General features: G+C 54.6%; 10 protein-coding genes and 1 pseudogene across 19 annotated transcripts in view; 5 read left to right on the top strand and 6 right to left on the bottom strand.

The window, feature by feature from the left end:
• LOC128801754 (zinc finger protein 239-like) overlaps positions 1-21,726 on the top strand; it is a 25,050-nt gene extending 3,324 nt beyond the window's left edge. Inside the window, exon 2 of the mRNA XM_053967861.1 lies at positions 20,117-21,726. Coding sequence (XP_053823836.1) covers positions 20,144-21,304 — 1,161 coding nt within the window. The 5' untranslated portion in view covers positions 20,117-20,143 and the 3' untranslated portion in view covers positions 21,305-21,726. The remainder of the gene's footprint in view (positions 1-20,116) is intronic.
• A 76-nt stretch (positions 21,727-21,802) lies between these two features.
• LOC128801787 (class II histocompatibility antigen, B-L beta chain-like) lies at positions 21,803-25,107 on the bottom strand (annotated as a pseudogene).
• Positions 25,108-50,288: 25,181 nt separating this feature from the next.
• On the bottom strand, positions 50,289-59,772 carry LOC128801690 (zinc finger protein 629-like). Its single transcript, XM_053967731.1, has 3 exons — positions 59,166-59,772; positions 58,901-59,088; positions 50,289-51,723 (listed from the first exon to the last, which is right to left on the bottom strand). The coding sequence occupies exons 1-3, from the start codon at positions 59,770-59,772 to the stop codon at positions 51,124-51,126; spliced, it is 1,395 nt and encodes a 464-aa protein (XP_053823706.1). The 3' UTR covers positions 50,289-51,123.
• A 1,110-nt stretch (positions 59,773-60,882) lies between these two features.
• On the top strand, positions 60,883-68,624 carry LOC128801758 (class I histocompatibility antigen, F10 alpha chain-like). Of its 2 annotated transcripts, none has more exons than XM_053967866.1 (8): positions 60,883-60,974; positions 65,428-65,691; positions 66,781-67,053; positions 67,277-67,549; positions 67,635-67,742; positions 67,842-67,877; positions 67,997-68,029; positions 68,357-68,624. In XM_053967866.1, exons 1-8 carry the CDS (start codon positions 60,899-60,901, stop codon positions 68,368-68,370), a joined length of 1,077 nt encoding a protein of 358 aa, XP_053823841.1. In that variant the 5' UTR covers positions 60,883-60,898; the 3' UTR covers positions 68,371-68,624. The 2 variants fall into 2 exon arrangements, with proteins under 2 accessions (XP_053823841.1, XP_053823840.1); XM_053967865.1 differs by lacking the exon at positions 60,883-60,974 and adding an exon at positions 63,318-63,422.
• A 1,328-nt stretch (positions 68,625-69,952) lies between these two features.
• FLOT1 (flotillin 1) lies at positions 69,953-85,824 on the top strand. 3 transcript variants are annotated; one of them, XM_053967827.1, is made up of 13 exons: positions 69,953-70,094; positions 70,663-70,738; positions 70,820-70,910; positions 72,399-72,542; positions 74,157-74,276; positions 74,784-74,879; positions 75,418-75,570; positions 75,893-76,074; positions 77,358-77,403; positions 78,229-78,366; positions 79,340-79,495; positions 80,355-80,440; positions 85,594-85,824. In XM_053967827.1, the coding sequence occupies exons 1-13, from the start codon at positions 70,052-70,054 to the stop codon at positions 85,817-85,819; spliced, it is 1,557 nt and encodes a 518-aa protein (XP_053823802.1). In that variant the 5' UTR covers positions 69,953-70,051; the 3' UTR covers positions 85,820-85,824. The 3 variants fall into 3 exon arrangements, with proteins under 3 accessions (XP_053823802.1, XP_053823800.1, XP_053823801.1); XM_053967825.1 differs by lacking the exon at positions 85,594-85,824 and having other exon boundaries at positions 80,355-80,967; XM_053967826.1 differs by lacking the exons at positions 72,399-72,542; positions 85,594-85,824 and having other exon boundaries at positions 80,355-80,967.
• LOC128801730 (tubulin beta chain) lies at positions 81,798-104,340 on the bottom strand. Of its 2 annotated transcripts, none has more exons than XM_053967811.1 (5): positions 104,124-104,340; positions 92,703-92,823; positions 88,299-88,407; positions 86,090-86,200; positions 81,798-84,253 (listed from the first exon to the last, which is right to left on the bottom strand). In XM_053967811.1, the coding sequence occupies exons 1-5, from the start codon at positions 104,297-104,299 to the stop codon at positions 83,196-83,198; spliced, it is 1,575 nt and encodes a 524-aa protein (XP_053823786.1). In that variant the 5' UTR covers positions 104,300-104,340; the 3' UTR covers positions 81,798-83,195. The 2 variants fall into 2 exon arrangements, with proteins under 2 accessions (XP_053823786.1, XP_053823787.1); XM_053967812.1 differs by lacking the exon at positions 104,124-104,340 and adding an exon at positions 98,967-99,098.
• Positions 92,781-103,333, top strand: MDC1 (mediator of DNA damage checkpoint 1). 2 transcript variants are annotated; one of them, XM_053967751.1, is made up of 7 exons: positions 92,781-93,221; positions 94,539-97,746; positions 98,140-98,433; positions 99,057-99,242; positions 100,273-100,398; positions 100,952-101,062; positions 102,145-103,333. In XM_053967751.1, exons 1-7 carry the CDS (start codon positions 93,208-93,210, stop codon positions 103,312-103,314), a joined length of 5,109 nt encoding a protein of 1,702 aa, XP_053823726.1. In that variant the 5' UTR covers positions 92,781-93,207; the 3' UTR covers positions 103,315-103,333. The 2 variants fall into 2 exon arrangements, with proteins under 2 accessions (XP_053823726.1, XP_053823727.1); XM_053967752.1 differs by lacking the exons at positions 100,273-100,398; positions 100,952-101,062.
• Positions 104,262-108,911, top strand: LOC128801743 (tropomyosin-like). 2 transcript variants are annotated; one of them, XM_053967830.1, is made up of 10 exons: positions 104,262-104,343; positions 105,031-105,153; positions 105,310-105,679; positions 106,181-106,270; positions 106,502-106,591; positions 106,771-106,844; positions 106,974-107,077; positions 107,642-107,705; positions 108,052-108,197; positions 108,664-108,911. In XM_053967830.1, the coding sequence occupies exons 1-10, from the start codon at positions 104,273-104,275 to the stop codon at positions 108,774-108,776; spliced, it is 1,245 nt and encodes a 414-aa protein (XP_053823805.1). In that variant the 5' UTR covers positions 104,262-104,272; the 3' UTR covers positions 108,777-108,911. The 2 variants fall into 2 exon arrangements, with proteins under 2 accessions (XP_053823805.1, XP_053823806.1); XM_053967831.1 differs by lacking the exon at positions 105,031-105,153.
• A 4,030-nt stretch (positions 108,912-112,941) lies between these two features.
• Positions 112,942-114,426, bottom strand: LOC128801769 (uncharacterized). The gene is made up of 2 exons (XM_053967895.1): positions 114,264-114,426; positions 112,942-114,037 (listed from the first exon to the last, which is right to left on the bottom strand). The coding sequence occupies exons 1-2, from the start codon at positions 114,276-114,278 to the stop codon at positions 113,087-113,089; spliced, it is 966 nt and encodes a 321-aa protein (XP_053823870.1). The 5' UTR covers positions 114,279-114,426; the 3' UTR covers positions 112,942-113,086.
• A 142-nt stretch (positions 114,427-114,568) lies between these two features.
• LOC128801781 (uncharacterized) lies at positions 114,569-118,120 on the bottom strand. Its single transcript, XM_053967909.1, has 3 exons — positions 118,044-118,120; positions 116,893-117,277; positions 114,569-115,263 (listed from the first exon to the last, which is right to left on the bottom strand). The coding sequence occupies exons 1-3, from the start codon at positions 118,065-118,067 to the stop codon at positions 114,791-114,793; spliced, it is 882 nt and encodes a 293-aa protein (XP_053823884.1). The 5' UTR covers positions 118,068-118,120; the 3' UTR covers positions 114,569-114,790.
• A 1,661-nt stretch (positions 118,121-119,781) lies between these two features.
• LOC128801751 (uncharacterized) lies at positions 119,782-128,081 on the bottom strand. 4 transcript variants are annotated; one of them, XR_008435240.1, is made up of 3 exons: positions 124,252-126,741; positions 120,866-121,154; positions 119,782-120,161 (listed from the first exon to the last, which is right to left on the bottom strand). XR_008435240.1 is itself a non-coding variant. In XM_053967858.1 (3 exons), the coding sequence occupies exons 2-3, from the start codon at positions 124,264-124,266 to the stop codon at positions 122,978-122,980; spliced, it is 948 nt and encodes a 315-aa protein (XP_053823833.1). In that variant the 5' UTR covers positions 124,267-124,443; positions 127,840-128,081; the 3' UTR covers positions 122,332-122,977. The 4 variants fall into 4 exon arrangements, 2 of the variants coding, with proteins under 2 accessions (XP_053823833.1, XP_053823832.1); XM_053967858.1 differs by lacking the exons at positions 119,782-120,161; positions 120,866-121,154 and adding exons at positions 122,332-123,910; positions 127,840-128,081 and having other exon boundaries at positions 124,252-124,443; XR_008435239.1 differs by having other exon boundaries at positions 119,782-121,154.
• Between the last annotated feature and the right edge of the window lie 8,132 nt (positions 128,082-136,213).

Genomic DNA, 136,213 nt, shown 5'->3' with positions numbered 1-136,213 from the left:
TACAAATCAAGGAGGAGTAATACTTTTAAAAAGCCCTCATTCCCTCGAAAGGGTTAAAAGTTCAGACTCCCTGGACAGCTGATATCTCAGTCCAGCGTTCCGCCTCCCACGCTGGGCATTTCCCCCCCCCTTCTTTTTCTCCTCTGCCGGCAGATTTCCAGGTGCCGCCAGGCTCTCCGTCTCTTTCTCACATGGGGGGGGGGGGCAAAGGCATCTCCACTTCTCTCCACCCTTCTGTCCACAAGAGCTGGCTAAGTTCCAGACTCTCAGTCTCCTCGGCATACCTGGACAAGGCCGCGTGGCTTCCCCTCCCCCACCCAGCCTAAGGCTGGGCAGGGGGGGAGTCTGCACTCTCTGACGACCGGAACCAAAAGAGACAGTTCTCCTGGGAGTTCTTGCTTTTAACCCCCTGTGTTCTCAGAGGCGTGTCCATACTTTCAGTGGTCACTCCAGGTGTTAATATCTAAACTTGACCACTGATTAGTTTGACCCAACTTCCTGGAAAAAATTCACTTCCATGTCAAACCACGACACTCTACCCTTCGCCTCTGAGAACACACATTTCTAAAATTATTATCAAAATTACATTCAACACACTTATACATAAAACAATAACCTACACTAACCCTCTACCTTTATATTGGCACCATAACTTAATATATGCTTTGCTTTTATTCTTTTTGATCTCATCTCACAGCTCTCATCTTATCTTCATCTCATCTTGCCTAGAATTTGATTTCCCGGTCAGGGAACCAAAAATGTTATGGTTTGACACTGGCGCAATGTTAGCACTCTCATGAAAATGCACTTTCTTTAAATAAATGCTGTGAGATGTTATCAGGGACAGAGCAGAGCAGGCCCAAGCTTAATAACAAAGGAAAAAACTTTATTAAACTACTACTAATACAGAAAACACATAAACTAAATCTAGGATGAAGGCCTTTTAAAACCACCCCTCCTCCTCTTAATTCTAAACACACCCAGCTATGAAACATCACCCGGGATTCTTGATCAAATTACCACCCTTCAGGTAATCTATGTTTAAACTATCAAGGGAGAGAGAGAAGTCTCTCTTGCACCACAGGCCCCCCAGGAAACACAGCTGCCCCCCTGTGTTTCCCTGTCACACATGGCAACCGCCCGGAAGAAAAATCTGCTAGTGTGACACTCTCCTTTCTATGTCACAGTGCTCTCACCACCGTGCATGGACAGACTGCTCATAGGGCTCTTTTAAGGATGCTTTGCCACGGACCCAAAGATATAACAGTTCAGTTTCTTATCCTGGGACTACAGTCCCCCCCATTTTCCCCTGGGGCCGAAGGGTCCAAAAACAGGACTCATCTTCTTCCTGAAGACAGAAGGTATCACTATTCTCTCTTCAGCTCTCTTCGTTTCTCGCCATTCTTGTGCTGTTTGAAGCTGAAACAGGTCTCCCTGGGTCACTACTGCATCCCCCTAAAATGCAGTCTCTATTACAGGAGATTTTAGTTCAGTCCATGGCTAACAAGAAAAGTCCAGCTAAAAGCTACTTCGTCATCTCCTCCTACTTAAATATTTCTTCTTCTAACATCTCAGGTCCCGGACTATCTCTCTTCCACTACAAATCAAGGAAGAGTAATACTTTTAAAAAGCCCTCATTCCCTCAAAAGGGTTAAAAGTTCAGACTCCCTGGACAGCTGATATCTCAGTCCGGCGTTCCGCCTCCCACGCTGGGCATTTCCCCCCCCCTTCTTTTTCTCCTCTACCGGCAGATTTCCAGGTGCCGCCAGGCTCTCCGTCTCTTTCTCACATGGGGGGGGGGGCAAAAGCATCTCCGCTTCTCTCCACCCTTCTGTCCACAAGAGCTGGCTAAGTTCCAGACTCTCAGTCTCCTCGGCATACCTGGACAAGGCCGCGTGGCTTCCCCTCCCCCACCCAGCCTAAGGCTGGGCAGGGGGGGAGTCTGCACTCTCTGACGACCGGAACTAAAAGAGAAAGTTCTCCTGGGAGTTCTTGCTTTTAACCCCCTGTGTTCTCAGAGGCGTGTCCATACTTTCAGTAGTCACTCCAGGTGTTAATATCTAAACTTGACCACTGATTAGTTTGACCCAACTTCCTGGAAAAAATTCACTTCCATGTCAAACCACGACACCCTAATAAGCATTAGATGAGCTGCTTCTAGTCTTCCTTTTACAATGTCTATGATTTTATTAAAAATGCAAGGTCCGAAAGTTAAACCTAGTAACAACAATATCACAGGACCTGCAAGGGTTGATAGTAGCATGGTAAGCCAAGGGGAGCTGTTGAACCAAGTCTCATACCAGCTTTGCTGTGACTCTCTCTCCCTCTTTCTCGGTTGGAGGCCTTCCCTTAGTTTAGTCATTGTATCTCTCACAATTCCCGTGTGGTCTGCATACACACAGCATTCCTCCCTAAGGGCAGCACATAATCCTCCCTGTTGCAAGAATATTAAGTCCAATCCTCTACGATTTTGTAATACTACCTCTGACAGGGATCTTACAGACTTTTCAAGGGCTGAGATCGACTGTTCAATGCGGGCTAAGTCTTCATCTACAGCAATCCTCAAGGAATTAAATTCTTGATTCTGTTTTACTAATGATGCCACCCCGGTGCCAACACCTGTTCCACCTGCAATCATTAGGGTAGCCACTGTCAAGGCGGTGAAGGGTTCCCTTTTTGATAAGTGATGTTCAGAAGTGACTTGAGCATTAAACACATATTCCTCAGGATGATAAATGATTTTAGGGACTATTACCACTTGTATGCAAAACTCAGAGACTTCGTTGAATAGGTCAAGAGCAATACAGGGTGTAAGCCCCCCTCTGGAGCATATCCATTTAGTATTTTTGGCTGGAATCAACCATTTTGCCGGGTTACCCTTATGCTGTGCTTTACTGACTGTTTTACACAAATGTTTCTTTTGCCACGGGACTCTCCCTATGCATCGTCCCTTTCCAGTTACTGCTGCTAACATTATCCCTTGGGTTTGGGGGTCTTTCCAGTTACATTGTGGCGGATTGCTCCCATTAACTCGCTTGGGTTTCTCATTGAGCCCTACTGCCTCATAGAAAGGAGGTTTAATATCAAAGCACAGCCAGCATTGTTCAGTAATGTTAGGTCGTGTTACATTGAGGACTTGGTACGCTGCCTGCATAAGTTTCCAAAGGGTACTTTGCTGGGGATCCGGGGTCGGGAGTATGAGGGTCTCGTTTCCGGGCATTGTGGTGTCACTGGTCCCTATAGCTGTCTCGGTTAACTTCTCCTCAGCAATTACAGAGTTAGGGCCTATGGGTAGAGGATCATGTGGTAGGATTTCCTTTTTTATTTGAATGTACCCTCCACGATCCTTACCCGGTTCCCAACACTTTACTCCCCAAGTTTTTCCTCCCAGCCATCCTGGGTCCAGGGGGTTGAGCACCTGTATTTTCAAGGACCTACAATTCCCCATATACAGAATTTCTCCTTGAGTGCCATACCATGGAACTTTGCATCCTTTAGGATACCATGAGACCTGTAAAAATTTATCTGGATGGGTGACAGCCCAGGCAGTTGCTATGGTTTCACAGCCCCAATATCCACACAGATATTCACCAGGGTAATTACAATATCCCCTCCCAGGATTGGAGCTAGGACACCAATAGATAGCATGGAAGTCAGGTTTACTCCATCCCCACACAGAGTTCACCAAGTCCTCATTAGTAACTAAAAAAGTAGGAGCTACAGTGGTGGCATTTTGCTTAACAACTTTCCCTTGGTCTATTTTGGTCAGAGTCCAATTAAATGGCTGGTGTGCATAGTCCCCTTGTACAGGCCAGGTACAACATATAACTAATATGTACAGAATTTGCCAGCAAGGGTGGAGTCCAAACCGCCCCAGAACTTGATTATCATTATTTCCCCCTTCCCACTGTTTGGTTTGACATGTTATTGCTGGGCTCACCTTTACCCTTGGGAGATCAGTACCCTTGAGGCAGTTCTTGAAATACCTTTGAATTGTCCCAGTTTGAGGGCTTTTTCCTCCACTGCTTCTTATCCCTCTGCCTCGCTCGCCGACCCGGTTGCTTCGAGACGCGAGGTGTACCATCTTCTCGGCAGCAAGGATATTCTTCAGGAGGACCCTTACTCTGTTTTTGCTGCCTCTTTTTGAATGATTCCCAATTCTTATCCTTCACTTGCGGTGAATTACACTGAATTCCAGGTAAAGTCTTCCGGCAATTCCCTTTTATAATTTGAACAATTAGGGGAATTGGTTCATTAGAGTGGTAACAACAATTTTCAGGCCTAGCCCCCTTAGTAAACACCTCCCACCACTCTTGGGATTCCCTTGGTAGGGTCCCGTTCTCTTCTCCAATCTTTAGGACTGACTTTGTCAGTTCTCTTTCTAATTGGTAACACCCTTTACAAATACCCCTAGGAGGGGTACCTCTATAACTATGGACCCACCACCGTTCCTGGCAGATTTTACAAATATAGCATACAAAAGGGTAACAATCACAATCCTTATTTGTACAATAGACTCTAAAATCATCAGTTATAGGATATCCATAATCCAATATCTCACTATACCAGCTGGTTTGTACAATTTTTACTGAGTCCATTAAGTCCGTTTAAATGTGACCTTAGGATCTCCGGGTTGGCTGGTTATTCTCCAGGGGTCTTCGGCAGCAGCAGCAGTAATCGGTCCCTTTATTCGGCTTGCATGTATCCATCCCTTCTCGGCGGTTCTGACTGCAGTTTCTGTAGTAAGTAAAACAACATAGGGGCCTTCCCAGTTTGGGATTAGTGAGGTTTCTTTCCAGGTTTTTATTAACACCTTATCACCTGGTTTTATATTATAAAAGGGCCTTTTTAAATCAGGAAGACTGAGAACCGGTGCATTTACTAATTCTGCCTTGAGGTCCTGTAGTTTTTCCTCACCTTCCCGAGTCCACTTAAGCAAGCCTTCTTTTGTTAGTTTCTCATATAGGAATTTTACTTTCCCGCTAAATCCCTCTATCCATTGTCTACAGTACCCAAACAATCCTAACAGCTGTCTAACCTCCCGCTTTGTCCTTGGCCCTGGCATAGCTAAGATTCCCTTAACCCTTTCTGGGTCTAGTTTCTTCGTTCCTTGACTCAGTCTATGTCCGAGATATTTCACCTCTTTTTCCACAAATTGTAATTTGGATTTTGACACTTTGAGTCCTTTCAAGCTTAGAAAATTGAGTAATCTTATACTCTCTTCCCTGACAATTTCCTCTTCTTTCCCAGCTACTAACAAGTCATCTACATACTGAATCAGGACAGTCCCTTCTCTCAACTGAAAATCTGTAAGCAGCTGCTCCAGTGCCTGGCCAAATAAATTAGGGGACTCTGTAAACCCTTGTGGGAGTACCGTCCAACGGAGTTGTTGTTTCCTGTGGGTGTCTGGGTCTTCCCATTCAAAGGCAAAATAGTCCCTACAACTTTCTTTAAGGGGACATGCCCAAAATGCATCCTTTAAATCTATAACACTATACCACTGATTTTCGGGGCCTAATTGACTTAATAAAGTATGAGGGTTAGTTACTACAGGGAATCTTTCTACAGTCCTTTTGTTAATTTCTCGTAAGTCATGTACCAAACGGTATTTCCCATCAGGTTTTTTAACAGGAAGGATAGGAGTATTAAAAGGAGACATGCAGGGTTCTAATAACCCTTGTGCTTTTAATCTTTCAATTTCAGGTTTGACCCCTTTCCTTCCTTCATTTGGAATTGGGTACTGCTTAATTCTAACTGGGACTTCAGGATTTCTTAATATTATCTCAAAAGGTTTTATGTCCAATCGGCCTGCTTTTTCTGGGGTATACCACACTTCAGGGTTAATTTTCTGTTCGTCCTCTACCCGAAGAGGACATAATTTAATATTTAGCTTCTTGTCATTTATGTCGATTCTAATTCCTAATTCAATCATCAAATCTCGTCCCAGTAAGTTATAGTCAGCCTCTGGAACTAACAACAGTGATCCTATACCTATTTTGGAGCTGGTTTCAAAAATCACGTCTTTGATTACAGGCACTTTAAAGGCTTCCCCTTTTGCCCCAACTACCTGTATTGTTTCTCTTGATAATTTACACCCTGAGGGAAGGGTTTGAACCGTTGATCTCTCAGCTCCTGAGTCCACAAGAAACTCATATTCTTGCTGCTGGGGACCAATTTTTAGTTTTACCAGGGGCTCTGTTTTTTTCCTGGGTCCCCAGCAAATAGAGCCCCTGACCCCCTCAATCTTCCTTGAATTGCTTTTCATCTGCCAACCTTTCTCTGCATTCCCGCCGAAAATGCCCTCTCTTACCACAATAAAAGCAGCTTCCTTGTCCACTCTCCTTTTCTCTTCTCCCTTCTTTTACCTTCTGACCCTTCGGCTTACTTCCCTGGAACTGACTAAGCGTTCCCCTCTGCCCTTCACGTACCACAGCCATCATCACTCTTGCTTGTTTCCTATGTCCTTCCTCCTCTTTCCGTACATACACTTTCTGAGCTTCCCGCAACAATTCATCCAGGCCTCTACCATGCCAATCCTCAATCTTTTCCAATTTTCTCCTAATATCAGGCCACGAACTGGGTCTTTAACAACATCTGTCCTTCCGGAGTGTCAGGATTTACTCTGGAGTACAGCTGAAAAGATCTCCGGAGCCGTCCTAACCATTCCGTGGGGTCCTCATCTTTCTTTTGACTCTCACAAAAAGCTTTATTCACATTCTGCCCCTTAGGGACTGATCCTCTGATCCCCTGGATAAGAATTGTTCTTAAGTCTGCCATATGTGTCCTATGCAGGGGATCTTGCTTATCCCAATTAGGACGCTGTAAAGGCCATTTAGTATCTGCTTGGGGTCCTGCCTGATGGTCTCTATCCCAAATTCTCATACCAGCTGTCCTGATCATCCCTCGCTCCTCAGATGTGAATAAAATCCCCAGTATTGACTGCATTTCATCCCACGTATACACGTTGGGCCCCAGAAACTGATCCACCCGCTCTGCAACTCCGAGGGGGTCTTCCAATAGATGTCCCATTTCTTTCTTGAACTCCCTCACATCTCCTGAATTAAGAGGTACCTCCACATAACCTATTCCCGGAATTTGGGCTGGTTGTCCCTGCTGACCAGCATTAGGATTAGGGATCATTCCCAAAGCTACTTCCCTTAATGGATATAGAGCTTGCCTTTCCCTCTCGCTTTTCCCCCTTGTTAGTCTACGAGTAACACAACGATTTTCCTCAGGGACCGGTTCCAGGATTTCTACTTCCTGGTTTTCAAAATCCCCCCCTTGATCTAAATTGGGGTAGACTACTGGTGGTGCTGGTGGAGGTGGAGGAGGGGGAGGTATGTATGGTAGAGGGGGTGCAGTTGGAACCTCCTCAGGCTTTTTATTTTTCTTTTTTTTCTTTTTCTCCCTGGGTGCTTAAGGCAAAAAGTTTTGCTCTTGTTTCCCCCACTATCCAGAGAGCAGCGTACTTGCTCTCTTCCATATCAAAAGGTTCTTTAGAATTTACATAAATGTTTAATGCCTGGCAAATCCAGTCCTCGAAACTTCCAAACACTGGCCAAAATAAATTATCACCACGGATTTGTTTCCCTCCCCATACTTCCATACAATAATGTATCATTTTTGCCCTATCCTTCCCTTTTCTTGAAGGGTATTCATCCCAAGATTTTATTATTAAACCTAACAGACTGTCAGGTGGTATCTGGGGAAACTTTACCGGGGTCCCCGTCCCCATGGAATCAGAGGGCTTGCTTTTCCTCTGTCCCATCTTCCAGGACACCTTCACACACACACACACTCGCGGCCCCCTGTTCGTGGCCCAGCCCCTCTCGGGGTCTGGAAACTGCACTACTTAGAGATCCACACTTGCCTCGTCCTAAAAGGACGTCTCGTACGTTATGTCCTGGGATCCCAACCCCAACCGAGCGGATCCCACTTTTATACTCACACTGTCCTGCGTCTTCGCCCGGGCTTCGTGCACAAAGATTACGGGGTTACCGGTATCCCTTTTGCTTAATACCGAATTTAGGTTCGTCGGTAAGGGCCCGAGAAGGAAAAGCCTGCACCAGGGCCGCTGAAAAAGCAGCGGGGCGCCTCCCTGATTAGGAATTCCTGCCCGTTTGCCCTTATCCGAGTCACGGCACCAAATTTGTTATGGGCAAATTCAATTGGGGAGGCTAATTATAGATAAATCAATTAACAAGAATTTATTAAGCAAGCGGTATTAAGCAAAAAAACAGCGCTGGGCGGCCGGGGAGTCTCCACTCTGCCACGGCGCACCTTCCCCCTTTGACCTTTTTGTTTTTATAGTCCCCCCTTTTTTCAGTTGACGTATTTTCTCTCAATGTACTCTGCGCCGGTGCAATTGGTTGCTAGGGGGTCCTTTTTCTCTCTGCCCTTGGTGGTCATAGGGATGAAGGCTCCTTATCTTCTTTGCCGGTTGTCCTTGGCCTAAAAGTTAGCTTGTATATAGTTAGTTACACAGTCTTCTGTGCTAGCTGCATTTGCACAATTCTTAAGCAGAATACTTGTTGTTTATCAAACCACCCCCCTTTTTTTTTTCTCCTCTTTCTCTTCTCACAGTCTGAAATTCTCTATTCAGTTTAAATTCTTATTTTCTTTCAATGTTCGTTTTAATGAACAAAGACCTTTTTATTACAGTTTTTAGTATTTGGGTTCCTATTGGACCCGGATTTCTTTGCCTCTGATGTTAATTAGGTGGGAACTGCTGGATTTCCTTCTCAGCCTTTTGCAGAGCAGGTGTCTCCAGCTCTGCGGGGGCAGTGTCTGGGGTAGGTGTTGGTTGCTGTTTGCTGCTGGGCGTTGCTGTTTTGCTGCTGGTCGTTATCTTTGTGGATATCTTTTGGGCCATACCCAGAGTGTTGAGCTGTTAAACTCATCTCCATTGAGTGGTGGAACATCCCTTAAAAAAACCTTTAACATTTCTTTCCCCGAGGCCAAGGCAAAGCAATCCTGAGTAGAGAAATCAAATGTTGAAAAGGTTAAAGTCGATGCCCTGGTGTATTTTCCATCCATGCAATGGCAGGCAGCGCAGTGTGTGTGTAACTGAGACCCAGGGTGGAATTGTGCCGTTGTGTTCCCCAGCAGCTGCGGCAGTGCAGAAAGCACTGAAGCTGCAGCAGTGGCAGCAAGGATTGGCCCCGGTGGCTGGAGGTGCCAAAGGAGGGTGGGCAGGCGAAGGATTTGAGCAGAGGATGTGTGGGCAGGCCCAGGGCCTTGCCCCGCTGTGGAGGCCTGGCTGCTGCTTCGCTGCCTTCAGTGCAGGCTCAGTTGAAGTGATACGCGGAATAAATAAATAGACACCACAACTTGGGGTAGTTATGAAGTGGGTATGTATGTCAGCGCCCGGCACAAGTGAGATAGCTCTCCAAAGCTTGTGCCCCGAGCCTCAGTCTGACCCACACCTTTATTCCCTGTGAAAAACGCCAATCACTTGGTTTTTAAAATTTTTTTAAAGTTTAATAATAATAAAATGGTTGTAAAAATAGTAATACAATTAGAGTAATAAAAATTTAGAGTTAAGACAATTACATGACAATAAAAAGCAAAGAATTATGGACGTCCGGATGCTCTCGGGCACTTAAGCCATGTCAAGCATGCCTTGTGAACAAAGGTATAACCTTAAAAGCAATAGCATGTTGCATATACAAAACACTTCATGATTATGCATATATTTTATTTAAAACAAGAAATTCGTCTGGTACTTGTCAAAAAGTTTCTGTTAATCCCCAGGCACCTTCGAGTCTAACTCAGGCTTGAAGAAGCCTTGAAGTTTCTGTTGATAAGGAAAGCCATAAATTTCTCTCCTCTGGAAAATTTAGAGGTTTCTGTAATTGTTATCTTTGTGCGAAGAATTCCTTGATTATCCCATCTCTTTCTTGAGCTAGTTATAAAATATCTTACATAGTATAGTTTCTATTTTAACATTGTGTTATAACCTAAAAATACATTCAACACATTACTGGAGAGAATTAATACAGCATAACTTTCCAACATTACACATATAATATTCATTGTAACTATTGCGAAAAGCCAATCATAAAATATGCATTTTTCACATTCCCAAAGGTGTTCCATATGCAATACATTGCACAACTTTTTCATGCATATTCAACCCCTGGCCCCGCCTGTCCTCGCCTCTCATGCTAAATAAGTCCACGCCCTTCTGGGCACGCGTGGTTTGCTGTGGTGGTCGTACGGGGGTCTCTTGGTGGTCCTGAGGCTGAAGATTGTGGTCTTCCTCATGATTGAACTTTTGAACTTTTCCTCTCTGTGCGTGTGCTTTTGGTCCTTTGGTGCTTATCTGAGTACGTCTGTCAGTCTTGATAGGCTTGGAGACAGAGGAGTTTCTTTATCTGGGTTCTTTGCCTCTTCTGGTATTGTTCTTTTTGCAAGAAGCTTCAGGATTTTGCATTTTCCTATGCCCTTTGTACCAGGCAGAGGTTTCTTAAGTAAAAGGTTAAAATTCAATACATAACTCTACAAGCTAAAATATAAATGCTTAATTCATTTTCTTAATTTAACTCTGAAAATCTCTGTTTTATTCCCCCCTTTTCTTAAAATATAGTAAATTCCTTTACTACCGCAGTCTCGATTTAAATTTTGACCTACTATCATGACAGATGAGGCTATGACAGATTGGTGTTGTTTGATGAAATGATTACTTGACCACTTGATGGTGGGTTATATGGGGTGTGAAGTTCTCAGTCTATGCCCAAGGATTGGCTAACATGTTGCACCAATTTTGCAATAAAATATGGTCCTCTATCTGAGGAGATTGTGGCCAGGACTCTAAAGCGTGGTATGATTTCTTGTACCAATACCTTAGTTACTTCTTGAGCTTTAGAAGTCCTGGTGGGGAATGCTTCTGGCCATCCTGAAAAGGTATCTGTTAGCACCAGTAAAAACTTATACCCCCCTTTTCTTGGCAATTCTGTGAAATCGATCTGCCATTGCTGCCCCGGCCCATGACCCTTTCTAATCTGGCCAGGTTTTGGTTTGGGAATAATTTAGGGGTTGATCTGGAGGCAAAGGTCACATTGTTGAGTCACTTGGGTGATAGTTGCTCATAAATGTCATCAATACCTTAATGGGTTTTTTGGTGTTCTTCCCTCATTAGGGACTATAATAAATAGGAGGGTATAACTAATTTTCCTTCTATGGTGGCCCATCCCTCTTGGTTATAGTCTCCTTTTTGCTCATGGATCAATTTTTTTTCTAATTTGTTGTATTTTGACTTACCTTTGAGGGAAATTTGCCCATCTGGAATCAGGGCCGCCTCAGTTATTACCTCAATTTTTGTTGCTTCTTTTGCTTCCCTATCCGCCAGCTCGTTTCCTTCTTCCAATTCTGAGTTTATCTTCTGATGTGCCTTAATGTGCATGATCGCTACTTTCTCTGGCAACTGGACTGCTTCCAGAAGTCACAGTATTTCTGATACATGTTTAATATTTTTCCCTTGAGAGTTCAGCAGTCCTCTCTCTTTCCAAATGGCTCCGTGAGCATGCACTATTCCAAATGCATACTTTGAGTCCGTGTACATGTTTATTTCTTTCCCTCTTACCAATTCTAAGGCCCGCGTTAGGGCATTAGAATTGGCAGAAGGCAATTATCTCGGCCTTCTGCGCAGAGGTTTTCGTTGGCCAGATTCTATTACCTCCTTGCACGTAGTAATGGCGTACCCGGCGTGCTGTTTTCCACTGATGATATAACCGCTTCCATCAGTAAACCAGACTTCTGCCTTCTCGAGAGGGGTGTCCTTCAAGTCAGGGCGGCTGGAGTAGGTGGCTTCGATGGTCTCCAGGTAGTCATGTTCCACTGGTTTCCCTTGGTTTCTACTGAGGAAGGAGGCTGGATTGACAATGTTAGTCACTACTATATCTCAGGAACCGTTGTGGGGAAAGCCAATGCCCGCCTTTTACCTCCAGCACTGCAGACACCGTGTGAGACACTAGCACAGTCATTTTTTGGCCTAGGGTGAATTTGTGTGCCTCTTGGATGTTCAGTACGACTCCTGCAACAGCTCTGAGGCATCCAGGCCACCCTTTAGCTGCTGTATCCAATTGCTTAGAGAAGTAAGCCACTGCCCTCCGGTATGGGCTGAGGTCCTGTGCTAGTATTCCTAAGGCGATTCCTTGCTTCTCATGGGAGAATAAAAGGAAAGGCTTACTCACGTCCGGCAATCTCAGGGCTGGAGCTGACATGAGGGCTTTCTCAGCTGGTTGAATGCCTGCATAGCTTCTTTTGTCCATTGGATGTCCCTGCTTTCAGTTGCAATCAGTTCATATAAGGGCTTAACAAACAGTCCGTAGTTATAGATCCATAACCTGCACCACCCTGTCATCCTCAGGAAAGTTCGTAGTTCCTTTACAGTCTGAGGTTTAGGGGTCTGGCATATTGCCTCCTTCCGGCTTTGGCCCAAGGTATGTTGTCCAGCACTGACTTCGTAACCCAGGTAAGTTACTTTCTGTTTTACTGCTTGGGCTTTTTTCTTTGATACTCGGTACCCTTGGAGCCCCAAAAAGTTCAAGAGGCTTACCGTCCAGGCCATGCATGCTTCCCTTGTCCGTGTGGCTATCAGGATGTCATCTATGTACTGTAGCAGCTTCCCTTCCTCTGGAGGGGCTTCCCAGGTCTCTTAATTCCTTTGCAAGTTGTTCTCCAAACAAAGTGGGTGAGTTTTTGAATCCTTGTGGGAGTCTGGTCCATGTCAGTTGAGTTCTTCGCCCGCTTTTAGGATTTTCCCATTCAAATGCAAAAATTTTCTGGCTGGCTTCGTGGATAGGAAGGCAAAAGAAGGCATCTTTTAAATCTAAAACGGTAAACCAAGTTAGCTCGGGTGTTAAGCAAGTTAATAACGTGTAGGGATTGGCCACCACAGGATACAGATCTTCAGTTACCTTGTTTGTGGCTCGCAGATCCTGTACTAACCGGTATGACCTGTCAGGTTTGCGAACTGGTACAATGGGGGTATTAAAATCAGATTGACATTCTTTTAATAATCCAAGACGCAAAAAGTTCCCAATTACTGGGCTAGTCCCTTCCCTATCCTCCCTCCTCAAGGGATACTGTTTAACCCTGACAGGTTGCTTTCCCTCTTTTAGCCTGATCTGTATAGAGGGAGTGTTTTTCACTCTCCCTGGTACATCAGAGGCCCATACCCCAGGGAATACCTGATTTATTATCTCTTCATCAATTTCAGTTTCGCTCATGACTTCACTGGTGGCTAATATCAAACTCAATACTTCTACATACTTTTGATCATTTACCTCCAGAGTCATCTCCCCGTTTTTAAATGTAATAGTTGCTTGTAATTGTCCCAGCAAATCTCTGCCCAAAAGTGGCTCAGGGGAATTGGGCATATATAGAAATTTGTGAATCCCCCACTGCTTTCCCAGTTTGTATTTCAGTGGCCTAAAGAAAAATGCCTTTTCAGTTTGGCCAGTCGCATAATCATCCCCTATGGGCATCAAAGCTGTATTTAGAACCGAGTACGTTGCCCCAGTATCGACTAGGAATTTTACTTCTTTCTCCATTTCCCCCAGCTTCAGATTTGCAACTAGAAGGTCTGCTGGGGTAGTTTCTTCTGGTCTCACTTAAATAACATAAGTTGTAACAAGGTATTATATTCTAATGTACCTGTAGGAGGCTATCTTGCCTCCTCGTTCAGACAATGTCATGGTCATCAATGGAAGCAATATTTGATTGAGCTTTTTCAGTTCTGAGTGTTCCAATATAAGCCACAGATAAAAGGAAAACTTTTTTTAAATGTAATAATTATTTAAATTAAAACATTAATAAAATTTATAGATATTCAAATAACCGAATTAAAATACTAATATTCAAATTAATAATAAATAGCAGTTCTAATATTGAAATATTATGGTATTAATTAATTAACCATCAAATGTTGTTAATTTGTTGTTTGCCCAGTCCTAAGGGTTCAATCCAAACTACTGGGGAGGAAAGAAAAGAAGAAAAAAAATTTCCTTAGTTCTTCCTTTTAATGCTAAGGCTGTGCCACTCCTTTATCCTTTCCCAATCTTCTTCAAACACGACTCAGAATTCAGGGACTAGGTGGCTTTTCCCACAGATTAAATTCACTATTTCACACCTTGCTTGTTCAACCCCTGGGTTATAGTATCTCGGTAATTCAGGGGCACATGCACTACATGTGGATCTCCGGCTATATGAAATACAATACCACCTCCTCTGACACTTCAAGCATCGGAGAAGAACCCAAGCTGTGTGCCAGTCTGGCTTCTAGCAAAAGGTTGTCAATCCACACACGAAGCAGGGGATTACCCCTTCCAGACCCCACCTCAAGGGGTTCCTAAGCGCCAGTTCAACTGGCGGTTGTTCCCAGTCAAAGGCTAGATAGCAACTTGTTGAACTTTGGTATATCCTAGTTAAGAATATTCGGTCTCTCCCTCTGTCCTCCCGCTCTATGACTACCCAGTCCCCCGATGGATGAAGAGACTGACTTGGTTCAAGCTGAAACCACCTGTGGAGAGCCTGTCTGGGAGGCCAGGCTCCCTCGGCCCGGGCTTGGAGTTCTGCAGCCACTGTGGGCAGATCGCCTCTCACTTGTAACAGGAACTGAACAGCAAACCCCGTAATGCAAAGGATCTCCCAGTGACAGCTTTTAACACTAAAGGGCAGTGCTATCGCACAACAAACACTTCACTCTTAGCCCAGCCGGGTTCGCTGGCTACTTTTGCAAGCCCTTTACTAACCAGCGATGCTTGTAAGCGGTGCTTGTAACTCCCAACTTGTACCACGCTCCCACTAGCTGCGCTATCAGCTAGCGGCGTTCAAAGCAGCTCCTCAAACCGCGGCTTGTGCCCGCGCGCCCGCTGCGCTATCAGCTGGGCTGCGCCTAAAGCACCTTTGCAAGCCCCGACTTAAGCCCCGCGCCGCGCTCCCCTCGCTCGCCAGGGACAGCCCGTGCCACGCATGCGCACCACCCGCTCTATCGGGTAGTGTAGCTGAGAGTAGCCCGGCGCATGCGCTCTCCAGCACCGCCGCGCCGCGTCTCTGTATCTTAGCAACACCGCACCGCGCTTCACCGTTTCACTCCCGCATACACGCACACAAGCACGCACGTCCGGACGTAACAGACACACCACACCGAAACTGGGACACACCACACTGCAATCGGGACACAACACACTGAAATCGCGATTTCTCCCTCCCCGAGCCGCGCTATCAGCTGGGGAGGTCCTCCCGCCGCCGGTCTCTGCCCCGGTGGTGTTATGCTTGCAAACCCCTGGGCAAAACTGCGCGGAAAAAAGGCCTTTTTGCGACTTATCAGTGCCAACCTTAAGAAAAGAAATTAATACATACCGCTTTCATCCGCTTGTCACTGTGGTCTGCTCCCCACAGTGTACAGCCGAGGCGCAGAGTCCCTCCGGGGAAAAGCCCCGTGGCACCTGAGGGTGTCTGCTCCCAACCGGACCTGCAGAGGGGTGAGCAGAGCAGTCCCTTTGTGGTCGCCAACTGAAGCGATACGCGGAATAAATAAATAGACTCCACAACTTGGGGTAGTTATGAAGTGGGTATGTACGTCAGCGCCCGGCACAAGTGAGATAGCTCTCCAAAACTTTTGCCCCTTGCCTCAGTCTGACCCACAGCTTTATTCCCAAAGGTGTTCCATATGCAATACATTGCACAACTTTTCTATGCATATTCAACCCCTGGCCCCGCCTGTCCTCGCCTCTCATGCTAAATAAGCCCACGCCCTTCTGGGCATGCGTGGTTTGCTGTGGTGGTCGTGCGGGGATCTCTCGGTGGTCCTGAGGCTGAAGATTGTGGTCTTCCTCATGATTGAACTTTTGAACTTTTCCTCTCTGTGCGTGCGCTTTTGGTCCTTTGGTGCTTATCTGAGTACGTCTGTCAGTCTTGATGGGCTTGGAGTCAGAGGAGTTTCTTTATCTGGGTTCTTTGCCTCTTCTGGTATTGTTCTTTTTGCAAGAAGCTTCAGGATTTTGCATTTTCTTATGCCCTTTGTACCAGGCAGAGGTTTCTTAAGTAAAAGGTTAAAATTCAATACATAACTCTACAAGCTAAAATATGAATGCTTAATTCATTTTCTTAACTTAAGTGAACTCCAAAAATCTCTGTTTCAGGCTCGGTGGGGGCCTCCCATCCTCCTGCTGCAGGCGGGAAGTGCAAATCTCCGGGGCTTCAGAGCCCTGGAGCCGAGGCTGACGGGTCCCCCGGGTTCAGCTGTGCTGGCGGCTGTTTCTGGCCTCAGGGCCACTTGGCCACCAGTGGTGCTGCTTTGCAGTCCTTAGGCAGGGCCCGATGTCCTGCTTGGATGTTGGGAACATCAAAAGTGCCAAGGCAGGCTCTGTGCCAGCCCAGCTTCCTATGGCAGAGATTTCACAAGAGACAGGATTCTGGCCACAGACTGCTTTAAATGTCCATCCCTTATCTCCAGCCTGCACTAGGTGGAGAATTACCAGGATAAGGGATTCCCAAGATCAATTGCAAGGGAGACAATTGAATATCAGCCCTGGGTCTGGCTCTTCTTCTTGCCAAATTTGGCCAATGGCAAAAGCTGTACCCATGGCATCTTGGTTTCCAGCCCTGACTCCTTCCCAGGGGCTGTTTGGGTGGGCTCTCTCCTGCCCAGGAGGGCAATGCCTGTGCCAGGTGCTTGTGGCCGACCCTGTCCCCTGGGTGCTGGGGCCCCCTTGGGCCCTGGGGTTGACCCCGAGGGGCTGTAGGAACTGTGCCATGGCCTTTGCCTTCAGCTTGGCCTTTTGCTCACCCCTTCTTGCATTCAGCTGCTGTGCCTTTGTGCCCAAGTGCTCCAGGCCTTCTTCTGCCACTCCTGCAGCCCCTCTCGCTGCCTGTGTGTCCTGGTTCAGGGCAAATTTGGGAGAGAACCCACAAAGGGGTTCCTCTAGAAAGCAGAATCTATCGGCCCTCCCCGCAACTGGTTTGGGAAAAAATACTTCCTTGGAGAAAAGTGGAAAAAACTTGTTTTTTAAACAAGCAAACCTAAACAATATTAAACAATGAAACTTCTTGCCACTCCAAGAGAGAGAGACAAACTCAGAAAAATCCCCCCCGGGCTGCAGCTTGGGTCACTCAGTCTCTTATCAGTCCCTCCAGTGCTGGAAATGCCACGGCCCAGGCCCGGCCTGCTGGGTCACAGGTGCGAGCTGCTGCTGATCTCTTCTGGGTGTTCAGTCCAGAGCAGGTGTGAGCAGGTCCAAAAAAAAAGGAAAAACCCACAGTCCAGGGAAGTTCTTTGCCCCAGCTAGCTATAACTAACTAAAAAGCAAAGGAGAGCTCTGTCTCGCTGTCCGTCTGTCTGCAGACAACGCAGTCCAGCAGCAGGAATGTGGAGAAGTGAGTGTAGTTCTTGAAAACAAACTCTGCGCTTCTTCTCCCCCCCCGTCAATCTTGAAAAAGTCTTAAAGGTGCAAAACTTATTATTCAGCATAAACAGAACTGACGACTGGCGATAAAAGCATCATACAGTCAACCCAGGACACTGTTGGTGCACAGCTGCTGAGCTTTCTGCAAAACCTTTGCTTTCTCCAGTGACCCAAACCAATCCTTAATAGAAAATCCTGATCCTTCCATGTACACTCTGCATTTCCCAGATGTTCCTTTGTTTTCCTCCTTGTGCTCAGGGTCCCCTCCAGAGCCCGTATGGCAGAGCCGGTCCCTGTCCTGCCGCAGTGTCCAAAGGCGGCCCCCCCGGCGGGCAGGGCCGGCAGCTCCCCGGGGCCGGGCAGCGGCCGGGGCGTCCCGCAGCCTCCTGGGGGCCGGGGGCCAGTGCCGGCCCTGCCCGGGGCTGGTGGGGTCAGGCAGCGCCCGGCGCTGAGCCCCAGCCGTCCCACAGCCCCGGCCCGGTCCCACAGCTCCCCACAGGCCCCCAGCCCGAGATCCCGGTCCCGCAGCTCTGCGCCCGGTGCTGCCGCTGCCCACCGCAGAGAAACCCCCTGACATCCTGACCTCCTTCTTTTCCTGTCCTGGAAACTGGGGATGGAGAGGATCTGGGTCAGCTGGCAAATTTTGAGGATAAGACCCTGCTGAAATACATCCCAATCCTCTGTATTTTTCTCTTCCTTTTCTGTCATCCTTTTTCATACCACATAAATACCTCCTGCTGCTTGTTGCCTTCACCATATTGCTGCACACTCCCCTTCACCCGATCCCTTCCCAGCACACCAACACCATCCATCTCCCTTCTCCAAATCCCTTCTCCACTTCCCTTATTGCCCCCTGGGTGTCAGTGACCTTAATGTCACCTCTGGGAGAATGTGCAAACGACCTCAACATTCTCCCAGGGGAGCCTTCAGAGATATTTTGGGCTCATCATCCCTTTGGCCAGGACCCCTCCCTGGCTTTCCCTTTTCTGCCCTCCCTGAGTGCCCTGCCATGTTCACTCCCCGAAGATCCCAGTGCACTCACGGATGAGATTTTCAGTGCTCTCTCCCTGCTGCCTCTTCACAGACCCCCCTGATGTGTCACTCGTCTGTCTCCTGGTCACTGCCGGGTCCCCAATCAATCCCCAATGCCGCCGCCAGCCAAGGGAGCCGATCACCCAAAGTGGGTGAGGCACCTTCAGCTGCACTCCCTGCCCGCCACCCCAGATGGTGGAAGGAATTCTGGATGAGCCCCAGAGTGTGTGGAAAAACTGACATCAGCAGAGGTTTCTGTCCAGAAAGCAGACAGAGGAGTCCTGTAAAAGTAATTTCATTCCTAAAAATGGGAGAGGTCATGGGACATTCCCCATGGGATCTTCTCCCATTTTTGGAGGACACAGCCTCCTTTTCATCCTAATTCTGCTGGCCACATCTCCCTCTCCCTTTCCCCACTGGCTGAAGTACTTGAGAGCTACAGACATCCCAATCCACCTGCTACATACCCCCTTCATATGCACCCCACTATTGTATAGCAAACGATATTCATGGCTGTGTTAAGTCTTTGTTGTTCTTCTGGAAGTTCATGAATTGAGCAGGACCTTGGCTGAGCAGCAGTCTGTGTCATCAATTGATACCATTTTCTGAAAGCGATGGCTTCTCCTGTCATTTCCTTATATACAGGTCCCTGGCCCTATCTCCGAGCAGATTGACAGCATCTGTTTGTAAAGACACTTTCCTCTTGTTCCTTTCATGGAGGTCCCCCGTTTGCGGGAGATCCCCCCTGGAGCAGGGTGTCCCCTCTTTGCTGCAGCCCCAGCCCTCAGGCAGAGCTCAGCCAATGAGAGCGCGCGGCGCTGATGACTCACCAGTTGCCAGGCAGACTCGCAGCTCCCAGCCTTCCCCACCTGGACCCCACCTGCGGCCCCCCCTCGGCCCCAGCGCCCCCCGCGAGGGGAATTTTGGGAGGTGGGAGTGGGGCAGCGCCAAGGCCGGGCCCCCCCGCGCTGTCCTGGCGGGAGCGGCTGCAGTGGGGACCGAGTGCGGGCGGAGGCGGCCGAGAGCCCAGCGCTGCCCCAGCCCGACCTGCCCCAGCTCCATCCCTGCCCCTGCGCTGGGATGCTGTGGGTTTGGGGGGAAGAGGGAGCTGGCAGTGGGTGCTGGGCCTGGGGGCAGGAGGAGAAGGGAAGGAGAAGCAGGGTTGAGGAACAAAATGGTCAAGAGGATGCACATGGCAGGAGAAGGTGGGATTGTGCAGGAGAAGGAGGAATAGCAGGAGGAAGAGGAGTGTGAGGAAGAGTAGAGACATAGGAGGAGGCGCAGATACAGGAAGCAGCACAAGGTTCCACCCCTCCCTGTATCTGCAGCCTCCCCCCAGCCCCAGGAGCACTGCTCCCCCCACATGCAGCAGGTGACTGTGGAGGGTGATCCACGATTTTCACAGGGGTGAATCTTGGTGTTTCTGAGCTTTCTCGGGCTAAATGTTGGTGCTTTGGTTTTATGGGGCAGCTGAATCTTTATCTTTTGGAGGAGGTTTTTGCTGACTTGTGATGTTTGGGGAGTTTTTGATCTGTGTCTTGAAGTTTGCAGGATTTCTGGGCTGAATCTTGGTGTTTTGGAGGTTCTTACAGACACAAGATTCCCGAGATGAACTTGAGCAAGGAGGAACCTCTAGTCCAAGGTGCTCTCCTCTTGTTTTTTCCCCAAACCAGGATTTGTCATTCCCAGGGCGTGGCTGGATGGAGGAGGAGGAAAAGCCCCAGAGATCCTGCAGGAGGAGGGGCTGCAAACCCAGCCCAGGGAGCTGCGGGGAGGAAAGAGCCCCCCTGAACCAGGAAGGCGGCCGGAGATCCAGCCAGAGCTCGGAGGTGGTGGAGAAGGCTCATGGCAGGGAGAAGCCGCACAAGTGCTTGGAATGTGGACAGGGTTTCACCTGCAGCTCCAAGCTGATTGAGCACCAGAGGATCCACACTGGGGAACGGCCCTACGAGTGTGGGGAGTGTGGGAAGAGCTTCAGACAGCGCTCCACCCTGATCGGGCACCAGGTGATCCACACTGGGGAGCGACCTTATGAGTGTGGGGAGTGTGGGAAGAGCTTTAGACAGCGCTCCACCCTGATCCAGCACCAGAGGATCCACACTGGGGAACGGCCCTACGAGTGCTTGGAATGTGGGAAGGGTTACAGGCAGAGATCCAAGCTGATCCAGCACCAGGTGATCCACACTGGGGAACGGCCCTACGAGTGCTTGGAATGTGGGAAGGGTTTCAGGCACAGCTCCAACCTGATACGGCACCAGAGGATCCACACTGGGGAACGGCCCTACACCTGCTTGGAATGTGGGAAGGGTTTCAGCCAGAGCTCCCACCTGGTCCAGCACCAGGTGGTCCACACTGGGGTACAGCCCTACGAGTGTGGGAAGTGTAGGAAGAGCTTCAGAGACAGCTCTGGCCTGATCCGGCACCAGGTGATCCACACCGGGGAACGGCCCTACGAGTGTGGGGATTGTGGGAAGAGCTTCATAGACAGGTTTGGCCTGATCCGGCACCAGGTGATCCACACAGGGGAAGGGCCCTACAACTGCTTGGAATGTGGGAAGAGCTTTAGGTGTATCTCAGACCTGAGAACGCACCAGCGCATCCACACTGGGGAGAGGCCCTACGAGTGTCCTCAGTGTGGGAAGAGGTTTCAGACCAGCTCCACTCTCCTCAGACATGAGAGGATTCACACAGATGAGAGGCCCTTCCTCTGCCCCGACTGCGGGAAGGGCTTCAAGCACAACTCCAACCTCACCAAGCACCGGCGCATCCACACCGGGGAGAGGCCCTACGAGTGTGGGGAGTGTGGGAAGAGCTTCTCCACGAGCTCAAACTTGACCAAACACCAGCGGAGGTGCCACTAAGGGAAGCCCTGTGAGAGCCCGAAGTGAGGGAAGAGGTGCGCTGCTCCAGCTCCATCCCCCATGGGCGGATCCAGGCTGGATGATACCCAGTGACCCCCGTTGGGCAGAGCCCTGGTGCCCCCTTATGGGGAATAAAACAGAGAGTAAAACAATGCAGCTGGTAAAGGGGTCCAATATCTGAGGCCTGACTGAGCAGAAACTGTGGGAGACACAGACATAGTTAATTCTTCCTGGGCAAGAAGTGACCAAGTGACCTGTTGTGAGACTTTGTGATAAGATCATGTTCCCAGGAGACGTGATGTCATGAAGAATGTGTAACCAATGGGAAATTGTTAGCAAACATCGAGCCCTATTTAAGCACTATACTAGTAAAACCCAGTATAAACACTTGGTAACCTCAATAAAATTGGTTTCTGATCTGACCTCGGCTGTCCCCGTCTCTCCATCGTGGACAACCCCTGTTGTGGGTGATCCCCGTTGGGTGGGGGGAAGGTGTTGGAGGGAGTTCTTTCCCTTCTCCTTGTGCTGCTGTGGTTTGGTTGGTGATAAATCCCCTCCGTGTGCCCGGGCTGGGTCTGTTGTCCCCGTGCCGGTGCTCGGGGCGGGATCTCTCCCGTTGCTTGTCTCCAGTCCCGGGCCTCTCCTCAGCCAATGAGAGAATGCGATGGACAAGAGTCAGCCAATCCGAGAGAGCGAGGCTGATGACTCACCAGTTGCCGGGCAGACCCGCAGCAGGCAGTGTTCCCCACCTGGACCCCACCCTCCGTGCCCAGTCCCGGCCCCGCCGTGGGGTCCCCCCAAGTCCCTCCCCACTGCCCCCCATAACCGGGACTGGGCTTAACTGGGAAGCTTTACTGGGAAGACTGGGAGCAGGCGGGCAGGGGCAGAGTGACAGCAGGGCTGGGGGGAGACACGACCCCCCCCCAAATCATCGTGGGGACGGAGCGGGGAGTCCCGGCCGGGCCCGAGGCCACAGGGAGGGGCTGTGGCTGCCTGCTGCTCAGGAGCTGTGTGGGCAGAGAAAAGGGGGTGACAGCGGGCTGGGGCCCCGGGGGGAGCACACACGCTCTGGGGGAGGGGGGACACGACCCCCGGGACCCCCCTGACCTTCTTGCACAGGCAGAAGCTGAGCCCCAGTGCCAGGAAGACAAAGCCCAACTCTGAGTCCCCGATCCCTGTGGGCATCTTGCTGTGGGCAGCATCCCGTGGCATCTCTGGGGCGTCTGCAGGGGTCAGGACCCCCAAAACCTTTCACGGACACCCCAAGCCCCTCCAAGCATTCTCCTGGTCACCCCCATCCCTCCTAGGACCCCCTGAAACCTCCCCCCGATCCCTTCCCAACCTCCCCAGGACCCACCAAAGCCTTTCCCATCCCTCTCAGTATCCCACAACCCCCTTCCAGTTGTCCCCTACAGCCCCAGGACCCCCAAACCCTCTCCCAGTCCCCTCCCAGCCCCACCAGGACTCACCCAGACCCCTCCCAGTCTCTTCCCAGCACAACCAACCTCATCCCAGGCCTCCCTTAGCCATCCCCAATCTCCTTCCAGCCCCTTTAGGCTCACTCAAATCACTCCCAATTACGCCCAGCACCCCCAAACTCCCTCCCAGTGTCCACCAGGACCCCCCAGAAACCCCATCCCACCCTCCTCAGTATCCTTCAAACCCCTTCTTAGCCTTTCCAAACCCCCAAGCCACTCTCCCAGTTGAAACCAGGCTCTCTCCAACTCCCTCCCAGTTGCTCCCAGCATATCCCAGTGGCTCTGGCAGCGCCCCCAATTCCTCCCCTGTACCCCAGTGCTGACTCAGGGGGTGCTCCAGGCTGACGTGCTCCACCTGGCAGCTGCAGGTGAGCCCGCACGAGGAGGGGTTTCCAGCAGCACCAGGAGCTGGTAGGTCTAGTCCTTGTTGGGGACCATGTCGGTGGCCACCACAGAGAGCTCCTGCTGGCCCTGGAGCCACCTCAGCTGGGTGTGGGCAGGGTAGAAATCCCTCAGGGAGCAGCCCCGGCTGGGAACTCGAGGGCACCAGCGAGATGGATACGCTGGGGGGCACTGGGAGAGTTTGGGGACAGACTGGGATCAGCTGGGGGGAACTGGGAGAGAGAGGGGAGGGGTGGGGTGGCCTTGGGAGGGACTGGGAATGGACTGGGAGGGAGTGGGGTGGCACTCAGAGCAATGGGAGGGGATGGGGGGGCACTGGGAGAGAGGGTGGAGGTCTAGGAGTGAACTGGGAATGAACTGGGAATGGACTGGTAGGGACTGGGGCGGCACTGGGAGGAACTGGGAATGAAGTGCGCGGTACTGGGAGGCCGAGTCCAGAGCGAGGCACTCGGCGCCTGGCAACTGATGAGTCATCAGAGACACGCGCTCTGATTGGCTGAGAGGCGGCAGCACCACGCTGGGATGAGATGGACAGCCGGGAGGCACTGGGATGTGGATATTCTCAGCTCAGTCAGAGAGAAAGAGAAAGGTTTTCCAACCAGGCGAGAGCCTGGGAAGCAGTTGGGAAAGAATGTAAATAATTCTCTAATCTATCTTGTTCTTCACATTGTTTATAGATATGTTCTGCTACTGTGCGTCATTCACTGCACACCAATGGTGTGAGATGTTTTTACGACCAATGAAATTAGTCCGCACGATATTCTCTATATATAGAGTGGTGCATTTGAAATAAATCGGAGTTCATTCGCTTTGCCTTCTAACTTGGAGTCTTTCATTCCCGTCCTGCTCAACGGTGACACTGGCAGAGACTGGGATGGACTGGGAGAGCCACGGGGGGCAGTGGCAGGGACAGAAGGTCTCGGGGATGGGCACAAGGAGGGCTGAGGGCTCTGGGGCAATTCCCAGGGAGGTTTTGAGGACCTCCATGGTCATTGCCAGGGCAGGGCCCGAGGGGACGCGCTCTGCCCCCTGCTCTCCTCGGTGCTCCAGGATGAACGGGCTGAGATACTCGTAGTTGTACCAGCGGAGCCAGTCCACCGCAGTCCTTTTTTGCTCCATAACATGTGGGTCGCTGTTCCAATACCTGGCTGCTGTCTCCCCATAGGGAGTGAACCCCAAAAAGTGCCCCACGTCGCAGTTGAACATCGCGTACTGCTCCCGACTGTACATGAACCTCCTCGGGTACCTCACCTTCTCCGTGCCGTTAATGAAGTGACACTCAGACTTTCCCATGTACTGGAACACCACTGTGTGTGCAGGACACGGGTCAGGCGGTGCTCCCCAGCACCCCCAGAGCTTCGGGATCTACTCCAGATCCCCACTCCACACCCCCTGTGCCCCAGGGCTGCCATGGATCCCTCCTGCCCACGCTGCCACTTTCTCTTTCCCATCCTTCCCCCATTTCCCCTTCCACATCCTCTCCCCTCCCACCTCCAGCGTCTGCCCAGATAGGTTTTGGGGTCCCATTTACTCCTTTTCCTCTTTCCCAACCTTCTAAACACAATTTCCCAAAAGCCCAGCCGCCCCTCCCGCTCAGTTTTGTGATCCTACCCTCCCCTTTTCCTCACTTTCCCACCCTCTCCCACCCCTTTCTCACCTGCCTCCGATCCTCAGCCCCTCCCGCTCTTCCTTTCGGGGTCCCCTCCTCCTCCCCCCGCAATTTCGGGCTCCCACCGCCCCCTTTTCCCCCTTCTCCCCCCTGTCCCACCGCCTCCCGCCCCCCCCCCCCCCCGCTCACCCGAGAGCTCCGCGCCCGCAGCCGGGGGGCTCCCAGCACCACCAGTACGGCCCCAGCTGCCGCCACTCGCCCCATGGCCAGCGCCGGGCAGGGGCCGCCAGCCCCAAAGCGGCCGCGCTGCGCTGGGAGCACCAGTCCGGAGCAGCGCGGGCTCAGCAGCGCCGCGCGCTCTCATTGGCTCCGAGCACTTTTGGGTACCGATTTCCGAGGCTCTGCCACACAACAGATGACTCATCAAACCTTCGCGCTCTCATTGGATGCGGTGCGTTTTGGCTGTGTTTTGATTGGCTGAGGGGTTTCTGGGACGCTGCAGCCCCGGGTGGGGCTTTTCCAGGGAGGGGGAGCCTTGGGGCGCTGGGCAGGTGGGAGCTCAGGTGTGCCCAGAAATGTGTGCCCAGGTGCGCGGGGTCTCAGGGGTGCCCGTGGCGAGGGGTGGCGCTGGCCCGATGCCAGGCACCCCCCGGAGCCACTTTGTCCCTGCCCCCCGCAGCCGCACAGGGACAGAAAATGGAACCGAGGGTTCCTGGCTGGGGACAAGGAGCGGGAGAAATCCCTCAGCAAATCCGGCACGGGCACAACAACCCGACCTGGGCACAGGGAGGGAATTTATTACCAACCAAACCACAGCAGCACAAGGAGAGGGGAAAGAAATCTCTCCAACACCTTCCCCTCACCCAACGGGGATCACCCAGAATGGGGTCACCAGGGCTCTGCCCAACGGGGATCACTGGGGATCCAACGCGGATCCTCCCACGAGGGATGGAGCTGGAGCAGTGCACGGAGCTCTTCCTGCACTCGGGACACTCACAAGGCCTCTCCCTGGTGTGGAAGTGCTGCTGAGTGATGATCTCTGAATTCCACCTGAAGCTCTTCTGACATTCCAAGCACTCGTAGGGCTGTTCCCCAGTGAGGATCTGTTCTGGTTTGAAAGCAAAACCAGTGAGAGACTCCAATTCAGAAATACAATTTATTGGGAAAAGAAAAAAGAAGACAAAAATACATGCAATGATACAAAAGGAAGACCACTGACAAAGTCAGAATACAACCTGACACCCCTTTGGCCAGCATGCTGGTAGCAGTCCAAATTGGAGTGGCAGATGTGGTTGCTGTGTCTTTCTCGGAAACCTGTGGAAAGGCTGCTTTTCTGTCTAGAAATCCCTGGATTTATCCAGGTGGGAATGCCTAGCTTCTCTCCCTGGGCGGAGCATCTCACAATGGGCTGATGTTATTTTGAGTCACAAGGTGTGTCCTTAATCACCTGTTAAACAGAACTGGCTCCTGGAGAGTGTTATCTCTGAGTCATGTGGCAAGACATTGATGGGCCCATTAACAGGAGATAAGGAAAACTGTCCAGATGCAACTGCTACTGGGATGGTAATAGGAAACATCTTGGTGCTCAGTCTTGGACACACCCCCACAGATTTGCCCGTTTGTTTTAAAAGACGAAGGAGGAAACCATCCTCTGCTACCATCTGTCACAGTGTGCTGTATTGTGCTGGGCAGCGACAGCAGGGGCGCGACCTTCCCCAGAGAGCTCTGCTCTTCCCAGTTACCACTTTGTCCGGCACAGGAACAGGTAACGACAACACGGGACTTGGGGTAAAACTGGATGGATTTATTAGGTCCACGACCTGGAACCCCAAGACAAAAGTTAGGGGGTCTGCAGAGGTTTTTATAGGGGGAGTGGTATAGTGAAGCAGGGACTTCATATAAACTTGGAAAGCTGGACAGGACCAACACAGATCCAAACCAATGTGGTTAATCATACATTCTCCCTTTATTGTTTATAACATGGCAGTTTATATACACTTCAATATAGTTTACAATTGTGAGCACACTCTCATTGGCAAGCAAACATTCTTTGTCTTTCTCTTAAGGTGGTTAAAGTTTCACACTGCAGACCTATACTAATTCACACCCAGAAAGGCCATTACACTGTGGTTACACCTTAACATAATTTCTAACTGCGCCACAGGCTAATTCTAACTGCGTCAGAGGCTTCAAGGCCTCACCAAGGCCCGTATCTGAGGCCTAGGCTGGGGTAGCTCAACCTTCACTCTAAATATGAATCGTGTCCTCTCTCTCTCAGAAATTCTGCTACAATTCCCTCTTTTTCTTTTTGAGCTACCCAGATTGCCTTAAAGGCACGGTTAGTCATTTTCTGCATGCACTGTAGTAAACAAGGTATAAAAACTAACATAATTATAATAAGAAGAAAAAGTACAATACTAAAATGAACTAAATCTTTGACCCAACAAACAGAACCTAAAGAGTTGAGGCAGTTAGCAAACAGAGAGTCTACAATGACAAGTTTCTTCATGTTGTTCTTCAGTTGCGTTAACTGTTTGTAAATTGATTGAGAGTGGTCAGATAAATTCATGCAACACATGCCTTCAAATTCTTCACACCCATGCCCTTGTGCTAAAAGAAGGAAGTCAGTGGCGGCTCTGTTTTGCAGAACCACATGACAAATGCTATCTACATATGTGGCAAGCTCACTTAACATTTTAGATGTAATATTAATTTGCTTTCCTGTCCAGCAGGCCAGGGTTTTCAATTGTGTGAGAGCTTGTGCTGCAGCAACTCCTGGGGAGAAAATTGAGGCTAGTATTACAGATGTGCGCCTCCATAATGATACTTGACCTTTACAATTGGGGTCTAGTTGGAGAGCACTCCGTCTGGCTCGTCAAGGCTTCTGAGGCAATCCTAGAACCTGATGAATGGTGGGAGCAAACAGGGTTAATTTACCAACATAACATGGGCCTCCCATAGCTTTTTGAGGCACTGCAGACCAGGCTCGATCCCCACAAATGAGGAAAATTCCTGGTGGCAGTTTTCTTGCGGCACTTTTTGATGGTATCACGGATTGTGTCCAATTGTTACAATATTCTGAGTAGTTCTAATACAATGAAGATCTGGGAGACAACGAAGTGTTGTCATCTGTTGGCTGTCTTTCTTTTTGTGCTGGTTTTGTAACATGAGGTCCAAATATCAAACAGTAATTTCCTGGGACAGAACCTAAAAGATCGAATTCTTGAGGGTTGACATTAATAACTTTAAGATTTTGCACAACTGCAACAGCTTGCACTCCCAGACCACTTTTTGGACTTATTTTGGCCTGAGTCCAAGCTTTGAACTCTGCCATGGAACTCAGTGGGACTCTAATTAAACAAGTACGAAAAGGATTGGACGGTGTGGTTAACGACACGCAGAATGAATCTTGCCCAGTTTGTTTGGCCCAAGTCATCCACATGTTTTGTCTCTTGTCAATGTCAAGCGTTCCAAATACTTGAGTTACTAAACACTACTTAATAGAAACACTCTGACCCACCACATATTTCTCATGTTCTTGGTTGCCCTGTTTAACATGAAAGGAACAAACTTAATTCTAAATAGAAACTATAACTTATGATAAACTTAATGTTACGCTTATGATCATTTAACTTATTTTCCTGTACTCTACAAAGTTGATTTTCATCAGAACTAGATTTGTCACAGGATGTTCCAGGTAAATTTTTGTCATCAATGTTGTTATCACTGTTGGCTGGTATCTCTGCCTGTGGGCACGCACGTGTAAATCTGTTTGGCACCCAGGCTGGACCAGTACCTATGAAAAAACCTAAAGTCCACAATTTTCTGTGGGTGAAACACAAATCTTTGTACAGTCTACATCTGTGCATCTTCTTTTCCGCTTGTGGAGAGGTCAGTTGGTAAAGTTCCACATTCTTCACTGAAATCTACCTAGACTCAGCACCTGTTAAAACACAAACAAAAACCCAATGCCCCCACAGGGACTGGAGGATTCTTTCTCAATTCTGTTCTGTAAAATTGCATAGAGAAATGGAAGATAACAACATAAGTTGTTATTGTTGACATTCTTTGGTTATTAACATGAGAAAACATCAAGAGCAAAACAATGCTTGTAGTAAAGAAACTAACAGCAAATAAAAATCAATCAGACAATACACAATCAATATCACATATATAATCACACAATTACCAAGCACTACAACAACGACAACTGAACTGAATTGTCGCCCCAGATTCTGCAGCAGCTGATAAACCTTAAAACAACAGAGATTTGGAGAAATCACATCTGCATTCATGAGTGGCAGTGCATTACTTTTCTCGGCCCCGGTCGGCTCCCGAGCACCCGGCTCTTGTTGGGGCCAGGGCTTGCCGCTACTTCCGGGCACTTCTGCTGCGCGCCCCCAGGGTGGGCTGGCCACGCGTTGCTGTCGGCGCGAGGGAAGAAACTAAAAGGCAGGGAAAACGTCCAAATCCGTCCGCGCGACGGCTGAATGCTTTATTGGCCGCAAGAACCGCAATGGAGAAGCCGCAGCCTGCTCCCAGCCTGGCTTGGACAAATCTGGCGGCGAGGCTGGGGAGCTGCGGAAGGATAGAGGGGAAGGGAGAGGGGAGGACGGGAGCTCTCCACCCAATGAACAGAGACACCATGGCTGTGATGTGTGCCACAGCGACCAATGGGAACATGACTGAGGCGGACATGGGGTTTTGGGGCCAGTGGAATCGTGGGAATGGGGTGACAAGCATGGAATTCTCAAGAGTTGGCAGGGAGTGGTTACAAGAGTGACCGGGGCAAACTCCAATGGCAGGCAGCCTGGAGCTAGTTACTGCAGTGGGGCGGAAAACCCGGGGGATGCACAAGGGTATATAGAACTGGCAAACTTAACAAAGATCAGAATCCCTTATCTGAACCCAAACTCAGGATGCAACATCTCCCTGCTTTAAAATATATAAAAAAGACAGTTGCTTTGACTTGGATTCTCGCGTGGTGGCCTCTTCTTCCAGCTTCTTCTGCTGCTGCGACTGCTGGTGACTGCTTTGCAGATGGAGAGAGTCTGGAGATGATGCTGGAGCTGGTTTTTCCCTGGGTGCTTGGGGATAGGGGAACTGGGGCAACAACTTTATTACAACCAAATGGACTGGGGACATAACTGGACTGAGGTAGTTGTATGGAGAGTGCCATTTAGGGGGATGTTGAGTCCCTTTCCTCTCTGTGGCGCCTGCGATTGGATGCAACCCCTTGGTTGGTGGGATCATTGGTTGCATCCACTGGCACTGCATCGCTTTGACTCACAGACTGTCCTGGAATGTAAGGTTTGACATCCCTCCTGGGGATCCACCTGACTCCTGAAGGCGTGGATATGCAGGCATATCCCTGTCCCCAGGTCAAAAGTGGGAATGGACCCTGGATTTCTTTAGAGTCCGGATCCCTCACTAACACTGGAGGCCTCTCTTCCAGTTGGAGCTCCTGACGTTGTTTGAAATGTCTCAGGGCTGGCGGATCTGGTCTGTCAAAAGAGCAGTTTAGGAAATTGATGGGAAACAATGCCTTGCAGAGCCTCTCGTGCGGTGACAGCACTCACACATCCCTCCGCTGCTTCCGGAGGACCTGCTTCAGCATCTAGTGTGTTCTTTCTATTATGGCCTGGCCGGTGGGGGAGTGAGGAATCTGGGTCTTATGTTGGACCCCTCCATTCCTGCAGGAAGTTACTGAGCACCCTGGAAGTATAAGCTGTTGTTTACTGACCATTGTCAGTTTTAATTGCCACCCTAAGGTGGCAAAGGCATGTATGAGGTGTTTTCTCATGTCTGAGGCCCTTTCCCCTATGTGGGCTGAGGCAAAAACTGCCCCCGAGAAGGTGTCCACAGTTACATGGACATTCTTGAGCTTACCGAACTCAGGGACCTTGGTGACATCCATTTGCCACACCTCACAACTGCGGAGACCTCTGGGATTCACACCTGCTCCCAGTGTTGGTAAAGCTGCCTCCTGACAGTTGGGGCACGAGGCCACAATTTCCCTGGCTTGGTCACGCCACAGATTAAACTGGCATACCAACCCCGGATGGAACTGCTGATGGAACTGCTGATGGCTCAGCCTGGCCTGCTCGACTATACTTGGCTGGCCTCCGAGCTGTACTGGGGCTGCCAGGGCGTCTGCTCTGCGGTTCCCCTCAGCAATAAAGCCTGGGAGATCCATGCGTGATCTCACATGCACCACATACAAGGGATGCTCACAGCTAGAAACCAGGTGTACCAATTTTGTGAGCAACCTGAAGATGACCTGATTCGGGACCTCTTTGATGACTGCATGTTATGCTCTAGACACTGCTCCTGCTACATACACAGAATCTGTTACCAGATTGAAAGGTTGATCGGATTTCTCAAAAGCCCTCAGGACAGCATCCAACTCAGCTGCTTGTGGGGAACCTTCCACTACTTTAACATCAGATTCCCACAGCTGAGTCTCTGGGTCCCTCCAAGTCACCACTGACTTGTGGGACTTCCCTGACCCATCAGTGAACACTGTTAGTGCTCTAAGTGGCTTTTTACTTTGTAATTCTTTTGGTAACAATTTGAACTCTGTATTGAACAGATGATGGCCAGGATGTCCAATTTGAATTTGGCCTGAGAAGCTGTCTAGGGCAAACTGCAAATTCTCATTTTGCCTTAAAAGATGTTCGAATGTCTCCTTGGCCATTTTCCCCGTGGATGTTTTGATGGGGAGGTGGATACATGTGAAGTCACAGCCAGCTAGTACTTGCAGACGAGCCCTGGCCCGTATTATCAGCTGCGCCATCAGCTCTTGTGGCCTGGTGATACTTTTGGACTGTCTGTGGCCAAGGAACACCCACTCTATTATCAAGAGGGGGTCCTGTTGGCCCTTGTCCCACTGGAATATCATACTGTATAAATGGGGTAACTCACCGAGGATGATGAAGCAGAAAGGCAGCCCTGGTTGACAGCGATCGGCTTGCCTGCTCGCTATGGTGGTCTGGACATTGTCAATGCGGCTCTGGCCTCCCGGGTCAGGACTCTCGGGGAACTTAAACCCTCATCCCCCTCCCTTTCTGCTAATAAGTCAAAAAGGGGATAGTTCCCTCGTGGTGAGTCTCAGCCATGGCCTGATCCAATTTAATGATCTGCACAAGCGCTGGATGTCATTCAGCATCTTGGGGTTGTTGCTTATCTGAATTTGTTGAGGCCTGATTGTTCGATTATTAATTTCCAGGCCCAGGTACTTCCACGGTGGCAGCAACTGTACCTTCACTTTTTGCAACTCAAATCCAGCTGCCGACAAGGCCCTAACAGTGTCCTCCAGAGCTGCTTGCAGGACCTCGCTGTCAGGGGTACAAATCAGCACGTCACCCATGTAGTGATAGAAAATACAGGATGTCCACTTGGCACGCATGGGGGACAGAACCCTGGCGACATACCAGTGGCATATAGTGGGGGAACATTTAAGACCCTGAGGTAGTACAGTCCAGTGGACGCGCTTCATGGGGGTTTCTCTGTTGATGGAGGGTACAGAGAAAGCAAAACGGGGAGCATCATCTGGATGGAGTGGGATTTGAAAGAAGCAATCCTAAATATCAATCACAGCCAAATTATAATTTTGGGGTAGCATCGATGAAGATGGCATACCTGGTTGGAGAGAGCCCATATCATCTACTGCTTCATTAATTTTTCTTAAATCGTGGAGGAGTCGCCACCTGTCCTTCCCCAGTTTTTTAATTACAAACACCGGCGAGTTCCAGGGGCTGTTTGTTTCTACTATGTGACCCTTTGCCAATTCTTCCGCCTGAGTTTCTGTTTACTCAGCAGCCACTGCTCCACCCAGACAGGCTTATCTGTGAGCCATGTTAATTTCTGAGTGGGGCGCTCCTCAGTGGCCACACCTAAAAATGCTGGGGGGCTGGAAATTCCAATTTGGTCCCCCACTGAACCATGGTGTCTCTTCCCCATAATGTGAATTTGTAATCGACCACGAACGGACGTATTGAGGCCAGCAGCCTGTTTTTGGACGATATTATTGGATTGCCTCGCAGGCTGTGGCCTGCCTAGTGCTAAGAATGGAGGGCCACGCTCTGCAGCTCCCAGTGTGATGGTCACTTGTGTGGTGGGATGACCGTCATGTCTGCCCCATGTCCAACATCCCCTGAAGATATGCATAACGCCCCTCGCACTTGAGTTTACACCCCACGAGTTTTTCCTCTCCCAACTTCCCAGTGTAAAAGACTGAGAGTTCCAAGTCATTGCACAGAGCACGAGGAATAGGAATTGCCTGTGCAATAACTTGGCCCTTTGGTAGGAAGAGGGGGGGTTGGACACAGTGTGCTGCGAGATAGAAGAGCCTCAGATTAAGGATGGAAATCACCGGAGGAACCTCTATCTCTAGTGGGCTGCTTTTTGTGTCTCCAACTATGAGGTACCTGCAGTTCAGAAGGTCTTCTTTCCTCCTGGTTTCACAGTGGCAGATGTGCAATAGAAGCTCTGCCTCCGCTATGAAGAATTGCCAGCCTCGGAATGGAAGTGGACAGAATTGGTGAGTCGGAGCCGATAAGGCTCCCTGATGTCAGTGGTTGAGAGGCAGCCGCTCGCAGATGGAACTAGATGGTGAATCACGGCTCCTCACGCGGCACCACGACTTGCCTCATTTTTATCAACACGCGAGGCAAGTGCGTGTTCATTCCCTAGTTAGTTTTTTGAAATGGTGGGGTTTCCATCCCCGCTCCCTCCTCTCGCAGCCCTGGGCGGTGCAGTCTTTAGAAGTGGGCAGCGATCCTGAAAGTGTCCTTCCTGATGGCAGTGGAAGCACCGGCATGTGGATGGAAATCACCTTGGCACTGAGTTCCTTGGAGGAGCAGCAGCTGATGCAACCATCTTGTCTCTTGGTCTCTTTGGGGCTTCCTCCTCCATCAGGTGTGCTTTCAGGGTGCACTCCTCAATGATCTGGTCAAGGGTCGGCGGTGGTGAGGCTGGCAGTGACAGGATGATTCTTTTGCACATTGCATTAGCGTTCATGTGCACCACTTCTAGGACCAGTCCGTCTCGGTGCTCAGGTCTCTCCACCCGTCTTTTGACTGCTGGCCGGACTCTGTCTATGAAATCTACAAAAGGCTCTGCAACACCTTGTTTAATTGCAGTATAGGACATCACTGGATCCTTGGTGGGCATGCCCAGGAATGCACGCTCTGCTGCACCCCTGTGCCGAGCCGTGGGGGCTTTTAGCCACTCGGCACAAAGCTCGGATAGCTGGTACATCTGAGGGTCCACCAGAAGAACGGGAGGGACACTCGGGCTGCTGAAATCCTGCTCGTTTATTGAAGGGTCGCAGAAGGGGCAAACAGGGAGACGACGAAGCAGAAGGGAGGCAGATTCTGAGAGCCCCGAAGGACGGGGTGAGGATTCTTTTACTGCGTAGGGGTAGGAGGGTTTAGCATTCGAGGGTACAATCGGGAGAAGGCTAAAGGGAGGGGAAATATAACATTAACCAGTGGGGAAAAGGGAAAGGAGTGTTCTTGGTGGAAGAACCAAAGGGAAAACGTGGAACAGAGAAGATTCTAGGCTAAGGGGCAGACTTGAACAATAACTGACAGGACAGGGGGAGGGTACAATTCTCTTACAAAAGGGGGTGGAGAACTCATACAACTGCTGTTTTCCATGGCAACCCTAGACTGACTTCCCCAACCCGTCCTCCTACATCTCCCCCGTTTTTATTTATTAAATAAGCACTTCCCAACGTTTTAAGCAACATACGTCTAAACAAAAATAAAGCAACCGAGATAATGAACATTATCAGAAAGCTCCAAAAGAGTCCCTTGAGGATGATAGCAACCCACCCTGGGACACCCCATTGAGATAGCAGTTTATTCACAGGATCTACAGTCGAGGTCTCAGTCTTGAGGTCGTCAACTTGCTCTTGGATCCGCTGGATATTAGCTTGGATGGATGTGCTCTTTGATGCCAGATTGAAGCAGCACATTCCTTCAAAGTCCTCACAGCCGTGGCCATGGGCGAGCAGTAAGAAGTCAATAGCAGCCCTATTTTGCAGTGTGGCGTGCTGGGTGACTTCTTCGTCCGCTAGCAAGTCGGACAGAGCAGCGGATGTGGCGTTGGCCTGCTTACTGAGCCAACACTCGAGGTGAGAAAGCTCACCGAGGGCCTTTGCTACGGCATACCACGGTAAAAATATGGATACCGCGACCCTCTTCGTCTTTCCCCAATTGTAAATTTTTGAATCACAATTTTTGTCGAATTGGTTATAGGATCTCTTTTTGCGAGCCAATTTATTTTCATTTTTCCAATTTAAAATTTGGGTTTTGTTCGGTGTCAGTGTGGTAAGCTGCCCAAGGCTGCAGGGGCCTCCCTGGATTTGGGAGGGAATCCCTGCCCACACCCTGTCGCCACAGATGAGAAAAACCCCCCTGGGGATCACCCTGGGAACTGAGGAGGACCTAGATACGATGTTCGAGGTGTAATTACACCAATTTGCTGCATGGTATCTCCGATCGTGGGGAGATACATCGTGTCTTTTTACTTCTTGGGTACCAGCGGGGTGGAGTTTAGCCATTTGATCCCAGTCTTTCTGGGAGAGCTGGTACCTAAACCTGACACAATATGTTGCCTGAGAGGAGCCCAATAGGTCCAATTCTTGGGGCTCCTGTGGTGCATGTGGCAGAATCCTCGTCCACTCATCCCAGGTGTCCACAGGATTAGGTTTTTTTCCTGCATATGGATAGTCGTTTGGCGACAGGGGGACTCCTACCAGGCACGTGGATAACGGATTGTCCACACTTCCCATGGCCATGCAGAAGTTGTCCTGCTTCAAGGACTTTGCCAGTGTGACCCATATGTTTTCTCTCAGCTGTGGGACTATCCAGCTCCTGACTGGTGACAGCCAGATGATGGCGATCAGGAGCATCAGATGTTTCAGAGGTGTCCTCAAGGCGGTAGTCATCCTCAGCGTCTTGTGATAAAAGAAAGCATAACTTGAATGATAAATTTTCCTCAGTGGTCCCTCCCCAACCTCCCCCGTTTTTATTTATTAAATAAGCACTAAATAAAATTAGAGAAAAGGGATAAGGATTGAGGGAAAGGGGAGGTTAGGGGAAAGGAAAGGGCACAGGGGGCGATGGGGTAATTGGGTACGTAGAGTTCAGTGGGGGAAAATATCTTCGGGTAATCATGACACGTGCGACGATATTGGGAGGAACGGTCTTTCTTCTCCTCCTCTTCCAGGCAGTGGAAACTCCGTCCAGCGATGAGGTGTTCTTGGTGGTTTGCACCAAGGACACGTTGTCTTGCTGAGCTGGCACCTCTACGAAGGGCTTGACATATTTCCCCGGAATCCATATTGGTCCTTTATCTGTAGAAACACAGGCATACCCTCTCCCCCAGATTATTAGAGGGAAAGGGCCCTGGATAGCTTTGGATTCTGGGTCCTTTATCAAGACTGGCAGCCTCTCGGCGAGTTGCGCTCTGGTGTTATTGTGAAAATGGCGGATAATAGGAGGGTCAGGCTCCCTTTCTGAGCAGTTTAAAAAATTCAGGACATACAGGGCCTTACATAACCTTTCGGCTGGGCTCACTGTAATGTCCGGCTTATGTTGTTGTTCAAGGAGCCTTTTTAGATTTCTATGGGCCCTCTCTATTATTGCCTGTCCTGTAGGATTGTGGGGAATTCCGGTGGTATGGGAAATTCCCCACTGTTGCGCAAACTCAGCGAAGCGCTTTGACGCATAGCATGGGCCATTATCAGTTTTTATGTGAGATGGGACTCCCAACGTAGAGAATGCCATGAAAAGATGTTTCATGGCATCCCTGTTTTTTTCGCCTGCATGGACGGAGGCAAACACTGCGCCGGAAAACGTGTCAATAGAGACATGTATGTATTTCATCCGACCAAACGGCTCGAAGTGTGTTACATCTGTCTGCCATATCTCTAGCGCTCCCAACCCTCGGGGATTTGTCCCCGTAATGAGGGAAGGGAGAGCAAAAGATTGGCAGCTCGGGCAGGTAGAAACAATGGCTCTTGCCTGTGCTATCGAGATCTTAAATTGTCGCACAAGAGCCGGGGCATTCTGATGGTAAAATGCATGGCTGAGCCGTGCTTGCCGGAGTATGTCTGGTAAGGTGGTTGAAGTGGTTGTGGATATTTGTGTTGACATGGCTAGGAGGTCTGCTTTCCGATTACCCTCAGTGATCTCTCCGGGTAAATCGGTGTGTGCCCTTACGTGCATGATATGATAAGGTTGCTCTCTATGGGAAAGTAGCCAAATGAGATCAGAGAGTAAACTGTATAAATTTTTGTTTGAAACTTCTTTGAGGAGGGCACCTTCGGCCCTTTCTGCTACCCCAGCGACATAGGCTGAATCAGTGACAACATTCAGAGGCTGTTGAAATTTTTTGAATGCTCTCACGACTGCAGCAAGTTCCGCCACCTGGGGGGAACCCTCAACCAGTTGGACGTCAGACTCCCACTTCTGACTGTCCGGGTCCTTCCAAGTGATCACCGATTTGTGGGATCTGCCCGACCCATCGGTGAACACCGTGAGAGCACCTGGAATTGGTGTTTTACTTCTAAACATTCTTAGGGCCAAATGCAATGTATCCTTAAACAATTTATGCTTAGGATAGTGAACCGAAATTTGTCCGGGGAAGCTGTCCAAAGCAATGAGCAAAGTTTCATTAGTTTGCAACAACGAGTCCAATTGATCTAATGTAACAGGTAAGTAAATGCACGCAGGATCACACCCTGCGAGGGTTCAGAGGCGGTGTCGTGCCTTCATTATTAAAGTGGCTAGCAATTCTGCAGGGGTCGTGATCGTCCTAGAGGGCTGGTGTGGTAGGAAGAGCCACTCTAAGATGACCAGGGGATCAGATGCTCTGTTATCCCACTGGAAGAGAAGTCCATGGAGGTGGGGGCACTTACCCAACACCGCGAAGTTCACGGGAAGGGTCCGGACCACGTGGTGTGCCTGGCGAGACTTCAGAGCAACAGCAACCCGTTGCAGGGCTTCCCGTGCGGCAGGTGTCAGCTCGCGCGGTGAGGCGAGGTCTCCGTTGCCTCGAAGCAGACAGAAGAGGGGTGACAGCTCCTCCATTGTCAGTCCCAGGAGAGGGCGGATCCAGGTGATCGTTCCGCACAGCTGCTGAAGGTCTCGCAGAGTCTTCGGATCCTCGTTGATGGTCAGTGTCTGTGGCGTCACTGTCCTTCCTGTGATGAGGAATCCGAGGTACCTCCATGGTGCTGAGAATTGGATCTTCTCTTTCGCTATCTGGAGCCCTGCAGCTTTGATAGCCTTAATAGTCTTGTCCAGTGTTGCCTTTAGGTATGTTGAGTCGGAAGCACAAACTAGCACATCATCCATGTAATGCAGGATGATGGCCTCAGGGAAAAGCCGACGCACAGGTGATAAAATCTGTGCTACAAAAGTCTGACAGAGCACAGGGGAATTTTTCATCCCCTGAGGCAGGGATGTCCAATGATATCTTTTAAAAGGTTCAGCCCTATTCAATGATGGTACAGAAAAGGTGAACCTGGGAGCATCCCCGGGGTAGAGCGGAATGTTAAAAAAGCAGTCTTTGATGTCTATCACTGCTAGCTGCCAGTCTCTGGGGAGCATAGAAGGTGACGGAAGGCCTGGTTGAATGGGACCCATATCTTCTATCACATCATTAACCCTTCGCAGGTCTTGGAGCAGGCGCCACCTGTCCGTGCCAGGTTTTCTAATTACAAAGACAGGGGTATTCCAAGGGCTGGTAGAAGGTGTTAAATGCCCAAGTTTCACCTGCTCCTCTACTAATTTATGAAGCGCACTCAATTTTTCTGATGGAAGGGGCCACTGATCCACCCAGACCGCTGTGTTGGTTTTCCAGGTCAGGGGTGGGGAAGTGCGCTCTGCAGTGGCCCACACTAAAAATCCCACGAAGGGCTAGGGATGTTGAGGCGGGCTCCCCATTGGGATAAAACATCCCTTCCTAATAATAGTATGTTTGAAGAGACAACAAAAGGTCTCACCGTTGCCAATTGTCCTTCCGGACCTTCCACGCACACAAGATGCCTACTCCTCAGAGAGTGGACCGCTCCACCCACACCGGAGATCCTGCCGCAAGGGGGCACAAGCTCCCAGTCGCTGGGCCACCTCGCCTGGGGGATGATGGTCACATCAGCTCCTGTGTCTGCCATGAGCCGCATCTGCACCGACTTTCCCTGGAAAGAAAGTTTGGCATCAATTAATGGTCTTTCTTTACATACATTTTGGGTGAAGAAAACATGTCTCTCTGTGTCCGGGTCATTGTGGGTGTCCAGTATGTAAAGCAAAGCAAAAGGATCGCCTTTCCTTAAAGTAAATGGTGGGTGGTTACAAATGACGGAGACGGTGATCTCCTCTCCTGGTGGAAAACACACTACCTCAGGTAAGATGGTGATTTCATTTGGCGTGTTGAAGGAGTCTTCTAAGATGAGCACGGTGGTGTCCCGACAGTCGTGGAGGGGGCCCAGGAACCCAGCAGGAACTCTCGTCAGGTCCTCATCCTGGAGAGAGATGGTGACGCTGCTGCGGAGGACCCGATGATTGCCCTGATTTAGGGTACCTGTCCGGCAGAAGAGGCGGAGTCCGTCCTCGTGGCTGCGCTGAACTGCTGGACTTGGCCACGCGGCCACTCGTCCTCCCTGATGGTCGGGAGGCTGGGATGCTGAGAAGGGCCACTTGGTGTCGTCGCGCGGCCCCTCCTTGCGCTCCGCCGCCAGTTTCCCGCTGGCTGGTACCCTTGTCGCTGTAGATGAAACTGGTGATCTTGATAAAATAGGTTCCTAGGATATGGTCTTGGGAGGGGCAAGATAGGTTGTTGAATCTGTGGCCAGTGGGGACAGTTCACCTGGATGTGACCCAGCTGACCACAGTTAAAACAGCGCGTATTTTGTAAGTTTATCATGGCCTCTCCCACCCCTTTGCTGACAGCCAGGGCCACCATGTGCTCCATTGACATTGCCTTTGTGCAAGCCTCCACCATCTGAGAGATGGTGGGCTCGGGGTCCTGAGGTAGTGCACGGAGAATCTTTTTTGTTTCCAAATTAGAATTAGAAATGGCCATCTTTCGTAGAAGCTCTGCACGAGCTTCTGCGTTGTCTATTTGTCTCTCAATGGCCTCTTTCAGTCTATCAACAAAAGTAATAAAAGTCTCCTCAGGCCCTTGCATGATAGAAGAAAGGTTTTGGAGGGGGGTCTTACCATCCGGTATCTTCAGGAGTGCCTCCTTTCCTGCTGCTGCTATGTCCTGAAGCAGCTCCTGTGCTAGTAGAATTTGGTCCTCCAGACTGCTGAACTCCCCTTCTCCAGCAAGGGCTTCCATTGCCTCGTCCCCCTCTCCCACCACCCCTGCGAGATCATACTTGCGGAGGAGTGGTTTCAACAGTTTTTTCCAATGAATCTCCCAGAGGTCGCATTCGGTGGGAGAAAACAGTGCCTTAGCAATATACTTTAAATCATGGGGGACTAGCAAACGTCCAGCAAATGTTAAGTCCAGCACATTTTTAAAGAAAGGTGAGTTTCTGCCGTAATCTTTGGCAGCCTTCCTTAACTCCTTCACCTCAGCGTATGGAATTTGCTCCCACTTTGGCTCCCTCCCCCGCCGGAGGATGACTGGTGCCGCAAAGCTGCCCAAGTCCCGTGCCAATTCCAAATCCCCATCCTTAATTGCCTCCTCTCTGATCTTTGCCCAACCCCCCCCCGACTTGTTGGAATGCCGGGGGCTGCCACTCTCCTCATCCTCTTCCGAGGATGAAGCAGGCTGGGTTAGGGCACGGTGCCTCCCCCTGGCCGGTGGGTGCCAGAGACCGTGCGTCCGACAGGCCAGGATGACCTGCTTCCGGCCAGGCTTCTTCCTGGTTCCGGTAGTGTGGGAATCGGCAGTGGCAGGAGAGGAGGAGGCGTGTCCCGACCCACCCACCAAGGCGTGACTTTCTGGTGGCGGGTTCCCACCCACGGGGGCTGGGCCCACTTGGGGGCTGGTCCCAGCCACAGGGGGCCCACTGAGGGGTGTGGTCAGAGGGAAGGAGGGGACGGGTCCCAACGCAGGGGCGGCACTCGACGGAAGTGGGGGAGGAGGCGGGGGCGAGACGGCAGGAATTTTCTGGAGTGAAGGAGAAGGAGGGGCACCATCTTGGGGCTGGTCTTTTCTCACCATGAGGCAGGCGCCATTTTGTCCTATTTGTTCAGTTAAGTCCTCTAAAGAGCAACAGGGTTTCAAACTAGGATTAGGGTCTCTGGTATGGAGGGAACAGGAATGACATGTGTTGGGGTGGCCAGTCCCAACACACGAATGGGACAGGGAGGATCGGGAAGCAGCAGAGAGGCGGCAGCAGCTCTGTGCCGATGTATGGCAGGATCTGTCTCCCGATCCGCCCTTAGGGGAAGAGGGAATAGGATTGCGGGGGGAGGAACACGAGGTAGGTGAACTGGGGACCCAACTCTCTCCCTTCTTTTTTAACAAATTAAGAATGGAATGAAAAAGCGGAAAAAAATGACCGACTGAAATCCTCCCCTGAACTTGTAAATCGTAAATCTTTCTCCCAACTCTTCCCCAGAAATCTGGCATCAAAAGATCTTCCCGTGTAGTAGCAGGAAAATGTTCAAAAATAAATTTAACAAAAGGCTTTAAATCTCTCTTATTAAAAGAAATGTTCCCTAAAACAAGGTGGGACTTAATTTGGATATAAAACTCCCGTTGAGCTGGAGACAGGCGGTTGCCCATTATATCAGGTCTCACAGCTAAATCACCCTCTTCAAAAAGGAAAAAAAAAAAAAACAAAAAAATAAAAAAGGGAGGTGAAGCCTAGTCAGGCGTAAGAAAAAGCGAGATAAGCATACCTCTGAAGGACACAGGCATAAAACGGGGACATCGAAGAGGGGTCTGGTGGAACTTCTGCTGGTCCGAGGGCGTTGCCGCTGCCGCGCAGCTTGAAAGTCCATTGGTTATCAGCAGAACCCAGGAGACAGAAGCCTTCCGAACTGAAAGGGCGACTGTCCCTGGAACTGGTCCCGAACGCCGCTTGCAATCCTGGAGAAGGCTGGTCACAGAGCAGGCAATCTCCAGGAGACGGTCAAGGACTGGACCCGCTGGTGTCGGTCCCTGTTTGGGCGCCAGTTGCCGAGCCGTGGGGGCTTTTAGCCACTCGGCACAAAGCTCGGATAGCTGGTACATCTGAGGGTCCACCAGAAGAACGGGAGGGACACTCGGGCTGCTGAAATCCTGCTCGTTTATTGAAGGGTCGCAGAAGGGGCAAACAGGGAGACGACGAAGCAGAAGGGAGGCAGATTCCGAGAGCCCCGAAGGACGGGGTGAGGATTCTTTTACTGCGTAGGGGTAGGAGGGTTTAGCATTTGAGGGTACAATCGGGAGAAGGCTAAAGGGAGGGGAAATATAACATTAACCAGTGGGGAAAAGGGAAAGGAGTGTTCTTGGTGGAAGAACCAAAGGGAAAACGTGGAACAGAGAAGATTCTAGGCTAAGGGGCAGACTTGAACAATAACTGACAGGACAGGGGGAGGGTACAATTCTCTTACAAAAGGGGGTGGAGAACTCATACAACTGCTGTTTTCCATGGCAACCCTAGACTGACTTCCCCAACCCATCCTCCTACACCCCTGGACATGTCCAGCATGGCCATTGGAATTCCTGAGCCTGTAGTTGCCCCTCACTCCATTCTCCCTCACCCACCAGATGGTCTGAAGTGATTGGTTCTTCTGCGAAATCCAGGCTGTAAGGCCCCTCTCGGATTGCCCTGCCAAGTTTGCGCAATATTTTGCAGACTTCTTTCACTGATTCATAGGGAAGGGGTGCCCATGTAGGGTTCTCCCCTCCCCTGGTGTAGGAGGCTCCCCTCCTCTGGGTATCCGAGGAGCAGGAGGACGTGGGGGCAGGGTACGAGGGACAGGGCAGGCAGAATCTTCTCCCTGGGACAGTGGGGCAGAGGTGAGAGAACCCTCCCTGTCAGGGGGGGGCTGATGTTGCAGCAGGCAGGACATGGAAGGAGGGAACACCCACCCGAGGGGGAACAGGGGGTGGGGTTGCAACCCGATGCCTTGAGTGGGCGGTGCCCACGCCCACAGGGAAACAGGAGGGGGTGGGGTCAAAGGCGGGTACAAAGGGGACAAAGGGAACAAAGAAGAGGAAGGGATTGTGGGAAGGAGGTGCTCCTCCACGTGGCTGTCCTCCATCTTGGAAAGACGAAGACCCCGACCATATGGCCGCAGCCTCCTCAGGGGAACAAAGAAAGGGGTTCAAGGAAACTGAACTGCACAGGGTAGCGCCAGAACTGGGATTCTTAGCTGGGAAAAAGGGATTGGGAAAGGGGTTTGGGGTTTGGTTCCTCAGTGAAGTGGCTAGTTTCGCTAAGGCCGGGATGCTGGGGGGGCTTGGGGGAGCCTTGAGTACAGTCCATGTTTGTGAGGCTGCCCCGTGTAATAAAAAGGTCTTTGTTCATCAAAACGAACATTGAAAGAAGATAAGAATTTAAACTGAATAGAGAATTTCAGACTGTAAGAAGAGAAAGAGGAGAAAAAAGGGGGGGGGCTTGATAAACAACAAGTATTCTGCTTAAGAATTGTGCAAATGCAGCTAGCACAGAAGACTGTAACTAACTATATACAAGCTAACTTTTAGGCCAAGGACAACCGGCAAAGAAGATAAGGAGCTTTCATCCCTATGACCACCAAGGGCAGAGAGAAAAAGGACCCCCTAGCAACCAATTGCACCGGCGCAGAGTACATCAAGAGAAAATATGTCAACCGAAAAAAAGGGGGACTATAAAAACAAAAAGGTCAAAGGGGGAAGGTGCGCCGTGGCAGAGTGGAGACTCCCCGGCCGCCCAGCGCTGTTTTTTTGCTTAATACCGCTTGCTTAATAAATTCTTGTTAATTGATTTATCTATAATTAGCCTCCCCAATTGAATTTGTCCATAACACCCTGCGTCTCAGATTGACGGGGTACCCACCCCCCGCCCACCCGGGTTAGGGGAAGAAGGGGTAGGAGAGGAAGGTGGGGAAGCGGGTTTAGGGGAAGCAACAGTTCTTCTCGACGGCTTTTTACCTTCCCGGCTCGCATTCCGTGCAGACTCTGTTTTTACAACTTCCAATATTAACAAATGGAGCTTGGGGAAGCAGTCTTTTACGGTGGGATCTCTGTCAATTCCCTCTGCTAGCCTGGCTCCTACACGCTCCCAGAACTCTGCCTTGTGGGCATCCTCCGCAGTTAAACGTGGGAAAGAGAAACACAGCCATCGCACAAACTGGTTGACCGAACTTTTGGGGAAGGGGCCCTTTATCGGTAAAATCCCCTTAATTTGGGTATAGAATTCCCTTTGTTGGGTAGATAGCACGGTCCCCATGCTATTTCTACCCACAACCTCACCCCTGGTGCAGAAAAAGTGGAAAAAAACCCAAAAACCATGAAATACCCTGGCGGCCACCGCTTCACGCTGTGCGCTGCGTGTCCGTACACTCGGAAGTGTGGCAAAGCCCAACCAAGTGAAGGAGAGTATAGCCTGGGTACCGTCCCACCGCTAAGTATTCACCAAAACGAAATCTTTGCAAATAAAAGCTGCTACCAGGGTTTTCTTTTCCCGGGAAGCATCCGTTCTTTGGCTTTCCGTGGCCGCGAATGGTTATGCTTCCAGTCCCACGCAGAAAACACGGCATGTTTCCATGTGGGTGGCAGAGACGTCACTGACTTACTTCGAGGGGCTCTTTTCCCGTTTTCAGTCCAGCACGGAGCACTTTTTCTGCGGACTGCGACTCTGCAGCGGTGGCAGGTTTCCGCGCGGACCGCGCTCGCTCATCTCGGCAGCGATGCTCGCTGGTGGGCGGCGCGGCTTCACAGCTGCAGCACTTTCTCCACGTGGCTCCCAGGTGCTCTGTGGTGAGTCTTTGCCTGCTCTGCGACTCTGCGCTGGCCGTGGCCCCGACGTTGGTCGCCACTAGTGGCTGCGCGTTACTTTTCCCAGCCCCGATTGGCTCTCGAGTGCCCAGCTTGGCACCTCGGCTTCTCGTCAGGGTTGGTGTTGCCGCTACTTCCGGAACTGCCCTCCAATATGAATTCAAGTTCTGACCCACGTGGGAGAATAGAAAGAATCTGGAAGTCCTAAAGCTGGAGCTGACATGAGGGCACTCTTTAGCTGGTGAAAGGCCCGAGTGCCTTCCTTTGTCCACTGGAGATCTCTATCTGACAAACAGTCTGTAATTATAAACCCACAGCTGGCACCACCCTGCCATGCCCATGCCTTTTTCTTTAATACCCTGTATCCTTGGAGTTCTAGGAAGTTTGAAAGGCTTCTTCCTTCTTCCTGTGGAGTGTTGCATCCCGGAGTTTGGGTTTAGATTAGGGTTTTTAATTTATGTTAAAATAAGTCAAGTTCTGTAATCCCACGTTTCCCCCGCATTGTTCCCCCCATGGTTTCTGGCCCCATGTTGCCTGTTGCCGGATTCTTACCCCTGTGCCGCTCCTGTAAGCACCCTGCCGTCCGGCCCCGGGAAACCCCGTGCTGGCCACCCTGAGCCACACAATCCCGCTCAGCCCGCGGCACGGTGCCCGCCCCTGCGGGATTCTCTGGTTGGTCGCTGTTGCTGGCGTCACCGCCACGGCAGCCGCCCCTATTGGCCGGCAGGCCGTGGATCCTCTCGCCCCGCCCCTCCATAAAGCCCTATCCCGCCGGCACCCAGGCGCCATTTTCTCCCATGCGACTGCCGGGAGCGGTCGCGTCTTTCCATCGAACCGCGCCATGTGTGACCAATAAACCGTTCCTGCCAAGCACGGAGTAAATGGACAAATTCCTTTCCTCTTTGCCGGATCCCTAGCGCACAGTAACAGAGGCTGGCCAGCCCACGTGCCCGAGACATGGAGCCGTGTCCGGGAACCCGTGGCAGCAAACCCCGGCAGCACGTGGAAGCTACACCACAGCTGGGCTCCCAAGAGCCACGTGCAGCCGGGGAGAGCAAAAACCCACGCCGCAGTGGAGTTTCCCAAGATTCTGGATCTTTGCAAGTTGTTCTCCAGACAGAGTGGGGGATTTTGAAGCCTTGAGGCACATGGACCACGTGAGCTAGGTTTTGTGCCCACTTTTAGGGTTTTTGTATTCAAATGCAAAATTTTTCTGGCTGGCTTTGTGGATAGGGAGGCAAAAGAAAGCATCTTTCAGATCTAAAACAGTAAACCAAGTCAGTTCAGGTGTTAAACGAGTCAGTAAAGTATATGGATTTGCTGCCACAGGATATAAATCCTTTGTTATCTTATTGACAGCCCTCAGTCCTGTACTATCAATGATTGGGCTGGTTTCTTCCCTATCTTCTTTTTCAGGGGGTGCTGCTTAATTCTCACTGGTTGTGTCCCTTCAAGCTTAAGCTTGATTACTGTGGGGGGCGTTCTTCACCCTCCCTGGTACATCAGAGGCCCATAGCCCTGAAAATACTTGTCCTAATATCTCTTCACTAATTTCCTCCTTATTTTCAATGGCTGTTAATGTTAAAACACCTCTATGTACCTTTGATCATTTACCTCCAGAATAACCTCCTCATTCTAGAATGTTTGGCAAGTTGGGTATCTACAAAAACTTGTAAATACCCCATTGTTACATTAAAGGTTTGCAAAAGTATGCCTTCTCAGACTGGCCAGTTGTTCCCCACACTACAACATAATCATTCTCCACAGGTACTAAAGCTTTATTTAAAACTGAATATATGGCCCCTATATCAACCAAAATTCCACCCTTTTCCTTTTTTTTGGTCCCACTGCCTCTCACAGAGGGGTCTGTTACCTCCTAGTTCTGGATGAGATTGGACTGCCAGGAGAGGGATGGGTTTGAGTGGGTATACCTTCGGAGCCTGAGTCCTCTTCCCTTTTGGGGAGGTCCTGGTCCTCCTCCATTACCTTAGGAGGAGCCTTTAACAAATCATGTATTTCGTTTTTGTGTTTCAGCATGATAAGCTTTGTCTGATTTCATACATCGCTGCCTTATACGGCACGCTGAACAGCAACGCCTGATTTGCCTTCTCTTTGCTCTGTTTTCTTTTTCAAGAGCTAACACCAGTGGGAACTCTGACCCACAGTTACTCTGCCATTCTGGGTGATTCTTTAAAGTGGAAAAAATATCAGCATACAAAACCTCACCTTATTTGCTTTCCCGTCTTAAAACGGCATTAATTGCAATATAAATATTTTTATTTTCCGAGCCACCCCTACTGGTGGCTTTCTCCCAGTGAGCCCCCCATCAAAGGGGCTAGTTCAGGAACCTCTTTGCTCTGGTTAGTTATCATTCCTTATACTATTTTGTTTCCACCCAAGCCTCACAGTCTTTTCTCAGTTTTTCTCACACACACACCTCCAGATGGCAGGTATCAGATGTGATCCTCCACACATAAGCTTTAAGATCTTAGGTTCTGAATCGGCTTCATCAGGAAACTTCGATTTACACTTGGGGCATAGAACACCAATACCAGCCCCTTTTCACAAACTCTGTATTGCAATCGTACTCAGGCAAAGTGCCAGCCTCTCAATGCACCAAACACTCCCTTTCACAAAATCTCAGTCTTTTCCAGTTCTCTTCCTGCACAATCTAATTAAAGCATTGTTTCTACTGACACTCACTTTGCTGCCCTGCAAAAGGCTGTGCCTGTTACAGAAAAAACTCTGATATGCCCACAAACACAGACCCCCCCTCCTTATCTCAAATTCACGAGAATCAAGGCTTAAGCTGCTGTGGGGGAGGAATTCCTGGAATTCCTCTAATTTGTTTTACCACAGTTAAACATAAATCACCATACTTTAGCTCTTCTGCATAAAATGCTACACTTGTTGCAAACAAAATCCTAAAATCTCCAGAAACACAACTCTACAATCCCGAGAATCAAATTACCACAATGTGGGGGAAGAACCACACCAACTCACTGGGAAAGGTGGTATCTCTTAAAGTGCCCACTTTTCTCAACACAACACAGCATACAACACTTCAGCACCTCTCCACATCAGCTTCCTCTGGTCCCCACACACTCTGGGCACAATCAGAATAACAGCACACAGTAAAATTCCAGGAATCAAGTCCGAACCACTGGGGCAGAGAAACCCCCCAGGTTCCTCTAGCCATGGTTAAAATGTGCACAGTCTACACAAATCACCACCTTTAAACACAGTAAACGTCCTCACCCACGTTTCCCCACTTGTTCCACTTCTCCGCGGGGCGCTCCCTGCCCCCACAGCTTATCCCAGCCGGCGCCTCAGGCCTCACTCGGCCACTTCAGACATGGGTAGAACTTCCCCCCGCACCACGGGTACACTCACTGGGTCGCTCGTTCACTCTCTTTATACACCAGGCACTCACACGATTAAGAGCACATTAACCACACAATGTCCAGGCACAAGCACACAAACTTCGGCTCATTCGACTCATCCTAGCGGTTACTCTATCGAACAATGAACCCGTCTCCAGCCCAGCCACTCTATCAGCAAATGAACCCATTTCCAGCTGCTCTATCAGCTGGGCTGCCTGCAGGCACAGGAACGAGGCTGGGCACTCAGACATCTCTTGAGTGACTGATCAGCAGACCTGTCTCTCTCCCCCGGGGCCCTTTCGATACATACCGTTTATCCGCACACCAGCAGGTCGTTGTCTGTCCCCGCAGGTAGCAAGCCGAGGCAGAGCAGAGCTCCCTCCAGGGAAATTCCCCGGGGCATGCCAAGGAGGTCCGTTCTCCCCTCTCCCCCTGTGAGGACAGAAACCCTCCTGCCTGGCTCGCCAAATGAATTCCGGTGAAAAAATCAATACTCCACAATTCCAATAAAGATTTGTAGGGATGGTATGTTTATTCAGCACTGGACGCATGTAAGGGATTTTCTTTCCCTTTCAAAGGACATAAGTGTCCCTGAAAACTCCCGATCCTTTTTTATTACTCTAGCTAATTTATATATTCATATAATTTCACAATAGGTTCATGCATATTCATTCTGCCGATTTCACGTTACACTTACAGCTACCTAGACTTGTACTCAGTTTTTGTCAGAAAGTACAGAAAGAACTCCTGGGTCACTCTGCCCTGTCTATTTCATGCTTCGAGGAGTCTTTCTTATCTCTTATCTCTTTAGCTTGGAAATTTGCATTCTTTCTCCTCAGCTGGAGCAGTTTTGCTAGTGCTGCAGTTACCAGACTAAACAGCATATTTTACTTATGTTAGCAAGCTTAAAGTGGCACATTTCATCTAAATCCAAATGGATTTCTACCCTGTTAAATTTTCACTCTGTCTCACGGCCGCCTCTCAGCCAATCAGAGCGCGTGTCTCTGATGACTCATCAGTTGCCAGGCAGACCCGCGGCGCCGAGTGCCCCGCTCTGGACTCGGCCTCCCAGTGCCGCGCACTTCATTCCCAGATCCCCCCAGTGCGGCCCCAGTCCCTCCTACTCCTTCCCAGTCCATTCCCAGTTCACTCCTAGACCTACACCCTCTCTCCCAGTGCCCCCCCATCCCCTCCCATCTCTCTGAGTGCCACTCCACTCCTTCCCAGTCTATTCCCAGTCCCTCCCAGTCCATTCCCAGTCCTTCCCAAGGCCACACCACCCCTCTCCTCTCTCTCCCAGTTCCCCCCAGCTGATCCCAGTCTGTCCCCAGACTCTCCCAGTGTTCCCCAGCCTATCCATCTCACTGGTGCCCTTGAGCTCCCAGCCGGGGCTGCTCCCTGATGGATTTCTACCCTGCCCACACCCATCTGAGGTGGCTCCAGGGCCAGCAGGAGCTCTCTGTGGTGGCCACCGACATGGTCCCAACAAGGACTGGACCTACCAGCTCCTGGTGCTGCTGGAAACCCCTCCTCGTGCGAGCTCACCTGCAGCTGCCAGGTGGAGCACGTCAGCCTGGAGCACCCCCTGAGCCAGCACTGGGGTATGGGGGAGGAATTGGGGGTGCTGGGAGAGCCACTGGGATGTGCTGGGGCAACTGGGAAGGAGTTGGAGAGAGCCTGGTTTCAACTGGGAGAGGGGATCGGGGTTTGGAAAGGCTAAGAAGGGGTTTGGAGGATACTGAGGAGGGTGGGATGGGGTTCTGGGGGGTCCTGGTGGGCACTAGGAGGGAATTTGGGGGTGCTGGGTGTAATTGGGAGTTATTTGAGTGAGCCTGGAGGAGCTGGAAGGAGATTGGGGATGGCTAAGGGAGGCCTGGGATGAGGTTGGTTGTGCTGGGAAGAGACTGGGAGGGGTCTGGGTGCATCCTGGTGGGCTGGGAAGGGATTGGGGGAAGAGAGGCCCGGGACTGGAGACAAGCAACGGGAGAGATCCCGCCCCGAGCACCGGCACGGGGACAACAGACCCAGCCCGGGCACACGGAGGGGATTTATCACCAACCAAACCACAGCAGCACAAGGAGAAGGGAAAGAACTCCCTGCAACAACTTCCCCCCACCCAACGGGGATCACCCACAACAGGGGTTGTCCACGATGGAGAGATGGGGACAGCCAAGTTTAGATCAGAAGCCAATTTTATTGAGGTTAGCAGGTGTTTATACTGGGTTTTACTAGTATAGTGCTTAAATAGGGCTCGATGTTTGGTCCAGCCCGGATCTTCCCATGGGGTTTTTTTTTAGTTTGAAAAGACAGGAGTCTGTGTAGGAAAGCAAGGGCTTCCCGTGAAATGGAAAAGGTAAACCCCCTCCCTCTGAATTGCCAAAATTTCAAAATAAAAAGGGTCTCAGGAAAAGATATGGGAATGGGAATAACAGTTCTTTACTAGGAAAAAACTAAATTAAAATAGAAAATGTAATTAGTACAAACAAAACTACTGATAGAGTCAGAAACCTGACACCCCGAGGAGTCAGGGTGTTGGTGATAGTCCAGTTAAATGGTGGCTGCTCCTCCTGGAGTGGCAGATGAAATGCTGCTGAAGCGATGATCCCGTAGAAGGGTGTAGTTTTCTCTGAAGGTCTGGTGATAAGAGTACATGGGCCTGGTCTTCCTCTGGGAATCCAGTGAAGAGGCTGTGCTGATGTCCCAAAAAATGCTGATTTTATGCAGGTAGGGATGCTTGGCTCCTCCCTCTGGGTGGAGCATCTCACAGTGGGATGATGTAACTTTATTAGTCATGCAGTGAGCCATTCAATGGCACATTAACAGAAGATATCTCTCCTGAGCGAGACATTGTTCTTGGAAGAGATAAGAAAACTGCCAAACAGAAGATACCTGCCCCACCTCCGACAGATGGCAAATAGAATATATGCTTATCTTACAAGCCAGGACAGGGATGGAGCTGGAGCAGCACACAAAGCTCTTCCCTCACTCAAGGCACTCAAAGGGCTTCCCTTAGTGGTGCCTCCGTTGGTGTCTGGTCAAGTTTGAGCTCTGTGAGAAGCTCTTCCCACACTCCCCACACTCGTAGGGCCTCTCCCCGGTGTGGATGCGCCAGTGCTTGGTGAGGTTGGAGTTGTGCTTGAAGCCCTTCCCGCAGTCGGGGCAGCGGAAGGGCCTCTCCTCTATGTGATTCTGTTGATGTACGAGGAGAGTGGAGCTGGTGTGCAACCTCTTCCCACACTGGGGACGCTCATAGGGCCTCTCCCCAGTGTGGATGTGCTGGTGTTTTCTCAGGTCTGAGCTCCGCCCAAAGCTCTTCTCACATTCCAAGCAGGTGTAGGGCCGTTCCCCAGTGTGGATCCTCTGCTGCCGGATCAGGCTGGAGCTCTGGCTGAAGCCCTGCCCACATTCCAAGCACTTGTGCAGCTTCTCCCTGCCATGAGCCTTCTCCACCACCTCCGAGCTCCGGCTGGATCTCCGGCTGCCTTCCTGGCTCAGGGGGGCTCTTTCCTCCCCACAGCTCCCTGGGCTGGGTTTGCAGCCCCTCCTCCTGCAGGATCTCTGGGGCTTTTCCTCCTTCTCCGTCCAGCCACGCCCTGGGAATGACAAATCCTGGTTTGGGGAAAAAACAAGAGGAGAGCACCTTGGACTAGAGGTTCCTCCTTGCCCAAGTTCATCTCGGGAATCTTGTGTCTGTAAGAACCTCCAAAACACCAAGATTCAGCCCACAAATCATGCAAACTTCAAGGCACAGATCAAAAACTCCCCAAACATCACAAGTCAGCAAAAACCTCCTCCAAAAGATAAAGATTCAGCTGCCCCATAAAACCAAAGCACCAACATTTAGCCCGAGAAAGCTCAGAAACACCAAGATTCACCCCTGTGAAAATCGTGGATCCCCCTCCACAGTCACCTGCTGCATGTGGGGGGAGCAGCGCTCCTGGGGCTGGGGGGAGGCTGCAGATACAGGGAGGGGTGGAACCTTGTGCTGCTTCCTGTTCCTGCTCCTCCTCCTCCTCCTGTGTCTCTGCTCTTCCTCACACTCCTCTTCCTCCTGCTATTCCTCCTTCTCCTGCACAATCCCACCTTCTCCTGCCACCTTCTCTTGACCATTTTGTTCCTCAACCCTGCTTCTCCTTCCCTTCTCCTCCTGCCCCCAGGCCCAGCACCCACTGCCGGCTCCCTCTTCCCCCCAAACCCACAGCATCCCAGCGCAGGGGCAGGGATGGAGCCAGGGCAGGTCGGGCTGGGGCAGCGCTGGGCTCTCGGCCGCCTCCGCCCGCACTCGGTCCCCACTGCAGCCGCTCCCGCCAGGACAGCGCGGGGGGGCCCGTCCTTGGTGCTGCCCCACTCCCACCTCCCCAAATTCCCCTCGCGGGGGGCGCTGGGGCCGAGGGGGGGCCGCAGGTGGGGTCCAGGTGGGGAAGGCTGGGAGCTGCGAGTCTGCCTGGCAACTGGTGAGTCATCAGCGCCGTGCGCTCTCATTGGCTGAGCTCTGCCTGAGGGCTGGGGCTGGAGCAAGAGGGGACACCCTGCTCCAGGGGGGATCTCCCGCAAACGGGGGACCCCCATGAAAGGAACAAGAGGAAAGTGTCTTTACAAACAGATGCTGTCAATCTGCTCGGAGATAGGGCCAGGGACCTGTACATAAGGAAATGACAGGAGAAGCCATCGCTTTCAGAAAATGTTATTAATTGATGACACAGACTGCTGCTCAGCCAAGGTCCTGCTCAATTCATGAACTTCCAGAAGAACAACAAAGACTTAACACAGCCATGAATATCGTTTGCTATACAATAGTGGGGAGCATATTAATGGGGGTATGTAGCAGGTGGATTGGGAAGTCTGTAGCTCTCAAGTACTTCAGCCAGTGGGGAAAGGGAGAGGGAGATGTGGCCAGCAGAATTAGGATGAAAAGGAGGCTGTGTCCTCCAAAAATGGGAGAAGATCCCATGGGGAATGTCCCACGACCTCTCCCATTTTTAGGAATGAAATTACTTTTACAGGACTCCTCTGTCTGCTTTCTGGACAGAAACCTCTGCTGATGTCAATTTTTCCGCACACCCTGGGGCTCATCCGGAATTCCTTCCACCGTCCGGGGCGGCGGGCAGGGAGTGTAGCTGAAGGTGCCTCACCCACTTTGGGTGATCGGCTCCCTTGGCTGGCAGTGGCACCAGGGATTGATTGGGGACCCGGCAGTGACCAGGAGACAGACGAGTGACACATCAGGGGAGTCTGTGAAGAGTCAGCAGGGAGAGAGCACTGAAAATCTCATCCGTGAGTGCACTGGGATCTTCGGGGAGTGAACATGGCAGGGCACGCAGGGAGGGCAGAAAAGGGAAAGCCAGGGAGGGGTCCTGGCCAAAGGGATGATGATCCCAAAATAGCTCTGAAGGGCCCCCTGGGAGAATGTTGAGGTCGTTTGCACATTCCCCCAGAGGTAATTAAGGACATGGACACCCAGGGAGCAATAAGGGAAGTGGAGAAGGGATTTGGACAACAGGGGATGGACGGTGTTGGTGTGCTGGGAAGGGATCGGGTGAAGGGGAGTGTGCAGCAATATGGGGAAGGCAAGAAGCAGCAGGTGGGATCAATGTGCCAAGAAAAAGGATGATGGAAAAGAGGAGGAAGAGAAAAATACAGAGGATTGGGATGTATTTCAGCAGGGTCTTATCCTCAAAATTTGCCAGCTGATCCAGATCCTCTCCATCCCCGGTTTCCAGGACAGGAAAAGAAGGAGGTCAGGATGTCAGGGGGTTTCTCTGCGGTGGGCAGCGGCAGCACCGGACACAGACCTGCGGGACTGGGAGCACGGTCTGGGGGCCTGTGGGGAGCTGCGGGGCCGGGCCGGGGCTGTGGGGCAGCTGGGGCTCAGCGCCGGGCGCTGCCTGACCCCACCAGCCCCGGGCAGGGCCGGCACTGGCCCCCGGCCCCCAGGAGGCTGCGGGACGCCCCGGCCGCTGCCCGGCCCCGGGGAGCTGCCGGCCCTGCCCGCCGGGGGGGCCTCCTTTGGACACTGCGGCAGGACAGGGACCAGCTCTGCCATACGGGCTCTGGAGGGGACCCTGAGCACAAGCAGGAAAACAAAGGAACATCTGGGAAATGCAGATTGTACATGGAAGGATCAGGATTTTCTATTAAGGATTGGTTTGGATCACTGGAAAATGAATGATTTTGCAGAAAGCTCAGCAGCTCTCAGAGGATGAGCACCCACAGGCACTGAGCGGGGCTGCAGCAGTGGCAGAAGGAGGCCCTGGAGCACTTGGGCACAAAGGCACAGCAGCTGAATGCAAGAAGGGATGAGCAAAAGCCCAGGCTGAAGGCAAAGGCCATGGCACAGTTCCTACAGCCCCTCAGGGATCAACCCCAGGGCCCAAGGGGGCCCCAGCACCCAGGGGACGGGGTCAGCCACGAGCACCTGGCAGAGGCATTGCCCTCCTGGGCAGGGGAGAGCCCACCCAAACAGCCCCTGGCAAGGAGTCAGGGCTCCAGCTGCAGGGCACAAGGACACTGGAAGCAGAGACAGCAGCACCCTCAGGAGGAGCAAGTCCACCCCTGGATGGACATGGATTGTCAGGGGTGTCATAGCTCCCATCACACCCGGGACCCGCAACACTGGAGCCCTGGAGAACATTCAGGCTGGGTCTGCATCGAGAGGAGGCCTCTCCTGATGGACACAGGAGCCTCTCCATCCACTCGGAATCTTAGACATAAGGGGGGAAAATGCTAAAAATGTCTTGGATTATTCAGGGGAGAAGTGGGAAAGAGGAGTGGCTTTATTCAACCACTCTTAGCAGATATGGGGAAGGGTATGAAATGCAAGAATTTTTATTTGTTCCTAATGGTCATTATAATTTACTGGGAAGGGATTTGATCGCTAAATTGGGAATGCAAATTAATATTGTAAAAGGCGATACAGAGGCTAATTCTGTTGTACCTTTGTGTCAAATGTCTGGCAAGGCCCATGCCGAAGTGAACCCAGAAGTGTGGGGAGCCCCAGGGAAAGAGGGAAAATTTGATATGGAGCCTCTCCAAAATACTTTGAAGCAACGAGGACAAGTGGTGTCTAAAAGCAATACCCTGTTCCAGGGGAGGGAAGGAAGGGGAATTAGACAAAGCACAGGTTACCGCCCCATGGTCAGTTCAACCGTCAGAGTTGTGTGTGCTTGTAAGAGCCTGGCACTGAAATGCAGGAAGGCTTCAATATCTTCTGGTGACAGCATGTCAGCTAACAGGAGGGCAAAAGCAATTCTGACTGCTTCAGCAATCACTACATCAGATATCAAGGCATATTCTCCCACAGGAAGCTGGGCTGGCACAGAGCCTGCCTTGGCACTTTGCTGTTCCCAACATCCAAGCAGGACATCGGGCCCTGCCTAAGGACTGCAAAGCAGCACCACTGGTGGCCAAGTGGCGCGGCCCGTGCCAAGTGGCCCTGAGGCCAGAAACAGCCGCCAGCACAGCTGAACACGGGGGGACCCCTCAGCCTCGGCTCCAGGGCTCTGAAGCCCCGGAGATTTGCACTTCCCGCCTGCAGCAGGAGGATGGGAGGCCCCCACTGAGCCTGCACTGAAGGCAGCGCAGCAGCAGCCAGGGCTCCATAGCGGGGCAAGCCCCTGGGCCTGCCCACACATCCTCTGCTCAAATCCTCCGCCTGCCCACCCTCCTTTGGCATCTCCAGACACCGGGGCCAATCCTTGCTGCCACTGCTCCAGCTTCAGTGCTTTCTGTGCCTGCACTGCCCAGTTGCTGGGGAAGACAACGGCACAATTCCACTCTGGGTCTCAGTTACACTCACACACTGGGCTGGCTGGCATGAGAATGTGTTTTCCTAATAATCCTACTTTTATATTGTCAGTAAGGTTTGGGCAAGGGGTGTGATAATTAAGTTTTATTCTTAGCTGAAAAAGTTAAAAAATCTTTATTGCTTTGGATTCTTTTTGTGCATGTGTTTGTGTGGCTGTTAGCAATTGCAGACTTTTTGTATGGGTTTTATAGTGTTCACCTACAGGCTGCAGTTGCAAAACTAGAAGAGCTTTAAAGGTTTTAAAGGTGACCAATTAACTCATAAATACAATTCTGTTCAAAAAAAAACCCCCAAAATTAAAAAAAAACCACAAACCCAGCTTTTGAGGGGTGTCACATGTGAGTCACCAGATGGCTGCTCTGGAAGAGAAGCTTAATTCCAGCAGCCAGGAGAGGAGCTTTAAAAATGCAATTTAACACTCCTGGGGCAAAGTGGGGACAACGCACCAAGCTCTTCTTGCCTGGGGAGGAATTGGGCTGGTTCCTGTGGTGGCCTACAGCTGACCTGTAGGCCTCAAAGTTTAAATAATTATAAATTTACAACAGAAATATGTGATCAGCTACACAATAACTTTACTTACATTATTCCACCGGTAAGAGCAGGTCCAGGCCGCTGGGACTCAGGTTCCTATTGGCTGGCTGACCAGGAAGTACCTGGCTCAGCCAATGAGGACCAACCCTGTGAGCTCCTCAGGTATATAAGGAAGCAAGATCTGAATAAAGTGAACTGTTGCTGCATGAACTCGGTGTGTCTTGGTGTCGGGATCTGTGATATTTAGATGATCCTGAGATTGTAAAGTCTCTGTCTTTCAGCCCCGCTGCCAAAGAAGGAGTTGTAATTCGTCTCTGCTGGTTTTCAAGTTTGTTTATTTCTTCTTATCTAAAATATTTTCTCTCTGACCTGCAGCAGGTCTGTCTGGCAGGACAGCGTGCGGGGCTCTGCCCCTCAGTGGGATGTTACAAACATTCTATACTAGAAACTACGTGTGCTATATTTACAATAACGTGCCAATATCCATCACCCATGTTGAACAGTGTGTCCCCAGCCTAAACCAATAGAAAAATGCCAACACCACAGTGAAACATGGAGGGCATGAAGAAGAAGAAAAAGGACAAGGCACGCCCAGTTTCCTCCATCTTACCTCCTTTGAACCCCTTATCTAGAATCCTAAAATTCTACTTTTGCACCCGTGCCACACTAATTACTACTTATATCAAACACTCAGAGCTTGTAATTCATCCTGTAAGATTGAAAACTCTTTTCCATGGACAGAGATCAGAGACAGTGTCTCTCGGGGCTCTGTACAGGGGGGTTTCTGACCCCCTGCCAGGGTCCCAGACCTTCCAGGGCAGCCACAGGGATGTCCTGGATTCCCACATCTTGGCACTGGTCTGTCTCTGAAACTTTGAGAGATTCCCTCTGCCCCTCACCCCAAGCTCTGCCTGCTTGCACAGATGCAATTGGCACAGCTGAAGGCAGAGCACATGGTGAGGATCTCCGACTCTGCAACAGAAATGGGTGAAGCTGCAAAGGGAAACAGCAAATGGAGAATGCTGGGAAAACTTCACTAAAATAAGGAGGGGATCATCCCTGTGCCCACTCCAACATGTGCTGTCACTGTCTATGTTATATAGAGTGGATCAGAGCACTGGGGATTTTCTGCTGCCACAAGTTCAGTGAAATCAGTTGGGAATCGAAGCATGTGATGATTTAATTAGATAAAAACAGTCAATTGATGCAGCCCCAGCTTGAGGGAGCACCCAAAAATGGGGAAAAGATGAAGAGCCACCCAAACAAACCCTACAACACCATGGACCAGCCCCTGGGAACCTGAACCAATTCATATCAGGAGACAGAGAACCCATTTATCATTTCAATGGCATCATTCGATGACAAGCTGCCCTCGAAATAAGAACCAAGCAGACACCTCCAGCTCCTGACCCACCTGCCGACCAATCCACTGAAATGAGGAAGACAACATTTCACCAGGGGATGGGATCAGATTATCTGTTAGCAGAAAAAGGAGAAGTTTGTGGAAAATTAATTGACTCAAACTGCTGTTGGCAAAGAGATGACAAAGGAAACGTGGTGAAAAAGGTAACAAAGGAAATAAGAAAGTTCTGGCCAAGCATGGAAAGGATGGCAATGGGACACGGTTTCATGGTTCCCTGGCAGACCATGGGTTAAACGAATGCTGTTTCTCCTCTTACGTGCTGAAGCAACTCTCATCTTTTTACCATGCTCCACACCTTGGGAGTGCAGCTCATCCAGCAGGTGAGCGAGGGGATGCAGGACACAGCCTGGCCTCCTGATCCAGAAACGGCTACAAAAGGACAGGGAATGAGATCACCGAGAATAATCCCAAAACCAAAGAGGACCCGGGAAGAACAAAACAGAGTCAATGAGTGAATCCGCCTGGAGATAGGGCCAGGGACTTGTAGAGAAGGAAGTAACGGGAGAAACCATAAGTTTCAGAAAATGCTACTAATTGACACAGACAGCTGCTCAAAGTCCCGCTAAATTCCTGAACTTCGAGAAGAACGAAGGGACCCCAGGCTGGAGCAGGACAAGGATTCCTGTCCCTGATGGGGAGGCTGTGACATGACCTGGCTGTGACCCCGATCCCCTGTGCCTCTGGGTGGGGAGAAGGGAGGGAATCGGGGATGAAGTTAAGCCCGGGAAAGAGGGAGAAGTGGGGGGAGGATATTTTCATAGGAATTATTTTACTTCTCATTCTCTTGCCCTGGTATGTTTGATAATAAAGTCAGTTAACTTCCCCAAGTCAAGTGTGTTGTGCCCCTCACCAGTGATTGAACTGTCCCCACCCTTATCCAGGCCCTCGAGCCTTCCCTTACGTGTTTTGTTCCTGCCCAGGGTGAGGAGGGAAGTGACAGAGAGGTTTTGGCCTCTCTCAGGCATCCCCCGCTCCGGCCTGGCTCCTGCCGGGGCTGTAGGTGGGTCCCTGCTCGGTCCCGGACTCACCCCAGCTCCCTGCGCCCTCAGGCCCCGGTCACCCCGAGCTCCCGGCGGTTCAGGGCAGCAGCGATTCCTTGGCCTCCTGCCGGGGCCGGGCCCAGCGCCGAGGCCGCTCCTCAGCCGCGGGTTCCGGGAAATGCCGGAGTTCGGGGAAAGGGAGCCGAGGCCGTGCCGCGTGCAGAGCCCGCCCCTCGCTGCGATTGGCCGGCTGTGCCGTCAGTCGTGGTTGTGGCGCGCTGATTGGTGAGAGCGGGGCGAAGCACGGCCCCGCTGGCGGCCTGAGGGCGGCCCTGGCTGGGCAGCGGCGCCATTGGCGGAGCGTCTGTGCGGGCCCGGGAGCGGCGGCAGCGGCCGGAGGCCGGGGAGGCGGCATTGGCGGAGCTGGGAGGCGGCCCCGGCGCAGCCTCCGGGGACGGGGCAGCCACCTCTGTCCTACCCACAGCGACCGGGACGAGGCAGCGCTGCTCCGGCAGCGGCTCCTGCCCAGGCAGCGGCGGGAAGGAGAGCGCGGGCAGCCGCTCCCGCAGCGCCCTCGGCCCAGGGCCACCACGGGCCGGACACGGCACAAGCAAGCCGCCGCAGCCCCCTGCCGCCCCCTCCGCCCGCAGCGAGCCCCGAGCCCCCGCAGAACCCAGCGCGGCTCCCACCTGCGCCGGGGCCGCCTCCCAGCTCCGCCAATGCCGCCTCACCGGTGGTTCCCGGTCACCCCCTGTGTGATCCCGATCACTCCCGGTGTGGTCCAAATCACTCCCAGTAGGATCCCAGTTGCCCCCGACATGGTCCCAGTGCTCCCAGTCATCCCCTGTCTGGTTCCCTTCACTCTCAGTCCTTCTCAGTAGGAGTTCAGTGTGGCCCCTGAGTTCAGTCACTTCCAGCATGAAACCAGTCACCCCTTACACGATGCCATTTGGCCCCACTGTGGTCCCAGTTGCTCCCAGTATAAGTCCAGTCACCTCCAGTACAATCCCAGTAACTCCCAGATACTCCTGGTATGAGTCTGGTTTGATCCCAGTCACCTCCACTATGATCCCAGTATGACCCCAGCATGGACCAGATGCTCCCAGTATGATCCCAGTTGCCTCCTGCTTTATTCCAGTTTCTCCTTTTTTACCCCTGCTACAGATCTGATCACTCCCAGTATGATTCCAGTCAATCCCACTATGATCCAAACCACTCCCATTCTCTCCCAGTATACCTCAACTGTCCCCTGCATGTTCCCAGTTACTCCCAGTAGCCCTCAGTGTGGTCCCAGTATATCCCAGTATGATCCCTGGTGCCCCCGTTCTGCTCCCAGTGGGTTCTTTTCCCAGTCTGTCCCAGTCCATCCCAGCCTGGCCCTCTCTGTCCTGGTCCTTTCCTGGCAGCCACATTTCCCAGATTCTGTCCTGCTCACCCCTTTCCTGGGCACTGGGACCCCCCTGAACCCCCTTTCCCGGGTACCCTCCTCTCCCAGCCCCTGGATCCCCCGTTTCCGTGACCCTAGGGACCTCTGGGCCCCCATTCCCGGCCAGCCCAGGAATCCTCTCACCCCCAGATCTCCCTTTGCTGGGAAACCCGGCCTGGGCACGGGGCTCTGGAGACGCTCTGGGATTTATGATCCCCGAAAGGAAAGGGAGGGAACAGCAGAGAGAGAGAAGGAGATTGGGAATCGGGGATCAAGCTCCCAGCGCCCAGTCCCGCTCCGCCGGGGGTCGGACCCGCACCCGCGGGAAAAATGGGATCCGCTGCTCCCGGTGCTGGCCCGGCTTTGGGCCGAACCCAGCGGGGTCCGGACAGAGCTGGAGCGCAGGGCCCGGGAGTTCAGCACAGCCCGGCCCGGGGGTCCCGCAGGGCGCGGCCGCGGAGGGTCCCAGATGGATCCCCGAGGGATCCAGAGGGGTGCCACGAGGGGATCCGGGTGCATTCCCTGGAATTCCCCCTTTTCCCCTCCCCCCGCACTCCCTCGGGCACTTTCGCTTTCGCGTCTCTCCAGCTGCACCACAGCCGCGATCGGGGACGGCTGCGATGGCTCCAGCGCTGGGGCTGGGGGTGCTCTTGGGGCTCCTAGCGCTCCTGGGGGACCCGGGGGCCGCGACGAAAGGTGAGTGGACCCCCGAAACCAGAAGCCCCCTGAACTTTCAATTCCCGGGCACCGGGACCCCCTGAACTTCCATTTCCGGGCACCGGGACCCCCCTAAATCTCCGTTCCCGCGCAGGGGAAGCCCCCTGAACCCCCATTTTATGTCCTGTAAGCCCCCTCAATCCCCTTTCCCAGCATCGAGACCCCCCCTGTACCCCCTTATCTGGCACAGAGATCCCCCCGAACCCCATTCCTGGTCACCGGCACCCCCGGAACCGCTATTTCCGGCCATGGGGACCCCCTTGAACCTCGAATTCCGGGAAGGAAACTCCCCCTGAACCCGCATTCCCCGGCACGGGAACCCCCTGAACCCCCATTTTTGGGCACTGGGACCCCCCTGCCCCCCCAAATCCAGGACTGGGATCCCCCGCCAGTGCTCTGGGACCCCCTGCACCCCCATTCCCGACCACCCCGCCCCAGACCCGCCCTTTTCCTCGGCTTTTGGACCTCCAGATCTCCCAAATTTCTGCATCCCCCCAAGTGTCCGTTCCTGGCACTTCCTGGAAGGGGCTCCAGGGGGTCCCAGAGGGTCTCAGCGAGGATCCAGAGATATCCAGTGAATTCCCTGGAATTCCCCCTTTGCCCCGTCTCGCTTTCGCGTCTCCCAAGCTGCGTCCCCGGGATCCGCCCGCCTGTCCTAGCTCCCAGACCCCCCTTTCTGTGACCCAGAGACCCCCTAGACCCCCATTCCTGCCTTTCCCAGCTCCCAGACCCCCCTTCCCTCAACACCGGGGACTCCCTTTGGTGGGCACAGGGACCTCCTGGATCCCCCATCCCACTTCTCCCAGTCCCTTCCTTGAACCTTGGACCCTTCCTGGCTCTCCCGGTTCCGCTTCCTGATCCTTGATCGCCCCCAGACCCCCCAATCTCTGCGTCCCCCCAGTTCTCGACCGCCTGCAGGTCCTGCGGGGGGGTCCTGGTAGGTCCTGGGGGGAATTCAGGGGAATTCCCAGGGTTTCCTCTGTACCCTCCCCCTCCCCGCGCTGCCCCGGTCACTTTTGCGTCCCCCAAGCTGCGGCACCGGGATCCGCCCGGGAACCGGGGATTGCCCCGGCACTGGGGCCCCCTGAACCGCAATTCCCGGGCTCGGGGACCCCCCTGCACTTCCATTTCCGGGCGAACCCCCCTTCTTGGGCACAGAGACCCCCTCGAACGTTCATTTCGGGGCACCGGGATCCCCCTGTACCCCCTTCCCCAGCCCCGATAACCCCTGCACCCCTTATCTGGAGCCTGGAACCCCCTGAACCCCCATTCCCGGGCACGGAAACCCCCCTGAACCCCATTTCTGGGCACTGGAACCCCCTGAACCCCCATTCCCGGGCACGGAAACCCCTGAACCCCATTTCTGGGCACTGGAATCCCCGTGAACCCCCATTCCCGGGCACGGAAACTCCCCTGAACTCCCATTTCTGGGCACTGGGACTGCTTGAACCCCAAAACCCGGGAAGGGAACTCCCCTGAACCCCCATTCCTGGGCACCAGGACCCCCGTGCACCCCCATATCCATGTCTGGAACCCTCCCAAACCCTCCATTCTCATGCACCGGGACCCCCGCGCACCCCCTTATCCAGCACAGGGACCCCCCTGCACCTCCTTATCCTGCACCAATGCCCCCCCCCGCACCCCTTTTTCCGGCCCTCCCCGTCTCGGACACCCCAGCCCCCGCTTTTCCTTGAGCCCGGCACCCCCTGGACCCCCACTCCCGCCTTCCCCAGCCCCCACCCACCACCTTCCTCAACACCGGGACCCCGTGCACCCCCTTTACCTGGGCACAGGGACCCCCTGGAGCCCCCATTGCCCTCACCCCCCTTTCCTTGACCTGGGACCCCCTGAACCTCCGTTCCTGGGCATGGGGACTCCCTGCACCCCCTTATCCGGGACTGGGACCCCCCTGCACCGCTCCCCGGCCCTCCCGCCCTTCCCAGACCCCAGACCCGCCCTTTTCCTTCACCTTTGCACCCCCAGATCTCCCAAATTTCCGTTTCCCCCCCAGTTCTTTGCTCCCTCCGCTTTTTTAAGGGGGTCCCAAGGGGTCCCAGGTGGTTCTCAGAGGGCTCCAGGACGCTCGCAGCAGAGATCCAGAGGAATTCTCTGGAATTCCCCCGTCCCTTCCCCCCGCCCCCCCCCCGGTCCTCTCCGGTCCCTTTCGCTTCCGCGTCCCAACCTGCGAGACCGGGATCTGCCCGGTGACCGGTGATGTCACTGACAGATCGGGCTGCCATTGGCGAACAGGAAATAGCGGGACCAATGGCGGGGCCGGAGGCTGCTCTGGGGGCGGGACCAGAGCTGGGGCGGGGCCAGGGCTGTGGCCGGGGCTGCAGCGGAGCAGCGCCATGGCTCCAGCGCTGTGGCTGGGGGTGCTCTTGGGGCTCCTGGGGCTTCTGGGGGACCCGGGGGGCGCGACGAAAGGTGAGTGGGAACCCCGAAACCGGGAACCCCTGAACTTTTATTTCCGGGCTCCGGGACCCTCCTGAACTTCTATTACCGGGCAGGGGAACTCCCCTGAACCCCCATTTTTAGTCCACTGACCCCTCTCAATCCCATTCGCCAGCACCGGGACCCCCCTGTACCCCCTTATCTGCCATCGGGACCACCCTGGACTGCCATTCCTGGGCAGGGAAACCCCCCTGAACCACCACTCCCGGGCATTAGAATCCACTGAGCCCCCATTCCTGAGCACCGGGACCCACTTGAGCGCCCATTTCCGGGCAGCGGGACCCCCCTGAACCGCCACTCCCGGGCATCAGAATCCACTGAGCTCCCATTCCTGAGCACTGGGACCTCCTTGAGCGCCCATTTCCGGGCACCGGGACCGCCCTGTACCCCCTTATCTGTCACCGGGACTCCCCTGCCATTTCCGGGCACCGGGACCCTCCTGAACCCTGAATTCCGTGAAGAGGATCCCCTGAACCCCCATTTCTGAGCAGGGAAACCCCCCGAACACCCATTCCTGGGCACGGGGACCCCGTGAACGTTCATTTCCTGGCAGTGGGACCCCCCTGCACCCCCTTATCTGGCACCAGGACCCACCGGATTTCTCATTCCTGAGGATCAGGATCCCTTTGAGCCCCAAATCATGGCACGGGAACACCCCTGAATCCCCATTCTGTGCAGGGAAACCCCCCTGAACCCCCATTCCTGGGCACTGGGACACCCCTGAATCTCAGTTTCCTGACACCAGGATCCCCCTGCACCCCCTTATCCGGGACTGGAATCCCCCCGCACCTCCGGCAGTGCTCGGGGACCCCCCTGCTCCCCCTTTTCGGGCATCCTGCTTTTCCCAGACCCCCGACCCGCCCTTTTCCTTGACCTTTGGACTCCCCAGATCTCCCAACTTTCCGTGTCTCCCCCGTTTTCCACTCCCGTCGCTTCCTGAAACGGAGTCCCAGAGAGTCCTGGGGGTCCCAGGGATCTCAGGGGGGTCGCAGCGGGGATCCAGAGGGATCGAGATGAACTCCCTGGAATTCCCCCTTTCCCCTGTCCCATCTCCCCACATTTCCTCGATCTCCCAAGCTGCATCCCTGGGATCCACCCGCCTCTCCCAGACCCAGACCCCCCTTTCCTGAGACCCAGGGACCCCCTAGACCCCCATTCCTGCCTTTCCCAGCTCCCAGACCCCCCTTCCCTCAACACCGGGGACCTCTGGATCTCCTTTTTTGGCCACAGGGACCCCCTGGATCCCCCATCTTGGCTCTCCCAGTCCCTTCCTTGAACCTTAGACCCTTCCCAGCTCTCCTGGTTCCACTTCCTGACCTTTGGATGCCCCCAGACCCCCCAGTCTCTGCATCCCCCCAGTTCTCGACCCCCTGTGCATTCTGTGGGGGGTTCCAGGGGGTCCAGGAGGGTCCCAGGGGGATTCTGGGCCCTGGGACCCCCCATAATTTCCAGTTCTGGGCACTGGGACCCCCCTGCACCTCCTTATCCAGTACCAATCCCCCCCCCCCGCACCTCCTCTCCCATCCATCCTGCCTTCCCCAGTTCCCAGACCTCCCTTTTCCTTGTCTCTGAGACCCCCTGGACCCCCATTCCTGCTTTTCTCAGCCCCCAGCCCCCCCTTTCCTCTGCATCAAGGACCCCCAAGCCTCCTATTCCCAGGCCTCCCCACCTTGTGACCCCTCTTTCCTTGGCACTGGGGACCCCTAGTCTCCCTTTCCTGGGCACAGGGATCCCCTGGAACCCCTGTCCTGCCTCTTGTAGTCTCTGCACCCTCCCTTCCATAACCCTGGAACCCCCTGAGCCCCCATTCCTGGACACCGGGACCCCCCTGCACACCCTTTCCTGTCCATCCCACCTCCCCCACCCCTGCACACTCTTTCCTTGGCCCCAGGATCCCCAAACCCCTTCCCAGCTCTCCCAGTTCCCCTTTCATTGATCCATGACCCCCTCAACCCCCCAAATCTCCGTGTCCCCGCAGTTCTCCACTCCTTGCATTACCTGGCTGTGGCGGTGTCAGAGCCCAGCCCGGGGGTCCCCGAGTTCATGGATATGGGGTTCGTGGATGGGATCCCCTTCACACGCTACGACAGCGAGCGGGGCCGGGCGGAGCCGCTGACACAGTGGATAAAGGATGGAGCCGAGCCGGGATATTGGGACAGGGAGACCCAGACTTCTGTGGGGAACCAGCACGTCAATGCCAGGAACCTGGAGACATTGCGGGAGCGGTACAACCAGAGCGGGGGTGAGTGGGGATCTGTGGGGCTGGGATGGGATCTGTGGGGCTGGGATTGGATTCATGGGGCTGGGATTGGAACTGTGGGGCTGGGATGGGATCTGTGAGGCTGGGATTGGATTCATGGGGCTGGGTTGGGAACTGTGGGGCTGGGATGGGATCTGTAGGGCTGGGAGGAGGATCTATGGGGCTGGGATGGGATCTGTAGGGCTCGGAGGAGGATCCATGGGGCTGGGATGGGATCTGTAGAGCTGGGAGGAGGATCCATGGGGCTGGGATGGGATCTGTAGGGCTGGGAGGAGGATCCATGGGGCTGGGATGGGATCTGTGGGGCTGGGATGAGATCCATGGGGCTGGGATGGGATATGTAGGTCTCAGGTGTGGATTCACAGGGTTCCAAGTCGCTGAAATGGGGATCCATTAGGCTGGGATAGAATATCTTGTGATCTGTGGGTTGGGCTATGGATCCATGGGGCTGGGATGGGATCTGTGGGGCTGGAATGAGGATCCATGAGGCTGGGATAGGAGCTATAGGTCTGAGATGAGGATCCATGGGGCTGGAATGGGTTGGGATATGGATCCATGGGGCTGGGATAGGAGCTGTAGGACTGGGATTGGATCCATGGGGCTGAGATGGGATCTGTGGGGCTGGGATAGGAACTGTAGGGCTAAGATGGGGGTCCATGGGGCTGGGATGGGATCCATGGGGCTGGGATGGAATATCTTGTGATCCATGGGTCTGGGATGTGGATCCATGGGGGATCTGGGAGGGTGGGGTAAGGATCCATAGGGCTAGGATGGGATCTGTGGGTCTGGGATTGGATCCATGGGGCTGGGATGGGATCTGTGGGGCTGGGATAGGAACTGTAGGACTAAGATGGGGATCTGTGGGGCTGGGATAGGATCTGTGAGACTGGAATAGGGATCCATGGGGCTGGGATGGGATCTGTGGGTCTGGGATGGGATCCATGGGGCTCCATGGGGCTGGGATGAGGCTCTGTGGGTCTCCATCAGACTCTGGGGCTCCATAGGGCTGGAATGGGGCTTTCTGAGGCTGGAACACAATTCCATGGGTCTCTGTGGGTAAAATCCCCCCAGGTCTCCACACAGTGTTGATAGTTCGTGGCTGCGACCTCCTGTCTGATGGGAGCATCCGTGGATCTGAGCGGCACAGCTATGATGGGCGGGATTTCATCTCCTTTGACCCGGAATTCGGGAGATTCGTGGCGGCCGACAGCGCTGCTGAGATCACCAGGAGGCGCTGGGAGCAGGAACAGGTGGCTGAGGATTGGACGAATTACCTGAAGCATGTCTGCCCAGAATGGCTCCGGAAATACGTCGGATACGGGCAGAAAGAGCTGGAGCGCAAAGGTGGGAGCATAATTCCTGTGGGGATTTGGGAATGGAGAACTTGGGAGCACAGTAATTTCTGTGGGAATTCCAAGGGTAGATCTCATTTCCATCCCATTCCCATGGAATTCCATGGGCAGATCTCACCTCCATCCCATTCCAGTAGGAATTCCACGGGTAGAGCTCACCTCAATGCCATTCCCATGGAATTCCGTGCGTGAATCCCACCATTATCCCATTCCAGAGCCCCCTGATGTCCATGTATCCAGAAAAGAGGAACACGGGACACTGATCCTGTCCTGCCACGCATACGGTTTCTACCCCAACACCATCGCAGTCAACTGGATGAAGGGGGATGAAATCTGGGATCAGGAGACAGAGTGGGGCGGGATCGTTCCCAACAGCGACGGCACCTTCCACACCTGGGCCAGGATCCAGGTGCTGCCGGAGGAGTGGGAGCAGTACCAGTGCAGGGTGGAGCATCCCGGAATGCTGGAGCCTGGGATCTTCACTTGGGGTGAGGCTTGGAATGTGGGAATTGGGAATTTGGAATTCCCAAATGGGGATTCCCCTCCCCTTTCTCACTACCCTGCGTTTCCCAGAGCCGACATCTGGCAGAAATCTCACTGTGGTGGTCACTGTGTCCGTCATCGCTGCCATCCTCATCCTCACTGTCCTCATTGGATTCGGTGTCTGGAAGCTCCAATCCGGTAACACACGGGATGGGGGTTGGGAAGAGGCATGGATCCACCCGGCACCGTTCCTGGGAATCCTGTGCCACCGATGCTGATCCCACTTTGTTTCCGTAGGGAAGAGGGACAGGAGTGGATACAACGTGGCAGCTGGTGAGTTCCAGTGGTGGATCCAGTTTTGGATCCCCTCTTTGTGGATCCCAGGATGGATCCTAGGGTTAATCCTGGTGTGCAGTCCATGCTGGAATCTCATGGATCTTCTCTTTCTGCAGGAAAGGACGTGGGAAGGAATGGCTTGACCGCAGGTACGGAGCAGGATCGGGGTAGGATTCCAGAGGGGGATCGGGGCAGGATGGACAGACTGGGATCAGGGAAGAATTCTGGATCAGAGCAAGGATCCAGAGTGGGATTGGGGAATTGTAGAGTGGGATTGGGGCTGGGTTCTGGAGCGGGATCAGTTGGGATGGATGGAGCAGGATTGGGGCAGGATGGATGGGATGGGGTGGATGGAGCAGGATTGGGGCAGGGTCAGGTGGGATTCTGGAGCAGTTCCCGCTCCCCACGGGCTCCAGCCACGTCCATCCTGTGGAATGGGGACAGGGTGATGCCGTGACCCTCTCTCATCCCGGCAGGAATCACAGCCTGAGCGATCCATGGAGCTGGATCCAGCCTCTCCCCTCTTCCCAGGAAAGCTGAGAGCTGCCAGCAGAGCTCATCCCGCTGCTCCCACCCACCCCACAGCTCTTGCTAAGGGATCCATTTCCTATTTTCCATTTCCCAATGCCAAGACCCACAAATATTCGCAATGCTTCACTTCTGGTATGAAATTATCCTGCTTGGGGCAATAAATCGAGCTTGGGGCAATAAATCCTGCTTTGGGCAATAAATCCGGGTTCTCTCCTCCGGTGTCCAGCCGTTCCTCTCTGGGAGCCAGGAATGGGAATGAGGATGCTGGGAACAGGGATGGGGACACCAGGAGCAGGATGGGGACACCAGGAGCAGGATGGGGACACTAGGAGCAGGATGGGGACACCAGGAGCAGGATGGGGACACCAGGAATGGGACTGGGGACATCAGGACCGGGATGGGGACACCAGGAGTGGGTTAGGGACACCAGGAGTAGGATGGGAACATCAGGAGCAGGATGGGGACTTGCCAGCCACACCCAGCTCCATCCCCTGGGATTTATTTCCTGCTCCATGTCTCATGTCCGAGGTGTCCCCAGGAGGGTTTGGCTGCGTCAGGTTCCTGGAGGGGCAGTGTGATGGGGGGAGGAGTCAGACCAGGCCTCATTGTCCTCAGTGGTCCTTGAGCGTCCCAAAATCGGGGCTCAGGATCTCAGAGAGTTTCCCTGGCCATGACCATGACACAAGCACGAGATGGCCGTGAGAGTGACCATGAGTGACACAACCCTGAGATGACCATGACCATGAAGTGACCATGACCGTGGGATGACCATGGGATGACCATGACCATGACACAACCACAACCCTGACCATGAGATGATTTGGACCAAGAGATGACTGTGGGTTTGCCATGGCACAACCATGGCCTTGAGGTGACCTGATGTGATCGTGGCCATGAGATGACCATGAAGTGATAATGACATGATCATGAGATGACCATTACAGTGAGATGACCCTGAGCATAAGATGATGGTGATCAGGAAATGACTATGACCATGAGATGGCCATTCCCATGAGATGATCATGACAATGAGATGACCATGAGATGACCATGACACCACCATGGGCATGAAATGATGAAGGCCTTGAGATGACCATGACTGTGACCATGACAGGATCTTGACCAAGAGGTGACCGTGAGATGACCGCAGCACACCGTGGCTATGTGGTGATCAAGACCACGAGATGATCATGACACAGCCATGGCTGTGAGATGACCATAATACGATTATGGCCATGAGTTGACCCTGGGATGATCATGAGCTGACCATGAGCTGACCACGACCCGGCCATGGTCTGGAGCTCCCCAGACCCCGTCACTGCCCTCATCTCCAGGTTCATCCCGAACTGAAATTGTTCATTTCCCATGGATAATACGGAAATCTGAGCAGGGCGCAGCCAATGGAGCGCCGGGAAATCAGGGACGTCACAAGTTGCCAGGCAGAACAAGCCTCCCCTTCCCGCCCTTGGCGCGGCAGCCAATGGGAAACTGCGTCTTTGGTGACGTCACAGCGCTAATGCGGAAGTGGCGATCGCGGGGGCTGCCGGGATCGGGGCGGCGGTCGCGGATCGCGATCGATCCCGATCGGCCCCGATCGATCCCCATCGATCCCCATCGATCCCCGGCTCTCCCCTGCCAAGATGTTCTTCACCTGCGGCCCCAACGAGGCAATGGTGGTGTCGGGTGAGTTCGGGGGGCCCGGGGGCTCCTGGGGACCCCCAAAAACTCCCGGGAACGCCCAAAATCCCCCAAAACTCCCGGAAACCCCCAGAATCCTCCCTAAAACTCCCGGGAATCCCCCGAATTCCCTCCAAAACCCTCCCGGGATCCCCCAGGATCCTCCCCCTCAAAATTTCCTGGGAACCCCTCAAATCCCCCAAAGTTTCCAAGGAATCCCCAGAATCCCCCAAAACTCCCGGAAAGCCCCAAAATCCCCCCAAAACCCTACAGGGAACCCCCCCCAAAAGTCCTGGGAAGTCCTCCAGGACCCCCAAACCCACCCTGGGACACCTTGGACCCCTCCCAACCCCCCCAAACCTCTTCAGGGACCTCCCAAACCCCTCCGCGAGGGTCCCCCCATCCATTCCCCCCTGCACGGGACTCCTGGGGACCCCTCCCCAAATTTTCCCCCCTGTTCCCCCCGCCAAAAAACCCTGGAGGTCTCCCCCAAACCCCTCCCCGTGATTCTTGGGGGTGTCCCTAGTTCCTCCCCGGGGTTTTGGGGTCCCCCTCAGCTCTCGGTGCCCCCCAGGTTTCTGCCGCAGCCCCCCGGTGATGGTGGCCGGGGGCCGGGTGTTGGTGATCCCCTGCCTGCAGCAGATCCAGCGGTGAGGAGGGGCCAGGGGGTTTTTTTGGGGGTTCAGGGGGGATCCCCTGAGATTTGGGGTGACCCCCCCCGGCCCCCCCAGGATCTCGCTGAACACGCTGACGCTGCCCGTGCGCAGTGAGAAGGTTTACACCCGCCACGGGGTGCCCATCTCCGTCACCGGCATTGCCCAGGTAACCCCGGAACGCCCCAAAACCCCCCCCAAAGTACCACCAAAAATACCCCAAAACCACCCCAAAAATAGTCCCAAAAATCCTCTCCCGGATTCCCAAAAATCTCCCATCAGAACCGCCAAAAATCGCCTAAAAATCCTCCAAAAATCCCTTCTTGGACTGCCAAAAATCCCTCCCTTGGCTCCCAAAAGTCCCTCCTCAGAATCCCCATAAATCCCTTCCTGGACACCCAAAAACCCCTAGAAAATCTCCTATCGGAACTCCAAAAATCCCCTCCTGGACCCACAAAAATCCCCCAGCAGAACCCCCAAAAATACACTCAGGACCCCCCAAAATCCCCACTGGGATCCCCAAAATGTCCCTCGGAACCCCCAACCCTCCCTGGACCCCAACAGCCCACTGGGACCTCAAACACCCCATTCGGAACCCCCAAAAATCCATTCAGAACCCCCAAAATCACTTTGAGAACCCCAAAAATTCCTCTCAGGACCCCCAGAATTCCCCCAGGACCCCCATAATCCCCCCTGGAACTCCAAATATCCTACACAGGTACCCTCAAAAACCCCTCGGGACCCCAAAACCCACACTGAACCCCAGAAATCTCCTTGGAACCCCCAAAAATGCTCCAGGACCCCGAAATCATCTCCTGGGCCCCCAAATCCCCCCCGGGGCTCCCCTGCCCAAACCAACCAGGGTGGTGTTGCCCTTTTAATGAAGGTTGTGGTGGGGCCCACCTAAGAGCATTCTTAAAGTGGCAATGGTAGCAGGACGTGCAAAACAAAGCAGGGAGTCGGGGCAGGGGAGGAGCCCTTTAAAGAGGGTTTGGAGTGGTGGGGCCCCACCGGAAACATTTAAAGGGGTAAGAGCGCTCCTAAAAAGGACATTTAGAAGTGGGGAATCCCTTGAAAGGAGCTCGAAGTTTTGGAGATCCCTAAACTGCTGGGATGGGAGGGGGAATGCTTCTTAAAAAGGGGCTTGGACTGGTGGAGACCAAAAAAATCCTTAAGAGGGGAAAAACCCTTAAAAAACTCTTAAAAACCCTTTAAGAACACATTAAAAACCTTACAAACTCTTTAAACACCCTTAAAAACCCTTAAAAAACTAAAAGGGTTTGTGATGGGGCAGCCACCTTAAATCCTCCTTAAAAGAGTCAAGGTCCAATCCTTAAAGGGTCTTGGGGTGGTGGGGACACCAAAATCCCACTGGGGCGTCTTGACCTGCCTTAAAAGGGGGTTTTGTTGGTGGGGACTCTTTTAAGAGGGATAAGACCCCCCCCCCAAAAATGGGCTGGGGGTGGTGGGGACCTCTAAACCCCCTCCAAGAGGACGAGACCCCTTAAAATGGCACTGCCCTGGTGGTCCCCACCCTGTCAAGCAACCAGCCTCTTAAAAGGGCAATGCCACATCTGCACCTTAAAGGGGTCGTGCCGATTTTGGGGGGTGCCAGGGGTGGCTGGGGGGTCACCAGGTGATCCCAGCCCCCCCTCAGGTGAAGATCCAGGGACAGAACAAGGAGATGCTGGCGGCCGCCTGCCAGATGTTCCTGGGCAAGTCAGAGAGTGAGATCGGCCAGATCGCCCTGGAGACACTGGAGGGCCACCAACGTGCCATCATGGCCCACATGACCGTGGAGGTGGGGCTGGGGGGAGCCACGCCCATTTGGGGAAGCCACGCCCATCCCAGGACAGCCCTACCCACTTGGGAGCCAACCGCATGCTCCCCACTTGGGATAAGATGCGGCTCTTTTAAGAAATCCCAGATCTCAGAAGCCACGCCCCTGAGGTGGCCATGCCCACCTGGATGGACACACCCCCTCAGGGACAAGTGACCATTTCTTTTTGGGGTAGTATCTGGCCCTTTAAGAGACCTCTCCCCCATTTGACCCATAAGCTCCACACCTTGAAAAGCCCACCCCTGGAGGAGGCCACACCCACTGGTGAAGCCATATCCAGAAGATGCCATTCTTTTGTTAAAGCCCCGCCCACCAGCACAAGATCCTCCTTCCCTGGCTCCACCCCCTCTAAAGCCACACCTGCAACTGCCCCACCCCTGCCCTAAGCCTCGCCTCCCTTCTAGGCCCTATCCCAGTGTAAGCCCCACCCCATCTCAAAGCCACACCCACCAGACTCCACCCCATAACTTAAGTCACAGCCCCAGGTCAAGCCACGCCCCTGCCTTAATCTGACCCCACCCCTTAGTTTAGGCCATGCCCACCCGGCTCCACCCAGTACAAACCACACCCATGGCCCCACCCCTTACTAAAGCCACACCCACCTAGCACCACCTCCTGGTTCAAGACACGCCTGTTTTGAGTCAAGCCATGCCCCCTAAGTGGAGCCATTTCCCCCACTCAACCCTTGGGTCAAGCCATGCCCACCTGGTCCCACCCCTTGGTCAAGCCACGCCCCTTTGGCTCATTCCAGGCCGCAAAGCCTCAAGCCACACCCCCAAACCTAAGCCATGCCCACCTGGCTCCACCCCTTCATTCAAGCCATGCCCATTTGTACCTAGCCACACCCACTGGCTCAAACCACGCCCACCTAGCTCCACACCTCTGTAGAAGCCACACCCCCCAAGCAAAGCCATAATCACCTGGCTCCATGCATTTTCCCAAAGCCACACCCACTTGGCTCAAGCTACATCCCACCTGAAGCCACCACACCCCACTGTGTTTAAGCCACACCCACAGGACCAAGCACCGCCCCTGAGATAAAAGCCACACCCCCAGGACAAAGCCTCGCCCATCTGGCACCACTCATTACCTCAAGCACCGCCCCCTGGATAAGCCACGCCCACCAGTCCTGTGCCCTTTCTTTGTTACGCCCACCTTATTTTGTCCCTGCCCCTTTGATCTCCGCCCCACTAAGCCCCACCCAATTTGAGCCCCAAGCTGCTTAGACCTGCCCCATTTGAGCCCCACCCTGCTAAACCCCACCCCTCTGGGCCACACCCTACTAATCCTCACCCAACTTGAGCCTTACCTTACTGAGCCCTTCTCCCTCGAGCCCTGCACTGCTAAGCCCCACCTAACTGGATTCCCACCCCTTTGGGCTCTGTCCTACTAAACCCCGCCCCTTTCAGCCCCACTAAGCCCCACCCACTTGAGCCCACCCCTCTAAGCCCTGCCCCACTCAGCCCCACTTTGCTGAGCCCTGCCCAATTTAAACTGTATTCTCAGGCCCTGCCCAGCTAAGCCCCACCCCTATTTGAGCCCCGCCCCACTAAGCCCCACCCCGGCCCCGCCCAGGAGATCTACAAGGACCGGCAGAAGTTCTCGGATCAGGTTTTCCGTGTGGCCTCGTCCGACCTGGTGAACATGGGCATCTCCGTGGTCAGCTACACCCTCAAGGACGTGCACGATGAGCAGGTGACACACCTGGCACACCTGGGCACACCTGGGGACACCTGGGCATGGCTGGGGACACCTGGAGATACACCTGGGAGACTCCTGAGCTATTGCTGGGAGCACCTGGGCACAGCTGGGCACACTTGGGGCACAACCGAGACACACTCAGGACACCCCTGGGACACAGTTGGAGACGCCCAGGGACAAGATGGCAACATTTGGGACACACCTGGGCACAGCTGGGAGAGGTGGGAGGGCCTAAGACACACCTGGGATTTGTCTGGGGGGGATGGGGTGACAGAGGTGTGACACAGGTGTGACAGGGAGGTGACACAGGTGTCCCTGTGCAGGATTATCTGTGCTCCCTTAGGAAGGGCCACATGGTGCAGGTGTGGGGGTGACACGGGGATGACACAGCTGTGACAGAGAGGTGATATGGGCATGACACAGGTGACACAGGGGTGACGTAGGTGTGACAAGGAGGTGATATGGGTGTGACACAGGTGTGACACAGGTGTCCCTGTGCAGGATTACCTGCGCTCCCTCGGCAAGGGCCGCACGGCGCAGGTGCAGCGCGACGCCCGTGTGGGAGAGGCCGAGGCCAAACGCGACGCTGGGATCCGCGTGAGTGACACTGGGGACACCGGGGGACACACCTGGGGACATTGGCAACATGCCTGGGGACATACCTGGGAACACTGGGGATATTGGGAACACTTGGGGACACCTGGGGGAAGCTGGGTCATCCCCCCAATATTCCCAGTGCTTTCCAGTGCTCTCCCTGTGGCCACCAGTTCATCCCAGTGCTCCCAGTACCCCCAACAGCCCCAGTACCCCCTTCCCCAGTGCCCTCCCAGTCCCTCCCAGTGCCCCAGTACTCTCCCAGTACCCCACTAATCCTACTCCAGCACCTCCCAGTCCTTGTCCAGCCCCTCCCCGTACGCTCAGTACCCCAGTCCCTCACAGTGCTCCCAGTGCCCTTTTAGTTCCATTCCAGTTCCTCCCAGTCTCTCCCAGTACTCGCAGTACTCCCATCCCCCAAACTGCCCCAACACCCCAAGTGCACCCAGTGCTCCCAGTACCCCATTCCCCAGTCCTTCCCAGTTCCATCTCTGTCTCTCCCAGTCCATTCCAGTCCCTGCCAGTGCCGCTGTCCCTGCAGGAGGCGCGGGCGCGGCAGGAGCAGGTGTCGGCACAGCTGCTGAGCGAGGAGGCCACGGCACGAGCCCAGCGTGACTTCCAGGTGGCCCAGGCTGAGTGTGATGGAGCCGTCAGTGCCCGCAGGGCCACGGCTGAGCTGGCATTCCAGCTGCAGGTGAGGTCACACCTAGTCAGGTAACACACCTGGGACAGGTAACAAACACACCTGGGAGAGGTAATAAACACACCTGGGGAGGCTGGAATGGGACCTGGGAGCTCACCTGGAGAACCTGGGACCCCTCCAGAACACCTGGAACCTCCAAATCCTGGGGTTTCCTCCCAAATTCGGGTCTCTTGGGTCACCTGGGACCCCTTCAGGCCACCTGAGCTCCCCCTAGAAACACCTGGGCCTCTGCATGTTGTCACTTGTCCCTGTGTCACTCCCCTGATGGATTTGTGACCTGTCCCTGTGTCCCCTGTCCCCGTGTCCCCTGCAGGCGGCCCGGTCCCAGCAGGCCATCGCGGCGCAGCGCGGGGAGGTGGCGCTGGTGGAGCGGGCACAGCGGGTGCAGCTGCAGGAGCAGGAGGTTGGGCGGCGCCGCCAGGAGCTCGAGGCCACCGTGCGCAAACCAGCCGAGGCCGAGCGCTACCGGCTGGAGCGGCTGGCTGAGGCACAGCGGTGAGACACCGCCCCTTTAAGGGAGGCCACACCCCTCCGGGGATGAACCATGCCCTCCTATGCTTGGGTGTAGTGGTGTTTTGGGGGTGCCCCACGCATTGCCCTTTTAAGAGAAGTGTTGTCCTTTTAAGAAGCAATACCCTCACTGTGGTGGGTCCCACCAGTTTGAGTGGAGTCGTTGCTCCTTTAAAAGAAGCCGTGCCCCATAAAGGGAGTCACACACCTGGTGGACCCCACCAGTAAAGTTGAAGCCATTGCCCCTTTAAGAAGGAACCACGCCCTCACCCAGTCAGGCCCAGTAGCAGTTTGGAGGGTCTCACCCACTGCCCTTTTAAGGGAAGTGTTGCCCTTTCAAGGAGAAGCCACACCCTCACCTTGGTGGATCTCACCATTTTGGTAGGGGCATTGCCCTTTTAAGGCAGATGTTACCCCTTTTAGTGGGTCCCACCTGTAAAGGTAAAGCTGTTGTCCCTTTAAGGGAAGTGCTGCACTGTTAAGACAAAACCATGCCCCCTCCCAGTGAGTCGTGATCCTGTTTTTGGGAGGTACCACCAGTTTGGGTAGAGCCATGGCTCCTTTAAGAGAAGTGTTGTCTTTTAAGGAAAAGCCATAACCAACCATGGTGGGTCCCATCTGTTTGGGTAGAGCCATGGCTCCTTTAAGAGAAGCCCTACCTGTTACAGTGAGTCCTATTCCTGGTGGGTCCCTCCCTAAAGATGAAGCCATTGCCCCTTTAAGAAAGAGCCACACCCTCTCCCAGGCAGCTGTGGCGGAGTTTTGGTTGGTTCCACCAGTCTGGGGAGAGCTGTTGCCCCTTTAAGACAGGTGATGCTGCTTTAAGGGGAAGCCACACTTTCACTGTGGCGGGTCACGCAAGTTTGTGTGAAGCCATTGCCCCTTTAAAGATAAGCCCCACCCCTTGAGGAGAGCCACACTCTCACTATGGTGGGTCCCACAACTTTGGGTAAAGCTGTGGCCCTTTTAAGGGAAGACACACCCCTTGAGCGAGAAGCCACGCCTCCCAGTCAGCCCCCATCATACCTTGGTGGGCCCCACCAGTCTGTTTTCTAACCATGACCCCTTTAAGAGACACATTGCCCCACCTGGGTGCTGCCATTGCCCTTTTAAGACACACAGTTGCCCCTTCTAAGAGAAGCTGCGCCCCCTTCAAATAAACCATACTCCTACCCTGATGGGCCCACACATTTTTCAGCACTGCCCCTTTAAGAGTGGCATTGCCCCTTTAAGAGCAGCCCCGCCCCCTGACTTGGTGCCCCCTACAGGATGCAGGTGCTGCTGCAGGCAGAGGCTGAGGCCGAGACCCTCAAGGTGAGTCCCGAGGGGTTTGGGGGGTCCTGAGAGATTTTGGGGGTCCAAATCTGGGAATTTTTGGGTTCTCTGGGGGATTTTTGGCTCTCCCAGAATTTCAGGGGGTCCGGATCCTGTTTTGGGGTTCCCAATCCCTTTTTTAGGTTTCTCAATCCCATCTTCAGGGGTCCTGCCCCCACTTTCCAGGGCCCCTATCTTGTTTTGGGGTTCCGAATCCCATTTCATGTCCCTGATCCCATTTTGGGTCCCCAACCCCGTTTCCAATGTCCCTGATTCCATGTTGATGTCCCCAATCCCATGTCCAATGTCCCCAATCCTGTTCCTGGGTCCTCCATCCTGTTTTGGGTCCCCGATCCTGTTTTGGGTCCCTGATCCTGTGTCGGTGTCCTTGATTCTGTTCCTGGGTTCCTGATCCCGTTTTGGGTCCCCAGTCCCATTTCAGGTTCCTGATCCTGTGTTGGTGTCCTTGATCCCGTTTAGGGTCCCCTGTCCTGTTCCTGGGTCCCTGCTCCCATTTCTGATATCCCCAGTCCCATTTCGGGTCCCCCCATCCTGTTTTGGGTCCCCAGTCCTGCGTCAGTGTCCCCAATCCCATTTTGGGTTCTTGATCCCATTTTGTGTTCCCGATCCCGTGTTGGGTCCCTGATCCTGTTTCAGGTCCCGATCCCATTCCTGGGGCTCTGTCCCCATTTTTGGGTTCCTGATCCCGTTTTTGGGGTTCTGTCCCCATTTCATGTCCCCACTCTTGTTTCCAATGTTCCCAATCCCATTTCCGATGTCCCCAATCCCATTCTGGTGTTCCCATCCCATTTCGTGTCCCCACAGGTGACGGGTGCTGCCCGTGCCGCGGCCGTGGCCTCTCGTGCCCGCGCCGAGGCCGCGGCGGCCGCAGCCAAGGCCGAGGCCTTCGGGCAGTTCCAGGACGCGGCCGTGGTGGATCTGGTGCTGCAGAGGCTGCCCCAGGTGGGGACACCTGGGGACTGTTTGGTGACACTTTGCAGACACTTGGGAACACTTTGGGGGTGTTTTGGGGACACTTGGGAACACTGGGGACACTCTGAGGATGTTTTGGGGACATTTGGGGATATTTCCGGAATGTTTTGCAGACATTTGGGGACACTTTGGGGATATTTTGGGGACAATTTGGGGATGTTTTGGGGACACTTGGAGACACTTTGTGCATATTCTGGGAACATTTGGGGACACTTTGAAGATGTTCTGGGGACACCTGGGGATATTTTAGGGATCCTGGATCGGGGCTGATTTTGGGATCCCTGATGTGCAGCTGATTTGGGGCTGATTTGGGAATCCCCAGCCTGGGGCTGACTTTGGGATCCCGAATTTGGGGCTGATTTGGGGATCCCTGACTTTGGGATTCCTGATTTTGGGGCTGATTTGGGGATCCCTGATGTGGGGCTGATTTTGGGGCTGAATTTGGGCTGATTTGGGGATCCCCGGTTGCGGGCTGATTTGGAGATCCCTGATTTTGGGATCCTTGATTTGGGGATCCCTGATTTTTGAATACTTGACTTAGGGCTGATTTAGGGCTGATTTTGGGATCCCTGATTTGGGGCTCCCTGGTTTGGGGCTGATTTGGGGATCCCTGCTTGGGGGCTGATTTGGGGATCCCAGATTTTGGAGATCCCTGATTTGGGGGTGATTTTGGGATCCCTAATTTGGGGCTGATTTGGGGATCCCTGATTTTGGGATCCTTGACTTGGGGCTGATTTGGAGCTCCCCGGTTTGGGGATGATTTGGGGATCCCTGCTTGGGGGCTGATTTGGGGATCCCTGATTTTGGGATCCTTGACTTGGGGCTGATTTGGAGCTCCCCGGTTTGGGGATGATTTGGGGATCCCTGCTTGGGGGCTGATTTGGGGATCCCTGATTTTGGGATCCCCGGTTTGGGGCTGATTTGGGATCCCGTTTGGGGACAGGTGGCCGAGGCGGTGGCGCAGCCGCTGCTGGGGATGCGCCGGGTGACGCTCGTGGGCGGCTCCGGGGCCGTCGGGGTGGCCAAAATCCCCTCGGAAATCCTGGACTTGGTCACGCGGCTGCCGGGGGCCGTGGGGGCGCTGGCCAGGGGCTCCCAGGTGAGCTGGGGGGAGTTTGGGGGATTTGGGGGGGGTCCCGGGGGGGGAGGTTTGGGGGGAATTTGGTAGTCCCAGGTGAACTGGGGGGAATTTGCAGGGTCCCAGGGGGGATTTGGGGGAATCACAGGTGTATTTTGGGGTGAATTTGGAGGATTTTGGGCGGTCCCAGGAGGGATTTGGGGGGAATTGAGTGGATTTTTGGTTCCCAGGTGAACTTTGGGGGAATTCAGGGGGATTTGGGGTCCCGGGGGGGGTTGGGGCTCCCAGGTGGGCTTGGGGGATTCAGGGGGCTTGGGGGTGAATTTTGGGGGTCCCAGGTGGAGTTTGGAGCACCCCAGGTGAATTTTGAGATGATTTTGGGGTGAATTTGGGGGATTTTGGGTGGTCCTGGATGGGGTTTGGGGAGTCCCAGGTGAGTCTGGAGAATCCCAGAAGAATTTTGGGGGGTCCCAGATGGAATTTTGGGTGATTTTGGGGGATCCTGGATGGTTTTAGGGAGTCCCAGATGGAGTTTTGGGGGTCACAGATGAGACCTGGGGTGAATGTTGGGGGTCCCAGATGGATTTTAGACTGAATTTGGAGGATCTGGGGGGTCCTGGAGGGATTTCTGGGGGTCCTCGATGGATTTTGGAGGTCCCAGGTGAGTCTGGGGAATCCGGGGAGGATTTTGGGGTCCCAGGTGAGGTTTGGGGGTCCCAGATGGATTTTGGGGTGAATTTGGGGGATTTTGGGGGGCCCTGGATGGGTTTGGGCGTCCCACGTGAGATTTGGGCTGAACTTTGAGGATTCTGGGGACATTTGGGGTCCCCTCAGGGGAGGTGACACCTCCAGGTCCCCCGTCCCCGCTTTGTCCCCTCAGGTGACCCCAACGGAGCCCGAGGGTGGCGCCAGAGCCACTGAAACATCCCCGAATGTCCCCAAAGTGTCCCCAAATGCCCCCAGAGTGTCCCTGAGTGCCACCCCCCAGTGACACCAAAGTGTCCCCAAAGTGTCCCAAAGTGCCACCACCCCCCCAGAGCCACTGGGACCCTGCTGTGTCCCCAAAGTGCCACCCAAGTGCCACCACCTCCCGTCCCTGAAGTGCCACCAGTGTCTCCTGAGGCCCCTAAGGTGCCACCGGCCCCAAAATCCCTTTGTCCCCTAAGTGCCACCATGCCTTGCATGTCCCCAAAGTGCCACTGATGCGGCGTGTGCCCCCCGTGTCCCCAAAGTGCCACCCCCAATGTCATCATGTCCCCGAAGTGTCCCTGTCCCTGAGTTGCCACCTTGTTCCCAAAGTGTCCTGAAGTGTCACCACCCTCTGGTGTCACTTTGTCCCTAAAGTGCCATGCCCAAATGCCATCATGTCCCTGAAATGTCCCACAAGTGACACCCCCAAATGTCACCATGTTCTAAGTGTCCCCAAGGTGCCACCTTGTCCCCAAAGTGCCACCACTGCAGTGCCATGTCAATAAAGTGTGTCCTAAGTGTCACCACTCTCAGTCTCCCCAAAGTGCCACTACCCCCAGTGTTACCATGTCAATAGTGTCCCCAAGGTGCCACCACAGCAGTGTCCCTGTGTCCTTTATATGCAACCACCCCCGCAGTGTCCCCAAGGTACCACTGTGTCCCCAAAGTGTCCCCCAAGTGCCACCATCTTCCCTTTCATCATGTCCCAAATGTGTCCCCAGTGTGCCACCACCCCAGTGTCCCCATACCCTGTAAGTGCCACCTTGTCCCAAAGGTGTCCCCAGCCAGTGACATTCCTGTGCTGTCACTACTGGGGCCACTGAGGGGCAACTGGGGACCCCAAAGGGACACGGGGACGCCCTGGGGACATTGGGGGGGGGGGGGGGGGCACCGAAGGGGACATAGATGCCCCAGGTGACATCAGGGACCCCTCAGAGTAACCCCAGGTGACAACGGGGACCCTAAAGAGGGACACAGGTGACATTGGGGACCCTTGGGGGGGACATGGGGACCTCCAAGGTGACCTGAGACCCCTTCCAGGGGACATTGGGACCTCCAGGTCACAGAGGTAACAATTGGAGACCTTCAGCTGGGGACACAAGGACACCCCAGGTGACAGCGAGACCCTTCAAGTGACACAGGGACTCCCAAGATAGACATGGGGACCTCCAGGTGACCCTGAAGTGACACTGGAACCCCTCAGGTGACCCCAAAGTGATGCCCAGGTGACACTGGGGACTCTCAGGAGGGAACACAGGGACCCCCTCAGGTGGCCTTAAAGTGACCCCAGGACGCAGCAGGTGACACTGGGGACCCTCAGGTGACCCAGAGGTGACACAGGTGACACCCATGGTGGCTTTTCCATCCCGAGTTTATTCCGGACCCGGGGGCGACTTTTCAATATGAAAAACGAAAGAAACGGGAAAAAAAACAAAAAACATCCAAAAATGGGAGAGAGCGACCGGACACTGGGAACGGCGACGGAATCGGGAAAAATGGACAGAAATGGGGAAAAATGAACAAAAAATTGTTAAAAAATTCATTAAAATTGTGAATATGAAGCCAAAAGGAGGAAAAATGGTTAAAATAATGACCGAGCAAAAATAGGGAAAAATCAACCAAAAACTGGGAGAAAGGACCCAAAAGTTGGAAAAAAGGAATGGAATTGGGCTGAGAGCAACCAAAAATGGGAAATAAAAGAGCAAAAATTGGAAAAAAAAAAACTAAAAATAGGGGAAACTAACCAAAAATGAGGAAAAATGGGTGAAAATTCAGAGAGACTGAAACAGGGAAAAAGGAGCAAAATAAACTGAAAAAGGGAAAAAATGACAAAAACATGGAAAGTAATAAAAAAGGGGGGGAAAAAAACAAAAAAAATGGGAAAAATGAACAGAATTTGGGAAAAGTTACAAAATATGGAGAAAATGGAGTCAGAGTGGGGGAGGAGGGGACAGGAGGCCGCGGTGGCAGCGGGGGAGGGGCAGAGGTGACGATGATGATGATGGTCAGCAACTCTTCCATGATGAGACTTAAGGTCAAAAAACTCTTGGAGGCTCTTCCATGATGAAGACGATGAAGGTCAAGGGTTTTTCAAGGACCACGATGAAGACCAGGAGCTCCTGGAGGCTCTGCGAGGAGGATGATGAAGGCTGGAGACTCCTTGACAATGATGAACCTTGGGGTTCCTTCAACGATCATGGAGGTTGATCAGGATTGGAGACTTCAACGATGATGAAGACTGCACTCTTCAAGAATGACCATGATGAAGGTCGGGGACTGTGAGGGCAACGCTGAAGGCTGGGGGCTCTTCAAAGATGATGATGAAGGTTGGTAACTCTTCAATGCTGATGAAAATTGGGAACTCTTCAAGGATGAAGATGACAGAAGTTGGAAGGTCTGACCATGATCAAGATTGGACACTCTGCAAGGATGACAAAGGCCAAGGACTCACTGATGATGATGAAGGTTGGAAACTCTTCAAAGATGGTGAAGCCTGGGGACTCTGAGTACAATGCTGAAGGCTGGGGACTCTTCCAGGATGACGATGATGAAGGTTGAGGACCTTGAGGACAACGCTGAAGGTCGGGTGGGGACTCTGCTGCCGCCGATGACCAGGGCCAACACTGACGATGATGAAGGACAATGATGATGACACCAAAGGCGCCGCCCACTGGTTGACGCCTCTCTGGGACAACACACCGGGAAGGGGAGGAGCAACACTGCCGAGGACCACGACCTCCAGAGAAACCCCTCAGGCCTCCTCTTCGGCCTCCTCGCCGAAATCCTCCTCCTCCTCGGCCGTGGCGTCCTGGTACTGCTGGTACTCGGACACGAGGTCGTTCATGTTGCTCTCGGCCTCAGTGAACTCCATCTCGTCCATGCCCTCACCCGTGTACCAGTGCAGGAAGGCCTTGCGCCGGAACATGGCCGTGAACTGCTCCGAGATGCGCTTGAAGAGCTCCTGGATGGCCGTGCTGTTGCCAATGAAGGTGACGGCCATCTTGAGGCCGCGCGGTGGGATGTCGCACACGGCTGTCTTCACGTTGTTGGGGATCCACTCCACGAAGTAGGAGCTGTTCTTGTTCTGCACGTTCAGCATCTGCTCGTCCACCTCCTTCATGGACATGCGCCCACGGAAAACGGCGGCCACCGTCAGGTAGCGGCCGTGCCGCGGGTCGCAGGCGGCCATCATGTTCTTGGCGTCGAAGACCTGCTGGGTGAGCTCAGGCACGGTGAGGGCGCGGTACTGCTGGCTGCCCCGCGAGGTCAGCGGCGCGAAGCCAGGCATGAAGAAGTGCAGCCGTGGGAAGGGCACCATGTTGACGGCCAGCTTGCGCAGGTCGGCATTGAGCTGGCCGGGGAAGCGCAGGCAGGTGGTGACGCCGCTCATGGTGGCCGACACCAGGTGGTTGAGGTCGCCGTAGGTGGGTGTGGTCAGCTTGAGGGTGCGGAAGCAGATGTCGTAGAGCGCCTCGTTGTCGATGCAGTAGGTCTCGTCCGTGTTCTCCACCAGCTGGTGCACGGACAGCGTGGCATTGTAGGGCTCCACCACCGTGTCCGACACCTTGGGGGACGGCACCACGCTGAAGGTGTTCATGATGCGGTCGGGGTACTCCTCGCGGATCTTGGAGATGAGCAGCGTGCCCATGCCCGAGCCGGTGCCGCCGCCCAGGGAATGGGTCAGCTGGAAGCCCTGCAGGCAGTCGCAGCTCTCGGCCTCCTTGCGCACCACGTCCAGCACCGAGTCCACCAGCTCGGCACCCTCCGTGTAGTGACCCTTGGCCCAGTTGTTGCCGGCACCGCTTTGGCCTGGAAAAGGGACGGAAGGGTTGGGTTGGGGTCTTCAAACCACTTTTGAGAACCTTTACACCACCTTTGGAGACCTTTAAACCACCTTTAATAACTTCAAGAACCTTAAAACCACCTTGGAGAGCCTCAAAATCACCTTTGAGAACCTTTGAACCAGACTTGAGCATCTTTGGGGACCCTCAATCCAACCCTGCTGACCTTGAGGACCCTTTAATCACCTTTGGGGATGATAAGCACCTCCATTCCCACCTCGAGAAAGCTCAAGCTGCCTTGGGGATCTTCAAACCATCTTTGGGGACCTTTGAGGCAACTTTGAGGATGACCCCTGCCCGCCCCCCCCCCCCCCTCAGCTCGGCCCCTTCCTGTGGTGACCCTTGGCCTGGGGGAGACACGGAGGGGTTGGGCTGGGGTCATCAAACCACCTCTGGAGACCCTCAAACCAATGCTGGGGTCCTTGAAGACTCTCAAAATATTTTTGGGAACCTTGAAAAACCTTTAATCACCTCTGGAGATCTTCAGAATAATGCTGAAAACCTTGGGGGCCCTCAAACCATTTCTGAGGTCCTTCAAAGCATTTCTGATGACCTTGGGCAACTCTTCACCACCTTTGGGACCTTCCTCCCACCCTTGGGGACCTTCAACCCCACCCTGGGGATCCTCAAGGACCTTAACTCCACCTTGGGGACACTTGGGGACTCTCAAACCCATCTTTGGGGATCTTGGGGTTTCATCCCTACCTTGGGGACACCTGCGGATCTCTTAATTTACCTTGGAAGAACACTTGGGGACCTTCATGCCACCCTTGGGGATGGCTCAACTCCACCCTGGGGACAACTTAGGGATCCTCAGCTCCCTCTTTAGGACCTTCAGCCCTACCCTGGGGACACCTGAGGACCTTGAAACCTTGGGGGGACACCCGCAGATCTTCATCCCACTTTGGGGACCTTCAACCTTTATCTTTGGGGACACTTGGAGACCTTCATGCCACTCTTGGGACCTCCAACCCCACCATGGGGACACCTGGGGACCTTGATCTCTGCTTTGGGGTCCTGCCATCCATTGAGGCCACCACCTGCTGTCCCAGGGGTGTTCCTACATGTCCTGAATGTCCCCAGCTGCCCCAAATATTGCTGTGTGTCCCCAAGTGCATCCTGAAATGAACCTGATGTCCCTCCAGAGTCCCCAAGTGTTACCCAAATACCTAGAGGTGTCCCTAATGTCCCTCAGCAGCCCCCAGGTGTCCCCAAGATGCCCCCAGGACCTCCAGGCACATCCCAAAATGTCCCCAGGTGTGCCCCAGGTGTCCGCAGCTGTCCTTGCCATGTGCTGAGAGTCCCCAGGTGTCTCGACCATCCCCAGATGTCCCTCAGGAGCCCCCAAATGTCTCCAGGTGCATCCCAGCTGTCCTCAGGCATACCCAAGATGTCCCCAAGTGTGCCTGAAGGTGTCTCCAGATGTCCTCAATGTCCCAGAAGCCTCCAGGTGTGTCCCAGATGTCGCCAGGTGCATCCCAGATGTCCCCAAGCACGTCCCAAATGTCCCCAAGTGTGCCCCCAGATGTCCTAGGTGTGTCCCAGGTGTCCCCAAGTGTGCCCAGGAGTCTCCCAGTTGTGTCCCCAGATGTGCTCCCAGGTGTCCCCTCAGGTATCCCCAGGTGCACCCTCAGGTGTCCCCAGGCATGCCCAAGGTGCCCCCAGGTATCCCCCCAGGTGTGTCCCAGGTGTCCCCAAGTGTGTTCAACTGTCCCCAAGAGCCCCCAGGTGTCTCAGATGTGCCCCCAGATGTCTCCAGGTATGTCCCAGGTGTCCCCAAGCATGTTCTAGGAGTGTCACTCACCGAAGACGAAGTTGTCGGGCCGGAAGATCTGCCCGAAGGGGCCAGAGCGCACCGAGTCCATGGTGCCGGGCTCCAGGTCCACCAGGATGGCCCTGGGCACGTATTTACCCCCTGGGAGGGACCAAAAACAGGGAAATTCACCCCAAAACTACCCAGAGTCACCCCAAAACCACCAGCATGGCCCTGGGCACCGATTTACCCCCTGGGGAGTGACCAAAACCCAGAGAATTCAACCCAAAACCAAAAGAGTCACCCCAAAACCACCCAGAATTAACCCAAAACCACTCAGAATCACCCTAAAAACACCCAAATCACCCTATAAACACCTGGAATTACCCCAAAACCCCTGGATATACCCCCAAATCATTCAGAATTCTCCCAAAACCACCCAGAATTACCTCAAGACTGTTCCAAATCACCCCCAAACCAGCTCGAATTATCCCAGAAACACCCAAAACTGCCCAGAATTCCCCCAAAACATCCACAATTACCTCAAAACCACCAAAATTACCCCAAAACTACCTGGAATCGCAGAGTTAACCCAGAAATCCCAAAAACTGCCCCAGAAAAATCCAAAATAGCTCCCAAAATATCCCAAGTTACCCCAAATAACACCAAAATCACCCCAAAAATACCAGAAATGTCCCAAATCACCCCAAAATACCTGGAGTGACACCCCAAAAAAGTCAAAATCACCCCCAAAGACAGAGAATTACCCCATAAATATCTGTAATCGCCCCAAAACCACCCCTAAAACATCCACAATCACCCCAAAACCATCCCAGGTGGGGCATTCACAAAATTACCCCGGATCACCTGGAATCAACCCCAAACCCACTCAAAACCCAGAAAAATCCCTCCAAAAGTCTCTCCAAACCCACCTAAAATCAACCTCAGAACACCCAGAATTACTCAAAAATGCTTAAAATCATCCCAAAATCTTTTAAAGTCACCTCAAACCGACTTCTCACCAAGCCTAAAATATTCAAAATCTCTCAAAAATACACAAAACTGCCCCAGAACACCCCAAAATGAACTAAAACCAATCCAGACCCCCTAAACCTCAACCCTACAGCACCCCCAAAAGGCCCAAAATCCACCCCAAAACCACCCCTAATAACCTAAAACAACCAAAACCTCCCAAATTGACCCCAAAAGGTCTCAATTCACCCCAAAACCAGCTGTAATGTAATGACCTAAAACATCCCAAATCACCCCAAATCCTCCCAAATCCATCCCAAACCAGCCCCAAATGCCCCAGTGTACTCCAAAATTCCCCAATAACCCCAGAAGTGTCAAATTCACCCAGAATTCCCCAAAAACTCCCCCAGAACAGCCCAAAATGGGACATGGAGAGGACAAAGTGACAACAGACAGGTGGCACTGGGGGGGACATCAGGAACAGGATGGGGGTCCTAGGGGACAAGTGACACAGAGGGGTGACAATGGACAGGTGACACAGGGTGGGCGGGGACACTGGGGACAGGGTGGGGGGGGGTCACAGGGGACAAGTGACACCATGGGGACAAGTTGGAGGTCACAGGGGACAGGGTGACACTGGGAGGGAACAGGATGCAGTGACACTGAGGGTTGTCACAGAACTGGGGGTGACACTGGGAGGGGGTCACAGAATGACACAGGAGGTGGCAATGGACAGCTGACACCAGGGCATCCCCAGGATTGAAGGTGACAGGGGGACACTCTAAGGTGACAGTGGACAAATGACACTGAGGGGTGACACTGGGAGGTGACAGGACAAGGTGACTCCACTGGCCTGACAAAGGAGGAGGTGGCACTCAGGAACACAGGAGATGAGGTGATACAGGGCACGGACAAGGTGACACTGGGGGGTGACAGCAGGACAGACAAAGGTGACACTGAGGGGGAACCATGGGGACACAGTGACATGGTGATGACAAAGTGATATCAGGGGGGTGACACTGGGGACAGGGTGAAAATGGGGAGGATGAGGTGACATGAGGGGGTGACAAAAAAACCTGTGGGAGTGACAAAATGACACTGTAAGTGAAAAAATGACATCAGAAAGAGGAGGCAAACAAAAGACAGTGACACTGGGGGTTGTGACAAGTGCAACCAAGTGCCACCCACCACTAATGAGTGACACAATGAGGGGGGGGAAGGGCAGAGGAGCTCCAGGGGCTGTAGCAGCTGTCCCCAAGTGCCACCAGCTGTCCCCACGTGTCCCCACCTGTGGCCTCGTTGTAGTAGACACTGATGCGGTCCAGCTGCAGGTCGCTGTCCCCATGGTAGGTGCCCGTGGGGTCGATGCCGTGTTCGTCACTGATCACCTCCCAGAACTGTGGGGACAAGTGGACAGCTTGGGGACAGCTCAGAGATAGCCCAGGAGAGGGTTCGGGGCAAAACATTGAGGATTTGGGGAAAAAACCCGGAGGTTTTGGGAAAGAAAATGGGGATTTTGGAGGAAAAGGTGGGTTGTGGGTGTGGTCAGGAGTTGAAGGGGCAGGACCAGCTGGGCCACGCCCACTTTGTGACAACTGGGACCTGATTTGGGGGAAAAAAGAGGATTTGGAGGAGAAAAAATTGGGATCTTAGGGGTAAAAATGGGGATTTTGAGATGAGAAATGGGGGTTTGGGAGTTAAAGGGGTGGGGCATGAGGAGGGGTGGGGTCAGCTGGGCCATGCCCACCCCAGACTCAATTTTGAGGAAAAAATTTAGAATTTTAAGGTGGGAAATGGGGGTTGTAGAAGGGGTAAAAGGAGGTTGGGGGCGTGGCCAAGGGTCAAAGATGGTGGGGCTTAAGGAGGGAGTGGGGTCAGTTGAGCCACAGACATAATTTTAAGAAAAAAAGAGTTTTAGAGAGAAAAAACAAACAAACAAACAAACAAACAAACAGTGATTCTGGGGATAAAAATGGGGATTTCAGGGTAGGAAATGGGGGTTGTGGGTGTGACTGCGGTTAAGGGGTGGAGCTCAAGGAGGGATGAGGGCAGCTGGACCATGCCCACTTTTAGTGACCTCATTTTAGTGGAAAAAAATGAGGATTTGGGGCTAAAAAAAAAAATCAGGAATTTTGGTGTAAGAATCAAGGACTGTATGGCAGGAAACGGCAGCTGAAGAGCATCAAAATATCTAGATTTTGAGAAAAAAATATTAGGACTTAAAAGGAAATTGGGGGCATGGTCTGGGTTAAAGGGGTGTGGGAGGCAGGCCACGCCCATTTTGGGACACCCAGAATTTATTTTGGGGATAAAAACGGGGATTTTGATACCTTATAGAAAGAACAAGATGTAAACCTGGCCATGCTCATCTCCCCTAGGCAGCGTTTTTGGGGAAAAACTGAAGGATTTAGAGATTTAAATGAATTTGGGAGTGTAGCCAAGTGAGGCACGGGATCCACAAGACTTCCCCCACAGACAGGACCACTTTTCGGTTGAAAAATTGGGATTTTTGGAGCCTTTAAAATAAATTTAGGCTGTGGTCAGGTCCCAAAAGGGTGCGGCTACAACCCAAAGACACTCCAGGACCCTTTTTGGGGGGGAAAAAGGCGATTTTCAGGATTTTTTGGGGGGTTTTGGAGGCGTGGGGGCGGGCAGTGGGCGGAGCTCTGTGAGGGAGGGGGCGTGGCCAAGGCAGCTCGGCCCCGCTCCATAAAAAGGGCGGGAACGCGGGAAAATGGCGGCAAATCGTTCAAATTCAAATCAACACCTCCAAAATCGGTTTTTTGCACCCAAAATCGGCTTCTCTGTGACCCAAAATCAGGATTTTTATACCCAAATTCAGCTCCAAGTTTTGTAGTTGAAGGTGAAATTCTACAAATGTGGGGGTTTGGGGTTAAAATGGGCCGGTGGGGGCGGGGGGGAACAACGCAGCGTGAGGGGAAAATGAGGTGAAAAAGGGCAATTTTGGAGTTAAAGATGAGAAATGCGGGAAAAAAAGGGGATTTTGGGACTCTGGAGAAAGAATGGGGCTAAAAAATTAATTTGGGTTAAAACCTGGTAATTTTTGGATTGTAAATTTAAAAAAAGAGGTAAAAAATGGTGATCTGAAATAAAAATGGTAGTTTTGGCATGAGGGAGAAATGCACTTTAAAACCCACAATTTTTGGGTCCGAGAAGAAAAAAGGGCTTAAAAATATTAATTTTGGAAATGAGACAGGAAACAGGATTAGAAACCAGTGATATGAAGTAAAAAATGAAGAGAAAACGGGCTTTAAAAGGCTGAATTTGGAAATGAGAAGATGAATTTTAGAGGGTTGTGAGCGAAAATAGGCTAAAAATGAAGTGATTTTGGGGCTGCTGAGATAAATAGGATAAAAAAGAGCAGTTTCAGGGAATGTAGGAAAAAACTAGCTCCAAAAAATGTTAATTTGGGGTAAAAAAAGGGTATTTTGGACAATGAGAAAGAAAGTGAGTTTGAAAAGATCTAATTCAGAATATTCAGCATTTTGGGCAAAAAATCTGCATTTTGGAGCCTTGGGAAACACAGGGTTAAATATTACAATTTTTGAGGAAAAATGGGGGTTTGTAATTGAAATTGAGATTTTAGTGACACGAATATGGATTATGCGGGAGAAAGAATATTTAAAGGTAAAAATTGCAAATTTTGGGGTGAAAAAAATGCAGATTTGGGGCTAAACCACCATTTTTGACAGCAAATTTGACCTTTTAAATACCAGTATTTTCTGTACAGTACAAAAAACGTTTTTGGGCCTCAAAATCGCAATTTTGGTTCAAAACCTCCTTCCCAGAGCTAAAAAAAAAATGCTTTTTAGAGTTATAAATTCCAATTTGAGGCGTTTTGGAGAACAAAGATTTCGGTGTGCGGCAGAAAATGGAAATGTTCATTTAGGGGGCAAGAAATGCAGTCTGCGGACACAAAGAGACGGGTCTGGGGCTGAAAAGGGTAAAAAAGGACAGTTAAAGAAAAAAATGAAATATGGGGTTAAAAGCAGCCGTTTTGGGGCTGAAATGAATATTCAGGGGGGAAAAGGGATTTCTGAAACAGCAAAATGACAAGACGATGTGAACAATTGCAAATTCCGAGGCCTAAAACAATGCTTTTTTGGGCAAAAATCACCAGTTTGTGCTTAAAAAAGAAAATTAAATAAAACCCGTCCATTTTGGAGGAAAAGTAATTTTGGGGTTAAAAAAAAAAGAAAAAAAAAAGCCGATTTGTGAGCACAAAGCTGCAATTCTTCTCCGATCCTCCATTTTGGGGCTGGAAACCTCCATTTTGGGGCTGGGAACTCCCCATGAGCTGCAGAAAATCCAGATTTTAACCCAAAATCAGCTTCTAGGAAATAAACCCATCCCTTTATTCTCCTCAAAACTCCCCGTTTTGGGGATAGGAATTTTGATTTTGCAGCGAAATCTTGTTTTGTAAAACAACGACGCTGAGCTGGAGTTCTGAAACTCCATTTTGGGGCTGGGAAAAAGAAAAAAGAAAATGTTTTGGGGCCAAAAAGCTGCATTTTGGCAGCCAAAAAACCTAATCAATGAAAGAAAACCAGTTACTTAAGTCCAAAGCGTTAGCATTTTAAGAACTGAAGTATCTTTTTTTGGAGAAGAAAATAATCCATTTCAGCGGTAAAAAGGGCATTTCAGGGAAGAAAGCTGATTCAAGGGAAGAAAAACATTAATTTTAGGAATGACTATTACAATTTAAAGACCTAAAATCCACATCTAAGGAATAAAAAAACCTTTTTCTTGGTCATAAAATAGCGCGGTTTAGAGGAAGCTTAAAAATCTTCGTTTTGCGGATTAAAAAAAAAATCTCATTTTGGAACAGAAAATGGGAACACGCCTCTTATTTAGAGGCTAAAAACCTTTATTGCGGGTATTAAGCTGCTTTTTCATGGGTTAAATCCTCCCATTCTCGGGTCTGACCCCTCGGGGCGACACGCCCCGTTTGGGGGTCAAAAATCTTCATTTTAGGGCACAAAATCCACATTTTTGATGTAAATTGGGAGTTCTGCCGTGAAAATAGCGGATTTTAGGGACGAAAATACCTAATTAGGGGGTGAAAACAACCGATTTCAGTCTGAAAAAGTAGCATTTAAAGTAAAATGTTAAAAAAAGCCAAACCAATCATGTTTTAAATTTAATTATGAATATGTTGCGGTGAAAAAATAAATTCTGGGGCTGAATCCTTTAATTTCGGAATTCTTCGCCGCCATTTTGGCGCCTTCCCTGCCCATTCTCGGCTGGACCCCCTCAATTTCGGGCAAAATGCGGCATTCTCAGCCAAACCTACGAAAAAGTAATTTAAACTGGGAAAAAATAATGATTTTTCCCTCAAAACACCCCAAAAAAGGCGATTTTGGAGGCGAATTTGCCGCGGTTCGGGGCCACCGCCCTGAGCCGCCATTTTGCGGCCGCGTGTGGGGGGAGCGCGCTCGGCCACCGAAAATCTTCATTTAGTAACAAAATCTCTCCATTTTCACCCCAAATCCGCCCCATTGAGCACTGCCCCCTTCCCTCACAGGTGCTTCTGCGGCGGAAAAGCGGCAATTTTGGGGTAATATCGCCCTGCTTTGGGTCACCCTTTGTCTTGGCGCGCGGAGGGTGGGGAGGCTCTTAAAGGGGCCACGCCGCCGCGGCGGGGGATGGAGGCGGGGCCCGCCGCGCTCACCTTGGCGCCGATCTGGTTGCCGCATTGGCCCGCCTGGATGTGGACGATCTCCCTCATGGCGGCGGCGGAGTCTGGCGGGGGAGCTCGGGCCCAACCGGACGGCGCGGAGGCGCTCGGAAAACTGAATTAAAAAACGTAAAGAGGCGGCGCGGACCCTTTAAGAGCGGAGCAAAGGCGCGAGCGCAACAGCGGTGAAAATGGCGGCAGCCGCGGCCCCGCGCGCGCTCATATAGGACAAAGCCGCGGTTCCCATTGGTCGGCACCGCCCCTTTCCATCCTTCTATTGGTCAATCTCGTTGTCAGTCCAGCTCTCTGCTCTCCAATTGGTCTACAACCTCTCTTAAGCCCCGCCCACCGACGCTCCGGCGCTCTCGGAGGACCTCCCCTCCCCGTCTCTGTGGTCTGGCGATGATCGACATGCATAGCAGCCATTGGGAAGAGCGGATGGGCGTTGGCGCGCAGAAGGAGAGGCCAATGGGAGCGCTGGGGGCGGGGCCCGTCGGTGATGGCGCGGGAGGGGTGAGCGGGAGGGGAGCCGCTTTTGGGGGTCCCTGAGGGAAATTTGGGGGGATTTGGGGTCCGTGGGTGATCTGGGGGCTCCTGGAGGGATTTAGGGGTCTCAGCGGGGGTTGGAGCGCTCCTAGTGAGGACTTTGGCCCTCGGGGGCAGTTTTGGGGCATTTCCTGAGGGAGATTGGGGAGGGGTTCTGGCGGGGATTGGAGGATCCTGAGGAAAGTTTGGGCTCTCTGAGGGATGTTTGGGGCTTGGTTTGGAAATTTGGGGTTCCAGAGAGAAATTTGGGGGTTCCTGAGGGGATTTGTGGGTCCCTGAGGGAGGTTGGGTGTTCCTAAGGGAAGTTTGGGATCCATGAGGGGAGTTGGGGGTTCCGTGAGGGAATCTGGGGTTCCTGAGGGAAGTTTGGTCTCTCTGAGGGGGTTGAAGGGTTTGGGGCGCCCCTGCTGGGGATTGGGGTTTCTGTGAGGGGATTTCAGGTTCCTGAGGGAGGTTTGTGGTCTCTGAGGGAAATTTGGGGTGCATGACAGGGATTGGGGTTTCTGCGAGGGAATTTCAGGTTCCTGAGGGAGGTTTGTGGTCTCTGAGGGAAATTTGGGGTGCATGACAGGGATTGGAGGTTCTATGAGGGAATTTGGGGTTTCTGAAGGGGGGTTGGGGTTCTTGAGGGACGTTTGGGAGTTCTGTGAGGGGAGTTGGGGAATCCATGAGGGAATTTGGGCTGCCTGAGGGGCTTTGGGGGTTCTGTGAGAGAATTTGAGGTTCCTAAGGGGGGACTGGGAGTCCACGGGGGGATTTTGGGTCTTTTGGGTGCAGTTTTGGGGCATCCTTGTGGGATTTTGGATCATTTGGGTGCAGCCTTTGGAGTTTTGGGGGGTCCCTGCATTTGTTTAGGTCTTTTTGGAGCAGTTTGGGGGGTCCCAGGCAGGGCTTTTGGGGCCTCTGGGGTGGCTTGGGTCCTTTGGGGGCAGCTTGGGAGTCTCTGGGTGATTTTGTGGGGTTCCTTGGAGAATTTGGGGGTGTTTGGGAGGGTCCTGGGGCGGTTTAGGGGGATTTGGGGGAGGTTTGAGTTCTGGGGGGTCCCTGGAACAGTTTGAAGCTGTTTTGGGTCATTTTGGGTGTTCGCGAGGGGGGGGGTTGGGGTCCTTGGGGCAATTTGAGGGCATTTTTGGGGGTCCCTGGGGCATTTTTGGAGAGTTTTGGGGCAGTTTGGGGAGTTCCCAAAAGGGTTTTGGGGCTCTTTGGGTAATTTTTGGGATCCTTGGGGGATTTTGGGGGGGGGGGGTCTCAAGCTCCTGAAGCCTCCCAACCCCTCCTTTGCAGTGCCCTGGATGATCCAGCTGTGCCCACAGATGTTAAGGGCCCGCAAAAACGCCTTCCCTGCCCCCGGAACGCCCCAGATGTCATTGGGAAGGGGCCAGATCCAGATGCTGAGGACCCAAAAACGCCCAAAGCAGCTCAAAACACTTTGGAGGCTCCAGATGTGGCAGCAGAAACCCCAAATCCAGATGTGCTGCAGGCCAAAAATGGGCACCGCATGCTGCTGGTGGATAGCGACACAGATGTGGAGGACGAGGGGCCAAATCCAGATGTTGGCCCCCCAAAACATCTTAAAATGACCCAAAATGTGCCTGAAACACCAGATGTGGGGCTGAAAATCTCAAATCCAGATGATCCATGGCTGAAAAATGGGCGTGGGACGCTGCAGGTGGAGAGCGACACAGATGTGGAGGAGGAGGAGGTTGATCCAGATGCGGAGCCCCCAAAACGACTGAAAATGACCCAAAATGTCTCAGAAACTCCAGATGTGGTAGCAAAGACCCCAAATCCAGATGTTTCAGGCCCAAAAACGCGATGTGGGATGCAGGTGGTGGACAGTGACACAGATGTGGAAGAGGATCCAGGTGTGCCACCCCAGAAAAGGCTCAAACTGACCCAAAACATGCCTGCAATTCCAGATGTGGAGGTGGAAACCCCAAATCCAGCTGTGGGAATGCCCAAAACTGGACACTGGACAATGCTGGTGGACAGTGACACAGATGTGGAGGGGGAGGAGGAGAATCCAGATGTGCAGCTCCCAAAACAACTCAGGATGACCCAAAACGTACCTGAAACGCCAGATGTGGCGGGCCCAAAACTCCATTCCCGGATGCTGCTGCTGGACAGCGATACAGATATGGAAGAAAAAGTGAATCTGGATGTGCAGCCCCCAAAAAGGCTCAAAGTGACCCAAAACGTGCCCAGAATTCTAGATGTGGGGGTGGAGACCCCAAATCTAGCTGTGGAAAGGCCCAAAATTGGTCATCATACGTTGGTGATGGACAGCGACGCAGATGTGGACACGGATCCAGATATGCAGCCACCAAAAAGGCTCAGGAGGACCCAGAATGTGCCCAAAACTGCAGATGTGCGATGGGGGACACCAAATCCAGATGTTTCAGGCCCCACAGTCGGGTGTCAGATGCTGGTGGACAGCAGCGACATAGATGTGGAGGAGGATCCAGATGTGGAGCCCCCAAAATGGCTCAGAGGGACCCAAAACGTCCCCGAAACTCCAGATGTGGCTGCAAAGACCCCAAATCCAGATGTTTCTGGCCCCGAAATCGGGCGTCAGACATTCCTGGTGGACAGTGACACAGACGTGGAGGAGGAGAATCCAGATGCTGAAACCCTAAAAAAGCTTGAAATTACCCAAAATGTGCCTGAAAGTCCAGATGTGGTGGCACAGACCCCAAATCCAGATGTTGGAGTGACCAAAAATGGGCGTCAGGCACTACTGGTGGACAGTGACACAGATGTGGAGGAGGAGGAAGGGAATCCAGATGTTTGTCCTTCAAGAAGATGGAAAAATCCTCAAAACATGCTCCAAACTCCAGATGTGCCCACACAGCCCCCAAGTCCAGCTGTGGAGGGGTCACAGAGGGGTCACCGGGCACTGCTGGATGACAGTGACACAGATGTGGAGGAGGAGGCAAGTCCAGATGTTGGATCCCAAAAAAGACTGAAACCAGCCCCAAACATGCCTGAAACTCCAGATGTGAGGCTGAAAACGCCAAATCCAGATGTTTCAGGCACAAAAATTGGGTGTGCGATGCTGCTGGTGGACAGCGAGACAGATGTGGAGGAGGATGAGATGGGTCCAGATGTTCGGCCCTTAAAAAGACGGAAAATGACCCCAAATGTGCCTGAAACTCCAGATGTGCCCACACGGACCCCAAATCCAGCTGTTGGAGGCTCTGAATCCAGATGTGGAGCCTTGGTGGTGGAAAGTGGCCCAGATGTGGAAGAGGATGAGGCTGATCCAGATGTTCAGCTGTCCAAAAGACAGAAAATTACCCAAAATGTTCCCAAAACACCAGATGTTGGGCTGAAACCCCCAAATCCAGATGTTGGGATGCACCAAAGGACCCAAAATGTGGCTGAAACTCCAGATGTGGAGGGGGAAGAGGAAGGGTGGGATCCAGATGTGGCCACCCAGCTGTTCCTGCCCCCAAATCCAGATGTTGGGGAGGCTGAGGCAGATCCAGATGTTAGGAGCCCAAAACAACTCCAAATGACTCAGAAGCCACACGAAATTCCAGATGTGGAAGAGGAAGAGGAATCAGATCCAGATGTAGCCACCCAGCTGTTCCTGCCCTCTCCAGACGTTGGGAGCCCAGAAAGCCCCAAAATGGCCCCAAAGGACCCCAAAAACCCAGATGTGGAGGAGGAAGAGGAGTCAGATCCAGATGTGGCCACTCAGATGTTCCTGCCCTCTCCAGATGTTGGGAGCCCAGAAAGCCCCAGAATGACCCCAAAGGACCCCAAAGTTCCAGATGTGGAAGGGCTGCCCTCCCTAGATCCAGATGTGGCCACACAGCTGTTCTTGCCTCCACATCCACGTGTGGGGGTCAGCCCAAATCCAGATGTTCTGGGTCCAAAACAACCCAAAATGGCCTCAAATTACCCCAAAATTCCCAATGTGAGGGTGGAGAACCCAGATCCAGATGTGGAGGGGGAGGAGGACTTGGATGTGGCCACCCAGCTGTTTCTGCCCCCTGATCCAGATGTGGAGGGGGAAGGACCCTCAGATCCAGGTGTTGGGTCCCCAAAACCACACAAAAGTCCCCTAAACCCACCCAGAATTCCAGATGTGGACATGAAGAGCCCAAATCCAGATGTGGAGGGGTCACTGGGTAGCCACAGGACGTTGCTGGGGGGTGATGATCCAGATGTGGAGGAGGCAGCCCCAAATCCAGATGTGGCAGCCTCAAAACGACCCCAAACGGCCCCGAAAGTCCCTGAGATTCCAGATGTGGAGGTGGATACCCCAAATCCAGATGTGGAGGAGCTGGGGAGCCCTGGCCTGGATCCAGATGTGGCCACCCAGCTGTTCCTGCCCCCTGACCCAGATGTGGGGTGCCCAGAAAGCCCCAAAAGGGACCCGGATGAATCCCAAATTCCAGATGTGGAGCAAGAGGCCCCAAATCCAGATGTTGGGGATCCCCCAAGCCCTGCCCAGGAGGAAGCAGAAGCTCCGCCCACCGTGCAGGTGAATTTGGGGGGGGTCCCAGCTGATTTTTGGTCAATTCTGGGGGCTCCGAAGGGATTTTGGGGGGGCTCCAGGTGGATTTTTTTGGGGTTCCCCGTGAATTCTGGGGGCGCCCAAGTGGGGTTTTGGGAGGTTCCAAGTGGGCTTTGGGGTGCCCGGTGCATTTTGGGTGACCCGCTGTGGTGTGGGGGGCTCTCAGGTGAATTTTTGGGGGTCCTGGGTGATATTTGGGGATCCGAGGTGGAATTTTGGGGGTTCCCAATGGAATTTGGGGGATTTTGGGGGTGGCAGGTGGATTTTGGGGGTTCCTGGGAGGGTTTTGGGGGGGGTTCCCTATGAATTTTTGGGGTTCCGGTTGGATTTTGGCGTCCCATCGCAGCCCCTCTCCCCCAGGTGCGGCGCAGTCGGCGATTGGCTGAGAGCAGAGGGGGTGGAGCCACAAGAGGCTCCGCCCCCTCCCAGAAGGGACATTCTCGAGGCCCCAAGCCCCGCCCCTCACCCAAGCCCTGCCCCCAGAGGGGGCGGAACCAAGTAGGGGCAGGGCTTAAAGTAACCCCACCCTCAATATCCATAAAAGGAAATGGGCGGGGCTCGGTGGTGACCTCATCCCCAGAGGAGGCAGAGCCAGCAGGGGATGCCAAGCGCAGGCTCCGCCCCCGGGCAGCGCCGGGCTCCGCCCACATCCGGGTAAGGACCAGTGTGGACCAGTATCAACCAATATGGACCAGTGCAGACCAGTATGGACCAGTACTCCCCCAGTGACTCCTGAGTGACTCCAATATAGCGCAGTGACCCCCCCCAGGGACACCCCAGTGACCTCCCAGTACAGACCAGCATGGACCAGTACAGACCAGTACAAACCAGTACAGACCAGCACATACCAGTACAGACCAGTACCCCCTCAGTGCTCCCCAGTGCTCCCAGTATGGACCACTGCCCCCCCATCCCCTCCCCCACTGTGTCCCCAGCTGCTGTTCTGGTGGCACCTGGGAATGTCCCCACAGTGTCCCCTGATCCTGAGTCCCCCAGGGATGTCCCCACTGTGTCCCCAAACTGTCCCAAACCTGTCCCACTGTCCCCCAGGTGTCCCCAACCCCTCTGGGATGTCCCCAGTGTGTCCTGAATGTGTCCCCAACCTGTCCCAGTGGCCCCTAGATGTCCCCAACCCCCCAGGGCTGCCCCACTGATGTCCCCAATGTCCCCAGGTGCTGTCCCCAGACCTGGTGGTACTCAGGAATATCCCCGATGTGTCCCGAAGTGCTGTTCCCAGGCCTGGTGGCACTCAGGGATGTCCCCAATGATGTCCCCAGGTGCTGTTCACGGGCCTGGTGGCCTCCCCGGCGCTGCGGGTGGCCCTGGGGACGCTGGGTGGCACCGAGGCCACGTCGGTGCACGACTGCAGCCACCTGGTGACCGATGGCATCCGCCGGACACTGAAGTTCCTGTGCGCCCTGGGCAGGGGCGTCCCCATTGTCACCCCCCAGTGGCTGCTAGAGGTGACATCGAGGACATGGCGGGGGATAGGGACAGCAGGGACATTGGGAGGACATTGGGGATTGGGGTCATTGGGGCCATTTGGGGAAATTGGGGACACGGGGACTGGGGACATTGGGGGATTGGGGACATTTGGGACACTGAAGTTCCTGCATGCACTAGGCAGGGGTGTCCCCATTGTCACACCCCAGTGGCTGCTGCAGGGGACATTGGGGACAGTGGGAATTGGGGACACTGGGGACTTTGGGGGATTGGGGACAATCAGGGGTTAGGAACATGGGGGACTGGGGACACTGAAGTTCCTGTGTGCCCTCGCCATAGGCGTCCTCATTGTCACCCCCCAGTGGCTGCTGCTGGTGACATCGGGGACAACAGGGGGTTGGGGACACTGGGGACAGCGGTGACACCGGGGACAGTTGAAGGGGTTGGGGATATCAGGGCACTGGGGACATTGGGGACATGGAGGGGACGTGGGGGATTTGGAACACTGAGGACACTGAAGTTCCTGTGTGCCCTTGGCAGGGGTGTCCCCATTGTCACCTCCCAGTGGCTGCTGCAGGTGACACTGGGGACAATCAGGGCTGGGGGCAATCAGGGGGGGTTGGGGACAAGGAGAGGGATTTGGGGACATTGGGGACAGGGGGTGGCGTTGGGGACTTTGGGGGGATTTGGGGACATTGGTTGGCCTTGGGGACAATGGGGATTTTGGGGACATTGGAGACAGCTGGAGTGGCCTTGGGGACAGAGGGACATAGGGAACACGGTGACAAGGGGGATTGGCCTTGGGGACTTTAGGGACAGGTGGGGTGACCTTGGGGACAGGGGGAACTCAGGGACACTGGGAGCAGATGTGGGGACATTGGGATAGTCTTGGGGACAAGGGGAGGGGCCTTGGGGACTGGGGGTGGCCTTGGGGTCAAGGGAAAGGACCTGGGGACAGTCAAAGGGACTCTGGGGACAAGGGGGTGGCCTTGGGGACACTGGGGTGGCTCTGGTGGCCGTGTGTGACCCCTGTGTCCCTGTTGTCCCCAGAGTTCCCACAGTGGCCGCCCGCTGTCCCCAGGTCCCTTCCTGCCCCGGGACCCCTCCTGTGAGCGGCGCTTCGGCTTCTGCCTGCGCCCGGCGCTGGCCCGGGCCCGGGAGCGGCCCCTGCTGCAGGTGACAATGTCCCCAAATGTCCCCAATGTCCCCAGACGTCATCTAAACATATCCCTGACCCAGCCCCAGGCACAGCAACAGCCCCTGCTGCAGGTGACAATGTCCCCAAATGTCACCTAAACCCATCTCTGTGCCAGCCCTGGGCATGGTGTCACCCCCTCCTGCAGGTGACAATGACATTAATGTCCCCAAATGTCCCCAGTGCCCCCAGTCTCCCACTGTCCCCAATGTCCCCAATACCTCAATGTCCCCCAATGTCCCTGAGTGTCCTCAATGTCCTGTGTCCCCCCACCACCCCTAATGTCCCCAAATGTCCCCAACCTCCAATACCCCAATGTCCCCGATGTCCCTGAGTGTCCTCAATGTCCCCAACCTCCTTAATGTCCCCAGCGTCCCCCCATCACCCTCCATGTCCCTGAGAGTCCCCAACCCCCCAATCTCCCAAACCCCTCAATGTCCCCAACCCCCGAATGTCCCCAGTCTCCCACTGTCCCCAATGTCCCCAACTCCCTGAATGTCCCCACTGTCCCCCTGATGTCCCCTCTGTCCCCAGGGGTACCAGGTGCACGTCACCCCCAGTGTCCAGCCGTGCCCCGAGGACATGCGGGACATTGTCACCTGCTGTGGTGGCACCTTTCTGCCACAGCTGCCCCGGGAACACGCGGTGAGGGGACAATGGGGACAGGGGACATTGGGGACATCAGGGACATTGGGGAGATAGGGGACTTTAGTGATTTTGGGGATATTGGGGACATTGGGGGGATTGGGGACATTGGAGGGATTGGGGGTTTTTGGGGTTTCTCATGGGGTGTTTGAAGGTGTTTGGGTTTTTTGGGGGGGTTTTGGGGGTTTCTCATTCAGTTTTTGGGGGCTTTGGGGCTTTCTCACTGGGTTTTGGGGGGTTTGGGGTTTTTTGGGGGGATATTTTTGGGGTATTTGGTGGTTTGGGGGGTTTCTCATTGGGTGTGTTTGTGGGGTTTTTTTGGGGTTTTGGTGGAATTTGACCTCCTGACCCCATTTTCCCCCAGCCCCATGCTCTGGTGATCTCGTGTCCCCACGAGCGGGTTGGGTGGGGTTTGGGGTTCCTCACTGGGTTTTTGGGGTTCTTTTGGGGTATTTGGAGTTTCTGAGAGGGCTTTTGGGGTCCTGATCCTGTTTCCCCCCAGCCCCGGGTGCTGGTCCTTTACTGTCCCAAGGACTGCTGGGATCCCGTTCGGGTTTGGGGTTTCTGATGGGGTTTTTGAGGTTCCTCTCTGGGTTTTTGAGGTTTCTCATGGGGTTTCGGGGGTTCCTTACTGTTTTTTTTTCTGCCCAGCTGGGTGGGGTGGTAATTTCCTGTCCCCAGGACCAGGCTGTGTAGTGTATTTGGGGTTTTTCTCTGGGTTATTTGGGGTTCCTCACGGGGTATTTGGGGTTTCTGATGGGTTATTTGGGGTTTCTGATGGGGTTCTTCCCCCAGCCAGGTGTCCTGGTGATCTTGTGTCTCCAGGACCAGGCTGTGTGGGTTATTTGGGGTTTCTCACTGGGTTATTTGGGGGTTTTCTCTGGGTTATTTGGGTTTTTTTCTCTGGGTTATTTGGGGTTTCTCTCTGGGTTATTTGGGGTTTTTCTCTGGGTTATTTGGGGTTTTTCTCTGGGTTATCTGGTGTTTCTCTCTGGGTTTTTGGGGTTTCTCAGTGGGTTATTTGGGGTTCCTCACTGGGTTATTTGGGGTTCCTCACTGTGTTTTTGGGGTTTTTCCCCCAGCCCTGTGTCCTGGTGATCTCGTGTCCCCAGGACCGCTGCCTGTGGCCCCCGGCCGTGGCCGCGCGGCTCCCGCTGCTCTCGGCTGAGCTGCTGCTCTCAGGGGTCCTGCAGCAGCGCCTGGAGCTGGCCCCGTTCCTGCTGAGCCCCTGGCAGCCCCCCCAGCCTCCCCAAAACACCCCTGAGCCCCCTGAAAAATCCCCAAATCTCACCCAACAACTCCGAAATCCCACCCAAAAAAACGCAAATCCCACCCAAAACCAAAAAAATCCCACCCAAAAACCCCCAAATCCATCCCAAAACCAAAAAAATCCCACCCAAAATACCTCGAATCCCGCCCAAAATATCCCAAATCCCACCCAGAAACGGAAAAATCCCTCCCAAGAACCCCCAAATCCCTCCCAAAAAACCCCAGATCCCACCCCAAAAACCCCAAATCCCACCCAAAAAAGCAAAAACACATCCCAAAAAAACCCAAATCCCTCCCAGAAACAAAAAAATCCCCCCCAGAAATGCCCAAATCCCACCCAAAGTACCCCACCCCAAACCCATTCCTGGCCCCATTCTGGGGCCTCCACCCCCCCGCCGAGCCCCCCCAGGACCCGGAGTGGGCGGAGACCCCCCCAAAATCCCCCCCTCAAAACCCCAAATTCAGGGACCCCCAAAAAACCCGCAAATCCACCCCAAAAAAACCCAAATCCACCCAGAAAAACCCCAAAACAACCTCAGGGTCACTCAGAGGGTCCCGACCCCGATTTTGGGGTCCCAGATCCCCCTCAGGATCCCCCCAGGACCCGGAGTCATCGGGGACCCCCCCAAAATCCCCCTCGGGACCCCCCAAATTCAGGGACACCCAAAAAAACCCCAAACCTGCCCCAAAAAAACCCAAATCCACCCCCAAAAAACCCCAAGCAGCCCCGGAGTCTTTCAGGGGGTCCCAACCCCAATGTTGGGGTCCCAGATCCCCCCCTGGAGGCCCCCAGGACCCGGAGCGGGCACAGACCCCCCCCAAATCCAAGGAACTCAAAAAAAACCCCAAACCTGCCCCAAAAAGCCCCAAATTCCATCCCAAAACGGCCCCGGGGTCCCCCCGAGGGTTCCCCCCCCAGTTTTGGGGTCCCCGAGCCTCCCCCGAGCCCCCCCCAGACCCGGAGCCGCCGGGGGCACCAATAAAGTGAATTTGGGCAGTGGAGTTTGGGGGTTTTGGGGTCAAAAATCCCAAATTTTGGGGGTGTATGACCTGGGGGGGGTTGGGGACAGCGGGGACACCTCGGTGACAGCCCTGGCGTGGCCTGGGGGGGGGGGATTGGGGACACTTTGGGGACATCGGGGACTCATTGGGGACCCCCTGGGGGATTTGGGGACACTTTTGGGGACATCAGGGAACCCTTGGGGACACACCGGGGACCCCCTTAGGGACCCCTTGGGGACAGTGGGGAGCCCCCTGGGATGGCCATGGGGGGGGTTTGGGGACATCAGAGAGCCCTTGGGGACATCAAGGACTCTCCTGGGGACACTTTGGGGACACCAAGGACTCTTTCGGGGACCTGCTGAGTTGGTCGTGGTGGCCTTGGGGACATTAGTGACTTCCATGGGGACACTTTGGGGACATCAGAGACTCCTTGGGGACATTTTGGGGACATCGGGGACCTTCCTGGGGACATCGAGGGCCCCCTTGGGGACACCAAAGACCCTTTTGGGGATCACTTGGGGACATTGGGGACCCCCCGGGATGGTCGTGATGGCCTTGGGGACATCGGGAATCCTTTTGGGGCCACCAGGGACCCCCTTAGAGACATTGGGGACCCCCTGGGTTGGTCATGCGGGGGTTGGGGACCTCAAAGGTCCTTTTGGGGACATCGGGGACCCTTTTGGGGACCCTTCTGCCTTTAGCCCCGCCCCCTCCATATCCAGCCAATCAGCGCTCTCGTTCCCGAGCACAACAGCCAATGGCAGCATAGGAAGGGTGGGACGTCTGTTACCATGGGAACGTGCGAACAAGGTCTCCATGGCAACGGGTGACCGCTTCCAGGCTTCTGTTCCCGCCCTCTGCCGCTGTCATCCAATCAGCGCTCGCGAGGCGCGGCGAAACAGCCAATGGCGATGCAGAAGGGGCGGGAGCAGCGTTGCCATGGGGATGGGCCCGAGCGATCGCCATGGCAACGGAGGCGGTCGGGCCTGGGGCGGAAAAAGCGGGAAAAGGTAAAAAAGGGAATAAAACCCGTGATTGCTGTGGGGTGGGAGAGACTGGGGGACCTTGGGGACAGCCGGGACCCCTTGGGGACAATGGGACCCTTCCGGGATGGGCGTGGGGCCTTCGGGCACCATGCCAAGACCCAGTTGCCCCTCAGGACCCTGATTTACGTCGCCAGGACCCCATTCCTCCCTGAAGACCCCAGTTTTCCCTGCCAGGACCCCATTCCCCCCTCAGGACCCCTGTTTTTCCTGGCCCCTCAGAACCCTTTCAGTTTACCCTTTCAGACCCTCATTTACTCTTCCAGGACCGCCCTAAGACTCCCCTTACCCTTTCAGTACCTCATTTACCCCTCCTAAGACCCCATTTCCCCTTCCAGGCTCCCATTTCCCCTTCCAGGACCCGATCCCCTCCCAGCCCCGCCCACCTCTCCCAGATGCGCCCTCCCATTGGTCGGAAGGGGAGGCGGGACCCGGGAGCCACCGCCTCTGATTGGCTGAGGCGGGAGCGCGGGAAAGCGGCGGCGGGGGCGCTTTCCCGGCGTGCACCGCGCGGGGGAACCGGGAGAGACTGTGAGGGAACTGGAAGGTACTGGGGGGAACTGGGAGAGACTGGGAGGCACTGGGAGGTTACTGGGACTGGGGACAGGCTATACTGCTCCATACTGGTCCGTACTGGGAACTGTCCCCCCGCAGGTCGCCGATGGCCGAGCCCCGCCCGGGTTCTCCCAGTGCTCCCAGTGCCCCCCAGTGCTCCCAGTTGCCCCGTCCCAGTCTGGAGGGGCTCATCCCCCCCTCCCACTTTGTGCTGCGCCCCAGGTGAGGCTCCCAGTGCTCCCAGTAACCCCCAGTAATCTCCCAGTGCTCCTAGTAACCTCCCAGTAAACCCCAGTAACCTCCCAGTGCTCCCAGTAACCTCCCAGTAATCCCAGCTCCCCCTCCCAGTGCTCCCAGTAACCCCAGTCCCCCTCACAGGTCCCTGGGGGCAGAGCTTGATGCAGAAAGGGAGCGTGTCCATGAATTGGAGGCAGAGCTGAAAGCACTGAGGGGGCGGAGCCAACGCCAGGAGGCGGAGCTTGAGGCAGAAAGGAGGCGGGGCCAGCACATGGAGGCGGTGCTTGAGGTGGAAAAGGGGCGGAGCCAATCCCTGGAGGCAGAACTTAAGTCAGAAAGGGGGCGGAGCCAAGCACTGGAGGTGGAACGCGATGTCCTGAGGGGGCGTGGCCAGCGAGTGGAGGCAGAGCTGGAGGCGGAAAAGGGGCGGAGCCAACTCCTGGAGATGGAGCTGGAGACCCTGAGGGGGCGGGGCCTTGACCCAGAGGGGGCGGAGCCAAGCCCAGAACAGGTGAGGCCTCAGTGCTCCCAGTTACTCCCTGTAACTCCCAGTAACTCTCAGTAACCCCCAGTAACTCTCAGTAACCCCCAGTAGCTCCCAGTGCTCCCAGTCTCACCTGTCCCAGGTGTTCTGGGTTTGTCTCGGGGCCGGAGCCACCCTGGGAGGGACCAGGGACACCTGGGGGGACACCTGGGGGGACTGGGGATATCTGGGGGCACTTAGGGACACACCTAAACACACCTGGGGATGTTGGAGACACACCTGGGGACACTGGGGGCACACCTGGGGGTACCTGGGGACACCTGGAGAGACCCCAGGGGGCCACCTGGGTGCATCTGGTGCACTTGAGCACACTGGGGCGCATTGGGGACACACCTGGGGACGCTGGGGGCACATCTGGGGATGTTGGGGACACACCCTGGGATGCCCCAGGTGTGTTTGGGGTGCCCCAGGTGAGTTTTTGGGGTCTCAGGAGAGTTTTGGGGGTCTCAGGTGAGTTCTCTCTCTCAGGTGCTGCTGGGCCGCTGGCGCCAGAAGGTTTTCCAGCTGCTGCTGCAGGTGAGGCTGCAGCAGGGCCAGGAGCTGCAGCTGCAGGGACAGGTGAGGGGACATGGGACAGGGGAGGGGACACATCTGGGGCAGGTGAGAGCACATCTGGAACAGGTGTGGGGACACAGGAGACAGGTGAGGGGACACAAGGGACAACTGTGTGCCTTTGGGGTCACATGGACACACCTGGGCACACCTGCTTCCCTGGGGGAGGGTGTGGCAGTCACCTCAGCAGGTCACCTGTGTCCCTCAGGGATGTCACCTGTGTCCCACCTGTCCCAGGTGCGCTCCCTGGGTGCTGCAGTGGCCGCCGGGTCCCGCCAGGTGTCACTGTTGGAGCTGCGACTGCGCCGGGGGGAGCAGGAGAGACAGGTGAGGGACACCTGGGGACATTGGGGACACACCTGGGACAGGTGAGGGACACCTGGGGACACACCTGAGACAGGTGAGGGGACACCTTGGGGACAGTTTGGGGACTGCTGAGGGGTTGGGGACACCTTGGGGCCATCTGGGGACATTCTGAGGACAATTTCGGGCCGTTCCGTGTCCAGGCCCTGTCCCAGGAGCGGCTCCGGGCGGAGGCAGCCGAAGAGGAACTGGGGAAACTGAGTCAGGCCCTGAGCCGGTACTGGCGGAACTGGGAGGGAGTGGGGGGGACTGGGCTGTCCCCATTGCTGTCCCCAGGCTGTTGGGGACACTGGGCGACACTGGGGGTTACTGGTTTGTACTGGTCTGTCCCCGTTGCTGTCCCCAGGCTGTTGGGGACACTGGGCGTGGCCCTGGCTGATGTCACCACGGCCGTTGGGGCCCTGGGGACCCTCAGTGAGCGCCTGGAACAGGCCCAGCACCGACTGCAGGGTCAGTGACACTGGGGACACAGCAGGGACACCTGGGGACAATGGGGGACACTGTGGGGACACGGCAGGGACACCTGGGGACACTGAAGTGACACTTTGGAGGCTTTGTGGGAGGACTGGGGACACTTTGGGGACACCTGGGCACATCTTGGGGACACTTTGTCAGGACTGGAGACACTCTGGGGACAGTTTGGGGACAGTCGGGGGGGTCAGGGACACCTTGGGGACACTTTGGAGGCATTGGGGGAGGACTGGAGACACTTTGGGGGATTTTGGGGACACACTGGGGACATTGGGGGTGGTGGGGACACTTTGGGAACACTCTGGAGGTGTTGGGGGAGGATTTGGGACACCTGAGGAGGGTGGGGGACACTTTGAGGACACTTTGTGGGGGTTGGGGGCATTTTGGGGCCACCTGGGGACAGTTTGGGGACATTTGGGGGACACTGGGGACACTTTGGGCCTGTTGGGAACATTGGGAATGGTTTGGGGGGTTGGGGACACTGAGGGGACACTGCGGTGGCCGTCCCCGCTGTTCCTGTCCCAGTGTCCCCTCTGTCCCCAGTGCTGGTGGCCTCAGGGCGGCTCCGGTGGCAGCGGGAGCCGGAGGGGACAGCGGGGGACAGCGGGTGAGTGACACTGGGGGTGGCAATGGGGACACTGGGGACATTGGGATGGCCCTGGGGACATTAGGGTGACACTGGGGACATTGGGGACATCAGGGGGTGACCCGGGGGACATCTGGGACATTGAGATGGCCCTGGGGACATCGGGGGTGGCCCTGGGGACAGCAGGGTGACCCTGGGGACATTGGGGGGTGACTGTGGGGATACTGGGGACAGTGGGGACAGTAGTGAGTGCCACCAGGGTGGCCCTGGGAACACTGAGGTGGCACAGGTGACATCAGGGGGTGGCCCTGGGGACAGCGGTGACCCCGACAGTGACACAGTGGCTCTGTCCCCTCTCTGTCCCCAGTGCGGTGACCCTGGAGGTGACACCAGAGCAGGTGACAGGGTGGCACCGAGGGGACACTGGGGGTGGCTCTGTCCCCAGGCTGTCACCCCCATGTCCCCCCCAGGCCACCAAGGGCGGGGACAGGACCCGGCCACGCCCAGGCACAGGTGAGCGTGTCCCCAAATGTGTCCTCAATGTTCCCAAATGCATCCCCAAACATGTGTCCCCAAATGTGTCCCTAAACATGTCCCCAGTGTCCTCTCAGTGCCACCAAATGTCCCCAAATATCTCCCAGTGTGTTCCCAAATGTGTCACTGAGTGTCCTTAAATGTCCCCAAAGGATTCTTCAGTGTCCTTCAATGTGTCCCCAATGTTCCCTAAAAATGTCCCTGAGCATCCCCAATGTCCCCAGATGTCCTTCCCAAAGTCCTCTGAAAGCTCCCAGATGTGTCCCCAGGTGTCTCCTCACTGTCCCCGAGGTGTCCCCACTGTCTCATCAGCGTCCCCAACTGTCCTTCAGTGTCCCCAAAGTGTCCCTCAGTGTTCCCAAATGTCTCTCAACATCCCCAATGTCTTCAGTGTCCCCAAATGTGTCCCCAGTGTCCCCAAAGTGTCCCCAACATGTCCCTGCAGTGTCCCTGGCCCCGCTGGTGACGCAGCTCCAGGCCCTCGGTGCCGCCATCCTTGGGGACACCGGGGACATCGGGGACCCCGCGGTGCCAGCGCCCCCGTGGGGACACCAGTGACATCATCGGCGACACAGGTGACATCATCAGGGAGCGCTGGCACTGGAGGGACAGAGATGACATCACTGTGGTGGTGGTGATGTCACTATGCTGATGTTGGTGACATCATGGTGATGACATCATGGCTCTGCCCCAGCCCTGGCTCGGTGTCACTTTGTCCCTGCCCAGCCCCCAATGTCCCCAAAGCCACCACAACCATCCCAGAGGGTCCCCAAAGAGTCACCGATGTCCCCAAGGAGGTTCCTTGGTGTTCCCAACCCTCTCAATGCCCTTCAGGTGTCCCCAAGGTGTCTCCACACGTCCCAGGAATGTCCCCAATTCCCCCAAGGTGCCCCCAAGGTGTCCCCAGCACCCCCCAAAGTGTCCCAAAGGTGCCCCCCATACCCACAGCGCCTGGTACAGCTGGGGACAGACATGGGGACAACGGGGACATCGCTGAGGAGAGCCCAGTCCCTCCCAGTTCAGGGTCTTGAGGGGCCGTTGGGTCCTGGCAGGGTCACTCAGGGTTTCCGAAGGCCCCACACCCATCCCGGAGGGGTCCTACTGTCCCCAGGGGGTCCCTGCTGTCCCCAAGGCCCCCCAGTCTCTCCCACCCCCCACCCGGGTTTTTTATTCCAATTTTTTACCTCTTCCCGCTCTTTTCGCCTCCGTTGCCATGGCGACCGCTCGGGCCCGTCCCCATGGCAACGCTGCTCCCGCCCCTTCTGCATCGCCTGCTTCGCCCCGCTCCGCAAGCGTTGATTGGGTGAGAGCAGCAGTGGGTGGGAACAGCAAGCCAGGAAGCGTCTTCAGCCGTTGCCATGGAGACTCTCCACGCGTTCCCATGCTAACAGAAGTCCCGCCCTTCCTGTGCTGCCATTGGCTGTTGAGCTCGAGAGCGAGGGCGCTCATTGGCTGGGTGTGGAGGGGGCAGGGCTAAACGCGGAACTGGGCCCAAACCAATACAGACTGAACTGGGAACTGGGATAAACTGGGAATTGGGCCTGAACCAGTAGAGGCTGAACTGGGAGTGATCCCAAACCAGTACAGGGGCTAAAATGGGAACTGGGATAAACAGAACTGGGCCCAAACCAGTACAGACTGAACTGGGATAAACTGGGAACTGGACCTGAACCAGTACAGACTGAACTGGGATAAACTGGGAACTGGGCCCGAACCAGTACAGACTGAACTGGGATAAACTGGGAACTGGGCCCGAACCAGTACAGACTGAACTGGGATAAACTGGGAACTGGGCCCGAACCAGTACAGACTGAACTGGGATAAACTGGGAACTGGGCCTGAACCAGTACAGACTGAACTGGGATAAACTGGGAACTGGGCTTGAACCAGTACAGACTGAACTGGGAGTGATCCCAAACCAGTATGGGCGCTAAAATGGGAACTGGGATAAACTGGGACAGAGCCTGAATTGGGACCAAAGCCCCAGACTGATCTGGGAGCTGCAGTGGTCTCTCACAGACCCAGCACTGGTTTGTACTGGTTTGTACTGATTCATACTGGTCCATAGTGCTCCATAGTGATTTATACTGGTTCATACTGGTTGGTACTGTTTCATACTGGTCCATACTGGTCTATCCGGGTCACTGGCTGTACTCCGGCCGTCTGTGTGTTTCCTGTGCTCTCCCAGTGGAGCCTGAGCTGCAAGCACTGGTGGTGGCTGCAGGGGAATGGCCGCGGCCTGAGGGTCAGCGGGAACGGCCGCAGGGGAACGGCCGCAGCCCAGGCTCAGCCGGACGCGCCGTTTGCCCTTGGGCTGTGCCACCGAGTGCTTCCTGTGGTCCAGCGCAGTGCCCAGCCTCACTGGTGCGTGGGCCGTGTGGCCACTGCGGCATGGGAGCTTGTTGCCATGCGGGTCCACCGGCATCCAACTGGGTGGTGTCGGGTTGGTCAGCACTGAGATGTCCGGCGTGGTCACCGTGGTGGTGGCCAGCTCAGGTTTGATGTAGAAGATGGCGGGCGGGTCCGGCAGTGTGGCCGGAGGGGCGTTGGTGTCATCTGGTACGATCCATGCGGGGCCTTCGTCGTTGTCATCGCTGTCATCATCATCGTTGTCATCATCATTGTCCTCCATGTGGATCTTGAGGATCTCCTGGGATGGCAGAGACGGGGATGCGGTGGTGGCCATGTGCAGCTGGAGGAGCTCCTCAGTGGTGGCACGGGTGGCCCAGGAGAAGGAGGAGGAGGAGAAGGAAGGGTCATTGTCACCATGGATTGTCACAATGTCACTGTGAATTGTCATATTGTCACCATGGATTGTCCCATCCCCACCATGGATGGTCCTGATGTCACCATGGATTGTCCCCTCACTGCCGTGGGAACCCCATGATGACAACGTTGATGACGAGGGTCCTTCTCCACCATGGCTGAGCCACAGGGCCACAACAGAGGGTCCATGAGGGGGAGGAGGATGATGAAGATTTTTCTCCTCCGTGGTTGGCATGCAATGACCCATTGGGACTGCGGGTGATGTGTGACGATGACAATGGAAACCCTTCACTACCATGGAGTGCCCTTGATGACAATGGAGATCCTTCATGACCGTGGTTGGCCTTTGATGACAATGGAGATCCTTCACGGCCATGGTTGATGATGATGATGATAAAGCAAAAGACCCATCAAGACTGTGGACGGACTCATCTCCATCATGGACATTCCACAATGATGATGACCCTTCACAAACACAAACGGTCATTGATGATGACAATGAAGACCCTTCACCACCACCGACGGTCCACGATGATGACGATGACAAAGGCAAAAACCCATCAAGACCATGGATGGACCCTTGAAGACCAGGGATGGACCCATCATGGCCATGGATGGTCTTTGATGATGACAATGACGGTGAAGACCCATCAAGGCCACGCATGGAATCATGACCATCACAGACATTCCACGATGATGACCCTTAATGACCACAGACATTCCTTGACAAGGCCGACGATGACCCATCACGACCGTGAAGGTTCCGTGCCGATGCCGATGACCCATCACGACCATGAATGTTCCATGATGACGACAGTGCCTCACCGTGACCCCAGCCAGCCCCATCCCCCTCCAGCTCCTGCAGGATCTGCAAGCACGGCTCCACCATGTGCCACATCTGCAGCACGCTGGCCAACAGCAAACCCCAACTGGAGCCCTCCAGGACCCCCCAAATCCTCCCCGAGATTCCCCAAAACCCCTCCTAGAACCTTCCAGGACCCCTTGGGACCTCCCAAACCCCACCCAGGACCTCTTGAGGCCCTCCAGGACCCTCCTGAACCCCCACAACCTTTTGGGACCCCCCAAATCCTCCCCAGGACCACCAACCCCCCCCCAGGGCCCCTTTTTTGTAATGCCTTAAATTGGGATTAAAAGTTGACTTTCCAGGAAATTCTTGGGTTTTTACTGGAAAACCGGGTATTTGCTGGAAAATCAGCGAATTAAAATCCAGGAATTAAAATCAGATTAAAACCCAGGAACTTCCTGGAAAACCAACTTGTTATGCCAATTTGGGACATTAAAAACTGAGAATTCCTTGGAAAATCAACTTTTTATCCCAGTTTGGGGTATTTGGGGGGTCCTGAGTCCCGTTTTTGGGCATTTCTATGTAATTCCGTGTATTTTAGGGGTTTCCATGGAATTCCTGGGATTCTGGGGTCCTGGTCCCATTTTTTGGGGGTTCCCTCCCCCCCACGTTTCCATTTCGGTTTCAATTCTCAGACCTCGCCACCTCAATGGCCACGCCCCTTTCTCCAACTCAACCAATCAGAGCTTGGGGCGGAGCTTGGGGACACAGCCTGTGAAGGGAGGGTGAATGAGGTCCCGGAAGGTAATTGGGGTCCTGGAAGGGGAAATGTGGTCTTGAGAGTGGAGGGCTCAGGGTCCTGGCTGGGGAAATGAAGGTCCTGAGGGGGTAAATGGGGTCCTACAGATGGAATTCAGGACCCTCATTTAACCTGCCAGGACCCCACATTTACCCCCTCAGCAGCCGTATTTACCCTTCCAGGACCCTAAATGACATCTGTAGGATTCCATTTCCCCCCTCAGGACCCTCATTCCCCTGCCAGGATCCAATTTGTCCCCACCACCATGGAAACAGCACCCAGAAGTGACCGGGCCTTGGTGGGTTGGTCCCTGTCTCTACGTGTCCCCACTGACGTCACCCCAGGAATTCCCATCAGGATTTGGGACAATTTTAATGAAAATTCCCAGAAAATTCCCCAGATTTGTCTCAAATCCCACACTGGGATGGGGGGCGGGGACAAATGACACCAGCAATGTCCCCGATGATGTACCACCCTGATGACATCACAGCGGTGACATCACTGTCCCTGCAGCAGCCTCGGGATGTCCTTGATGGCTCTTTGGCACCGCTCGGCCACTGCGCGAGCACCGGGGCCACCAGAGCCACTTGAGAGGAGCCTGCGGATGTCCCCAAGTGTCCCCAGCAGGTGACACATGGCCAGGCGGGCGCTGGCATCCCACAGCCGCTCAGCCTCGGCCACCGCAACCACCAAGGCCTCAGGGACATCAGGGGACATCTCATTTGTCCCCTTCAGGGTGGCCTGGATGTCCCCAAGCTGTCGCCGCAGCTCCCGGGGGAACGCAGTGGCTTTGTCACATGCAGCCACCAAGCGCTCCAGCAGCTCCAGGGCCACCTCTGCCCGCTGTCCCCTCCTGGTGGCTGCCCCGGCCTCGCTGGTGGCCACCATGGCCTCTTCCATGGCCTTGGTGGCCGCCACCACCTTGTTGGTGGCTGCCTCCACCCGGGCCTCATGTGTGGCCACCACTGAAGCCACCTCCTCCTTGTCCAGGGCCAGCGGCAGCTCCCGGGCCACAGCTATAAGGTTGTCATCTGCTGTCCCCCAGTGGGTGGCCTTGTCCTGCAGGTCCCCAGCCAGGGCAGTGGCAGTGGCCGCCGTGGTGGCCTCCCTGGTGGCTGCATCCCTGCAGGCGTCGTGGAGTTCGGTGGCCTCCCTGGCCAGCCGGTCCCAGCGGTCCCCGAGCTCAGCCACCGAGTCCCGCCAGGCACCGGCTGCGCTTGTCACATGGGCCCAGGTGGCCCCTGGGGTGGCCCTGAGGGCGGCCAGGGCCCGGCCCAGGGAGGTGACACCGTGGTGCTCCAGGGTGTCCCGGAGGTGACTGATGAAGGTCCCCAGGGCCGTGTGCAGGGACTTTGGGGACACGGCCAGCAGCACGTCACCGTACGGCCCGGCCACGGTGGCCACCAGCTCTCCCAGGGTGGCCACCACGGCCACCAGTGCCTCCAGCAGCTGTGGAGGGGACAGGGGAGGTGGCACTTGTGGTCTCCTGTGCCCTTCCAGGGTCCCCTCTGTACCCTCCCTGGAGGGCTCTGCTGTCCCCTCTGTCCCTGTGTAACCCCCTCGTCCCCTCTGCCACCCTCGGTCCCCTCCAGCCCTCTGTCACCTCCTCGCTTCCTGCCACCCCCTCTGTTCCCCCACCGTCTCCTCCCGCCCTCCCGCGCCGGGATTGTCGCACCTCGCGGGACTCCATGACCGCTGGGGACACTCCAGGGACGCTTTGGGGACACTGCTGGGACACTCCGGGAGACGCTGGCGGGGAGGAGGGGGACAACGCCCGGGGGGACACTCGGGGGACACGCGGGAACGTGGCGCGGCCGGATGGGGGCAGGGCGAGGTGACGTCACCGCCCCTCCGCCCCCCCCGCCCGCGGGGCCGGGGCAGGGTCCCCAATGTCCTCCCCATGTCCCCAACGAGACCCCGATGTTCCCAACAGGCCTCGGTGTCCCCCCCATGTCCCCAACAAGACCCAAGTGTCCCCCCTGATGTCCTGTCGAGGACACTGGGGACACACCGGGGTCCTTTTGGGGACACTGTGGGGACATGGGGGACATCGTGGTGACCAAAAACGGGACAGGGGATCTCAGGGTGTCCCCGGTGTCCCCAAGGGAAGGACACAGGGGTGTCCCCAAGGTCCCCAATGTCCCTCAGAATGTCCCCGTGCCCCGGCAGTGACAGTGCCACCCCAGTGTCCCGACCCCGTCCCTACCCCTGTCCCGCCAGCGCCCCCTGGGCCACCTCCAGCCTCTGTGTCACCTCCTCGTGACCCTCCCCCGATGTCCCCAAGGCCACCACAATGTCCCCGAGCACCCGGGCAGCACTGGGGAAGCCCTGTCCCTGTGTCCCCCACGGTGTCACCTCCCTGTCCCGGGTGACAGCAGCCACCAACCTCCCCAGCGCCAGCGTCACCTCCTCCAGCTGCCCCAGCACATCTGCGATGGCCTCGTTGGTGGCCGCGGTGGCCTCGGCGCTGGCTCTGGCGGCCGCCACCCGCCGGGCGCGGTCCCGCAGGCGCACGGCCATGTCCCGTTGGTGGCCCGCGGCGGTGGCCAGGTGACGCCGCGATGTCCCCAAGCCCCGCCAGGCCACCTCGCAGGACACGGCCACCGCAGCCAGGGCCAGCAGCAGGTGATTGTCCTCGGCCACCCCCAGGGCGGCTCGGGCCGAGTCCAGGGACACTGTGGGGACACGGGGACACTGCACAGGTGGCACCAGGGACACGGCAGTGCCACCCGTACAGTGGCACCAGTTTAATTCCAGTTTCCCTGTGCCACTGCCACCAGTCCTGTCTTGATGTCTCCAGTTCCATCCCAATGCCACCAGTTCTGTCCCACTGTCACCACTGGAGTGCCACCAGCCCAGTGTCACCAACCCAGTTCCATCACAGTGTCCTCAGTCCTGTCCCAGTGCCACCAGCCCAGTGCTCCCAGTTCCATCCCAGTGCCACTGCCCCATTGTCCCCATATCTATGTCACCATGCCAGTGTCACCAGTCCCATCCCAGTGTCACCAGTACCACACATAGCACCAGCCCAGTGTCACCAGTTCCATCCCAGTGTCCCCTGTCCCTTCCTGGCGTCCCCATTCCTGTGACCCCTCCCAGTGACCTCAGTCCTGTCCCACTATCCCCGTCCCAGTGTCACCAGTGCCCTCCCACTGTCCCCAGTTCCACCTCAGTGCCACCAGTTCCGTCCCACTGTCACCACCTGAGTGTCACCACCCCATTGTCCCCATGCCAGTGTCACCAGCTCAGTGTCCCCACCCCACTGTCACCGTGCCAGTGTCATCACCCCAGTGAGTCATTCCAGTGTCACCAGTTCCATCCCAGTGTCCCCATCCCAGGGCAGTGAAAGGTCTCTACTGGTCGGTCGGGCTCCATACTGGTCTGAACTGGTCTGTACTGGTTCTCTGCATCCCCTGCTGCCCCATGCTGCTCTACACTGGTCCATACTGGTTTATAATGGTCTGAACTGCCCCTGGTCAGGGCAGGGGAAAGTCTCTGTTGCTCTGTAGATATTTGTACTGGTCCATACTGGTCTGAACTGGTTTTTACTGGCCCATACCAGTCTGAACTGGTCCCTACTCCTCTGTACTGGTTCATACTGGTCTATACTGGGCAGGGCAGGGGAAATTCCCTCCTGGTCTGTAGAAATTCACACTGGTCCCCACTGCTCTATACTGATTCATAAGGATCCTTATTGCTCTATAGTGCCTCATACTGGTCTATACTGGTTTACTCTGGTCAATGCTGGTTTATACTGGTCAGGGCAGGGGGAAATCTCTACTTGCCTGTAAATATTCATACTGATCTATACTGGTCCAAACTGGTCTGTATGGGTCCAGGCTGGGGGAAGTCTCTACTGGTCTGTTGATACTCATACTGGTCTATACTGGTCTGAACTGGTCTGAACTGGTCCATACTGCCTCCCACTAAGGCAGTACAGACCACAGCATACAGTACTGCCACAGTGTACTATCAAGATGTATACTGGTCTGAACTGGCTTATACTGGTCTGTACTGGTCTATACTGGTCTGTACTCATCCATACTGGTTTATACGGGTCCATACTGGTCTATACTGGTTTATACTGGTCTATACTGGTCCATACTCATCCATACTGCTCTATACTGGTCCATACTGGTCCGTACAGGTTTTTGCTCACACACAGCACCATCAGCCCCACGGCCAGCCCGTGCCCAGCCCAGAGCTCAATTCATCCAAACTGGTCTATACTGGTCCATACTGCCCCATACCATTCCATACTGCTGTATACTGGTCCATACTGGTCCATACTGGTTTTTACTCACACACACCACCACACAGCACCATCAGCCCCACGGCCAGACCGTGCCCAGCCCGCAGCCAGCGCTGGCACCGCCGTGCCCGTCTCTCCTCACGCTCCAGCGCCGCTGCCGCCGCCTCAGCCACGGCCCCGAGCTGCCGCAGTCGCTGCTCGTCCTCGTCCCCCAGGGTCCCCAGGGCCACCGCCGGGGCCACCGCAGCCTCCTGGGCCTTCTCCAGCCCCCTCAGGGCCTCCCAGGCCTGGCCCAGAGTGGCCTCGGCCTCGGCCAGCGCCACAGGGACGCTGTCCGGTGTCCCCAAGGCCTCGGCCAGGGCCACCAGGGCTGCCAGGGCCCTGTGCCGCGCGGCCACCGCCAGGACCACCTCGGTGGGGAGGGCAGGGGGGGACACCTGGGAACAGGAAAGGGGGGTTAGGGGGGTGGGGGAGCTGTTTGGGGAGTTCTGGAGGGGTTTTTGGGGGTCCCCAGTGGGGTTTTTGGGGGGTAGGGGGAGCACAGGGGGGTTGGGGGATCCTGAGGGGGCTTTGTGGGCCATGGAAGGGTTTTGGGGGATCTTGGAAGGATTTTGGGGGACCCCAGGTGCGGTCCCAAATGAGCAGGGGACATCTAGAGGACATGGGACAGGGGGGTCTGGGTGGACACGGGGGAAAGGGGGGTCCCAGGTGAGGCTCCCAAGGGATTGGAGGGGCCCCAGGTGAGGTTTTGGGGGTCCCAGGTGAGGTTCCCCAGGGATCTGGGGCTTCCCAGTTGAGAATTCCCAAAGATTTGGGGTTTCTCAGCTGCACAGGTGAGGATTTGGGGGGTCCCAGGTGAGAATTCCCAAGGATTTGGGGTTTCCCAGGTGTCCCAGCTGAGGCTCCAGGGAGGTTTTGGGGTTCCCAGGTACCAGGTCAGAATTTGGGGGGTTCCATCGGAATCCTCCCAGGAATTTGGAGGGTCCCACCCCCCCTTTTCCCCCTCCCCGGCCCCTCTGAACTCCCCAGACTCCGGAACTTTCCACTTCCCTTTTCCCTCTTGGCCGCACCCATGGCCCTGGGGATTCCCAAACTTCAACAAAACGGCCCAAAACACCCCAAATCCCCCCCAATTTCCCCCAAATCCCCCCAAATCCCCTCGGGTGCCCACTGGGGGTGACCCCGGGATTTTGGGGTTCCCACCTCGGGCTCCATCCCTGTCCCCATCCGGAGTCTGTGGCCAGAGCTCTGAGGGCTGAGGGTGTCGAGGCTTGGAGGAGGGAGGGCCCCACACCCTGATCCTCCCCCGAGGGGCAGAACTGGCCCTGCCAGGACCTCAGGGAAACTTTCGGGGCCAAGTTTAACCCCTTGGGGCCCGGATCCATCCCCCAGGGTTCCATTTCCCTGCCAGGACCCCATTGACCCTCAGAGCCCTGATTTCCCCTGCCAGGACCCTGATTTACCCCCATTCATCCTTTCAGGACCCCACCTAACCCCTCAGGGCCCTCATTTATCCCTTCAGGACCTATTTTCCCCTCAGGGCCCCATTTCACCCCTTTCAGGGCTCTGATTTCCCCTTCCAGGACCCTGATTTGGAATTGGTTTTTGGGATTGTTTCTGGAGATCCAGCAGGATTTGGGGTCTGGGATTTGGGATTGGTTGGGGATCCAGGATTGGAGATCTTTTAGGATCAGATTTAGGGTATCAGCATTTGGCATCTGGGAATTTTTGGGATGCAGGATTTGGGATTTGAGAGCATTTAGAATTAGTTTTGAGTGTCCAGTAGGATTTGAGATCTGGGATTTGGGATTTGGGATTGTTTGGGATCTGGGATTTGAGATCATTTGGGACTATTCCTTGGGGTCCAGCAGGATTTAGGATCTGGAATTTAACACTGCTTGGGATCCAGGATTTTAGATCATTTGGGACTATTCCTTGGGATCCAGCAGGATTTGGGATCTGGGGTATGGGATTGCTTGTGATTGGTTTTGTGTATCCAGCAGCATTCGGGATCTGTGATTTTCTGGGATCCAGGATGTGGGATTTAAGATCATTTGGGTTTATTCCTTGGGATCCAGCAGGATTTAGGATCATTTGGGAACCCTGGAGCCCCCAAAAACCCCCGGGTCCCCAAAAGCCCCCAAGGGCTCCCTTTTTCTGCCCGTCCCACGCTCCCAGTTATAGCCCCGCCCCTTTCCCATGCTCCCATTTCCTGCTTGCACAGGCCCCGCCCAGTTTCTTTTCTTACCATGCCCCGCCCTTCCCCACGCCCCATTCATTGCCCACCCCTTCCCACCCCAGGCCCCGCCCCCTCCACTCCCCATTGGCTGTTGCTCCCGCCTCTTTTCCCACACTCCCATTCCTAACCTTCACAGTCCCCGCCTCTCCCTGCTCCGACGCTCTCCATTGGCCAAATCACGCGGCCCCGCCCATCTATGGGCGTGGCTACAAGACCAATCCGCGTTTATTGAAAGACTCCGGGGGGTGGAGCCAGCCCGGCCCCACCGGGGGGGCTCGGAGGGGTCCGGGGGGGGCCGGGGGGGCTCAGGGGGGCCCCGGGGGGTGGAGCCAATCTGGCCCCAACGTGGGCTGGGGACTCGGGGGGCGCCGAGGGGGAAGGGGATGGGGGTGTTTGGGGGGGGTTCAATCAATTGGGGGGCGCAGGGGGGTGCAGGGGGGGGGCCTGGTGAGTGGGGTCGTCTGGTGAGCATGGGGGGGTCCTATGGCTGCGGTGGGGCGGTGAGTGGGGGGTCCTGGTGCACTGGGGGGAGCTCATGGATCGGGGGGGTCCCAGTGCTCTGGGGGGATCGGTGGAGGGGGGAGGGGCAGTGAATGGGGGGGTCCTGGTGAGTGGGGGGGCCTGGTGATAACGGGCTGGGGGCACAGGCAGGACCGAGCCCCAAGTGACCCCTTAGGCTGCCATTAAATCGGCTGCACGGTGCACACATAAACGGATCGATTTTATTGTACCAGCGAGCAGCTACAAGGAATCATCAATAACCACTATCAATATCAAGTACCATAGCAAAGTCCTTGTGATCAATAACAACGTGCAGAGGCCAATGCAGAAATGCAGAAGCCAATTATTCTATTGTCATTCATAACCCGGCTCTGCTGCAGCCACAGCAGAAAGCTGCCTCTGCTGCAAGGCACCGAGGGGGTCACTCGCCCCCTGAGCCGCCCCCGCCTCCATGAGTGTCCCCAGAGCGTCCTCAGAGTGTCCCCAAGTGTCCCCAGTGACGTCACCCCAGGAATTGCCATCAGCATTTGGGACAATTTCAATGAAAATTCCCAGAAAATTCCCCACATTTGTCTCAAATCCTGCACAGGGAGGGAGGAGGGGACAAGTGACATCAGTGATGTCCTCAATGATGTCACCGCCCCAATTACATCACAGTGGTGACATCACTGTTCCTGCAGCAACCTCGGGATATCCTTGATGGCTCATTGGCAGTTCTTGGCCACCGCACAGCGTCTGCGGCCATCAAGGTCCCAATGCAAACTCATTGTCCCCAGTGTCTCCCCGATGTCTCCAGTGGGACAGCGATGTCCCCTGAGTGTCCTCAACAGGCCTTGATGTCCCCCGATGGTCCCCACATGCCCCTGGTGTCCCCCATGTCCCCAAAAAGGCCCAGGTGTCCCCCCCTGATATCCTGCTGGGGACACTGCAGGAACACTGGGGACATCGTGGTGACCAAAAACAGGACAGGGGATCTCAGGGTGGCCCCGGTGTCCCCAAGGGAAGGACACAGGGGTGTCCCCAAGGTCCCCAATGTCCCTTGGGATGTCCCCGTGCCCTGGCAGTGACAGTGCCATCCCAGTGTCTCCACCCTGTCCCTTACCCCTGCCCCGCCAGCACCCCTGGGCCACCTCCAGCCTCTGTGTCACCTCCTTGTGACCCTCAATGTCCCCAAGCCCACTATGATGCCCCCAAGCGCCCGGGCAGCAGTGAGGAAGCCCTGTCCCTGTGTCCCCGTGTCCCCCACGGTGTCACCTTCCTGTCCCGGGTGACAGCAGCCACCAACCTCCCCAGCGCCAGCGTCACCTCCTCCAGCTGCCCCAGCACATCTGCGATGGCCTCGTTGGTGGCCATGGTGGCCTCAGTGTTGGCCCTGGTGGCCGCCACCCGCCGGGCGCAGTCCTGCAGGCGCACGGCCATGTCCCGTTGGTGGCCCGCGGCGGTGGCCAGGTGACGCCGCGATGTCCCCAAGCCCCGCCAGGCCACCTCGCAGGACACGGCCACCACGGCCAGGGCCAGCAGCAGGTGATTGTCCTTAGCCATCCCCAGGGCGGCGTGGGCCGAGTCCAGGGACACTGTGGGGACACCAGACAGGTGGCACCAGGGACACAGCAGTGCCACCAGCCCGATGGCATCGCAGTGGTGGCTGCAGGGTCAGAGCAGTGGCACCAGTTCCATCCCAGTGCCACCAAGCCAGTCCCATCCCAGTGCTCCCAGTCCCAGTCCAGTGCCACCACCCCATTGTCCCCATACCAAGGTCACCATCCCAGTCTTCCCAGTCCCCTCTCACTGTCACCAGTTGCAACCCAGTGTCCTTGTCCTGATCTCCCCAGTGTCATCATGCCAGTGCCACCAACCCCAGTGTCCCCAGTTCCAATCCCAGTGCCACCAGCCCAGTGCCACCAGCCCAGTGCCACCAGTTCTGTCCCACTGTCACCACCCCAGTGCCACCAGCCCGGTGCCACCAACCCTGTTCCAGCCCAGTGCCACCAGCCCAGTGCTCCCAGTGCCACCGCCCCATTGTCCCCCTACTAATGACACCATCCCAGTACCACCAGTTTCACCCCAGTGTCCCCAGTCCTCTCCCACTATCCCTGTCCATTTCCCTGCCAGGACCCTGATTTGGAATTGCTTTTTTTTTTTGGATTGTTTTTGAGGTTCCAGCAGGATTTGGGGTCTGGGATTTGGGATTGGTTGGGATGCAGGCTCTGGGATGATTTGCAATAATTTATTGGGATTCAGAGGCATCTGGAATTTGGGAATATTTGGGATCCAGGATTTTGGATTTGAGATCATCTGGGATTGGTTTTCAGGGATCCAGCAAGATGTGTGGTCTGGGGTTTGGGATTGTTTGGGATCCAGGACTTGAGATATTTTTGGATTGCATTTGGGGTATCCAGCAGCATTTGGGATCTGGGAATTTTTGGGATCCAGGATTTGGGATTTGAGACTATTTGGGCTTATTCCTTGGGATCCAGCAGGTTTAGGGATTGTTTGGGACCCCCGGTGTCCCCAAACCCCCCACGATGTCCCCAAGGGGTCCCTTTTTCCCCCCTCCCCATGCTCCCTTTGATGGCCCCGCCCCTTTCCCACGCCCCATCCCGTGCTCGCCAGGCCCCGCCCAGTTTCGTTTCCCTCCAGGCCCCGCCCCTTTCCGACACCCTCATTCCTCACCTGCCCCAATCCCCGCCCCCTCCCTGCTCCACCGCTCCCCATTGGCCGCCCGAGAGGCCCCGCCCCTGTGGGCGTGGCTAGAAGACGATCCGCGTTTATTGAAAGGCTCCGAGCAGCCGCGGCCCCGGGGGTGGAGCCAGCCCGGCCCCACCGGGGGGGGGCGCGGGGGGGGCGTTTCGGGGGGGTTCAATCAATGGGGAGGGCCCGGGGGGTGCCGAGGGGGGTCCTGGTGAGTGTGGGGGGGTCCCATGGATTGGGGGGTCCTGGTGATTGGGGGGGGTGGGGGGGGGCTACACGGATGGGGGAGGGGAGGTGAGTGGGGGGCATGGACTGGGGGGGTACCAGCGCTTTGGGGGGCTCGGTGAAGGGGGGGATGAATGTGTGGGGCCTGGTGCATGGGGTGGGGGGGACCCTCGTGATAGCGGGGGGAGACAAGACTGAGCCCCATGGGACCCCCCCCCCGGTGCTGGGGATCCCCCTGTGCCCCCCTGGCGCTCGGGGTCCCCCCAGTCCTGGTGCTGTTCCCAGTGGGTCCCGTGGCTTTGGGGGGGTCAAAGGGGAGGGGGCGGAATCCCCAAGATGGGTGGGGGGCACAAAGGGAGTCTGGGCCCGGTGCTTGGGGAGGGGGTCAATGCATGGGGAGCGTCCCAGTGCCCAGTGACACCTGAGTGCCCACAAGTCACCCCGGTGACGTCGCTGCCCCGATGACATCCCAGCGGTGACATCACTGTCCCTGCAGCAGCCTCGGGATGTCCTCGATGGCTTTTTGGCACCGCTCGGCCACCGCGCGGCTACTGGGGCCATCAGGGCCACCACGGCCACCATAGGGACTCAAGAGGAGGTCGTGGATGTCCCCAAGTGTCCCCAGCAGGTGATGCGTGAACAGGCGGGCGCTGGCTTCCCACAGCTGTTCAAACTCGGCCACTTCGGCCACTAAGTCCTCAGCGACATCAGGGGATGCCTCCTCTGTCCCCTCCAGGTCGGCCTCGATGTCCCTGAGCCGCCACTGCAGCTCCCAGGTGAACTCGGTGGCTTCGTCACACGCGGCCACCAAGCGCTTCAGCGGCCCCAGGGCCGCCCCTGCCCACTGTCCCCTCCTGGTGGCCACTCTTGCCCAGCTGGTAGCCATCATGGCCTCTCCCACAGCCTCGTTGGTGGCTGCCGCCACCCAGGCCTCGTGCGTGGCCCCTGCCAAGGCCACCTCCTCCCTGTCCAGGGCCACCGGCAGCTGCCGGGCCGTGGCCACCAGGTTGTCCCCAGCTGTCCCCCAGCAGGTGGCCTTATCCCACAGGTCCCCGGCCCGGGCACTGCCTGTGGCGATGGCCACGTCCTTACAGGCGTAGTGGAGCCCGGTGGCCTCCTTGGTCAGCTCGATCCAGCTGTGCTCGAGTGTGGCCACCGACTCCCGACAGGTGCTGGCAGCAGCTCTCACATCGGCCCAGGTGGCCCCCGGGGTGGCCCCAAGGGAGGCCAGGGCCTGGACCAGGGAGGGGACACAGCGGTGGCCCAGGGTGGCCCGGAGGTGCCAGGTGAAGCTCCTCAGGGCTGTGTGCAGGGACTTTGGGGACACGCCCCGCCGCAAGCCCCTGTGTGGCCCGGTCACGGTGGCCACCACCTCGCCCAAGGTGGCCACCACAGCCACCAGTGGCTCCAGCAGCTGGGAAGGGGACAGAGGAGGTGGCGGGGACCTCGTGGCACTTGTAGCCTGCTGGGGTGGCCCCTGTCCCCTCCCAGTGTCCCCTGTCCCCTCCCAGTGTCCCCTTCGTCCACTCCCTGGAGGGCTCTGCTGTCCCTTCTGTCCCTTTGTCACCCCCTCGCTCTCCCTGCCCCCCTCTCTGTCCCCCCCTGCCACGCTCGGTCCCCTCCATCCCTCTGTCGCATCCCCCCTTCCTGCCACGCCCTCCTGTCCCCTTTGCGACCCTCTGTCCCTCCCGCCACCCCCGTGTCCCCTCTGTCCCACCTGTCCCCTCCCGCCCCCGCGCGTCGGGATTGTCGCACCTTGCGGGGCTCCATGGCCGCTGGTGACACGGCGGGGACACCTTGGGGACGCTCTGGGGCCGAACACGCCCCGGTGACAGTTGGGGACACTCCGGAACGCGGCGCGGCCGGAGAGAGGAACCAGGAAGAGTCGATGTCACCGGCCCGGCCCCGCCCCCCAGCGCCAGGGCGGTGCGGGCCCAGCCGAGGACACTGCGGGGACACGGGGACACCGGACAGGTGGCACCGGGGATACAGCAGTGCCACCAGTTCCATCCCGGTGTCACCAACCCAATGCCACCAGCCCAATGTCACCAACCCAGTCCCAGCCCAGTGTCCTAAGTCCTGTCCCAGTGCCACCACCCCATTGTCCCCATACCTATGTCACCATGCCAGTGCCACCCATGGCACCAGCCCAATGTACCCAGTTTCACCCCAGTCTCACCCACCCTGTCCCAGTATTCCCCACAGTGTCCCCTGTCCCTTCCTGATGTCCCCATCCCCGTGTCTCCTCCCGGTGTCCCCAGTCCTGTCCCACTATCCCCGTCCCAGTGTCACCAGTGCCCTCCCACTGTCCCCAATTCCAGCCCAGTGCCACCAGTTCTATCCTACTGTCACAACCCTAGTGTCCCCAGGGCTGCCCCAGTGCCACCAGCCCAATGTGACCAGTTCCATCCCAGTGTCACCAACCCAGTGCCATGAGTTCTGTCCCACTGTCACCACCTGAGTGCCACCACCCCATTTTCCCCATACCAGTGTCACTACCCCAGTGTCACCAGTTTCACTCCAGTGTCCCGACTCCATTGTCACCAGCCCATTGTCCCCAGTTCAATCCCAGTGTCACCAGTTTCACCCCAGTGTCCCCCACCCTGTCCCAGTGTCACCAGTTCCATCCCAGTGTCCCCATCCCAGGGCAGTGAAAGGTCTCTACTGGTCGGTCGGGCTCCATACTGGTCTGAACTGGTCTGTACTGGTTCCCTGCATCCCCTGCTGCCCATGCTGCTCTACACTGGTCCATACTGGTCTGAACTGGTCTGGACTGGTCTATACTGGTCGGGGCAGTGGAAAGTCTCTCCCATGCTCCCATTCCTAACCCTTTCCAATTCCCGCCCCCTCCCCTCTCTGCCATTGCCCATTGGCCGCCCCGCGGGGCACCGCCCCTCTGTGGGCGTGGCTAAAGATTGATCGGCGTTTGTTGAAAGGCCCCGGGAGGGTTCCGGGGGGTGGAGCCAATCCGGCCCGGGGGGTGGAGCCAGCCCGGGCCGGGGGTGGAGTCAATCCGGCCCGGGGGGTGGAGCCAGCCCGGCCCGGGGGGTGGAGCCAATTCGGCCCCAACGCCGGCCACGGGCTCGGGGTGGGGGGGCTGAGGGGAGAAGGGCTGGGGGCGTTTTGGGGGGTTTCAAACAATGGGGGGGGGCCCGGGGGTGCCGAGGGGGGAGCGTGGTGAGTGGGGGGGGGGCCTGGTGAGTGTGGGGGGGTCTCATGGATTGGGGGGTCCTGGTGATTGGGGGGGTGGTGAGTGGGGGGTCCTGGCGGTCCCAGCGCTTTGGGGGGTTGGTGAAGCGGGGGGCGGCGGTGTCCCTGGTGACACTGGGGGGGGAACAGGACTGAGCCCAAAGGGTCCCCCCCGGTGCTGGCGACCCCCCTGTGCCCCCCCAGCGCTCGGGGCCCCCCCCAGTCCCGGGCGCTGTTCCAGGGGTGTCCTGTGGCTCCGGGGGGGTCAAAGGGGAGGGGGCGGGACCCCCGTGATGGGTGGGGGGCACAAAGGGGGGTCCGGGCCCAGTGCTCGGGGGGAGTTGGTGCACAAGGGGGGGCCCAGTCCCTGTCCTGGTGCGTGGTGAGGGGGGTCAATGCAGGGGGGGTCCCGGTGCTTGGTGATTTCGGGGGGGTGTCTGGTGGTGCTGGTGACCAAGGAGAGGGGAGAGGAAACTTGAGGGTCCTGATGCCTGAGGGGGGGTCCTGAAGGGGGTCTCCGTGCACAAGGACAGTGAAATTTGGGGGTCCCAGTGCCCGGGAGGGGTCCCGGTGCTCGAGAGCCCCGGTGGGTGCCCAAGGGCAGTGTGTGACACAGAGAGAGACCCCGGTAACACCAGGGACCCGCACACAGGGGCTGGGCCAGTCCTGGTGACACTCGGGGGGCTCTTGGTGGCACAACGACCCCCCCCAATTTCTCTTGTACGAGGCCCCGGTGACACGAGGAGCTGGTGGCACACAAGGGGTTCTTGGTGACATGAGGCACTGGTGACACTCAAGTGTCCACAAGTCTCCCCAGTGACGTCACTGCCCCTATGACATCCCAGCGGTGACATCACTGTCCCTGCAGCAGCCTTGGAATGTCCTCAATGGCTTTTTGGCACCGCTTGGCCACCATGCGGCTACTGGGGCCACCAGGGCCACCACGGCCACCATAGGGACTCAAGAGGAGGTCGTGGATGTCCCCAAGTATCCCCAGCAGATGACGTGTGAACAGGTGGGCACTGGCCTCCCACAGCCACCCAAACTCGGCCACTTCGGCCACCAGGGCTTCGGGGACATGGGGGGACGCCTCCTCTGTCCCCTACAGGGTGCCCTCGATGGCCGTGAGCCACCACTGCAGCTCCTGGGGGAACGTGGTGGCTTCGTCACACACAGCCACCAAGCGCTTCAGCAGCCCCAGGGCCACCTCCGCTTGCTGTCCCCTCCTGGTGGCCACCCTCGCCCGGCTCTTGGCCACCATGGCCTCTCTCATGGCCTGGGCGGCCGCCCGCTCCTCATTGGTGGCCGCTGCCACCCGGGCCTTGTGCGTGGCCCCTGCCAAGGCCACCTCCTCCCTGTCCGGGGCCATTGGCGGCTGCTGGGCCACGGCCACCTGGTTGTCCCTGGCTGTCCTCCAGTGGGTGGCCTTGTCCTGCAGGTACCAGGCACGGCGGGTGGCGATGGCTGCGTGGGCTTTTGCAGCACTGGCCTCGGCGGTGGCCGCGTCCCTGCAGGCGCCACGGAGCTCGGTGGCCTCCCTGGCCAGCCGGCCCCATCTGTGCCTGAGCGCCTCCGCCGACACCCACCAGGCGCTGCCCGCGGCTCTCACATCGGCCCAGGTGCTCCCAGGGGTGACCCCGAGGGTGGCCAGGACCCAGCGAGGTGACAGTGTGGCGGTTCAGGGTCCTCCAGAGGTGTCAGGTGAAACTCCTCAGGTCTGAGTGCAGGGACTCTGGGGACACGTGCCGCCGCACGCCCCTGTATGGCCCGGTCACGGTGACCGCCGCCTCACCCAGGGTGGCCACCACGGCCACCAGGGTTTCCAGCTGCTGGGAAGGGGACAGGGGAGGTGTCAGGGACCTCGTGGCACTTGTGGCCTCCTGGGGTGGCCCCTGTAGCCTTCCGGGGTCCCCTCTGTCCCCTCCATGGAGGGCTCTGCTGTCCCCTCTGTCCCTTTGCCAGCCCCTGGTCCCCTCTGCCATTCCCTGCTGTGCCCCTCCCGCCACGCTCGGTCCCCTCCATCCCTCTGTCACTCCCCCCCTTCCTGACACGCCCTCCTGTCCCCTTTGCGACCCCGTGTCCCCTCCGTCACCCCCCCGTGTCCCCTCCGTCCTCCCTGTCCCCTCCCGTCCCCCCGCACCGGGATTGTCGCACCTTGCGGGGCTCCGTGGCCGCTGGGGACACGGCGGGGACGCCTTGGGGACACTCCGGGGAGCGAACACGGCCGGGTGACAAGCCCCTGTGACAAGCCCCTGTGACAAGCCCCTGTCCCAGCCGGGGTCACCGCTCGAGTAACGGCGCGCGCGGAAGGGACAGAGCGAGGTGACGTCACCGCCCCGCCCCCTCCACTGCGGGGCCACCTCGCGGGACACGGCCACCGCGCCAGGGCCAGCAGCAGGTGACCGTCCTCGGCCACCCCCAGGGCGGCGCGGGCCGAGTCCAGGGACACTGTGGGGACACGGGGACACCGCACAGGTGGCACCAGGGACACGGCAGTGCCACCCGTACAGTGGCACCAGTTCAATCCCAGTGTCCCTGTGCCACTGCCACCAGTCCTGTCCTGATGTCCCCAGTTCCATCCCAGTGCCACCCGTTCTGTCCCACTGTCACTACCCCAGTGTCCCCAGGGCTGTCCCAGTGCCACCAGCCCAGTGTCATCATTTCAGTGTCACCAACCCACTGCCACCAGTTCTCTCCCTCTGTCACCACCCAAGTGCCACCAGCCCAACCCAGTTCCAGCCCAGTGTCCCCAGTGCCACCAACCCAGTGCTCCTAGTTCTAGCCCTGTGCCACAGCCCCATTGTCCCCATATCAATGTCACCAGCCCACTGCCACCAGTTCCAGCCCAGTGTCCCCAGTCCTGTCCCACTGTCACCAGCTGTATCCCAGTGTTCCCAGTTCCATCCCAGTGTCCCCAGTCCCATCCCAATGCCATCTCAGTGTCCCTAGTTCCATCCCAGTGTCCCCATTCCAGTGTCACCAATTGTGTCCCAGTGTCACCATTTCCACCCCAGAGCCATCAGCCCAGTGTCCCAGCCCCTTCCTGATGTCCCCATCCCAGTGTCCCCTCCCCAGTCCTGTCCCACTATCCCTGTCCCTGTGCCACCAGTCCCCTCCCAGTGCCACCAGTTCCATCCCAGTGCCACCAGTTCTATCCCATTGTCACCAGTTCTATCCCACTGTCACCAACCCAGTGCCACCAGTTCTGTCGCACTGTCACCAGTGTTTTGGGGGTTTTGAGAGAGTCCCAGGTGGAGTTTGGGTTCTCCTGGGGAGTTTTGGGGATTCCCAGATGAAGTTTGAGGGATCCTGGGGGGCTTTGGGGGAATCCTGGAATGGTTTTGAGGGGCCCCAGATGAAGTTTGGGGGATGCTGGAAGGGTTTTGAGGGGTCCCAGGTGGGGTTTGGGAGCTCAGGGGAAGTTTTGGGTCCTGAGGACATTTTGAGGGCTTCCAGGTGAGGTTTGGAGGTCTCAGGTGAGGTTTCAGGGGTCCCAGGTGAGGTTTTGGGGGGCCCTAGGTGAGGTTTTGGGGGTCCCAGGTGAGGTTTCCAGGGATTTGGGGCTCCCCAGATGAGAATTCCCAAAGATTTGGGGTTTCCCAGATGAAAACATGGGGCAGGGGCTCGGGCTGGGGCAGAGGGGCTTGGGCCTGGGGGCATTTTGGGGGGGTTCAATCAATGGGGGGTGCCTAGGGGGTGCCGAGGGGGAGGTGTGGTGAGTGGGGGGAGTCTCATGGATTTGATGCCTCAGGTTTTGGCTTTTGTGAAAAACGCCAATCACTTGGGTTTTAAAATTTTTAAAGTTTAATAATAATAAAATGCTTATAAAAATAGTAATACAATTAGAGTAATAAAAATTTAGAGTTAGGACAATTACAAGACAATAAAAAGCAAAGAATTATGGACATCCGGATGCTCTCGGGCACTTAAGCCACGACAAGCATGCCTTGTGAACAAAGGAATCACCTTAAAAGCAATAGCCTGTTGCATATACAAAACACTTCATGATTATGCATATATTTTATTTAAAACAAGAACTTCATCTGGTACTTGTCAAAAAGTTTCTGTTAATTCCCAGGCACCTTTGAGTCTAAGTCAGGCTTGAAGAAGTTCGTTTCTGTTGATAAGGAAAGCCATAAATTCCTCTCCTCTGGAAAATTTAGGGGTTCCTGTAATTGTTATTCTTGTGCGAAGAATTCCTTGATTATCTCATCTCTTTCTTGAGCTAGTTATAAAGTATCTTACATAGTATAGTTTCTATTTTAACATTGTGTTATAACCTAAAAATACATTCAACACATTACTGGAGAGAATTAATACAGCATAACTTTCCAACATTACACATACAATATTCATTGTAACTATTGCGTAAAGCCAATCATAAAATATGCATTTTTCACAGCTTTTCTATTTTTCAGATTCTGTGCTGCTTTTCTCTCTGGGTCTGGGCTTCATATTAGGGGATAGTGAGCTCTGTTCACTGAGCAGGTAGACAAAACAATTCCTGCTCTAGCTGGGGACCCAAGGACAGATGATCCAAATCTCAGGCCCAAGAGCATAAACAACGTGGACTGAAGAGAGAAAACAAGAAGGATGGGACTTCATCATCTAAAGCTATAATTGGACAATTAACCCCAATATGCAAATGGACCAGAACCTCTAAAAGTGAGAGACCCCGTGACCAGTCGTCCATTTTGTGACCATTTTGGCTGATCTTGGGCGTAGCCCTGCTGGGCTCTTGTGCTGCCCAAGGTGGATCCATGGAGGCCTTTTAACAAATCCCTCCTTTATTCTTGAACTCTGTCTGGCCTCTGTTCTAGGTGAGCCTTCGCAAGGCACCAGCTCCTGGCGAGCACGAAGGGAGCCAAGGCACCTGGGCGAGCCCTGGAGCAGAGGCAGAGGAAGGTCCAGCTGCTGCCCCCCAGCCCCGCTGCAGTGCAGAGGGTGCCGGAGGCCAAGAAGCTCGGGAGCTGCGAGAGAGGCGTGAGTGGCTAAGGGGTGTTGTGTGTAGCAGGGGAGCGGGGTGGGAAGGGGTGTTTTGTGCTCTGGAATGCAGGCGTGGTGCGGGGCTGCGTGTGCCCCGCTGGCAGGAAGGGCGGGCGCTGTTCACAGCGGGGCTGGATTGCAGTGGCGCTGGGGGCGCGGGGCCAGCGCTGGTGGCGTAGGGGAGCGTTCTCGTGTCGCGGCTCCGGGGGTTGGGGTTCGAATGTCGCTCTCCCTCTCTCGCTGGTTCTTTTAATTTTTACTCATCACTGTTAAAATTTGGTGTGTATATTCTGCTGCGAGTGTTGTAGTACTACTATCCCGAGAGACAGTCCCCTGGGATTAGTACTGAGAAACTGGGGAGCCCTTACCGGGGGGAGCCTTGTTTTTCAAATCCAAATTTATTAGACTCTCAAAAAAAAAAAAAACCGGCCGCGGTATGAACTAGAAGACAATCACGCGAGGCCCGAGTTTGGTAGTTTCGATAAGAGATTAATATCGAGTTTGATTTCCCGTATACGCCAGGATAAATACTCAGGGTACTCAGGCGAGGGAGAGTATGCGAGGCTCCTTATGGTATCAGCATGTCAGTGGAGCCCAGCAGCACAGCAAAAGGAAGAGCACGCCTTAGTCTTACAGGGGAAAGGGGAGAAAGAAAAACAGAGGAGGAAGAAGATTAGATCGAGTTGCTCCGGGCCTGAGGGTGGGGTCTGTCGTGCCCGCGGCAGGCGCGGGCCCGGGCCGGGGCGCGGTCCCTACGCCGCCACCGCCGACACGATCGGGGGGGCGGGAGGAGGCGCAGCTCAGACGGGGTCCCAGAAAGTGAAGGAGGAGAAGGGCGAGCCCGGGCAGGCAGGGATGCTGCCCCCGCCCTCACTGCCGCCACCGCCCCCGCCCCAGGAGGAGGAGCCGGGGACAGAGCCTTCTAGCGGGAGAGGGGAGGGGATGGATGGAGGGTACAGCCCGCGGCACCGCCCCGAGAGAAGGGGGCAGAGCCTTCTGCCGGGAGGGGAGGGGATGGATGGAGGGTACAGCCCGCGGCAACACCCCGAGAGAAGGGGGCAGAGCCTTCTAGCGGGAGAGGGGCGGAGAGGGAACCTCCCCCGGGGGGGAGGGGTCTCTCCGCTCTCAGGCCCGTGAGTTTCCATAGCAACCCTCAACGCCGGGGAGCGGCTCCGGGATGACGTCACCGATGACGCAGATGCGCAGCCCGGGTTAAAAGATTCAGCAAATCCTGCGTGGTGCTATCTAGGATCGGGGGTAGGCAAAATAGATCATATGGTCCAACAGAGTCAGCCGAATCAGAGAGCTCCTGCTCAAGTAGCTCCGAGGACGATGAAATTAATGAACTCATTGCAGCCTCGAGCAAGCAAAGGAGGGGAAAGATCGTGAGAAAAGCCATCAAGGAATGTAGCCCCATTGCGAAACGTACTGAAACGATACGTGGAATAAATAAATAGACTCCACAACCTGGGGTAGTTATGAAGTGGGTATGTACGTCAGCGCCCGGCACAAGTGAGATAGCTCTCCAAAACTTGTGCCCCGAGCCTCAGTCTGACCCACACTTTTATTTTTAAAGACGTTCCATATGCAATACATTGCACAACTTTTTCATGCATATTCAACCCCTGGCCCCGCCTGTCTTCGCTTCTCATGCTAAGTAAGTCCACGCCCTTCTGGGCATGTGTGGTTTGCTGTGGTGGTCGTACGGGGGGGTCTCTTGGTGGTCCTGAGGCTGAAGATTGTGGTCTTCCTCATGATTGAACTTTTGAACTTTTCCTCTCTGTGTGTGCGCTTTTGGTCCTTTGGTGCTTATCTGAGTACGTCTGTCAGTCTTGATAGGCTTGGAGACAGAGGAGCTTCTTTATCTGGGTTCTTTGCTTCTTCTGGTATTGTTCTTTATGCAAGAAGCTTCAGAAATTTGCATTTTCCTATGCCCTTTGTACTAGGCAGAGGTTTCTTAAGTAAAAGGTTGAAAATTCAACACATAACTCTACAAGCTAAATTATAAATGCTTAATTAATTTTGTTAACCTAACTCTAAAAATCTCTGTTTCAGTCCCCCCTTTTCTTAAAATATAGTAAATTCTTTTACTACAGGGGTCTTGATTTAAATTCTGCTCTACCATCATGACCGTCCTCTTTCAGTAAGATTCTATGAGTTCTAGAGAGTGATGTCAGACTGGCCATGTGTTTTAACATCCTCTAATTCTACATGAGTGTTAAAGTAGACATCATTAAACTTACAGTAACTAAAATTAATAGAATTATAATTGGGTGACATAAAGTGTTCTAAACAGCGTATTTCACTAGTGATGACTTGTGTTTATTCGCTAGTGATTGGTGCTGGATACACCAAGTTAAGAGACTTAACATACAGGAGGTTAGTGACATGTCTTGGGTAGACATTCTCTTTCGCACCCCATATGGTTTTTCATAAAGCAATTCAAAGTGGTTTAGCTTTTCTTTAGTCTTGGGTTTGGTTCGGATCTGCAGTAGTGCTAATGGGAGGGATTGAGTCCATGACAAATTAGCTTCTTGTCCCAATTGTACAATTTGTTGTTTGATCAAATGATTCATTTTTTTTACCTGACCACTTGATTGTGGGTTATATGGGGTGTGAAGTTCTCAGTCTATGTTCAAGTATTGGCTAACTTGTTGCACGAATTTTACAATAAAATGTGGTCCTCTATTTGAGGAGATTGTGGCCAGGACTCTAAAGCGTGGTATGATTTCTTGTACCAATATCTTAGTTACTTCTTGAGCTTTAGAAGTCCTGGTGGGGAATGCTTCTGGCCATCCTGAAAAGGTATCTGTTAGCACCAGTAAAAACTTATACCCCCCTTTTCTTGGCAATTCTGTGAAATCGATCTGCCATTGCTGCCCCGGCCCATGACCCTTCTTAATCTGGCCAAGCTTTGGTTTGGGAGTATTTTTGGGGTTGGTCTGGAGGCAAAGGTCACATTGTCGAGTTGTAAATGTCTAGTTATGATAGAGCATCAATACCCCAATGGCTTTCTGGTGTTCTTCCTTTATTAGGGACCATAATAAATAGGAGGGTAGAACTAATTTTCTTTCTATGGTGGCCCATCCCTCTTGGTTATAGTCTCCTTTTTGCTCATAGATTAATTTTTTTTCTAGTTTGTTGTATCTTGGTTTACCTTCAGGGGAAATTTGCCCCTCTGGAATCAGGGCCGCCTCAGTTATTACCTCAATTTTTGCTGCTTCTTTTGCTTCCCTATCTGCCAGCTCGTTCCCTTCTTCCAATTCTGAGTTTATCTTCTGATGTGCCTTGATGTGCATGATCGCTACTTTCTCTGGCAACTGGACTGTTTCTAGAAGTCGCAGCACTTCTGATGCATGTTTAATATTTTTCCCTTGAGAGTTCAGCAGTCCTCTCTATTTCCAAATGGCTCCATGAGCATGCACTACTCCAAATGCATATTTCGAGTCCGTGTATATGTTTATTTCTTTCTCTCTTGCCAATTCTAGGGCCCGAGTTAGAGCAATTATCTCGGCCTTCTGCACAGAGGTATTTGTAGGCAGGGGCCCAGATTCTATTACTTCTTTGCACGTCGTAATTGCATACCTGGCATGCCGTTTTCCACTGATGATATAACCGCTTCCATCAGTAAACCAGACTTCTGCCTTCTCGAGAGGGGTGTCCTTCGAGTCAGGGCAGCTGGAGTAGGTGGCTTCGATGGTCTCCAGGCAGTCATGTTCCACTGGTTTCCCTTGGTTTCTACTGAGGAAGGAGGCTGGATTGACAATGTTAGTCACTACTATATCTCAGGAACCGTTGTGGGGAAAGCCAATGCCCGCCTTTTACCTCCAGCACTGCAGACACCGTGTGAGACACTAGCACAGTCATTTTCTGGCCCAGGGTGAATTTACGTGCCTCTTGGATGTTCAGTACGACTCCTGCAACAGCTCTGAGGCATCCAGGCCACCCTTTAGCTGCTGTATCCAATTGCTTAGAGAAGTAAGCCACTGCTCTCTGATATGGGCCGAGGTCCTGTGCTAGTATTCCTAAGGCGATTCCTTGCTTCTCATGGGAGAACAAAAGGAAACGCTTACTCACGTCCTGCAATCCCAGGACTGGAGCTGACATGAGGGCTTTTTTCAGCTGGTTGAAAGCTTGCGTAGCTTCCTTTGTCTCTTGGATGTTCCTGCTTTCAGTTGCAATCAGTTCATATAAGGGCTTAACAAACAATCCGTAGTTATAGATCCATAACCTGCACCACCCTGTCATCCTCAGGAAAGTTCGTAGTTCCTTTACAGTCTGAGGATTTGGGGTCTGGCATATTGCCTCCTTCCGGCTTTGGCCCAAGGTATGTTGTCCAGCACTGACTTCGTAACCCAGGTAAGTTACTTTCTGTTTTACTGCTTGGGCTTTTTTCTTTGATACCCGGTACCCTTGGAGCCCCAAAAAGTTCAAGAGGCTTACCGTCCAGGCCATGCATGCTTCCCTTGTCCGTGTGGCTATCAGGATGTCATCTATGTACTGTAGCAGCTTCCCTTCCTCTGGAGGGGCTTCCCAGGTCTCTTAATTCCTTTGCAAGTTGTTCTCCAAACAAAGTGGGTGAGTTTTTGAATCCTTGTGGGAGTCTGGTCCATGTCAGTTGAGTTCTTTGCCCGCTCTTAGGATTTTCCCATTCAAATGCAAAAATTTTCTGTCTGGCTTCGTGGATAGGAAGGCAAAAGAAGGCATCTTTTAAATCTAAAACGGTAAACCAAGTTAGCTCGGGTGTTAAGCAAGTTAATAACATGTAGGGATTGGCCACCACAGGATACAGATCTTCAGTTACCTTGTTTGTGGCTCGCAGATCCTGTACTAACCGGTATGACCTGTCAGGTTTGCGAACTGGTACAATGGGGGTATTAAAATCAGATTGACATTCTTTTAATAATACAAGATGCAAAAAGTTCTCAATTACTGGGCTAATCCCTTCCCTATCCTCCCTCCTCAAGGGATATTGTTTAACCTTGACAGGTTGCTTTCCCTCTTTTAGCCTGATCTGTACAGGGAGTGTTTTTCGCCCTCCCTGGTACATCAGAGGCCCATACCCCAGGGAATACCTGATTTATTATCTCTTCATCAATTTCAGTTTCTCTCATGACTTCACTGGTGGTTAATATCAAACTCAATACTTCTACATACTTTTGATCATTTACCTCCAGAGTCATCTCCCCATTTTTAAATGTAATAGTTGCTTGTAATTGTCCCAGCAAATCTCTGCCCAAAAGTGGCTCAGGGGAATTGGGCATATATAGAAATTTGTGAATCCCCCACTGCTTTCCCAGTTTGTATTTCAGTGGCCTAAAGAAAAATGCCTTTTCAGTTTGGCCAGTCGCTCTTGTAACTATAGCATAATCATCCCTTATGGGCATCAAAGCTGTATTTAGAACGAAGTATGTTGCTCTAGTATCAGCTAGGAATTTTACTTCTTTTTTTTCACTTTTCTTAGCTTTAGAATTACAACTAGAAGGTTTGCTGGGGTAGTTTCTTTTGTTCTCACTTAAATAACATAAATTGTAACAAGGTA

The sequence above is a fragment of the Vidua chalybeata genome, chromosome 31 (assembly GCF_026979565.1).
Source record: "Vidua chalybeata isolate OUT-0048 chromosome 31, bVidCha1 merged haplotype, whole genome shotgun sequence".
NCBI lineage: Eukaryota > Metazoa > Chordata > Aves > Passeriformes > Viduidae > Vidua > Vidua chalybeata.
The sequence above is the reverse complement of the archived record's forward strand: the minus strand, read 5'-3'. Positions and strand labels throughout refer to the sequence as shown.

Excerpts from the sequence above, each read along its gene's own strand:
- LOC128801690 (XM_053967731.1), bottom strand. The coding sequence starts at position 59,772 with ATGCTGGAAGTGACTGAACTCAGGGGCCACACTGAACTCCTACTGAGA. Across the intron at positions 59,089-59,165 it reads GGGCCGCCCTCAGGCCGCCA|CGAGGGGCGGGCTCTGCACG; the intron begins GCGGGGCCGTGC and ends GGCCAATCGCAG. Across the intron at positions 51,724-58,900 it reads TGAGGGCGCAGGGAGCTGGG|GATTTGTCATTCCCAGGGCG; the intron begins GTGAGTCCGGGA and ends TCCCCAAACCAG.
- LOC128801758 (XM_053967866.1), top strand. The coding sequence starts at position 60,899 with ATGGCTCCAGCGCTGGGGCTGGGGGTGCTCTTGGGGCTCCTAGCGCTC. Across the intron at positions 60,975-65,427 it reads CCCGGGGGCCGCGACGAAAG|TTCTCCACTCCTTGCATTAC; the intron begins GTGAGTGGACCC and ends GTGTCCCCGCAG. Across the intron at positions 67,054-67,276 it reads GAAAGAGCTGGAGCGCAAAG|AGCCCCCTGATGTCCATGTA; the intron begins GTGGGAGCATAA and ends ATCCCATTCCAG.
- FLOT1 (XM_053967827.1), top strand. The coding sequence starts at position 70,052 with ATGTTCTTCACCTGCGGCCCCAACGAGGCAATGGTGGTGTCGG. Across the intron at positions 70,095-70,662 it reads CGAGGCAATGGTGGTGTCGG|GTTTCTGCCGCAGCCCCCCG; the intron begins GTGAGTTCGGGG and ends GGTGCCCCCCAG. Across the intron at positions 79,496-80,354 it reads CGCTGGCCAGGGGCTCCCAG|GTGACCCCAACGGAGCCCGA; the intron begins GTGAGCTGGGGG and ends TTGTCCCCTCAG.
- MDC1 (XM_053967751.1), top strand. Across the intron at positions 97,747-98,139 it reads AAGCTCCGCCCACCGTGCAG|GTGCGGCGCAGTCGGCGATT; the intron begins GTGAATTTGGGG and ends CCTCTCCCCCAG. Across the intron at positions 98,434-99,056 it reads CGGGCTCCGCCCACATCCGG|GTGCTGTTCACGGGCCTGGT; the intron begins GTAAGGACCAGT and ends TGATGTCCCCAG.
- LOC128801743 (XM_053967830.1), top strand. The coding sequence starts at position 104,273 with ATGGGGATGGGCCCGAGCGATCGCCATGGCAACGGAGGCGGTCGGGCC. Across the intron at positions 104,344-105,030 it reads GGCGGAAAAAGCGGGAAAAG|GTCGCCGATGGCCGAGCCCC; the intron begins GTAAAAAAGGGA and ends GTCCCCCCGCAG. Across the intron at positions 105,680-106,180 it reads CGGAGCCAAGCCCAGAACAG|GTGCTGCTGGGCCGCTGGCG; the intron begins GTGAGGCCTCAG and ends TCTCTCTCTCAG.
- LOC128801730 (XM_053967811.1), bottom strand. The coding sequence starts at position 104,299 with ATGGCGATCGCTCGGGCCCATCCCCATGGCAACGCTGCTCCCGCCCCT. Across the intron at positions 92,824-104,123 it reads CTTGTTCGCACGTTCCCATG|TTTTCCGAGCGCCTCCGCGC; the intron begins GTAACAGACGTC and ends TTTTTAATTCAG. Across the intron at positions 88,408-92,702 it reads GCAACCAGATCGGCGCCAAG|TTCTGGGAGGTGATCAGTGA; the intron begins GTGAGCGCGGCG and ends TTGTCCCCACAG.
- LOC128801781 (XM_053967909.1), bottom strand. The coding sequence starts at position 118,067 with ATGGGGACAGGGATGGAGCCCGAG. Across the intron at positions 117,278-118,043 it reads GGACAGGGATGGAGCCCGAG|GTGTCCCCCCCTGCCCTCCC; the intron begins GTGGGAACCCCA and ends TCCTGTTCCCAG. Across the intron at positions 115,264-116,892 it reads GGTGCTGTGTGGTGGTGTGT|TGTCCCTGGACTCGGCCCGA; the intron begins GTGAGTAAAAAC and ends GTGTCCCCACAG.
- LOC128801751 (XM_053967857.1), bottom strand. The coding sequence starts at position 124,506 with ATGGAACTGGTGGCACTGCTGTATCCCCGGTGCCACCTGTCCGGTGTC. Across the intron at positions 123,911-124,251 it reads CGGCCATGGAGCCCCGCAAG|CTGCTGGAGCCACTGGTGGC; the intron begins GTGCGACAATCC and ends TCCCCTTCCCAG.